The sequence below is a fragment of the Prenolepis imparis genome, unplaced genomic scaffold, assembly GCF_030444845.1.
Source record: "Prenolepis imparis isolate NDT839.2.m4 unplaced genomic scaffold, iyPreImpa1.0 SCAF_85, whole genome shotgun sequence".
Lineage (NCBI taxonomy): Eukaryota > Metazoa > Arthropoda > Insecta > Hymenoptera > Formicidae > Prenolepis > Prenolepis imparis.
In genome coordinates this window covers 1-140,446 of record NW_028141243.1, presented here as the reverse complement: position 1 = coordinate 140,446, position 140,446 = coordinate 1, and the positions used below count along the sequence as shown (strand labels likewise).

Below are 140,446 nucleotides of genomic sequence, written 5' to 3'. Positions count from 1 at the left end.
AAGCAGTGGTATCAACGCAGAGTACTATAGTAGAATGGCATGATCAACCAGATTATAAATAGTATTAATTTTATATTTTAAAGGGTGGTTAGAAAAAAAAGTTTATATATCTTCCAGAACATGTAGGTTTCCTGTACCAATTAGTAATGAGTCTATTGTCAGAACGAATGATCGTTGTATTTAAGAAATTAATGGAAGAACTGACTTCAATTTCATATGTGAAATTCAAGCGTTGGTGGTAATTATTAAAAGTCATTAATATCACATCTATTTTTGTACGTGGCAATATAGCAAAAACGTCGTCTACATATCTATAATATATGGGGACAGTGAAATTTAACAAACTTAAACATTGTGTCTCCAAATCATCCATCACAATATCTGCTAGGATAGGTGATAAAAGAGAACATCGGGCTGCCAAATATTTGTTCATAAAATTGATCATTGAAGCTGAAACTAGTTGAATCTAAAATCAATTCTAATGCATGTAAAAATTGAGCTAAATTGAAATTTGTGTTCTTAGCAATGTCAGTCCAACGTTTTTTAATGGCATTTAAAACCAACTCTTTAGGAATATTTGTGAATAATGAACTAACATCTAAAGATATCTTTATATCATTATCATTAATAAAAGTATCTTTAATATTTTTAACGTTTATCGCTCGTTTATCGCAGTCTGTAACGCTAACTCAGAACCGGCTTTGAACGGCTCAAGAACGGCTACGAACGGCTCAAGAACGGCTCAAGAACAGGTCAAGAACGGCTACGAACGGCTACGAACGGATCAAGAACGGCTCAAGAACGGCTACGAACGGGTCACGAACGGGTCACGAACGGGTCAAGAACGGCTACGAACGGCTACGAACGACTACGAACGGATCACGAACAGCTCAAGAACGGCTACGAACGACTACGAATGGATCAAGAACGGCTACGAACGGGTCACGAATGGCTGCGAACGAGTCACGAACGACTACGAACGGCTCAAGAACAGGTCAAGAACGGCTACGAACGTAGCCGTTCTTGACCTGTTCTTGAGCCGTTCGTAGCCATTCTTGAGCCGTTCAAAGCCGTTTCTGAGTTAGCGTTACAGACTGCGATAAACGAGCGATAAACGTTAAAAATATTAAAGATACTTTTATTAATGATAATGATATAATGATATCTTTAGATGTTAGTTCATTATTCACAAATATTCCTAAAGAGTTGATTTTAAATGCCATTAAAAAACGTTGGACTGACATTGCTAAGAACACAAATTTCAATTTAGCTCAATTTTTACATGCAATAGAATTGATTTTAGATTCAACTAGTTTCAGCTTCATTGGTCAGTTTTATGAACAAATATTTGGCAGCCCGATGGGTTCTCTTTTACCACCTATCCTAGCAGATATTGTGATGGATGATTTGGAGACACAATGTTTAAGTTTGTTAAATTTCACTGTCCCCATATATTATAGATATGTAGACGACGTTTTTGCTATATTGCCACGTACAAAAATAGATGTGATATTAATGACTTTTAATAATTACCACCAACGCTTGAATTTCACATATGAAATTGAAGTTAGTTCTTCCATTAATTTCCTAAATACAACGATCATTCGTTCTGACAATAGACTCATTACTAATTGGTACAGGAAACCTACATGTTCTGGAAGATATATAAACTTTTTTTTCTAACCACCCTTTAAAATATAAAATTAATACTATTTATAATCTGGTTGATCATGCCATTCTACTATCCAATGACATTTTCCATCATAAAAACATTGAGATGGTGAATGATATCTTACTTAATAATTGTTTCCCTAAACACATCATCAAACGACATATACAAAAAAAAAAAAGAATTAATGTATTAAAAATCGTAATCACAATAATGATTGTGATATGAATCGTGGACAATCTGACAGAACATCTTTTATTTCATTGTCATATGCTAAAGATGTGAGTTATGATCTATGTCGTGTTATGCGTGACATGGGGTTCAACGTCTATAAAATAACAAAAAAAAAACTAAATACATTGATTAAACGTGGTCAAGATAGTTTACATAATGATCAGAGAACTAATATTGTATATAAATTAGATTGCAAAAATTGTAATGCGTCATATATCGGCCAAACAAAAAGGCACTTACGTACTCGAGTGAAAGAGCATTTTAACAATATAAAATTGCATGAAGCCAATCATTCCGTTATAAGTAAACATAAGTTGGCATTCGGACATGAATTTGATTTGGACAAAACCTAATATATTACATAATGAGAAATATGTGAAAAAAAGAGAAATCGCGGAAATGTTATATATTAAAAAATTCAATTATACAATCAACCTACAAAAGGACACAGATAGCTTAAATAAAATCTATGACATAATAATAAAGGTTGTTTAGCTTGGTTTCCTATTTTTATATTTCAGTCACTGACAAAGTTTCATACTGATACAATGTTTCTCTCTCTCTCTCTTTAAAATTCGACAAGATGTTAATGATTTGTTTTAACTCAAATTTGTGAAGTGTTTCAATAAGAACGTATGTACTCAAAATTTTACAGCAAATCCATTTATGTATATTACTGTTTTTTTTTGTATTCAAACCGTTTTTTTTAAATTAATTATTATTTCAGTTTATACTTGAAAAGGACCACAACCATATGGTCGAAGCGTCGTAACTTCTATTAAATAAACAAATTTTGGCTAGTTTGGTTGATTAATTTACAACTACCCCTTTGATTATTGTACTAGCGATATAAAAACAACTTAAAAAATTTTAAATTTTTATTAATTATTTTATTATTTTAATAATTTTTAAAATTAAAAAGAGATACTCACTAGACCTATAATTCCTCCCTGACAGGTTCGGGAGGATATGATTCCTCGCCGAACAATTTTCTGAGGCAGAACACGTCATCCCACCAGTAATCCTGTGCCCATTCCACGATCCCCTCCGCGTTGCCCCATAGCTCGGCCAATTCCCGCCGATCACACCACCGATAATTTCGTACTTGTTCCATATGCCGAAGATTAAGGTATCCGCCGATTTGGACGGATTCCTCGGTTATCTTCTGAAAATCGACAAATTTAGTAGATAATATTAATAAACAAATTTATTATATAATAATAAAAACTTACCGGCATTGTGAATATAAGGAACAGAGTCCTCAATAAATTTTCTAGCAGGTGGATCTTCCAAGATATTATGTCTATTATTTCATGAAGTCCTAAGGACATTCTTGTTAAAAAAAATTTGGGCTCAAAATGTCTCCCGATCCAAAAGACATTTTGCACTGCACTTAATAACTTAGCTCGACGACACTTAGCGATACTTAGCTCGGCGACTGCTTTAAACTTTGTGATGAACATCGCAGAGACAGACCCTCTCTCCATAAGCTTCAGCCCCATCCCCTCAGATAAATCGTAGTAATAAATATCTGTTTATAAATTCGAGCGGTTGGACATCAGCGCTCACCGTAATGCTATACGCCATACGCTGTTTTGTTTATACCTGCGGAAAGGACCATGAGAACGCTTAGAAGAGAGAGAGCGTGAGGCGATTACGAGAAATAGCGCGAGGCGTTCATGAGAGAGCGTGAGGTATACGAAAGAGAGAGATAGCGCGAGGCTAGGGACCGTGAGAGAGATAGCGCGAGAGAGATGTCGCACAGTGGTGCCATATACGTGAATCATGGAAAAAATTATATAATTCATTAACTTTTAGAGATCGGGCTTTTTTGATGATTTTAATAGTTTTCAATTGCACACATATCAATATATTAGAAGAAATAAAACATCAATATAGATCTGATAAAAATTAGTTATATAATATATTTTTATTTAATTAGTGATGACCAATCTAAAACGCGTGTTCAAAACAAAGAAAAATATATATATTTTTTATAACAAAAGAGGTATTTTATAATATCTTTGAACTGAGCCTACTAGCCCCGGTCTCCTCTAGTCTTCTCGTTAAGCATTTATATTCAAATAAAACAAATATAAACATTTTTCCATTTTTTATTATAAATATAAATAATCGCACTAAATCGCAGTTGTAATTAATTGCATACGATAATATAGTATGATTTTAAATTTATATAAATTTCTGATTGAAGGGAAATGTAGATAAATGGTGAGATTTATTCAATGATCAAGATTAGTAAGGGGATTTATGATTTTATAATATTATTCTTTGCATTAAAAAAAAAAAAATCCGATTTAAGAACGAAATAAATACGCTTTTATAAAGTTATTATGTCAAATTTGTGAATTCCGTACAATAATTTTCAATATAAGATCTTCAAAAAAAATTGTAGGAATATATGGAATAAAAGCATAAAAATTTCATATTCGATGATACTTTAAAATTTTCTTCGGAACGACTCTAATGATGTCCACAGTTTTATAAGCGTTGGACCGCTAACAATGCGAGTTCATACGATTAACAACGCCAAACTCATAAATCTCGAATCTTCAAATGTATGCATGATGATGATCGAATCGACGTTACACCGTATGTTCGATCTCGATGCATGCATTGATGTATCTTTTGATCGATTGGTTAAAATTACCGAGACAGTCGATGTTAAATTTACACAATTTTCAAATATCGCGTCCAATGTAACGAGAATCCTAAAGAAGTATCAAATGTAATACGCGCTAGCGACGCCTTCAATAAACATCAACTCATCGATTGTGACCTAGCAGCTTTAGTTTTTAGTCCACAATGTGTAAGAAAAATATATAAATAAAGAGTTTTTAAAGTCTAAATTATGATGTAATTTTTGCATGCATTTCCATTCTCCATCTTTCTCCCACCCGTAAGCAGCTCTCATACATAACTTGTTGCGTGGTCCTTGCGGGGTCTGACGTCATACGGGGAAGGGGAAACGCCAGGCTAGAGACTGAGAGGTAGCGTGAGAGAGAAGAAAGAGATAGCGCGAGGTGCATGCGAAGGAGATTTTTTTTTTTAATAATATTTTTTTCCAATATTAATAATAATAATTCTTTTATAATAATATTCTTAATATAAATGGGAGGAAAGAGAGGAATTATTCTAAAGTAAAATATGTTTTTTTATATTTAAAATAATTTTTTTTTTTTCATAAAATAGGTATGTGTAATATTTATAATTATGTGTGTGTGTGTGCGCGTGCGCGCGCGCGTGTGTGTGTGCGTATGAATGTGTGTGTATGTGAATTAAAAATTTAAAATATAAGAATATATAAGAATATAATAATATAATATGAATATAATATAAAAATATAAAAAATATAATAATATAAAAGAAAATTAAGAATATTTTTATCGGCTCTCAATATCAAAGATATAAGTATGAAATTGAATGGATAAAAGAAATTATAAAATAAAATGAAAATATATGAATATAAAAATTTAAAGAGTATAGAATTTAAAATATAATAAAAAATATGAATGAAAATAAAATATATGTAAGAAAAATGCGTCGGATGCTGCGAAGCGGTGGCTGTGAGGCGTTTGGGGGTCGCGATGGGCGACGGCGGCGGATAGATCGTGAGGCGGCATGGTCGTCGGGCGGCGGTGGGATGGTCGGGCGCCAGCGATGGTAAGGCGGCTGTGAGACGGAGGGAGCTCCTTCTGCAACATAAAAATTTAATAGGAATTTTTAAAAATTTAAAATTTATTGTAAAAACACTTACCAGTTCCAATCAAACTCGTTTGCAATACAACCAGGATTGAGTTCTGTTACATAGAAATTTTGAACTCGCCAGTCAAAAAAGTCGAGTGGAGAATGATACAAATTATGCGTAAAGATGCAATCATACAGGTTTTTCATGTGACGTTTTTTGAAACCTATTTCACGCCCGTGTATTGCCTGCACGATTGAATTTACTGGAGTGTTTGTCGATAGTGCTGGAACATTGGTATCTACGCTTAAGTAACGTCTGCGTAGCGATCTTCTTATTTCTTCAAGTCGCGCGATTCGAGCTGTCCGTGACTGCAAATCTCCGATCAATAATTTTGGATTTATTTTTATTTCATAAAATTTCCTAAAATATCTCCCTGGTTGTGGGTATTGTCCTTTCAGCAAATCGATACATTCATCGCACTCCAACTCCCATTTACTATAACTTATTTTACATTCATTTGGATGCACTGCAAAATTTCTTTTTCGAAGAAATCGGCTTTCTCCAACACATCTTTTTCCCGCAATGCAATGTATTCGTCCTGAGTTAACATCTTCACATCACTCGCCATTTTCACAGCACTTTAAGTGTCCCAGCACAATCTCCAAAAGTTTATTTTGTGCAAATAGGACACATATCACATGGAAATATCTGACACAATGAGTCTCTACAATTGCTACAGTATCGACCATCCACTGCGTCGTGTAATTGAATCACATGCTTTCTAACTGCATACATGTGCCCGACATCTTGAATAGAGATCATACACGAAATACATAAAGCAAGAGCACTACCCGTAGAATATTAAAAGTATATGGCGCAAACTTTTATACGTCCGTTTAGCGCAAGGATTTGTGAATTAGACACTACCTTGTCGTGAATATCCGTAAGATCCTCACTGCAATCACTAATATAATTACTGTCACTCGACAACGCGTGATCTTCGTCAGATTCGTCTACACTGTTATCCGACAACTCGTGATCTTCATCAGACGACTCGTCTAATATTGCCTCGAAATTATTATTTTCCATTTTTACACATTACTGCACAATTTTGACACTTCGCATAGGACACTTAGCTCTTTACTATATGAATGCTGAAGACTTTTTGACGTGGAGACAGACTCTCTCCATAAGTTTCAACCCCCATTCCTCTCAAAATTATCGCAATTCTTCCTTAAATATCAAGGAAGATGTTTCGCTCTCGTTTACGACCGATTTTCTACGAGGGTACAAAACTGCCGAACGTTGGCGCCGATACGTTGCATTCTTCCTTAAAAAATATTAAGGAAGATGTTTCGCTCTCGTTTACGACCGATTTTCCGCGAGGGTACAAAGCTGCCGAACGTCAACGCTTTTACATTTGCACCTATAAATAATGTTTTGACATGTTCGTCGCAGCGTCGGCCCTAAAATCTTCATTTCTTTCCATAATATCCTAATGATTTTATGGACATAAAATGAAGAAAACATAGTTTTATGGATTCTAGAATGCTCCGTTGACAAGTTCGAGCAGCCGGACATCGGCGCTTCCGTAATAAAATTATACTAACGAGGGTAGAAAATTGTCAATCTTCGGCGCTTGTTCTATACCTTTTTGGGAAAATGTCTAAGATCCCTCATAAAAAAGTCGTAAAGATACCATCTACAAATATTGCATTCAGAAAACTCCCCCTTCTTTGTCGAAACATCCCCTCCACCCGCGTGACGTCAGCCCCGCGCCTTCGAGATACCCCCGTCCCCGCATGACGTCAGCCCCCGCACCTCCGAGAACCCCCCGCGCCCCGCACCCCCCTCGGAGGACCTGGGTTAGAACCGACCTAGTTTTCCTACTGGACTCGACACCCAGCCTACAAGACGCTTTCCCTGGCGGCCGCGAAGTTATCAGGGAAGCATTCAGAAACCCTCAGATGCCAGAGTCGTCACTAGAAGCGCTGCTATCATCACTCGCTTCCTCAACAGTGAAGCAATACACACGACCTTTTCGCAACTGGTGGATGTTTTGTCAAACGCATCGAGTCTCTCCATTCTCTCCGAAGATCAGAGAGGTGCTTGAATTTCTGGCAGAGGAATTAAGAGTGGCGAGTTCCTTCTCTACCCTCAATACCTCGAGGTCCGCCGTTTCTCTGATTTCCTCAAATGCTATAGATGATGACCCGTTAAGTAAGCGTTTTTGCAAGGGAGCGAGTGTTTTGAAGCCTCCAGCGCCTCGATATGATCACATCTGGGACCCTGCACCTGTCATTTCGTTCACCTCGGATCTTACTTTCCTCATGAAGACCTGCCTCTTGAAAAGATTACTAAGAAACTGGTCCTTCTCCTCGGCCTTGCCTCGGGACAGCGTTGCCAGACACTCGCAGCTTTACGGATTTCTCAAATATCGACCATTGGAGGCAGAATGATTATCAGAGTTCCTGATCGCATTAAAACTTCTGCTCCTGATCGCTTCCAACCACTCTTATCGTTTCCGCGCTTTAATGAACGTAACAATCTCTGTATCATTCGCCTCCTGGAGCATTACTTACTTCGTACAGCTGAATTGCGCTCAAGAGAGTGTGATACTCTCTTTATCTCTTTCAAAAAACCTCATAAAGTGTACAAACCATAAGTAGATGGATTCGTGAAACCCTGTTTGATTGCGGTGTAGATAGCTCTTTTGCGGCCCACAGCACACGTCACGCGTCAACGGCCAAAAAGGGCATCTCTTTAGATCTGATTAAGAGAGCGGCGGGATGGTCCGCCGACTCACAAGTTTTCGCTAAATTTTATAATCGCCCGATTGTTAACCCTGACGCGTTTGCGAATGTCATTCTGTCTACTTAACTTTTTACTCGAAATGTTTAATTTCTTGTTCATTCTGTGTTATCTTCAATAAAAATTACTTTTCCCTTAAATATTAATAATTATTTTACTTAAGTTTTAAAAAAAACACCAGTATTTTCAGATTCTTCGGCGGGCTACGAATCGGAAAATCGCTCTCTAAACATCTACATTGAATTTCATCCGGACGAGACCCCTGACATAATTTATAGATTAAACGAACTTACCAAGTGAAGTTCGATCTTAATTATGTCGGGGGTCTCATCCGGATGAACCTCCCACCCTCTGTCAGTAACAGCCCCCCCCCCTCAATGATATTCGCGATTTTCCCTTTGGATTTAAATATTGACAGGCGTCGCTACGCCACGACCCGTGCCTTCTAAGACGGGAGGATTTTTATTTGGAGTCTGAACTTTGTTGCAAATGCGTGCGCAAAGGCACGACTACATTGAATTTCATCCGGACGAGACCCCCGACATAATTAAGATCGAACTTCACTTGGTAAGTTCGTTTAATCTATAAATTAACATAACAATACATGTGACACACACTGTGTGTGTGGTGACACAAATATGTAATTCTGTGTAACCATAATTATGCTGGCTACGTAGAATAGTATAGCATAGTTCTGCGTAGCCATAATTATAACTACATAGAAAAAGATTATTAATACATATAATTATATATAAATATATATAATATATAATTAATATATGTATATATGAATATACAGGGTGTCTGACGTAAGGTGTCACACCGAAAATATACAAGTAGATCTCGTTAAACTGAGTCGAAAAGTCCTATACCATTTTGCAAACAACCACGTAAAATTTCGAGATATTAATTAAAAAAGATCGACCAACGAGCGCGCGAATTACGTCGGGGCGGCCCGCCGCATGCTAGGCGCGCGTTGCTGTTCGAGCGCGTGACAGAGTTTGGTTCAACAATATTGTTGCTCCCAATGACATCGTTTGTCATGAGTAATAAAGACGCGACAATAAATTCTGACACTCGAAATTAAAGGTGACAACACGAACCAAACAGCTGATAATTTGTAAACACCACGCGCGCGGACTCGAGATCCCGGGCCAACGACTGCCGACGGCATTTTTTCTGTGTTTTCGCGAGCAGCTGACGTTAAGAATATCGGCACGAATTCGCGACGAAGGACGCTATGCGCACACGCAAAAGAATAGGAAAAAACCGTTTAAACAAACCACCCGTAAAACTTTTAGGACAGATCGTCTCTTGCCTTCTCACGTTAAGCATCGATTCGCCTTCCGTATAATTAGCCGCTATAATTCTGTCGCTCGCAGAACGCGCCACTCGAACAATCGAACGCTTTCTCTCGAAGTCGCTCGCTTCGATACTCGCGTTGCCGCAAAGTTCGGAAACGGACAAAGTTGTATTGCCTTTTTTCTTGTGTTTTTTTTCTTATTATAATAAATTTGTCATTGAGTGTGTGTTAAAAAAAGATTGCTTCTTTTTTTGTGTGTGTTGACCCACCTCACGTTCACACTCGCGTTATATTCGCGCCTAACGAAACGTTGCCTATAGCGATACGGCACGGTACACCGCTTAGCGGGCCGTCCCGACGTAATTCGCGCGCTCGTTGGTCGATCTTTTTTAATTAATATCTCGAAATTTTACGTGGTTGTTTGCAAAATGGTATAGGACTTTTCGACTCAGTTTAACGAGATCTACTTGTATATTTTCGGTGTGACACCTTACGTCAGACACCCAGTATATATATATATATATATATATATATATACTCAGATAGCCAAATCTGTCAAGAGCATGTATTAAAACTGTGTGCTATATATTTTTGCCAGCAAAAAAACTGCAGATTTTATACAAAACTTGTTATATCAGATAATGATAGCAGAACGTTGGCAGAAATATTATAAAATCTGCTGACATAATTTGACAGCAAGTCAGTAGCAGAAATCAAGCAGGATTTGTATAGAATTATCATAGCAGATTGGTAGTAGAAACCGAGCAGGATTTGCGCAACGCAGTTTGGTGTCAGATTGACGGCAGAAATCGAGCAAGATTTGCGCGCGCACAATCTGATGGCAAATTGACAACAGGATCTGCATTTTGCAGTTATTTAATAGTTCCTTCACCTACCGCTATGTGATGTATTTTCTCGCAATCAAATTTCTGTTAAAAATAGATATAAAGTCTGCAAGTCGTGGCTATTAATAAAAGATCAAAAGTATATTTTTCTATCAGTTTAATTTTTGATATCTGACAAGTCTAACATGAGAATATTAAACTTATTAGAATCAATAGGATATACATGAAAAATTATCCATTTACTTTCTATTTAAAGCATAAAGCAGAATTTAATTCTCATATAAATTATATCTTAAATTTTATAAATTATATAAATTTAATTATTTTTACAATTTATTTTATTAATTTAATTAATAGATTAAATTGAACATTTAAAATTGCTATGTGAGATATAACTACATACAATATAATATGTTATACATTAAATATCATATTTATGAAAAAAAAAATTATAAGTAGCGGATAACACGTCTTATGCATCTGTTATATTCATCGAAAAATATTGAATTTTATTATACTTACGAGGGTTGTCTGAAAAGTTTCCGACCTAACAAAGATACAAGACATTTTTTCTTCAAATTAATTTTTATTTTTCTACATAGTCTCCTTGTAAGTCTATACACTTCTCCCAGCGATGCTCCCATCTCTTCAACCCGTCCAAATAGTACTCGGCGTCTTTCTCTGCAAAATAGTTGTTTACGAAGGTGATGGCCTCCTCATTCGACGAAAATCTCTGTCCTCCGAGCGCAACTTTTAGCTTAGGGAACAAAAAAAGTCGCTTGGGACTAGATCTGGTGAGTAAGGAGGGTGGTCAAGCAGTTCAAACCGTAATTCGTGGATTTTCGCCATGGCAACCGCTGAGGTGTGAGACGGCGCATTGTCTTGGTGAAACAAAATTTTTTTTTTCTGCAAATGTGGCCGGTTTTCCGCAATTTCTGCCTTCAGCTTGTCAAGTACTGATGCGTGTGCTCCTGTAATGGTTTTTCCTTTTTGAAGATAATCGATTAAGATAACTCCATGACTATCCCAGAAAACAGTTGCCATCACTTTCCCAGCCGAAGGAACAACCTTTGCTTTTTTTGGAGCCGATTCCCCCTTCGCAGTCCACTGTTTTTTTGTTTCTGGAGTATAATGGTGTATCCAAGTTTCATCTACAGTAATTAATCGGCGCCAAAACTCTGATTTATTGCGTCTAAACTGCGCCAACAGAGCGTTGGAAATGTTCATTCGAACACGTTTTTGGTCCAAAGTGAGCAAACGCGGCACCCACGCGCGGACAGCTTTCTCATGCCTAAATCTTGATTCAATATGTGACAAACACGTTCTTTGGACATGTTCATAGCCTCTGCTATCTCTCTAACTTTAATTCGACGGTTTTCTAGCACCATTTGGTGAACTTGAGCGATATTATCGTCAGTGGTTGCAGTTTTTGGACGTCCCGAACGTTCATCGTCACCCAAGCTGGTACGGCCACGTTTAAATTCAGCAGCCCAAAATTTCACGGTGGTAAATGATGGTGCAGAGTCCCCGTACACAGCGTCCAACTCGTCTTTGATTTGCGTAGGCGTATTGCCTTTCAAAAACAAATATTTAATGACAGCTCGATACTCGATTTTTTCCATTTTCACAAAAACACTCACATCGACTCACTCAAATGATTGTCAAACAACAACTGCGCGTCCAAAATGGCTGAAATTTTGGCGAGTACCTTTCAAAGCATGCGCAAACACATTCCCCAACTTTTGTTTACGAGTGCTGCCATCTTCATGTTGAGGTCGGAAACTTTTCAGACAACCCTCGTATATATTCAAATGGCAAGGAATTGTGCAGATCCTGCTCGATTTCTGCCGCCAATCTGCTATTAGATTGAGTTTGACAGATCTGTTCGGTTTCTGCTGCCAATCTGCCATCAAACTATATGTGCAGATCTGCTCGGTTTCTGCCGCCAATCTGCTGTCAGATTTTGCTTACTAACTATGCTAGCAGAATATCATCAATTGCGGACACAGTGGATAGGAATCTGCTGTAAAGTCATGATTAGATCTGCTGTCATACTGCCGACATGCTGCTAACATTTTGCTATCTGGGTACATATATGTATAATATATGTATATATAATCTGTATATAATTGTGTGCATGTATAATAATTATAAAAATACAAAAAAATAATAAAAGATTATTTTAAAAAATAATAAATAATTAAAAATAAAACAATAATTAGTAATTTAAAAAATGAAAAATAAAAAAAATCTTTTTAAAAAAAAGAAATAATTTTGTGTTTTTTAAAAAACAAATACTCCCGCCTACTGCCAACAAAAGTGCAACATTTAAATAATAAATAATTATTAAAAAAATAAAACAAAAATAATTATTAAAAAAATAAGACAAAAATAATTATTTAAAAAAATAAAACAAAAAATTTAAATAATTAATAAAAAATAAAAATTAAATTAAAAAATTTGACCACGCGCACCGCATTCAAAGCACTTAGCTCCTAAAGCCTTCGTCGGACAATTCGCGCTGACGTGTTCGCGTTCACCGCAATTAAAACAGCGCTTCGCGTCCGTCGGATTTTTTTTCTTTTTATCGGTCACGCCCTTGTCGCCACTATGTCGATTCGAACTCGCCACACGACGATCACGCAACGTTACTTTCTCGAACGCTTTCAGCAAACCATCTACGGTCGAAAATCCTTGTATGCGCGCCTGGTCGCGCATTGCGACATCCGGTATACCCTCGATGGTGTACTCCAGTAGTTCGTCCTTCTCGATCGGCACTCGGTTGCCCATGATGGTCTTGTCATGAAGGTACTCCTGGAATGTCTCTTCCTTCCTCCACACACGTCTCGAACTGTCTCCGCAAATGCAGTCTGCTCTCACGATGTCGAAACATCGCTCCCAGTTTTTCGAGAAGCCTCTCGAAGGACATCTCGATATATTCCGGCCTTGAATGGAACCACTCGGATACTCTTTTCTTTAATCGCATCCCGATTAAAAGTTTCGCGCAATCGTCGTCCAGTCGATACATCACTTTTAAAAATTTGAGCTGTTTCTCCCTTGTGTCGAAAATATTGGATGCACCGTCAAAATCACTCAATAGATCGGCCACCGTCTTCAAGCTCGCTCGTGGGCGCGCGCGAGACACCTCTTCGTCGTCGAACATCGCCGCCCCTGTCGCATCACCAGCAGGACTCTCTCTCCTCGTCAGCTGTCCACGCAACAGCGAAATCTCACGCCGCGCGAGATCAAGCTCACGCTCGGCAAGCTCCTTCTCTCGCCTATACAGCTCGATCTCTCGCCGCGACACATTTTCTCGCGACACATTCTCTCGCGACACATCATCTCGCAATACATTCTCTCGCAATACGTCCTCTCGCAGCGCATCCTCCTGCGCTCCGCTCCGTCCGTCCTCGACATCCTCGACGCCGCTAGACTCGCCGTTCTCCATCCAAGAATTCGACGGGTCAGCCTCACGCAATCGTAAAATAAGCTCCGCTTTCGATCCCGATATGGATAGTCCGTGGGCCTTCAGCTTCTCTTTCAACTCCGCAACCATCAGAGCACTCAACTCACACGGCATCTTCTTCACAAATTATTTCGGCCACGTGTCGCACACTTCCGGAACGATCGAACTTTCTCGAACCGCACGCTCTATCCCAGGACGAGCCCCCAAAAGATGTAGGATGGTTATCTATATATATAAGTGCCGTCCGTCTGTCTGTCTGTCTGACCGCGAACTACTTCCACATTTGTGGACCGATCTTCTCGAAATTGGTACCAAAGTGTTGCAAATTTTTCGGCGGTGGCTGCTGTGTGGGTTTTTTTTTAATTTTTATACACCCACGCATCCACCCACGCGCATGCGCATTTATGGACTGATTTTCACGAATTTGGTACCAAAATTTCGCAAATTTTTCGGGGATAGCGACGATGGTGGTTTTTTTAAGTTTTACATCTCCACCCACGCACCCACCCACGCATTAACACATTTATGGACCGATTTTCACGAAATTGGTACCAAAATTTCGCAAATTTTTCGGGGATGGCGACAATGGTGGTTTTTTTAAGTTTTACATCTCCACCCACGCACCCACCCACGCATTAACACATTTATTGACCGATTTTCACGAAATTGGTACCAAAATTTCGCAAATTTTTCGGGGATGGCTAATATGTGGTTTATTTAAGTTTTACATCCCCACCTACCCACCCACGCATCCACCTACGCACTCACATATTTATTAACCGATTTTCTCAAAATTGGTATAAAAATTGTGCAAATTTTTCGGGGATGGATACTATTTGGTTTTTTAAAAGTTTTACACTCCCACCCACCCATTTACGCACCCACCCACGCACTCACACATTTATTGACCGATTTTATCAAAATTGGTACTAAAATTTGGCAAATTTTTCGGGGATAGATACTAGTAGGGATACTATGCCGGTTCTAACCCATGGGGCTCCGAGGGGGGCGCGGGGCGAGGGGGTTCTCCGGGGCGAGGGGGTATGCCGTCACGCGGGGCGGGGGGGATCTTGTAGGCGAGGGGGATGACGTCACGCGGAGCGGGGGCGCTTATAGCTGTGCGGGAGATGCTTATCGCGTATTGTTTTTCATAAACAAAACAGCGTATTGTATTACTTTGAATTATCTAACATGTTTTATTATAAACAAAGCACCGCAAAGTGAGCGCCGACATTCGGCCATCCTCGCGATACCCCCCGATCCACCATCCCTCCCCCATAAGGCAACGCGCTTTGGCGGTACTTCCGCCCTCCCCCTCCCCTGCCCATATGTGACGTTTCTTCCTCATTGTTTAGGAAGAATTCTTTTGCGAAGAATAATTTTGCCGACATTCGGCCGCCCTCGCGGTACCTCCCCCTCCCCTCCTCCATCTGAGGGATCTTGGGAGGTCGCGCTTATCGCAATGAACACGTCGGGACGTGTTTTTTTTCGCGGTAAAAGACCGTGTTGCATTACGCGTCAATATTCGGCAGCCTTTGCGGAACCTTTCCCCTCCCCCTAAGCGGAATTCTTTCTCATTGTTTAGGGAGCGCCGATGTCCGGCCGCTTGAATTTTTATAAACAAAAATGAGCGCCGATGTCCGGCCGCTCTGTGTCAAAAGCGATAACGCGATGAAGGGAGATCACCTTTCTGATATGTAATTAAACAATCTGTTAATCATGAAGAGGGGAAGAAATGATTAGACGAAATAAGGACTGCTGCCACTTCAAACCATAGTACGTAATTTGCAAGCGCAAAGATACGTCGGTCGAAAAAAAAGTATAGCGGGTGCAAGTGCTCTATAGAACATGATTTTAAAAAGTGTGGAAAAATTGTGCAGTAATGTGTAAAAAATGGAAAATAATAATTTCGAAGCGATATTAGACGAGTCGTCTGACGAAGATCACGCGCTGTCGGATGACAGTAATTATATTAGTGATCGCAGTGAGGACCTTACGGATATTCACGACAAGGTAGTGGACAATTCACAAATCTTTGCGCTAAACGGACGTATAAAAGTTTGCGCCATATACTTTTATTATTCTACGGGTGGTGCTCTTGCTTTATGTATTTCGTGTATGATCTCTATTCAAGATGTCGGGCACATGTATGCTGTTCGGAAGCACGTGATTCAATTACACGACGCAGTGGAGAGTTGATGGTGCTGCAATTGTAAAAATCCATTGTATATAATAATTCCATGCGATATGTGCCCTATTTGCACACAATAAACTTTGAGAGATTATGCTGGGACACTTAAAGTGAAAATTCTAATAGACAATGAACATGTGGGGCTGCGATGCAATGCTACCAATAAACAACCTTGGGCAATGGTATCCACATCTCAGAGACAATGACGATGTGAATGCGGAGCCAGTTTTTATCCCTTGTGAAGAATCGAAGAACATTCCAATGTCTTCGGTGGTGCAATTTTTAAGAGATCGAGAACTAGATACACAAAAATGTACGGATAATGTGCGAAATTTTCTACGAGGTTATAAATTACAACTAAGAGAGACATACATGTGTGGTGGAAATAATTGCGTTCAGATTGGCCTGGACATAGTCGAGCGACATGTTTTGAGAATCGATTGCACGCCCGTCTTGATTTATTGAATTCAATTTGTAAAAGTTATGGTGAAGGGTGTTATAGATATAAATCTACGAGATCAATAGAATGTAATACACCATCATCATCTGAATCGGAGGAGTCGCCAGAACATAATATTCTGAACTCGGACTTAGAAATCGATGAGTTGGATGTGAGGACCGAGATTATATTGTGTATATAGTACTCATTTTAAATAAATTAAAAATATAAATAAAAATATATAATTATTAATTAAAAATATAAAAAATTTTTGTCTGTCATAGAAGGAGCATCCACGGCGCAGCCCCCACCATCGCCTGCCGCCCGACCGTCTCACCGCCTCGCAGCTACCGCCGCACCTCCGCTTGCCGCCCCACCGCCCGGCCACTCCACCGCCGTTATCACATCCACTGCCGGAGGGGTCTATTTCATAATATTAATTCATTTTATTATCTATTACCTTTTTATATATTTTTTAATATTTTAAATTCTATACTCTTTTTTAAATTTTATATTCTTATATTTTAAATTCTATACTCTTTAAATTTTTATATTCTTATATTATTCCTTTTATATTTAATATCAATTATTTGATATATTATTTTTATATATTCAATTTTTTCTTATATTCAGATACACATGTATTACACGCATATATAATTAAAAATTATTAATATTAAAAGAAAAATATATTTATTCTAGAATAAGACGTCCTTCTCCCTCATCGCGACATTATTTAAATTATTAAAATTTACTATTAAAATATTAGTAGAATTAAATTCTCTCTGCTTCGCGTACGCCTCACGCTCTCCTAAAGCGTTTGCTCTCTCGCGGTCCCTAACCTCACGCTATCTTTCTCTTTCATGTACCTCGCCGAGCCATCTCTTTCTTCTCTCGCGCGTCATCTCTCGCGCTCTTCGCCGCTACATCTCTCTCGCGCTATCTTTCTCTTTCATGTACCTCGCCGAGCCACCTCTTTCTTCTCTCGCGCGTCATCTCTCACGCTCTTCGCCGCTACATCTCTCTCGCGCGCTATCTCTAGTAAACGCTCCACGCTCTCTCTCTTCTAAGCGCTCTCGTGGTCCTTTTCGAGGGTATAAACAAAACAGTATGACAGTGAGCGCAGGCAGCTCGAATTTATAAACAGATATTTATCACTATGGTATTCCTTTGTGGAAAGTTTGAGATGGAGCTGAAGCTTATGGAGAGAGTCTGTCTCCACATCAAAAAGTTTCGAACAGTCGCCGAGCGAAGTGCTAGTGTAAGTGCTAGAATAAAGTGTTAAACAGTTTTTTAAAAAAAATGGAATTTATTGGAGAGATCTTTGGGCGGCGCTTTTTTGAATCGCTAATTACGGGACTATTCCGGAATGTCCCCTTCCTGGGGACATCATATATATTTCGAGATGAGTTTGAAGGAAGACGGTTCATCGAATGTGTCGTAAGGGCCATATTCTGCCTCTTCGCAATCCCGGTAAGGCTTATTATTATATACATATATATTAATTTTTTTTATTTTAATTTATTTAATTTTTGTTTTTAATTTAATTTTCTTATGTTGTTTTTATTAATTATTAATGATATTAATATTTTTTCCAGAGCTTTATGATGTCTGACGTTCAAATTGATGGTTTTGTGAATATAGAAAGAAGGAGAGATGTGAGGTATTGGCGGCGGGTGGATCGCGAACTTCATGATTGGTTGTGGGGTGACCTCCCCGAACAAAACAATGATCATTTCGATTATGAGGATCGCTTCAACATGAGACCAATGTTTGGGGAGGAGCCATATCCAGAGGATGAAGATTGGAATTGGTATGTGTCTTTCTTGTAATAAATTAAAATATTAATATGTAAATAATAATATATTTAATATATAATTTGTTGTAGAAGAAGCCCTACCCGGTCGCACCACCGCTTGCCGCCTTGCCACCCCCACCATCGTCGACACAGCCGCCCGGCCGCCTCACCGCCTCGCATCAATCCGCCGCCGCTCCACCATCGTCGGTTCCACCGTAGCCACCTCCACCACCGACAATTTTTATATATATATATTATAATATTCATTTATATTCTTATCTTTATATTCTTATCATTATATTCATATCTTTATATTCATTTATATTTTATATCCATTTTATATCCATTTTATATTCACATTTATATATTCACATTTATATACATTTATATACATTTATATCCATTTATATCCATTTATATTCTTTTAAACACACACACACACACACAAACACATACACACACAAATGTATAATACACATTTATTCATAATTAAAAATAATTGATATTAAATTAATATATTCATTTTAAAAATTCCTGTTCTTTTCCCTCACTGCGTCATCTCTCGCGTGCGCCTCTCGCTCTCTTTCTCTCGCGTTCACCTCGCGCTCTCTCTTTCTCTCCTAAGCGCTATCTCTCTAGCAGTCCCTAGCCTCGCGATCCCTAGCCTCTCGGTCCCTAGCCTCTCGGTCCCTAGCCTCTCGGTCCCTAGCCTCTCGGTCCCTAGCCTCGCGATCCTTAGCCTCTCGGTCCCTAGCCTCGCGATCCCTAGCCTCTCGGTCCCTAGCCTCGCGATCCCTAGCGTCACGTTCCCCCTTCCCCGCATGACGTCATCCCCCGCAAGGACCAACTATTGGGGAGCTATACGTATAAGAGCTGGGACTGCTTACGGGTGGGAGAAAGATGGAGATTGGAAATGCGTGCAAAGAAATTACATCATAATTTAAACTTAAAAACTCTTTTATTCTTTTACATATTTTTTTCATACATATTTTTTTCCTACATATTATGAACTAAAAACTAAAGCTGCCAGCTCACAATCGATGAGCTGATGCTTGTTGAAGGCGTCGCTAGCGTGTATTACATTTAATACTTCTTTATTATTCTTTACAGTGGACGCGATATTTGAAAATTGCGTAAACTTGATATCGACTGTATTGGTAATTTTAACTAATCGGTCAAAAGTAACATCGATGCATGGATCGAGATCAAACATGCGGTGTAACGTCGATTCGATCATCATCATGCATATATTTGAAGATTCAAGACTTATTAACTTGACGTCGTTAATCGTACGAACTCGCACTGTTAGTGGTCCAAGGCTTATAAAACTGTAGGCATCTTTAGAGTCGTTTCGAAGCAGATTCTGAATATTGTAACGTTGCTCGTAGAGTCCCTTCCACGCTTCGAGAGATAGTATCAGTTCCTTTCCTCGATGATCTCCTATGGCGATTTCCACGTAACTCGGTGGATCCACTTTGATACCAATTTCGAGGAATTTAAATCCCGTAGTTGTCAATGCATATCGTTTGCATAGTATACGAACTGCATGAGGCTTTAATGAAAAGCTGTAAAAATGAAATTAGTTTAAAAATAAAACAATTTGTAAAAAATATAAAGACATAATAGAAAAATAGAAAAAGTTAAACTTACTTGTCGCATTTGTTCTCAAACGATGGAGTTTCATTACAATTCGGTATGTAATTATTCACATGTCTGCCGGAGCCGCTGCTTCCTTCAGCGTAGTACATATTTCCAGATTTTAAAAGTGAAACCACCAGTACGAACGGTTAACGCGATTGATCGTATAAAGAAATTAATCGAGTGTTGTACATGACGCTTATTTTTAAAAGGAGTGGGGTAAATGTGGTGGGAGATTCTAAAATACTATTGGCGCTATGAAATTTAGGCGCTATGAAATTTAGGAGAAGGGGAAACGGCGCTCGGATAAAAAGAATTCTTAGAAACGATTCGTGAGGAAAGGATTGGGGAAGGGGAATAAGAAATAAAACACATTAATGTTTAAATATTTTATTTTTCCAAATCTTGCAATTCTTTCTGGCGTTGCGACCACCAGTTAAATATTTTGAATACATTTTGTAATGCGCAATTCTTAACATGTTTTCCACATCGCATAGTGTTTTTAACATCTAGATTATTTAGAGACTCGATATCGTCGTAATCAGCATCCAAGGTCTCAATAATGAAACCGTTTCCCGCATCATCCAATATATCGGCTAACCATTCTCGCTTTTCAAGTCCTTTTACATATACGAGAATGGATTCTTCTTCTTCTTCATGTGGTCCACCAACGATAGCTGTTGTAATCAAACGCTGAGCCATGCTATATGGAACGTTTCCATCATTCCATCGTAATCCATGATGATTTCGAGTCAACCATGAGGCTTGGTGTCTCTCCGATTTTATGAGCACATCCCATGGTACAGGACATGCGAAAAAATAATGTGATAAAATAAATCCTTTTCCCAGGATTGCCTCCTTTACAATGAATTGTTTATTGAGGATAAACCCCTGTAGATCCACAAACGTTGGTACGGACATGACGAAATCTCTCTCTTCGATGTATCAGTTTAAAAAGAAGAATGACAACCATTTCATAACACTTTGATTTATATTCTGCTATGCTTCCCCTTCTCTAAATTGTTGGTGCATTTAGGTGATTTTGCGCACAACGTTGGTCAACGGGTTGTACTGGATCACGCGATCATGTATGATGAGACAGTATGCAGAGGTATTCATCGGCACGTTTTCCTTACACTCAAATTCCAATCTCACATCCACAGTTGCGCTCTTGATCGATTCGTTTTGTCGAGAACAATCGATGATTACGAATGGGCCGTTACGTAGAAACATTGAGACGGTGAGACTCGGCTCGAGATACTCGTATCCGTAATAGTATTTGTAGAAACGCGCATACGTGTCGTACAGAATCGGCCATCTGTTTTTATCGAAGTCCAGATTCATGTCGTCGTACGGATAACATTCCGAGTTCAGATAGAGTTTTACGTTGGTCAATTTACAATCGTCGAATCGACTCATATCCTCAGACATGACATTCTTCCGGCCTGCCTGCAGAGCAAAGATAACGTATCGTGGTTTCTCCAGCTGAGTCGCGGTTTTAATGACCCACGAATGCTTGGTTGTACGCTGCAATAGCGGAAACTCATACAGATCCCACGAGCGAAAACCCATGCTGAGGTAGCGTCCGCTTTCCAGAGCGCGCAGCATAGACAGCTTCTTAATCTCGCTCAATAACACATGTGGCATTCGCCATTGTATCTTGAATATGTTGATCACAGGCTCCAGCGTCGAATCTCCAACCAGACAATTGTTGTCGTTGCGCGATCGTATTAAGATCAACTCGTGACGAGCGTTAATCACCACTCGTCTGTAATCCTCGCAAAATCCCAATAACATGTAGAGCGGCACGCAAAAATTGAAGTTTCCATTCACAGTAGTCGGATCACTCCAGCTGGCGTTTCTCATAATCACGCTTCTATCGGATGATATCGTTACATAGTTTTTGAGCAAACTTGTTATTCCCACGTTTCTGTTGCGATCAATCTCCACGCCATCGAGTTCATATCGAATCTCATCAAATGCGACATGAATGCGACGCAATTATTTCCCAGTATCACATCATATCCTTCGGCTGGTCTATTTATCCTTAATTCTCCTTCGATGTATAGAAAACTGTCAAACGGCAACGTATACAGATCCTGTTGTCGTATGGGTATTCTTATCTCATCACTGTGTCCGAATGTGGTGTTGGCGAACGGGTTGTACGTGTGAGTCTCAATTTTGATGATGCGATCGTCGAAGATTGGCTCTTTCCCGATGTTGAGGATGTCGGTCATTGTTCAGATATTTCGCACCGCGAATCCCAAAGATTGTAAAAACGCAACGTTTGATGCGTTCAGTTTCTTTTTCTTGGCGCAACCGGATGATTGGATATTAGCGAATGTCGACGTTGTTGTTGTTGTTGTTGTCGCTGGCTCCGTAAAGATTGTATTATCTCTCGTGTCTTTCGATCCGTTCAACACAAGCATCTCCTACGCCGCACACGTACGTTATCGCTGTCGTCGTCGTACGTGCAATCTAATGGTGATCTCTTCTCCTCGAAAATCGAGCAATCGTCTGTCCTGGTCGACAACGCGTAACGTTAAATCCGTAATGCTCCGCGCGATGATCGGCAAGTAAATGATGTGCGCCGGTGTTTCCGATATCTTATATTCTCGTGGTACCCTCGGTGAAAATTCATGTATCGTATGAACGAGTTTGCCGTTGCTGTATGCGCCCGCAGTCACGTTACACTCTACGCGGATAATGTTCACGTTGATAATGTTAATCGGCATGTCCGACTCGTACCATTTTCGCGGCTGCAGTATACGGTTCGAGAATCCCAACAGCGATCCAATGTTGTTAGGCTTGTTAAAATTCATTCTGTAGGCACATTTGATCTCGCTCCTCATCGTTTTGTAATTAGCGCGGAGCACTATCGGGTATTCTTCATCTTCAAAATCACCATTGTCAATGTGTTTTTTATCGTCATCACGAACTGCGTGTCGTGGACGTTTTCGTGAAATTGCATGTTTTAAAAACTCATGTATCGCTTGCAGCTTGTACGATCCCTCGGGAATCGTAATTTCCGCGTCATCTTTGCCAAAGTAAAATTTATTATTCGAGGAATTCACGTTCGATATTGTGTGATAAGTCTCAAAATCCGCTAGACCGAGTTTGTATTCATCATCGCTCAAATCTATGGCGGGAAAGTAGTTTGCCGCGAGGACGCTACTCTTTCCAGTCAGCGTGAATGTCATAGACATATCGGCAAAACTGTTTAACGAATACTGAGTTAAATAATGCAATGTCCGTCTTTAAATTCACGTGTATCGACCGTTCGGAGAAACTGCAAACACAATTGTCCACAGATGCTCTGATCATAAGTTTGAACAGGTGTGTGATTGTACTGTATCTTTGTCACGTTCCGCCCGAAATATTGCACCAATTCATTCGGTGGTCGAAGATTGCCAAAACTGTCGAAATATATAGCGCGATTCCCCCTCTTTGCGTACGCCACCCAATGAGTACCCGATCCTTTAGCGTTATCCAAATTTATGATGCTGCTCTCGTTTTGATATATATCACCGATCGGTAGCGAATCACGCATGAAAACACCTCTAAAGTATGGAATGCGCATACGTTTTGCCAGTTGCAGCAATTGTATATTAGTAGTTTCGCCCTTTGGCATTTTTAGCGTCTCTTTGACGTTTTTTTTTCCCCCTTTTTTCTCGTTGAAACTCCTCGTCCACGTTTGTATGGAGCGAGATACAATCCGTGACCTTCCATGGCGCGATTGTGACGTAGCATCTCTTGCAACTGACGTTGTGCAGCTTTTCCATCGTTCACCATCTTTGCTACACCAGCCGCTCCACCAATCATGGATCCAAGCGCGCCCAACATTGGTAGAATCGGTAATACACCCCCACGTTTCGCTACCGGAAATATCCGTTTCTTCGTCGTCTTTTTCTTTGTCTTCGTCGTCGTCTTCAGGCCCATACCGAGCTTCGTCTTGGTTTTCATCGCTGCCCAGACAGCTGTGGCGGCGGCTCTTTCACCGAGAGTCGAATCTCTCGCAATGATACGAGTTCGCGCTTTGTCGGCGAGTACTTTATCCGCCACGTGTCTCTCGGTGAGATCGTTGCTCCGAGAGTACGCAATATCGTGTTCACGGCACGCCGTGTCCAATGGGTTGATACCTTGATCGCCTCTGGCTAATCGCTTTTGTAGCCGCGTGCCCGGACCACAAAACTGATAGCCGGGGATATGGAATTCGATTGGAAGTGCGTTTATTGCGTGATTCAATAGTCCTCTACCTATTTTTTTCGCTGACATTCGCTGCAATCCTTTATCATCGGCGCTGGACCGTCGATGTGCGTTCGCTGCCACGGTCGATTGTAATGTTCGAAACAGCGGCGACAGGCCTGAATCTCTGGATCCGCCTTTATGTGTTCCGGAAGCTTGTCCCACACGTAGTGGATGTGATTTTCACATTGCAGTAAAACTGCTTTTGGCACAAATTGCAGCTGTTCGGCGCTTAAACCGTGAATATCGGAGGCACTTGTTAGCAGAACAAACATTTTTTCGTTACTGAACGATTCGTGGTTCCGCGCAGCTATAAATAGGCAAGCGTTCGATTCAATCGGGGAGTGGGAAAATGAGATTCGTGCGACAACCTTTGACGATACGCGTGACGAATTGCGACGACAGATTACGCTCGGTGGGGGACAACGCGGAGATGCGCAGACATGGTACGATGTTGCCGACTACTATACGCGCGATCATATGCGGCCCCTCGAATTGCGGTAAAACTAACGTCTTGATTAGTTTGATAGAAAGCCCGCACGGCTTCGAAAACGTGTACGTGTACTCAAAGTCGCTGCAACAGCCAAAATATCGCTATCTGGAGAATTTGTTGACGTCGATCGAAGAAATCGGCTACTTTACATTCTCCAATAACAGTGACGTCATTCCACCGAGCGAGGCATGTCCAAACTCGATTTTCATCTTTGATGACGTGGCGTGTGACAAGCAAGATACGATAAGAGAGTACTTTTCAATGGGACGCCACTCGAACATGACAATGAGATCCTGTCGATCATCGAGGAACTTCGCGAAGCAGGCATTATTATAAATTAAACGGGGTCTCGGCAAAACTAATCAGTCGATCGGCGTCATTCGCATCGAAAAATGCCTATCAACAAATTTGGATTATTCGAACGGAGAAATGATGCAACTGGCACAAGCGATCATTGGGATAGATTGGTGAGAAGTTATGTGCGCGGAAACGCTCTGTGTCGTGTCGCTACAGACTATGATGCAAGATCGCGCAAGATTCGTCGTGTAGCGCAACCTGAAGCTGACACTGATGCTGTCAACAAACTGTATGTGGAATCCTGCGTTAAAAGATTGATGAATCAACAGAAAGAATCAGATGAGAAGCTGACTTCGTTCGAGAAGGACGTGCGAGCAGTACAGACTGCGATAAACGAACTTCAACGTACAGCTAATGCTAACTCAAAAACGACCTGAATGAGCAGCAGTGAACGGGTTAGGAGCGGCTATCAAACGGTAATCAAACATCTACGAAGGGTTATCGAACGGCTACGAACAATTGTCGAACGGCTACGAAGGATTATCGAACTGCTATCTAACTACAATGAGTGGTAGTGGTAGTGAACGGCCTAGCAACAGCTGCGAACGAGGGTACGAACAACTCAAGCAGGGCTGCGAACGAGGCTACGAACAAGTCATTAAAGGCTACATACAAGGCTACTATCAACTCAGGAACGGCTGCGAACGGGTCAGGAACGGTTGCGAACGGGTCAGGAACGGCTACGAACGGGTTAGAAACGACTGTGAACAAGGCTGCGAACGAATCAAGAACGATTTTCGAATGGGTCAAGAACGGAAGTAAACAACGCAAGAACGGCTATGAACGGCTCAAGAACGGGTCAAGAACGGCTACGAACGGCTCAAGAACGGGTCAAGAACGACTACGAACGGCTCAAGAACGGGTCAAGAACGACTACAAACGGCTCAAGAACGGGTCAAGAACGACTACGAACGGCTCAAGAACGGGTCAAGAACGGGTCAAGAACGGCTACGAACGGCTCAAGAACGGGTCAAGAACGGTTACGAACGGCTCAAGAACGGGTCAAGAACGGCTACGAACGGCTCAAGAACGGCTACGAACGGCTCAGGAACGGGTCAGTAACGAAAATGAGCGATAAAACAAGCAACAGTAAACGACGATCGGGAAAAACCGACGAAGCGATGAAACAACATAGTTTGGAGAGACGGCAGTTGGTGAACGAACTGCACGCGCCGGCGAGAAAAAATTTTCCCCGAAGACATGTCATAGTGCGAGGATATGATGATCTGTGGCAAGCCGACATCGTCGAGATGCGTCCGTACTCTCGTTTCAACAAAGGTTATCACTACATACTCACCATCATCGATGTGTTGAGCAAGTACGCGTGGGCCGTACCACTCAAGAGTAAAGATGGAAGCGAGACGGCTGACGCTATCGCCGAAATAATTCGAGATAGCAAGAGATGTCCGAAAAACATGCAAACTGATATGGGGAAGGAATTTTACAACGCTGACGTGCAACGGCTTATACGGAAACATAACATCAATCATTATTCTACATATTCGGTAATGAAGGCTTCGGTCGTCGAGCGATTCAATCGTACGCTGAAGAACGACATGTGGAAGATGTTTACGCTGAATGGAACTTACAAGTGGATCGACGCGTTGCGACTCGTATCGGATTATAACGCGCGCAAGCACCGAACAATCGGCATGCGACCCGCCGACGTCACCCCCGCGATCGCTGATAAACTTTTAAAAACGGTATATAGTAACATAAAGATTGCCGCTCCGGCGAAATTCAAAGTACGTGACTCGGTACGCGTTAGCAAGTATAAGAAACTTTTCGAGAAGGGTTACACGCCAAATTGGACGACGGAGGTTTTTAAGATTGTTAAAGTGCAGCGTACTAATCCCATAAGCTATCTACTCGAGGACTATCGCAAAACATCTGTCGCTGGAGCGTTTTACGAGTATGAGTTGCATCGCGCGAATTATCCGGACGTGTATCTTGTGGAGAAAGTACTACGCAGGAGGGGTGACGAGGTTTACGTGACATGGCTGGGATTTGACAATTCACACAATTCTTGGATGCATAAGGACAATGTGATTTAATTCATATAGACTATTTATTTTAAGAAAAATATAATGTGTACAACGTATAAAATATATAAAATATACAAAATATATGAAATACAAAATCTTTATTAATACATCCTTTCCTTTAATCGTTACAATATATTACACATATGTTACATAACAATATATCATACACACACACACACACACATTATACTACATTATATTTTATAAGGGTATCTGGTAATGTCCCCATGGTAATGTGTCGGTCGAATCAGGTATAATATACCGCTTATCGTCGTACGGACTTAGAGCAATTTTTGTCTCGCGGATGGTATACACTTCATGCAATTTCGATCTAATACATGACTGCTGACGTGTCATTTCAATCTCTTCATTCAGGCATCGCGTATAATCGTCGAATGTTATACTACGCGCTACGACATTACTTTTGACACCTTTTGCTTTTTTAGTGTCTTTTTTGCCGTCCACCCTCACCGCGTACATTTTTGCTCTAAGCCCGACGAATTCGGACATTATCGCGCCGTTATTCTCGTCTTTCATCAAGCCTGGCACCTTTTTGTTTGCATGCGCTATACCGTACGCGTTGTCAATTGGATAATCGCTCGTATCGAATCTAGCGATATCGCGTTTCATGTTCTCGTACACATCGTCGCACTCGATGTGATATATTAAACTGTCGGTGTCGGTGTACATTATCCGAGATCTTTCACGATAGAGCGGTGACATGTACTCATAGTGAAATTCGTACAGACACACTTTCGATATATCGAGTATACACATACCAACATAGATTGGTTTGTTAAATTTTACTTCTAGTTTACGTAATTCAACGGCGATTAAATTTTCCGAAAAGACGCTCCTGCTATTGAAATTTGGTTTCGCGATCATCGCTTCCGCACCGTATCGTCCGTCCCACTTTGTCAATAATTTTACATCTACATGATTTCGAACGTTTTCCATAGTTTTGCCGAATACCGCGTTGTTCATCAATTTGTACAAATTTTTTTCAAAATCATTTTTCGCTTGTGTTCTAAATTTTGTATTGAGTTCGATGTAATCGTGGAGCCATGCGGATTGAGTAAATTGTAATACGCGATGTATCTTTACGATACGAAGACCGTGACGTGTACACTGCTGCAGGTTGCGATAATGTATGACGTAACGCTTCTTGTCATATAGCGTCGCGAGGAGCTTATCTTCCCGCTTGCCGGGCGGCTTGTCGCGCGTCGGACAGAACGGTAGGTCAATGTGTGTATTGTGTTTATTTTGTGGGTACTCTAGATCAACCTCGAGAATATAACCTGTGAGCGAATCCGGAGCGATCGCGTTAACGTCAAAGTTTGAAATGTCTTCGACCCATCGAAAATCGGCATAAGGCAATGGTTGACACATTGCCCATCCATACAAATTATTTACATCGAAGTACATAAGGTACGACGATGGTTTCGATGAATCATATGACTGCATGTACTTGTTATTAGCATGCGCGTATCTGTTGGAGCATTGACTTAGACCACCGCGTATACCCCGTTCAATAAACATAACCATGTCGATATCAGTAAGCAATTCAAACGTAATATTTGTATGTTTTAGCATCGCGTCCCATGTATACCCGGGAAGAGTATAATAATACGCAGGATCGAGTCCGTAACTCGCGATGCAAGTGTCGCGGAAATTTTCAAAAATATCTGCTAATAACAAGACATCAGTTTTTAAGTACAAATCGCTATATTCGCCAAGAGTTCGAAGGGAGAATCGATTCCAGACGTTCTCAGCGTGCGCGTAATCGCTCTCGGATATAGTGTCACCGGTTAAAGAACTGTAAAACGATTCGCGCGGCGGTAAACGCGTGTCCTGCAGCTTGTCCACGCAGTCAATGTACTCGTACGGAAAGACACCTTTTCGCGTCAATAATTCGAAATTGTGAGCGGATAATGCGGAAAAATTAAAACGTAAAATTTTTAACTTATTCTTATCGAGAAAAGATGCTAATTTGTCAAGACTAGCACTGAGAAATTTGTATGAATCGATGAATCGTAATTTTATGCAAGCTTTCCGATCTTTGTCGTCGTCGTCGGTACTATTGACAGTCTTTGTAAATGAAATGTATTTTTCTTTTGTTATTGGAAGCACATCTACACGTCCTTCGTATGCGGTAGCTATTTCTTTTATGATAAAATGTGCATCATAACCGGATAGATTGTGGAAAACTACAGGAATGACATAAGAGTCTTTGTAATTTAGATTACAGTTTGAGTGTGCGGGACCCCTGTAAAATGACGCCCGGTCAAATGACAATGATCGCGTACTCGATTATCGTCCGGCGCAAACGGTTTTTCACAAATGTGACATTGCGTGGCACTATGAAATTTTTCACACTCGTCTGATGTTAAATTTATCATGGGGACATTATTAGACAAAATACCCTTTATGCGATGCGCTAATTCCTCGAGTTTGTTGGCGAACCACGCGACACAATCGGTACCGCGATAAGATCTGTATGCGGATAATGTTTCATCGTACGAGCATTGCACATAGTATTCAACGCTAAATACCTCGTGATGTTGATAGTATGACACGTGTTCCGATGTCTTCCTCAGCACACACTCCAAGTCGGCGTACACTACAAACGGAAGCCGCTCCTTTCTGTTGTAGTTGTCGAAGCCGAGCCACTTATCTTTATCGCTTGGTAACCGGATAGCGCAGTCATTCATTTCTCCACAGTCCATAATGTGAGCCTCCAACTTTTCGCTCAAATTAAAGAAGTGCAAGCATCTGTGAAAAAAAAAATTACAATTTTATTTACAATTTCATTTACAATTTTATTTACAATTTTATTTACAATTATATAATTTGCAATAAATATACATACCGATCGCAGATATATTTCTTGTGGTCATGTTTGCTCAGTTGCGAACTTACGAGGCGAGACAGATTTTTGATATACACGAAATGTCCAACGTTGTCGTCCTCCTTCTCCACGTACAGCAAATTCACATGTTTTTCTTTTTTCTGATCGGCGAGTCGTATCGGAAGAATTGATAATTCCTTCTTCCTCTCGATGCCGTAGACGTTGATTGAGATATCGTTTACATGTTCAAACTTTTTTATTTGATTCAACGTTATCGGAAACTCAATGTTTTGTAAATTTAACACCGTCGTATAGTGCGGATATGAAGATGTTCTCTCAGTATATTTTTCAGCGGGGTACAGAGCGGCCACCACTGACCACGCGAAACACGCATTGTCCATTGATAGCACATTAATTACCGCTCTCTTCGTCATAATTTCTCGCGGTAATTTAATATGGCATCCCGCGCGCATAGGATTGCACTTGTTGACGTTGACCGTAAGATCGAGGATTCGTGACAATGCCCATCCGCTATCACGTTCCTGAAACTCTTCGAGAGACGTCAATGTGGTTTCGATGACGTGCCGCTCATACCACTCGCGTAAATCGGACGTGCGAAAAAGTTCATAATTTCTCGTGTTAATACTTTTGTTAGCGCGCTTATCACCTGTCACAAACTCACCGTTGAACACAGTATTTACTTTTACACAGTTGTGTATTTTTATAACGTCTTGCACTTGCTCGAGTACTACACTACTAGCATCTTCCAAAAATTGTCGCGGTTCGATATAGTCTGCGTTAATCACCGCACCGGTCAGTATACGATTTTCAAACGCGGTATCGATCTCTCGCCAAACGAGTCTTCCTGCGTTATTGTCGCCACTGTAATTACCACCACTGGATATAAACTGTCTCTGCAATCGAGTTTTTGCACCCTCGAGTCGCGCGATTCTAGCAACCAAAGATTGTCTATATCCAATGGAGAGTCGCGGACGCTTGACACGGCTGTTTTCTTCGAGCAGTTTGATAAATTCCTCGCAGCGCAGCGCCCATTCAAAATACTCGCCCAAGGTGGCGATTTGATGGGACCGCTCCAACAGGTCGCGTTCAGTCTGCTCGATGTTTTCCATTTTTCCACACTTTTTAAAATCACGTTCTATAGAGCACTTGCACCCACTATTCTTTTTTCGACCGACGTATCTGTGCGCTTGCAAATTACGTACTATGATTTGAAGTGGCAGCAGTCCTTATTATATTTCGTCTAATCATTTCTTCCCCTCTTCATGATTAACAGATTGTTTAATTACATATCAGAAAGGTGATCTCCCTTCATCGCGTTATCGCTTTTGACACAGAGCGGCCGGACATCGGCGCTCATTTTTGTTTATAAAAATTCAAGCGGCCGGACATCGGCGCTCCCTAAACAATGAGAAAGAATTCCGCTTAGGGGGAGGGGAAAGGTTCCGCAAAGGCTGCCGAATATTGATGCGTAATGCAACACGGTCTTTTACCGCGAAAAAAAACACGTCCCGACGTGTTCATTGCGATAAGCGCGACCTCCCAAGATCCCCTCAGATGGTGGAGAGGAGGGGGAGGTACCGCGAGGGCGGCCGAATGTTGGCAAAATTATCGCAAAAGAATTCTTCCTAAACAATGAGGAAGAAACGTCACATATGGGCAGGGGAGGGGGAGGGCGGAAGTACCGCCAAAGCGCGTCGCCTTATGGGGGAGGGGTGGGGGAGGTATCGCGAGGGTGGCCGAATGTCGGCGCTCACTTTGCGGTGTTTTGTTTATAATAAAACATGTTAGATAATTCAAAGTAATACAATACGCTGTTTTGTTTATGAAAAACAATACGCGATAAGCGTCTCCCGCACAGCGATAAGCGCCCCCGCCCCGCGTGACGTCATCCCCCTCGCCTACAAGATCCCCCCCGCCCCGCGTGACGTCATACCCCCTCGCCCCGGAGAACCCCCCCCCCCCGCCCCGCGCCCCCCTCGGAGCCCCATGGGTTAGAACCGGCATAGTATCCCTACTGTCGCTTGCCGATTATCTATTCTCCGGAATATTAGCGGCAGGAGAGCGGGATGCGTTACTCGAGATACGACGATTATCACCACGAGGTGAGTTATCTCTTTGTAATATAACACTAGCGGCTGTGCAAAGATTAAATTCGAGTATAAAATAAAAGCAATATTATAGTATTTTATACAATTTATATTCAATTTTACAATTTTCTTTTTTTGATAGTACAAAGCGGCGGAGGGAGTAGAGGATGTGGACAAAACAACGCGTCTGAGAGAACATTATTATCACACTCGCAGAATAATGAAGAAGTAATCACGAGGGGGGAGAATGAAGAGGAAAATCTTGATAATACTTCGTCTGAGACGGAAGATGGAGAAGAGGAGGTGGAGGAGGAGGAGCAACGACAATCGCAACAGCAACCACAACAACAGCAACAGCAGGTCGGCGATAATTTTAATTGTATAAATTTGATTAGTGAAAATGCCCGTAGATTTAGGAGATTTGGGGTAATCGGTAGAGAGGCGAGTTTCGCGATACGTCCATTACCTGAAGGCGGAGATATTTATCGTTCTTTAGAAAATGCGTTTCGAGAAATTCACGAATATGCGATAAATTCGAGTGAACCGGGTGATTATGTAGGATTATCGTTCGATTCGCCGAATTTATCACACGGACCCGCGGGTTTATCCTTTCGTCCAGTGCGTGATTTGACCCACGGGGATATTTGGGACCTTGTGAGCGCGGTAGCGCAGAGCGCGGGAGGACACGATATCGCGGAACAATTTAATGTACTTATTTACAACATCTCTGTTCCTTTGGGGCGCGGGCGTGTCGCATTAACGCGAGAAAATATCGCGAAGCGCTCAATAGTCCAAATAAATAATTCCGACAACTTGTGTTTTCCCCGGTCTCTCGTAGTAGCGCAAACTTATTGCGAACGCGGTAACATTCGTACGGGAGAGTTACACGAAAAATGGAATAGAGTAAGACATCAGCAATCGGCGTTACAGTGCGAGTGGGCGTTAGAATTAACAAAAAATGCCGATGTAATAATATCCGAGGAGGGATGCGGGGTTTATGAAATTGAGCGCTTCCAGCGATATCTCGCCACAGACAATATCGCTATCGTCGTATATAATTTTAGTACTTTCGGTCGCGGTGAGAAACCGTTCTAGGACGGTACAGCGATACTCGCTTCTCTCGGACGTGAATCCTCTTATCCGCTAAATATTATGTATTATGAGGATTCACGTCATTACAGCCCTATATTAAATTTAAAAGCCGCCTCGGGTTCTCGTAATTATTGCGTAGCGTGCAATGTAGGCTTTCGAAACGATAGAGGTAGCGGTCACCGATGCTCAAATAAATGCCCGCGTTGTTTTACCGTGCCGGCGTGCGATCACTCTGACGTACGAAACGTAAAATGTGGCGCGTGCAATCGGACGTTTTACGGTGCAACGTGTTTCGAGCGTCATCGTAGTGAAAAATCATATGATGGTAGATCCGCCAGTGTTTGTAGTGTCCTACGATTTTGCGATAAATGCGGGTGCGTAGTTAAAGCGAAAGCGAAACACGAATGCGGAGTTTCTTACTGCAGATTATGTCATTCGGCGCAACCTCGAAATCATTTATGCTATATGAGACCTCTTCGACGCGTCGTTAATTCCTCTGCCGGACCATCGTCGTCGACATCGCCTCCGGTAGTAGAAGCGACGACAACGTCAGTAGATACAGCCGTCGAGGAGGAAAAAAGCACAATTGATAATGAGGAAACGAGCACATTTTCATATAAAGACAGAAAAGGACGCGTAGCATTTGTGTTTTATGATTTCGAAACGCGGCAGGACGAGACGATCGAAGGTACGACGTCAGTAAAAAAACACGTTCCGACACTCTGCGTCGCGCAACAAATTTGCGAAGCGTGCGCGCGAAACAATGACATGTCCGTGCGTTGTCGCTGGTGCGGAGTGCGAGAGTTCGTGTTTCGTAATGATCCGGTGAATAATTTTGTCGATTTCGCAACGCGAAGGACGAAATATTTCAAACAAATCATATGCATAGCGCATAATGCGAAAGCGTTCGACGCTCAATTTATTTTGAAACATATTGTGGAAAATAGCGTCAATCTCGTGCCGAAAGTTATTCTGAACGGAACTAAAATCGTCGTATTAACGATTGGACATACAAAGTTTATCGATAGCGTAAATTATATGCCGATGCGTTTATCCGAGTTGCCGAAAGCTTTCGGGCTGGAGGATACAGTGGATAAAGGCATATTTCCGCACTTATTCAATACTGTCGAAAATCAAATGTATGTTGGACCATTACCCGCCGCGCATTACTACTCTCCCGAAACCGAAAGAGCGCGAACGCTTTCTCGCGTGGCACACTGACATGCGGCTAAAAAACTCTGTGTTTGATTTTCAACGCGAGATAGTGCAATATTGCCGTACCGATGTTGATATACTTCGACGAGCGTGCATAGCATTTAGAAAAATTTTTATAGATCGCGGAAATGTATGCCCGTTCGAGGAATATACAACTATTGCTTCGACGTGTATGACAGTTTTTCGGAAAAACTTCTTACACACGAATACGATAGGTGTCATTCCAGCAGGCGGCTACAGAAAAGCGAACACGCATTCGCGTAAAGCTCTGCAGTGGTTGATATGGAAGGAGCGCGAGCTCGGTCATCCTATAAACCACGCAGGGCGTGCACGTGAATATCGCACGAACGACGGCACACTCGTCGATGGTTATTATGAAAAGACATCGGAAACGGGGATAACATCTCGTCACGTGTTGCAATTCCACGGCTGCTTTTGGCATGGATGTACTTCGTGCTTTCCGATAAATCGCGATAGACCGCTTCCGTCGGCTATGAAGCGTAGAGACACGATTGACTCGCGATACGAGCGAACTCTCGCGATCACGTGGCGACTTCGACAACGGGGGTACTTGGTGACAGAAAAGTGGGAGTGTGCTTTCGATCGAGAAATGCGGGATAATCGCGAGATGCGCGAATTTCTCGAGAAGCATCCGTTGTTGGAAACAGCACCGCTCGATCCTCGCGACGCATTTTTCGGTGGACGTACGGGAAATATCGCGACACTTTACAAAATTTCGGGTGCGGAGAAAATACGTTACGTAGACGTATGTTCTTTGTACCCGTATGTATTGAAGACGGGTGCTTTCCCTATCGGCCATCCTGTTATTTATATCGGAGATGAATGCTTCACTTTAATCGGAACGGCACCGAATTATAATTTTGACTCTGTCGAAGGCCTCGTACGTTGTACAGTACTTCCACCGCGCGATTTATTTCATCCGGTACTTCCGTATCGCTCGCACGGAAAATTGTTATTTGCCTTATGTCGCAGTTGCTGCGAAACATTTTCGCAGTCGGCGTGTACGCACGAGCGTCCTAGCGAACGCGAATTCGAGGGCACGTGGGTGTCCTGCGAATTACGCAAGGCCATCGAAAAAGGTTATCTTGTGATAAAAGTAAATTAAATTTGGCAATATGAAATTAGTCAATATAATCCCGAAACACGGCAAGGTGGATTGTTCGCCGAATATATAAACTCATTTCTACTCAACTTAAACAGGAAGCAAGTGGGTGGCCGAGCGAATGCGAGGACGATGACGCTAAAGAGCAATATCTGAGGGAGTACGGGGAAACCGAGGGTATTGTTCTCGATAAGCGTAACATAGCGCGAAACCCTGGTTTACGTTCGGTCGCGAAGCTTTGTTTGAATTCATTCTGGGGAAAATTTGGCCAGCGATCCAATTTGTCGAACACCGAAGTCGTTAAAACGCAGCACCGTTTTATGTCATTATTAACAAATCCCGAGCACGAGATAACCGATATATTACCTGTAAACGACGAGGTAATATATGTTTCGTGGCGATTGCGACAAGAGGCTGTCGTACCCTCACCGATAACCAACGTAGTAATAGCTGCATATACGACCGCGCAAGCACGATTAAAATTATACGAATATTTAGAGCGTTTAGATCGCCGCGTGTTATATTACGATACCGATTCCTGTATTTATGTGAGCACCGGTGATCCGCATGAATATGAGCCATGCACGGGTAATTTTTTAGGCGATATGACCAACGAGCTCGAGAGCTACGGTCGCGGTAGCTACATCGAAGAGTTCGTGTTCGGTGGCCCAAAATTTTACGCCTACATTGTGCGAACACCCGGGGGCTGTGAATATGAGACTTGTAAAGTTAAAGGAATAACCCTTAATTACGAGAATTCGCGGCACGTTAATTTTAAGAGCATTAAACAATTATTATTAGCGCGAGAAAAGAATCAAGAAAAAGAAAAAGAAAAAGAAGATGACGTAGGAGAAGAAGAAAATGAAATTACAATAAATCTACGTTTTAGAGCAATTCGACGCACCGCGTTTCATGAAATTGTAACGCGGGACGAGACGAAAATATGTGCACCAGTATTGGTAAAACGTAGATTTATTAATAGCCGCTACTCAGTTCCGCACGGTTATTTATCATCGGAATAATAATATTCTTTTCTCGCGTATTTTCTTCGGTCTTCCACGTCTTTCTTTCAAAGTAGGATATAAGAATTTTATACATTTTTTAGGAAAGTAATGTAAATTATTGTAATAGTTGTAGTATTTGTATATAGTATTAGTAATAATTGTAACAATAATTGTAACATTTATAAAATGTTTTGTTCCTGTAATTTTAAGTGTAATAAGCTATAAAGAAAATATATATTATGTATCACGTATATGTAATAATATCAATTTTATTTAAAAAGTAGCATAAAGTAAAATTTTGTACTTCAAATTGTCTAATATTTTCCTTCTCTCTATCCTCCCTTTACTTCGAAATAATTTTATTCTTTTCAGCAATAAAACCTGGACGTAGTGTTACTAAATACGAGCTCGAACGCACGTGTTTTCTCTTAGGCCTCCTTTGTGACCTGAGCTGCCAATAATATCCGACAATGCGACGCTGAGTAAGCGATTAGTCGAAATTGTAAACGGACGCTGGCCAGTTGTATTTTTTACTTATTTTTTGTTTCTTTTGTTACCGACGGTGCTGACGATATTTGATAATACGACACTGAGTAAGCGGTCAGTCGAAATTAGTGCATGCTCATATTTTTTATCTTTTTTCAGCGCTATACATAGTCACCGGGGCCTATCCGCTCTATCGCTACAGGTAGACGTGCGACGTGCGAAGTGTCATAAACGCCACGACGGCAGCGCTATACCTCGATTTTTTTATCGCCATATTGTCGGCTTTTTTTCAAAAACCCTGTCCGCTCTCCCCCTTCCCCACCAAATACAAAAATTAACCAATCAGCGTGCCGGGCCACTATAGTTAGAGCCTATCATAGACGGTCGGGGTGTCATAAACCCCCACGCCGGCTTCGCTATACCTCGATTTTTATCGCCATTTTGTCGGCTTTTTCCAAAATCCTCCCTACTCATCCACCATCTTTCCAAAAAAAATCAGCCAATCAGAATGCTGGGCCACTATGGAGAGAGCCTATCAGAACCCTGGGTCTAATGACCCCAATAAACAAATAGACCAATCAGCGATCGAAAAGCCGTGTCTAGCCACGCCCCTCTGGCGCCAGCGGCCGAGTGGTGGGGGTTTGTTTTGACTCGCTATAGTGGCCCATATCTACTTCCTCTCTTCGTCAATAGCTCAAAATTTTTGTTTTTAAGTCTAAAATGTTATACATTTTTTTTTTAATGCGACTTTGGCCCGATATTTTTCTCACGAATATCTCTTGAGGGGAGTCAGAAAGGAATATAGGAATTAAAATTATCAAGCAAAATTCGTGCCCCGTGCACATTATACAAGTTTTAGCGAAAAAAATTAATTTTCGCTATAACGCTGGAACATCCGCGTATGGCTCTCATAGCCAATTAATATATATTTCTTGAAAAAGTTCGAAAAGATCTCATTGAGGAAAAAAAAAATTTCGGTTAAAATTGACTAAACATTATAAAATATTATAAAAATTTTTTTCGAATTTTTTCAATATTTTTTTGAAAAATACATTCAAAAACAAAAAGTGACCATCTTTTTAATGACAATATTTTTATTTCTCTTCAAGTTATAGATATTTAAAATTTAAAATCAATTTTAAAAAAATGTATACATATAACTCGAAAATCGATAGAGATAAAAATCTAAAAAAACTCATAGAAGCTACTTTCAATAGATACACAAATATGAAAGAAAAATAAAGCAAATAAAAAATGTTCGGAGGAAAAAGTCGTTGATTTGGTATGGAATGCCCCATGTACAAATACACATATACATATATTATTCACTCAATCGATCAATCGAATGAATCAAACTTTTCTCGGAAGTTTAAAAGAATAATATTGCCTGTATTTCATTATGTCAACTGATTTCTGCGCTGTGGGCAACTGTTATAATTAAGATTGTATATCTATATTATTTTATTCTATTTTATTTTACATTACATACATATAAACGAGAAAATGGATCAAAAATATATCTATATTACGATTATTACTGTAAATCAGAGCAGCGGGACTAGATTGTAATGAACGAGACACTTGCCTGTAAAAAAGTTGAGGGAACACATAAACGGCAATACACACTGATAATCGTGTGTATTAATAAGCCACCTGCTTTATTCTGTTTGATGTTTTGAAGATTCGAAGTTTGGTGTACCTATTCAGCCTAGCCTTACTCCACCACTATATTTTTCACAACCACTTTTTCACAACTTTGAAATTTTGTATTTTGAAAACGAAGCAGTTTAGGGCATATGTATATACAATGTTTTCTTCATATAATATGCCAAATGATCCATTTTCTCGATAATTTCTAGATATAGTAGTTCTGAGAATATTGGAGTTTATCGGAAGGAACACATTGAAACTGTGAGTAATCCCTTCTGAGAAGATGCGTTGTGTGCAATCGATAATAAGTAAAAACACTTTGCCAGCTATATTCTTCTTTTCTTGATTAGGTTTCACAAGTGTCTTAAATATATTATTATACCAAAATGCGAAACCATTCGATTCTTTCGTTGAGACATTTTCTTGTAGCAACGAGCAATCTGCTCTCGCAATATTCTGACACACTTTGATTTTCATATTCATTAATTTCATGTTTATCAGACTGATAAGGAAATAGTTTGAGTATGAATGGATATTTGGTAAACCTCCTCACAAATTATGTGCAAAGGATATTAATGATATTACTAATTTGCTTTTTAAACTAAGAAAATATATTCCTTGTGAATTTTCAAGGAAGACTCGATCTATAATAGAATGCAAGCGATATAAGGCAACTGAATTTAGATTTTTTTTACTATATACAGATCCAATAGTCTAAAAGTAAGTACTGCCTCCTAAAGTTTACAATAATTTAATTACACTCAGCTTGGCGAGCCCTATCTTAATTAGTAATTATTATTCAAAGTATGAACATTTTATTTCTTATGTTTACGAGCTCATGAAGCATTTTATTACTAATTCTATTTAAATCTATGGTCCAGATTTCATTTCGCATAATGTACATAGTTTTTTGCACTTAAGCAATTGTGTAAGATTATTTGGTTCGTTAGATAACTTTAGTGTGTTTCCACTTAAATATTTTATGCAAAAGCTAAAAAAATGGTTCGTAAAACTTCCCAACCTTTGCAACAAGTTGTTCGTCGAATTGTTCAAGAAAATAATATTTTAAGGCCTTCTAAGAAAACTGATAATAATTTGTCTACACTAGTCTACAGAATTGTTAATGGAACATTCTGATGGCCCTTTAATACTTACTAATAAATACTTGTAATCCTCCTTAGTACAAAAAACTTAAAACTACCGAATATTGTTTAAATATTAATAGAATTGCTCATCGATTTGTAGAGTTAAAAAATAAAACAATTAAAATAAAAAATTTTGTTAGCCATAAAAATTCAGCAGTTCTTTTAGGTTATAGCTATAGTTTACAAAATGATTTTTATTCCAAGCCATGCAAGTCATCTTTTTGGACATACACAGTATATAAAAAAAATAATAATTTACTTGAAATGTGGTCTATTAATGACAATAAATAGGAAATTAATAGTTCCACCATTTAGAGGTCAATACGTTTCTTGCCCACTATTACACTTATAATCAGAAGCGAAAAATTATATAATTTTTTTCTTTTTAACAACATCGAAATGAATAAGATTTTTCGAATGCAATTACTCGATAATGGATTAGTGAAATCCGCCGAACACTCTCTTTTTGATTCGTAAATCTGTGAATAGCTGTAAATAATCTTGCTCAATCGTCATGAAATCCACGTTCACGTAAAATGTAAGACGTATGTAAATGAGTTACATATGTATTTTTTAACGAAAAAAGGAAATTTCGGTGGAAATATTCAAAGTTTAATTTTGATGTATTATTAATAAATGTAATATATTAAAATAAATAAAGGTATATATGGTAATTATGCAGAATAGGGCCTTTTCCGAATTTTGAGATTTTTTTGCAATTTTCTTCATAAAAATTTTTGTTGTGACTCCCACGATGGAGGTGGACCTCGCTTCGCGTGGAAAGTTGCGAACCCATGTGGAATTTTTCAAACATAGACCTCGTTTCGCACTGAAAGCACCAGGCAATGGGGATGGACCTCGCTTCGTGTGAAAAGTTGCGAATTTATGTAAAATTTTTCATATAGAGACCTTTTCCGCCCATGTCTTCGACTACTACACATAAATTAATAAATTCATTTTATAAAACGTACATGATGTATGAAAATTGCATATAATTCATGAAAATTCTTTTGTTAATAATCCTGTTAATAAATAATAAACGATGGTTAAAATTTTTCCCAAGGAGTTACTCAGAACATTGACCTTGACAACATATGTCAAGATCAAGGTCATTGGAGCATTGTCCCCTAAAGTACATAATTATCAAAATCATACATAGTAAACAAAAATATAAAAAAAAGCAGGAATTTTTTTTACCGTGATAATTCGCCAAGACACGTTAGGTTTTTTCGATAAACATTAGTCATAATATAAGCATACAAAATAAATATACAGATACATTAGGTTTTTTCGAGACACATTAATCAGAATGTTTTTATAAACTATTTCGGCCTTTTTTATTATCACCAATGTTACGAATCAGTTATTATCATAATCATATTGATCATACTGAGATATAATAAAAATTTCTTCATTAGAAAAAATAAATAAAAAATAAATAAACTTATTTGATAAATATAGTTCTTACATTCTTATTCACAGAATCGTTATTAAATTATAGCAAGCAAATTATAGCTACGCTTTTTTTTTATATATATTTTCGAGTAAAAATTAATTAACTTTAACTTCAACGTTAAATATCTTAAAAATTATATGACACAACTGGTTGCTTCTAACAATAAGCTTATGTTTGTGTTAGAATTGAATTTTCTACAACATTTATCAATGTCAAGATAAGTCGTGTAAATTTTTGTAAAAAATTACCAAAAGAAGAAAGAATAAAAAGGAGAAAGAACATAGAAAGAATAGACTGCATTTAACTCTACCGTGGAAATTATCGATTCGTTTGTGCGAGAAAAATAGAGTTAATGAACTGTCTCTTTTTTATGAACATCATTTGTACTTTTTATTTATGATTAAAAAAAACAGTAAAGAATTAAAAGACATTCTTAAAGAAAAACATAACTTGCTAATTATTATCTCTTTTGTTGTATTGCTGTGTTTGACTTCCTTACAAAATTTATTCTTTCTATGTTTATGATTCATGATCTTAAAAAGAGATGAAGTCTTTACTTTATTTGTATCCTTACAGCTTTTTTCAATTATATAACAAACCGAAAGTAAAAAACGGTTATTATGTGTGTGCAGGGCAAGTACATATAACTTCTAGAAAATGTACCAAATTTTTAAAAAAATTTTTCTAAAAGAAAAAAAACTGTTAAAAAAAATTAATTTTTTAAAAACAAACAGTGCAGTTAAACAAATATATTATGTGTCAATAATTTATAAATAAAAAATTCTGATTCTACATAAGTCAGAATTTTCTTTAGTTTTTGTAAAACACATTTTATACAATATAATTTTAACGAAAGAATATTTATGTAAGTAATCAGTCCTCAAAGCAAAGTAAAGTGTAAAATAAATAATTTAATATAAATTTTTAATAAACAATTAATAATAAATTTTTAGTAATTTGTTAATAAATTGCGAATATCTCCACCCCTCTGTCAATGATAAATATCCGGGTATTCAAAGAATGTTAAAAATGTATCGAAAATTTTCTTTCCTTGAAATTCTAAAGGTACTTTTGTATTAAAAAATCTCGTAAAATTTAATTGGAAAGTATGTTCAATTCTCAGGAGCTCCTATAAATAAAGCGTCATAAGCCAATATATCAAAAAAATAGTTGATACCCGACATTGATGAAAATGTGAAAGATTATATATATTGACAGAAGGATTAACGTTAGAAATTTTGTATCCATAATGAAAAAAGTCATGATACGCATGAAGTGTGTGTTTTGTATCGCTTGTATTGTTGCCGCTTTTCCGCGTGTCTGATTGACGGTCGATGATATTGTGAGAAAGAGGTGCGAATGTAATCTCTGAAAGTTCGGTGACAGTTCGATGACATTTCGTGAGCGGGGTTAGTAAAATATTGAATATCGAGAATTAAATATTGAATATTGAATATTAAATATTGAATATTGAGAGAGAGAGAGAGAGAGAGAGAGAAAGAGAGAAGATACATAACCGATAGAGAGAAGACACAGACAAAAAAGTATGTTTACGGCGCTGACTTGATTATTAAAGTAGTATTAATATTCGAAGACGAGCGATAAATTAATCTCTTCCATATTTCAAAAGTATATTGTACAACATTTTGCTGCCAAGCAGATGTCTTCTTGCAAATTCTTAATATTATTATTAATAAATAAATAATAAATAAATAATATATTTCAGGTTATAAATAGTTCAAAAATAAGAAGAAAGAATTAAAAACAACAAAAAATAAAGAAAGAGAAATAGAATAAAAAAGAAGATAAAGAAAAGATTTTCATCGAGAAAAAAAGGAGCAAAGAGAGGGAGAGAGAGAGAGAGAGAGAGAGAGAGAGAGAGAGAGAGAGAGAGAGAGAGAAGATACATAACCGATAGAGAGAAGATACACAGACAAAAAAGTATGTTTACTTGATTATTAAAACAGTATATTTAATATTTAAAGACGAGCGATAAATTAATCTTTCCCATATTTCAAAAGTATATTATTTGTACAACATTTTGCTGTCAAGCAGATGTCGGCTTGCACACTTTTTCAATTTTTGCTTCGTCTTAAATTATTGAATACTGACAATTGTCGCCGCGCAATTAATACGGCGCTGACTTTATTATTAAAGGAGTATTAATATTTAAAGGCTAGCGATAAATTAATTATAGATAAAAAAGCTATAAAGCATTTAAAGCATTTGAAGTTCACGTATAACCCGCTGTATAAACCGCGCGGCGACAATGGTCAGTATTTAATAATTAAATACGTGGCAGAAATTAAAAGAGTGTGCAAGCCGACATCTGCTTGGCAGCAAAATGTTGTCCAAATAATATACTTTTAAAAATGCAAAAGATTAATTTATCGCTCGTCTTTAAATATTAATACTCTTTTAATAATCAAATCAGCGCCGTATAAACCGCACGGCGACAATTGTCGGTATTGAATATTTCAAGGATTATTAAAGGAGTATTAATATATTTAAAGACGAGCGATAAATTAATCTTTCGCATATTTCAAAAGTATATTGTTTGGACAACATTTTGCTGTCAAGCAGATGTCGGCTTGCACACTTTTTGAATCTCTGCCTTTTCTTTAAATATTGAATAGCGACAATTTTTCACCGCGCGGTTTATACGGCGCTGATTGATTATATTAAAGGAATATTAATATTAACACTGAATTTTGCTCATTATACATATAATTAATTAATCATGTATATGTATATTGTACAAGCAAACACAACAAACATATATAAATATTATATAACATGTAACTAATATATATGTTATATATACTTACATATTGGTAATTTACACTTATAGATATAACTATATATTTATAATTATAATATATATTATATTGTAGTTATATTATAATTATATATCCCAGATAGCATATTGTAACTTATCATATATTGTATAATAAGATGCCAAATGCTAATCAAATTTCTTTATTATCTGTGAATGTACAATTATAATTAATATACATATAATATGTATATTAATTACGTGTTATATATGTAACAATCGTATATTTATGTTTGTTGTGTATAAATTATTTTATTTTACTATATAAAATATTATAAATAAATAATTATTTACAATTATTTAAATTTAAAGAAAAACCAGAAGAAGAAATTGAAGAGAAGATAGAAAAAAGAATTAGAAAAGGCAATAGAGGAAAAACAACTTTTTGTTAAAAGAAGAGAGAAAAAAAAATAAAAAAGGAGATATATATATATACATATACATATATAAAGGACAGAGATAATACCAAGAAAAGTAAGCAGTATTTCTTTCGAAATTTTTCACACGTTTATTTTTACAAAAATTATAATATTATTAATTTATTATACAAAATCTAATAAATAAATGATTTATTACAGTTATTAAAAGTTATAAGAAGAAAAGTAGAAAGAAAAGAGGGTTAAAAACAATTAAAAGAGAAAAATAAAAAAAAGAAATAAAAAAAAGATAGAGAGAAAAGAAGACAGGAATAGAAGATTTTCATTAAAAGATATCAAGATAAAAGGAGGAGGAGAGGGAGGGGGAAGAGAGAAATAGGAAAGGAAGATATAAAGTTTTTAAATACCTTTTTTTATACGAAAATTACATAGATTTAATATCTTTTTTTATACCACAATTGTCATATAGTTTGTTCCAAATAATTATTTAACATTTATATATGTATAAAAATGTATTATTCTGCTTTTATATTTATTACATTTATCAATATATATATTATCAAATTTAAGTTTATTTCCATCCATCCATCATTTTATTGTCTATCCCCTCGGGGTTTACAAGGCGCTTTTCACAAGGAGCGTTCCCGAACCTTTTTACAACTCACCACCTCTCTTCAACCTGGCCATATCGACCTTACAATATACATACAACATATTCAATTCCCCCCCACTCCGTCTCCAATCTCCAACTGCTTCTTTTCAACCGTTTCCACCACCTCCACCATTTCTCTAAGCTCCTCTATTCCGGTTCCTCTCCCCCTCCTCCAACAACTTCTTCCTTCCTCCTTCCTCCTCTTTTCCTCTCCCTGTCTAATCCTGCCTTCCCCCTCCTTCAACGACTCCGGATTTCCTTTCTCCCACCAGTTCCAAGCAGGCATATGGGGTGTGTTGGTTCGAACTGGATTCGAACCCGGGACCTTCCGCATGCCAGCCAGTTACTGAGCATGCGGGGCCACTTTTCACCCCAATTAAAGTTTATTTAGATTCAGTTAAAAATAAAGTTTTTTTTAATTTTCTGTTATTATACTAAAATCGATTTTAATATTAATTATTAAATTGAAATTAACTTAATAATTTAATTGTTGGATTAATTACAATTGATTTTAATTTAAACTTTCAGATTAAAATTTATTTTATTATAAATAATTATATTAAAAATAGTTTTAATTTTAAATTATATTGAAATTAGTTGCGATTAAACTTATTGTTAAATTGATTAGTTTTGATTATTATAATTATTTAATTAAAATCAATTTAAATTATAAAAAATTAGATTTAAAAATTGAAAAATTAAATTAAATTAAAAAATTAAAAAATATAAAAGTAAAAAAATTAATAAAAAAATAATAAAAAGTAAATAAAATAAAAATATTAATATTAAAATTAAAAAAAAATTATAAAACTAGATTAAATTAAAATTGTTTGGTTGAAATTAAATTCATTTTTATTTTTACCAAAATTGAATTTTATTTGATATAAAATTGAATGGATTTGACATTACTTGAATTGGTTGTGACTTATATTATTGGACTGAAATTAATTGTGATTTGGATTATTAGATTGAAAATAAACTTGAATTTAAATTGGTTGTGAGTAGTTATGGATTTGAAATTATTATTGAATTGAAATTTGACTTGTGAATTGAAATTGGTTGTTACTTGGATTGTTGGACTGAAATTGATGATTTGAATTATTAGATTCAAATTTGATTGAGTTAAAATTAATTGTGATTTGGATTAGTGGATTAAAATTGATTGTGAGGCTTGGATTGTTGGATTAAAGTTTGACTTAAATTGAAATTGATTATGATTTGGATTGTTAAATTGAAATTGATTGTAATTTGGATTTTTATTAGATTAAAATTTGACTTAAATTAATATTAGTTTTGACTTGATTCAAATTAATTGTGATTTAAATTATTAAATTAAAATTAGCTTTTATTTAAATCGTTTTTACTTATATGTAGAATAAAGTAATTTTTACTTCAATTAAGATTAATTTTAATTTAATAATTTTTCGCTAGCGAAAGGTCTCGGGTTCGATTCCCGATTCAGCGACTTTCGGATCTATATTTTTCTCGCCTATAATTCTGTAGGGGGGTTAGAGGGGATTCGGGAAATTAAATCTCGAATTGAGATTATTCCCAAATAAAGTCTTGGCTTAAGTACCAAGCAAAATTCGTGCCTCGTGCATAATGAATTAAATTCCAACGAAAAAATTAATTTCATTGGAAGCATACGTACTGACATCCACGTTTGGCTCGCATAGCCAATGTAATTTTCAACATTCATATTTGATTTATAACGAGCGTTTATAAATTCACACGGTTTAAAATTATAAAATTAAAATTTTTTTTTTATTTTCAAATTAATATTAAATTAAATTAATTAAACTAATTTAATTAATTTTAAACTGAAATAAATAAAAATTGATAAAGTATTATTATAATAATTATTATTATTTAATTATTATTTATTGATACATAAATTAAAATTGATTTTAATTTGGAAATTGAAATTGGTTTTCTCTTAAATTAAAGTTGGCTCTAATTTGAACTAAAATTGACTTTGGCTTGATGTTGAATTGAAATTGACTTTGATTTAGATTATTTAATTATTCTATTAAACTAATAATTAATTATGCCTCGAAGAAAAGTAGTTCGAACTGCTGAAGAAGAAGAAGAATTCCAGTGTAATAAACGAGAAAGAAAAGCAAAATCTCAGATGCAAAGACGGAAAATGAAACAAATGATAACTAAAAAAGATTGTCAATCTTTATCAAATAGCAGTGAGATTTGTTCAAATATAGCGCAAACTTTAACAAGCTTCTCGAAAAATATAGTAATAGATCATGTTGTTTCACAATCAGTTAATTCATCTATGAAAGTACTATGTCTAACGAATAATGTTAATGTTAACGATGATACTGATATAATTAGAAATACTCACAATTCAACTACAGAAACTTTATTAAATAACAATATTACTTTCTCTATACCTAGCACATCAAATAGTACACACAATATAATTGATAAAAGTAAAGCTGCAAATCGTAATGAAAAAACTCGAGCTTTAAAAAAAGGATTTGTAGATATTAATACATCTTATACTACTCAACTACAAAATATCATAGAGTATTACATAGGAGAAATGAATATATGTTGTGAACATTGTGGTGCAAAACATTTTAATTCTGAAAAAGTAGCTAATAAGGGTAATTCATTTAACGATTGTTGCAGCCATGGTTCTGTTATGTTAGATTCTTTACCACAACCTCCGTATGAACTTTATGAATTATTTATTGGAAATCATCAAAAATCAAGTCATTTTTATAATCATATTCGTGGTTACAATAATACATTTTCATTCGCGTCATTTAATGCAAACTTAGCAGATTTTAGTGCGCAAAGACATGGACCTTATTGTTTTAAAATTCAAGGACAAATTTATTATCAAATTAATACTGCGTTATATCCCTCATCTAACGAAATGCCAAGTTATGGTCAACTTTTTATCGTGGATAATAATGAAGCAACAGAATGTCGATTACATCGAAATTCGAATCTTGATAAAGAAATTTAATAGATAATATAATGCGTACGAATAATGTTTTTGCACAATCTTACCGAATGATGCATGAAGAAATTGAAATGCAACAGCAAATAACTGAAAATAATAGTATACGTGAATTACAATTGGGATTTTTGACAAAAAAAGGCATTGATCGTGGCCGATACAATGTGCAAAGAGTAAATGAAGTTGCAGCTGTTTTTTCTACTACAGCAGATGGTGAAATTCCGGAAACTTATGTAACAATATATAATAAAAATAATAAAACATTACAACAAGTCAGTACAATGAATCCAAATGTAGAACCATGGATTTATCCATTATTCTATCCATATGGTAATCAAGGATGGCATGATAATTTACAACGTAAGAATTGTAATAAACGAGTAAGTAGAGCTGCATATGTAAAATATCACATAGCTATACGTGATAATTTTAATATTTTTATTATGGGAAGACGATTATTTCAACAATGGCTTGTAGATAGTTATATAAAAATTGAAAAAGATCGAATTAATTATTGTAAACAGAATCAAAAACAATTACGAGCTGAGACTTATCAAGGATTAATTGATTATTTAGCAAACACCGCCAATAATAACAATGCTCATATTGGAAAAATGATTATACTTCCATCGACATTTGTGGGTTCACCGCGTAATATGTTGCAACATTATCAAGATGCAATGGCTATTGTTCGGAAATATGGAAAACCAGATATCTTGTTACTATGACTTGTAATCCAAATTGGCGCGAAATTAAAGAAAATTTACTTCCAAATCAACAACCTGCAGATAGGCCAGATATATGTGCTCGGGTATTTAATATAAAAATGGATTATTTAATCGATATTATTGTTAGACAAAAATTTTTTGGTGAAGTTTTAGCATATGTTTACGTAATAGAATTTCAAAAATGTGGATTACCACATATACATTTATTGATTACATTAAAACAGAATTGTAAGATATCAAATTCTGAAATAGTTGATAAATTTATTTCTGCAGAAATTCCTGATCCTAATGAAAATGAAAGTTTACATAATGTTGTAATGAAACATATGATTCATGGACCATGTGGAAATTGGTGTTTGATAAATGATAAATGTTCGAAACATTTTCTAAAACCATTTCGACTTGAGACGACTATGGATGAAGATGGTTACCCGCACTATCATCGAAGGAATAATGGATTGCTGTACGAAAGACCTGGACGATACGTTGTTGATAATCGATATGTTGTTCCATTTAATCCAACGCTTTTACTTTTATTCAATAGCCATATTAATGTTGAAATAGTTTCGAGTATACGGTCTGTAAAATATTTATATAAATATATTTATAAAGGTCATGATGCAGCATCTATAGTTATTGGAGAAAATATAGATAAAACTATAAATCATGATGAAATTCAAGATTTTATTGAAGCTCGGTATGTCGGGCCTGTGGAAGCATGTTGGCGCATTTTAAGTAAACCTTTGCAAGAAAAAAGTCACGCTATATTTCGTTTACCGGTTCATTTACCAAATGAACATAATGTAATAATTGATGATAATATTAATAATGATGCGATAAGATCTGCTATAGAACGAGTAACAATGTTGTTAGATTATTTTGAATTAAATGTTCGAGATGAAGAAGCAAAACAATATTTATACAGTGATATTCTATGTCATTATGTATTTAAAAAAATTAAAATTAATGGCAGAATTATTAATCGTTGGGAGAAACGTCAAAGATACTTTAATTGTATTGGTCGTATGTATTCTGTCAGCCCGTCTCAGATAGAATTGTTTCATTTACGTATACTTTTATTACATGTTAAAGGAGCTACAAGTTTTCAAGAATTAAGAACAGTTAATAATGAAATACATCAAACTTTCACTGCCGCATGTTTAGCATTAGGACTCATAGAAGATGATGAGGAATGGTATCGTGCAATGAATGAAGCAAAAATTTGGATGATGCCAAGACGACTTCGTAATTTATTTGTACGAATTTTGATTCATTACCAACCAGTTCATCCAAAAAAGTTATGGGACAAGTTTAAAATAGATATGTCGGAAGATTATGCAAGACGATTTGGACCTATAATAGGAATAAAGAAAGTTTATAATTATATTACTAATGTGCTTCAAATGGAAAGTTCGAATATTGCTAATTTTCCTGAATTAGAACAAGAAATTATTGAACAAGAAATAAATAATGAAGAACAAATTGAGGAAGATACATCGATAGGTATGCAACAATATGAACAATTAAATATAGAGCAAAAAGAAATTGTTGATACTATTTTAGAAGCAACAATAACAAATAACAATAACAATAATTATTTTTATATCGATGGTCCAGGTGGTTCTGGTAAAACTTTCATTTATACAACCTTATATTACTTACTTAAAAATAGAGAAAAAATAGTTAGTACGATGGCATTTACCGGTATTGCTGCAACATTACTTCCAAATGGAAGAACAATATACAAAGTTTTTGGGTTACCTGTTCCTCTTTTTGCTGATTCTACATCAAATATTAAAATTAAATCTAAAGAGGCTGAAAAGTTAAAACTTGTAGATGTTTTTATTATAGACGAAGCTCCTATGGCACCTCGTTATGTATTAGAAATAATGGATCGAACATTACGTGATATAATGCAAAATGATTTATATTTTGCTGGTAAAATTGTTCTTCTTGGTGGAGATTTTAGACAATTATTACCTGTAAAAGAAAAAGCTACGCGTTGTGAAATTATAAAATTTAATATTTTATGGAAACAATTTAAAATATTTTCATTGACACAAAATATAAGAACTTTACCACAGGAACAAGAATTTACACAATTTTTATTAAATTTAGGTAATGGTTCTTTAAATGACCATTCAGATAATATTCATATTCCAGAAAAATGTATAGCAAACGCAAATTCGGATATGATTAAAGATATGTACGGAGATATTATAAAACGTATTATAACAATATAAAACTATGACTAATTACGTTATATTATCTGCAAGGAATGTTGATGTTAATGAAATAAACGAAAAGATAGTAAATTTATTGGATAAAACGACAGAGAGAGTTTATATAAGTATAGATACTCTTGAAACGACTGGAGATAATCAAGATATACATGAAATAATTCCAATAGAATATCTCAATTCTTTAAATCCAATGTGTCTTCCACCTTATAAATTACGTTTAAGAAAATACACTATTGCCATGCTTATTAGAAATCTTAGTATTAATGAAGGTTTATGTAATGGTACAAGATTACTGATTTTAGATTTAGATAATAATTTATTGCGTTGTGAAATTTTAACAGGTAATAAAATTGGAGAAATTGTTTTTATTAATCGTATCACTTTGTATTGCGAAAATATATATCCATTCAGAAGAAAACAATTTCCAATGAAATTGGCATTTGCTATGACCATAAATAAATCACAAGGACAGACTTTCGATAAAATTGCAATAATCTTCGAAAAGATATTTTCAGTCATGGACAACTGTATGTCGCATTTTCACGAGTTCGTTCTTGGGATTCGTTGAAAGTTTATTTAAAAGATAATAATGTGACTAAAAAAATAAAAAATTATGTTTATAAAGAAATACTTGATTAATGAAAGATAACAAATAAATATATGACATATGATTATGTTATAATAATAATAAATAATGATAAAATAAATAAAAATTTAAAAGATTTTTATTTCAAATATTTAATTTATGTAGAGATATCGTAATATATACATGTAGTTACGTTATTGATTCTTTATTATCGACACAGTTTTAGTTTCTTTCTTACCGACTAGCGCGAGCTCTAAGTTTGGTCGCGCCTTACCGTCTCTCTATTTCTTTGTATTACGGTGAAGACGCATGTGCAAGCGCACGTTAAGAGACAGTAATCTATATTAATAAAGTAAAGCGTCTAAAGTACAAATTGAAGTGTTATTTAATAGTACGTTCCTTTAAGTATAAGATCCTCGAAAATAACTTTGATTCAACAGGTTATGGGCCCAGGACGAAAAGGAACATAAAAGTAATAGTAAATACAGTGACAAAATAACCTATAACTTCGAGTCAAAATGCATAGTAACATACAACACATCGAAAAGTTAGTCGATGGAAATTACGAAGCATGGAAAATGCAAATGAAGAGCGTGCTTATATATAATGATCTCTGGGGCTATACAAGCGGTGAAATAGTACGGTCTATGACAGAGGCGGGTGCGTCAAATTAGACAAACAAGGACGAAAAGGCCCTCGCACTCATTGTCTAAAGGTGCAATTTCATGGAGCGAAGAAAAGCTAGCGTTTCATCCCCACTCTACCGCAATACAAAGCAGCGTTGAAAAGCCGTTTGCTATCGCCTCCTGCTTTTTCATGGAGCAAAGGAAAGCTAGCGTATTACTCCCACTCTATCGCAATACAAAACAGCGTTGAAAAGCAAAAATAAAAATTTTTTGACTGCTCCGTTTTGCGAAGTTCTCTTTAATAATTAACCGCGTTTAAAAATGGATTATAATAATCAATACAAGTATATAGAACAATATAGACATTCAGTGGCAATTGCAGTTGCAGCAGAAATTAGGAGACGACGCATAGCGGTTGCAACTTCTACAAAGATATTTCGAATTGTGGATCAAACATGAGTACTAAACAATGCATAGAAATTAGAGATGAATTTTGCCGTTATTTTAATAATGAGGGAGCAGTGCCGTGGCAAAATAATAGAACTAAATAAAATCAAACTAAAATTACAGTATGGCCTAGTTTGGCACAGGGCCTAAATAATTATATTACACTCTCAAGGAATTATAAATAAACTATAAATATAAAAAAATAATACTTTACTTTTATTTACATGTACTTTTTTATTAAATTATGTAATAAATGTTTTAATAATAATATAATATAAATAATAAAAAATAATGCAACTGCATAAACCCAGTAAATGCTAAGTATTCCTTAAATATTCCATTCGTATTCCGGAATACGAATGGAATATTTAAGGAATATGTAGCGTTTACTGGAAATATTCACAATAGTTGACACAATAGTTTATATTGCATTTACATTATTATTAGTTTCTATTACTTTTTTGCTTTGCAGCATTTGTACTTTCTGACGCTATCTCAATCCTTCCAGCCATTTTAATTCAATTCTGAACAATACTGCCTGACAAAATTTATCTTTGATTTCAAATTCGGCTTTGCACGTTGCTTCGCTAAAAGTTGGTTTGTGTCCAACTTTGAGCGTATCTTCGCTGAATACAGCCATTTCGTCAAAAATTGAGAAGAGGGGATGAAACGCTAGCTTTTCTTCGCTCCATGAAATTGCACCTTTAAGCGTATCAAAGGCAGAATTGGGACATATAAGGAAGGCTACAACATCCAAACAAGCATGGGACGAATTAGCAAGGATTCACAGTTCTAAAGGTCCAGTAAGGAAGGCTGTTTTATATAGACAGCTGTATAATCTAAAGAAAAATCCTTCTGAGACAATGTCGCAATATATAAATAGTTTTCAAGAGAAAGTTAATTTACTGGAGGATGCAGAAATACAAATTCCACCCGAGTTACAGTCAATCATGTTGTTAAGCAGTCTGCCTGAGGAATACGAAAATTTCTGTATCGCAATAGAGACAAGAGATCAAATTCCATCAGTTGATTTAATTAAAGGAAAATTAATAGAAAAAGAAGCAAGGCGCCAAGGGAGCAATAATAAAGAGGACAGTGCAACGTCGGCGTTAGTTTCCCGTAAAACGCATATAAACAAAGGATCATCTGCTTCTACGTACAAAGGACTAACAAGGAGCGATCAAGATAAGAAGAAATTTGAAGGGAACTGCTTCAATTGTGGTAAATATGGACATCCAGCAAATCGTTGTCGCCTAAAAGGGAAAAATACTGGTAAGGCTAATCAAGCAAGAAAAACAAAAGAACACGAAGGAGAAGATTCCTTGATCGCGATCTCAGCTTTAGTTTGTTCAACAGAAAAAGACGAATGGTATTTAGATAGCGGTGCTACGGCACATATGTGTAATAATAGAAAGACATTTGAAACGTTATCTAACGGACCGATTAGTAATATAAGCACAGCAGGAAAAGAAAATATAGTATCTCACGGAGTAGGAATTGTACGAATTAATGTTAGAGTGCACGGAAAGATAAAATCAGTTAAATTAACAAACGTATTATATGTACCCGAATTAAGAAGTAATTTGTTGTCAGTGCCAGCAATAACTGAAAAAAAATACAAAGTAAAGTTTTCAGAAAATAATGCGTATATTAATAAATTAGATAACTCTTTAGTTTTTACCGCAGCGAGAAGGAATCACATGTATGTAGTTAAACAAATAGATAATCATGAAGTCTTTAGTGCAAGCAATGATTCTAACTTTAAATTAAAGTTATGGCACGAAAGATATGGTCACTTAAATTATAAAGATTTAATAGAGTTATTTGATAAGAAAAGAGTATATGGATTAGATTTACCATTAAATAAACAAAAATTACCGTGTGAAACATGTGATCAAGCTAAAATTCATGTATTACCATTCAGAGAAGGCACTCGTGCGAAAAATATTTTAGAACTCGTACATACGGATATTTGCGGATCGATGAATTTTAAGTCATATGGAGGTGCACGTTATTTTGCAACGTTTATAGATGACAAAACGCGACATATGGAGATAGTATTTTTGAAATCACGTAGTGACATATTTACAGAATTTAAAAAATATAAATTGCGTGTCGAAAAAGAAACTGGTTGTGAAATAATTAAACTACGTAGCGATAATGCAAAAGAATATATTAGTAAAGAGTTTAATGATTATATAGAAAGTCAAGGTATTAAGAGACAATTAACGGTTGAATATACTCCGCAGTAAAACGGTGTCGCGGAACGCGCGAATAGAACAATTGTTGAAATGGCGCGTACAATGCTAATTAAGTCAAATATACCTAAAGGTTTATGGGCTGAGGCTGTTAATACGGCAGCATTTTTACGAAATAGATGTCCTTCAAAGGCAAATAATGGAATAACATCGTATGAGTTATGGTCAAATTGCAAACCAAACGTTAAATTTATTAGAGTTTTTGGTTCTCATGCTACATATTTAAAGAAAGGACCGGGTAATACCCGGCGGGTATTACAAAATTTGATCCAAAAGGCGAAAGAGCAATCTTCGTTGGATATTTTAGTGAGTCAAAGGCCTATAGGTTATGGATTCCAACAACGACAAAAGTAATTAAAAGTAGAGATGTTCGTTTTATTGAAAATATAGATGATAATAACGTAGAGTCTATAGATGTGGATTTATTACTTAACATAAATACTAGCAATGAAACAGATAATGTAGATAACATAAAATCGATAATCGGAAAAGAAACAAGTGAATCAGAAAATGATGTAGAAGTCACAGATTCTAGTGAATATGAGGAAGCAAGTGATACATTAAATAGAGTAGAGTCAACTCCCGTAGATGAAAAAAGAACTCGCGGAAGGCATAAAATTGTTAGGACTGGTAACCCAGGACGTCCTAAAAAGCAATATCATACAGCAAATGTTGCAATAAATAATTTAAACAATGATCCAGACACGATAGAGGATATATTAGAAAGACCTGATAAAGAAAGATGGTTAGATGCAATGAATAATGAATATAAATCTTTACTAGAATGCAATACATGGGATTTAGTAGATAGGACATCAAACATGAAAGTAATTTCTTCTAAATGGGTATTTCACATAAAAAGGTTTCAAAGTGGCGAGATAAATAAATATAAAGCTAGATTAGTTGCGCGCGGATGTGAACAAAAATACGGCATCGATTATGTAGAAGTTTATGCTCCTGTTGCGCGAATACAAACGATAAGAACACTCTTAGCAATGAGTGTAGAAAGGAGCTATCATGTACATCAAATGGATGTAACTACCGCGTACATACAAGGTGATTTGTCAGAAACCATATATATGGAGCAACCACCAATGTTCGGAAATAATAAAAACAAAATATGTCGTTTACGCCGTCCTATTTATGGTTTAAAACAATCTGGCCGTGCCTGGCAACAGAAACTTAGCGAAAAGATAAAAGAAATTGGACTAAATGCATCTAAAGTAGAACCTTGTGTCTACACAGGCAATATAGATGATTATCATGTAATAATAGTCGTTTATGTAGACGATTTGCTTCCACCTTCAAAATCAATAGAAGTTTTGCATAAAGTCAAATCAGAATTAAATAAACTATTTAAGATGAAAGATTTAGGACCCGTAAGTGAAATATTGGGAATACAAATCGAAAGAGAAGGAGACACAAGATCAATAAAAATTTCACAGAAAAAATACATAAATGAAATTATAGAACGTTTTGGAATGAACTCGTGTAAAACTGTGTCTACTCCTTTAGCGTCAGGCATGAAAATATCTAAACAAATGGAGCCTAAAACTGCCGACGAAATAAAATTAATGGAAGACAAACCGTACAAAGAGTTAATAGGCTGTCTTAATTACTTAGCAAATACAACAAGACCCGATATTTCATTTACAGTGGGAGTTTTAAGTAGATATAATTTAAACCCTGGATTACAACATTGGAAATGCGCAAAACATGTTATCCGTTATTTGAAACAAACTGCTGATTATAAAATATTGTATCGAAAAACAGAGAAACCATTGTATGCGTATACAGATGCAGATTGGGCTGGTGATCAAGATGAGCGAAAATCTTGTTCAGGAAGCGTACATATATTGGCCGGAGGACCAATAAGTTGGTTCTCTAAAAAACAAACAACAACCGCGCTTTCTACAATGGAAGCCGAGTATGTAGCCTTATCTGAATCGACAAAGGAAGTCATACACTTGCGTAGATTAATTAAAGAAATGTATGGTGATTGTTACGTACAAGATCCAACGGATATACTATGCGACAATCAAAGCGCGATTGTATTGAGTAAAGAGAATATGCTTCACCAACGGAGTAAACACATTGAGATAAAATATCATTTTTCTAGAGATGCTCAAAGTAAAGGATTAATTCAAGTAAAATTTATTCCTACAGATAAGAATGCGGCAGATATATTAACTAAAGCTTTGGTGAAGGATAAACATTTAAGTTGTGTTCGCTTATTAAATTTTATGTTTTATTAAACATATATATTACGATAAAGGGAGTGTAGAGATATCGTAATATATACATGTAGTTACGTTATTGATTCTTTATTATCGACACAGTTTTAGTTTCTTTCTTACCGACTAGCGCGAGCTCTAAGTTTGGTCGCGCCTTACCGTCTCTCTATTCCTTTGTATTACGGTGAAGACGCATGTGCAAGCGCACGTTAAGAGACAGTAATCTATATTAATAAAGTAAAGCGTCTAAAGTACAAATTGAAGTGTTATTTAATAGTACGTTCCTTTAAGTATAAGATCCTCGGAAATAACTTTGATTCAATAATTTAATTAAAGATTATTATTTAATTAAAGATTAGTAATTAAATTATTTTAATTAAAGATTATAAATTATTTTGTTATTTTAATCGTATTTGAAGTGAAAATGAAAACTAAATAAACAATTTAAATTTTTTTCTTATAACCTATTTATATTGTATTATATATATTTAATTTTTTTAAATTAAAGAATAATATTTATACCATTTTATTAAATTTTAAAATTATTATAAAAAGTACACATTTAATACATTTTAAAGTATTTTAATTATAAATAAAGATTTTTATTTTAATTAATAAGATACATTAAAAGAACATTAAGAACATTAAAAGAACATTAAGAACATTAAGAGAACATTAAGAGAAATTGTGCTTAATTGAATTTCAAAATTATATAACTATTAAAATAAATTGAAATATAATCGCGATTAACTGTAAAAATTAAATGAAATTAATAATATAATGTATGAGATTAATAATATAATATATATAATGTATATATATGTATATATCATATATATATATATATATATATATATATATAAATTATTAATTATTGTTTTTGAAATTTTATTGAACTCGATTGTTTCTCACTAGATGTATCGGTACTTGGTCTCTTCAATATTGCTTTTGTCGCCTTTAAACTTTCTGCTAATGATAATCTTCTTTTTTCCTTTATTAATTTTATTTTTTTTATATTATCAACCTCAATATAGAATAAGTCATCTATAATACAAAAAAATTAATTTACGTCAAAGATAAATAAGACAAAGGGAAATAAAAATATAAATAGACGTTATTTAATTTTATAAGAATTGAATAATTATTAAATTCAAAACTTTAATATCTATTAAATTGTATATAAAATAATTATTAATTTTTGTATTTAAAAAATTTAATTTTAATATATTAAATTTTGTGTAAAAACTTTAAGAAATTAATATATAGAAATATTAAAATAATAAATATTTAAAAAAATATTAAATATAAAAAAATATAAAAAAATATAAAATTAATATATAGAAATTAATATATAGTACTTTGTTAATTGAAATTTTATAATAACATACTTGTTGTTTTTATATAACCCTTTATTTCTACATATTCTCCTTTTTCAAAATAAGAATATTATTCGTAATCAATAATTTGTACTTATAATTTATATAATCCATCTGTTATGGATCCGCATCCATAACTTTTATAAGAATTATTAAGAACGTTAAAATTTGTCTTAATATATCCACATATTGCTGTAAATAAATAAAATTTTTATTAAAATTAAGATTAAAATTTAGATTAGGATTATTAATATATATAAAATACTTATTATAAAATAGAATAATAATAAATTTATTCTTTCACATAATATTTAATTATTACGTAATTATTTAAAATATATTTATTTAATTTTAAGATTTAAACTTATTAATTAATATTAATTAACTTTAATTCTATTAAAGCTTTTATCAAATAAAAATTTGAAGTAAAAATAGTAAGAAGATATATTTTTTATATATTTTTAATAATCTGTTTCAAATTATAAAAATATGTAATAAAATATCATTAATAATTATCTACGTAATTAGAAATTTTACGTACAAATTAATAGTATAATAAAATTGTTTCTAATAATGTAAAAGGTTACAATTATATGTAATTAAAATTATTATTATGTTAATACTTACATATATAACAATTCAAGTTATCAGGTACTTCTTCAAATGTTATCGACTTTAGTTGACCCAAATCAAAAGATTCTTTTATGTCAAATACTCCTAAAGTGTTTATAATGGTGTTGGAAAGTATTATTATTTCAAAGGGGAGTGTTCCACTATTAAAATTCGAGTTTTTAGGAATTTTTGCCTTTCCTCCATTTATATGGATTATCTAATAGATAAACGATGTTTAATAAAACTTTAAATATTATATTATTTAATATAATATATTAATTTTCTTATTTTTTCTATTAAATTCTTTATAATTGAGTATTCCTATTACTTTTATAAATTTGATGCTATATCCAATAAGTTTAAGTTTATAGTTAATTGCTGCAATATTCTATTATTAAAATAAAGAAAAAATATAAAACTTATTTTAAAATTTTATATTTAAAGTTTGTTATTATTTTAATTGACAAGAATATGTAAAGGAAACATAATAACAATATAATGTTTAAACTCATTAATATTTAACCACGTATGTAAAATTAAATTTGTTGTATTTTAAAATTAAAATTTTAAAATAAATTTAATTAATTTTAATTCTATTAAAGTTCTTTTAAATAAAAATTTTTAACAAAAATATATAATAAAAAAATTATTAATATATTTTCAAAAATTAATTATAAGATAAAAATATAATTATAAAAAGACATGATAGAGTACATTATCGATAACGAATTAAAGTTAATTAAATAATATAATATTATATTAATAATAACTATGAATGTTTAGTTACTGGATTATAATTTTATTAAGTTATTATAAGTTTGCTTATAATAACATGCTTATAGTTATAAATATACTTATTATTAAGAAATTTTTTTTGCTTATATTTCTTTAGAAGGATTAAAGGGGAGAATATGGGAATTAAGTAAAAATCTCCCAAAAAAGTCTTGGAAGTAACCAAGCAAAAATTTGAGTCTTATGTACATTTAATTATTGTAGCAAAAAATTAATTTGTACAAATAAAAATCAACGCATCGACATCCGCGTTCGTCTTTACAGCTAAGTCTATATTCCTATATATATATATATATATATATATATATATATATATATATATATATTAAATATACTTATAATTTACTGACTCTATTTGGTTTCAAGTGATGCTCGATTCTTTCAATTTCCTTATTCCACGCTACAACCTGAACTCTATGTCTGCGATTATTATTCAATATAAATTTTAACAGGCGATAACGTTGGGATGTTCCAACCATTTTTGGGCCCTCTATTTCATCTATGAAACCTATAATTTCACTAACAAAATTTGAAATAAAATTAATAATCTATTATATCTTATATTTTTGTAGATATAAAATATAAAATTAAATATTTAAAGTTTTAAAAATCTATTTGATTAAAAATTAATATGTACAACAAACTCGTTAAAATTGTTTTAAGATTAAAATTATAATGTTTGAAACACAATTTTATATAAATATAGTGTATTAATTTGAATCTGAAAGCTTACACTGTTGCATCTTCTATTTGTATTGACTCCATTATTTTGTCACTCGAAAATTGTAACAATTCTAATTTATTATTTTCATTTAAGATAGAAATATCTTGTGTAGGATTTCTGAATATTAATAGATATATATGTATATAAAAGTATATTCAAAGAGTATATATTTAAAGGTATATTAAACTATCTAAATCAAATTATTAAAACATAATAAATTATATTAGAAGGGTCATTTCAACATGATAATGATCCGAAACATTCTTTCAAATGAATCAAGACATTTTTCATGGAACAAAATGTTAATGTAATTAAGTGGCCAAGTCAATCTTTAAATTTAAACTCAATAGAACATATGTGGGATTATGTTGGCCGTTAATTGAGAAGTCATTCTTTTACCAATAAAACGGAATTAATGCAAAAGATTACAAAAATATTGTTTTAAATAGCGGTTTTTGATGCTCAATTAATCGAATCAATGCCGCACAAATGTCATACAGTCATCTTTACGAGTTATGTAACATTTTATACTAAATTATTATAAAAATTAAAGACTTTTATAAACCGTTATTTTTGTTAAAAATGATTATATAATTTAAATAAACTATGTTTCTTAATTTTTGTCACAAAGCTAATGTTCGTATTTTTTAAATAAATTTTATTTGTTAACTTTGCTTTCAACCTATGTATCTCAGAAAATAAAGAATATGAAATAATTACCAAATGATTACTTTATTTGTGAACATTTTGTATGTATATGATATTTTTCAAATATTTTTAGAAATAATAATAAAATAATTTAATTTCTATTATTATCTTAAATTAATAATGTTAAAAATCAAATAAATATCATGAAAATTTTTATATTAAAATATAAAACGTGTTTGAATAAAACAGCATTTTTAATAGAATTAATAGAACATTTAATCAGTAGAATAGAATATTTAATTAATAAAACAGCATTTTTAATTAATAGAATTAATAGAACATTTAATCAATAGAATAGAATATTTAATTAATAAATAAAATGTAAAATTTAAGTATTTAAATATAAAAATAAACTTACGTAATGACTTCACTTTTTTTCCGTAATATTGTTTGTCGATGTATCATTATCATTTCTTACTGCATCATTATTAATTTTAACATCAGCTTTGTTAGCTAAAATTAAAAAGATTAATAAGAAAGAGAAAAGTATAAGAATATAAAATGAATACATGAAAGACGACAAAATAAATCTATGAAAAAATTATGTAATAAAAATATTCTAAATTAAAAGAGTGTAAAAATAAAGAAAAAAAAAGCTTGATTGATTTACCTTTTCTGATTATTTAAAATCTTAGCTGTATTTAGCAATAAATTATTAATTATAATTATATAAATATATGATAATCTATTTTAAAAATATATATCATATATAAAGGCAATAATGTTACAAATTATTATTTTTAAAAACAAGGAAAATGTATTCTAACCTTAACGATCTTATTTAAAAAAAATTAATTTTATTAAATTACATTATATTGTCATAAACAGTTAACAAGAAAATAAAAATATCCTGTTTTACTTAATTGTTGAAATAATATAGATAATTACACTTTTAACTTTATAATATATACTTTATATATATGTATATAAATTAAATTAACTATCTTCTGTTGTATATTTAAATGATATTGACGATTTTTTTATTCTAAGATAATTATAATAGGTTATTATAATAATTTTAAATAACGAAAATACACGAATGATGAAAACAAATTTATAATGAGCTTATCAAATTCAAATATTTTGTTTTTTAGTAATAATCTTATTAAAAAATGAAATAGCAAAAAAGTAATATTATATATAAACTACAATTTAACTATCATTATAGAAATATTTTAATGTTCAAAATTATATTTATTATTTTATCTAAAAAATAGAAAATGGAGAAACAAAACTTTTGAACGTTATATTAATATTTATAATATTATCTTACCTTTTGATTTATAGATTACTTTTTTGGACATCTTATTGTATTATTAATGTATATATTAAGAATTGTAATTTATTTTTTATTCAATCTGCTTAAAGTATGTTTTGAATTAATCGCTTCTCTTTCGTAACTGTTTGAGTCCTTAACAACGCTTAGCAACGATTGATTAATCATATAAATATATAATAATTTATTATATATATGTACAGAGTTATAAAAATTAAAATTTTAAATTTTAATGAACTTAACAATTTCATTTAAAAAGAAAGTAATTTCATTATACACTATTGTATTATTTCGATATAAAATGACTGATAGAAAAAATATTTATATTTTGTTTAGTTTTAGAAATAATAACCAGTAAAACTTTTAACTTTATTCTTTGAATACTTTCATTCTCTATATTATTATTTATCTAATTACTATTATCTATATTATTTTCTTTATTTTTTATAATAGAAAAATTATATGTTTATAAATAAATACTTAATTAATGAAACGTGAAATATGAAATATGCAAAAGATCAATTTATCGCTCGCGTCTTTAAATATTAATAATATAATAATAATCCTTTAATAATCATGTCAGCTCCGTATACACCGCGCGGCGACAATTGTCGGTATGTAGTATTTATAGACGAGGCAGAAATTAAGAGAGTATGCAAGCCGAAATAGTTAATTAATTAAGTAATAGAAATCATTTGTCTTAATTATGTAGTTTTATTAATTAATTTAGTATAACGAATGTCATATAATTGCAATAATTTAATAATTGCAATAGATTTTAATTTTCAATGAAGAGTTAATGAATATTTAAAAACGTAGCAGAAATTGAAAGAGTTTCCAAGCCGACGTCTGCTCTAGGCAGCAAAATATTATGCAAACAATATACTTTTAAGATATTTAAATGATAAATTAATCGCTCGTCTTTAAATATACATACATCATCAATAAAGTGAGCGCCGTATTAACCGCGCGGCGACAGTTGTCGATATTCAATATGTAAAAACGTAGCAAAAATTGAAAGAGTTTGCAAGCCGACATCTGCTTGGCAGCAAAATGTTGTCGAAACAATGTACTTTTGAAATATGCAAAATATTAATTTTATCGCTCGTCTTTAAATATTAAGACTCCTTTAATAATTCTTTAAATATTGAATATTGACAATTGTCGCCGCGCGGTTAATACGACACTGACCTTAATAAAGTGTGTATCAATATTTAAAGACGAGCGATAAATAAATCGTTTGCAAATCTTGAACGGCTACGAACGGATCACGAACGACTACGAACGGATCAAGAACGGCTACGAACGGGTCACGAACGGGTCACGAACAGGTCACGAACGGCTACGAACGGATCAAGAACGAGTCACGAACGGCTGGGAACGGGTCACGAACGGCTACGAACGGATCAAGAACGGGTCACGAACGGCTACGAACGGGTCAAGAACGGCTACGAACGGGTCAAGAACGGCTACGAACGGCTACGAACGACTACGAACGGATCAAGAACGGCTACGAACGGGTCACGAGCGGCTACGAACGGATCAAGAACGGGTCACGAACGGCTACGAACGGGTCAAGAACGGCTACGAACGGCTACGAACGGATACGAACGGATCACGAACGACTACGAACGGATCAAGAACGGCTACGAACGGGTCATGAACGGGTCAAGAACAGCTCAGGAACGGAAATGAGTGATAAAACAAACAGCGAGGAGAAAAAATTTTCCCCGCACTATGACATGTCTTCGGGGAAAATTTTTTCTTGCCGGCGCGTGCAGTTTGTTCACCAACTGTCGTCTCTCCAAACTATGTTGTTTCATCGCTTCGCCGGTTTTTCCCGATCGTCGTTTGCTGCTGTTTGTTTTATCACTCATTTCTGTTCCTGAGCCGTTCTTGACCCGTTCTTGACCCGTTCGTAGCCGTTCGTGAGCCGTTCGTAGCCGTTCTTGATCCGTTCGTAGTCGTTCGTAGTCGTTCGTAGCCGTTCTTGAGCCGTTCAAAGCCGTTTCTGAGTTAACGTTACAGACTGCGATAAACGAGCGATAAACGTTAAAAATATTAAAGATACTTTTATTAATGATAATGATATAATGATATCTTTAGATGTTAGTTCATTATTCACAAATATTCCTAAAGAGTTGGTTTTAAATGCCATTAAAAAACGTTGGACTGACATTGCTAAGAACACAAATTTCAATTTAGCTCAATTTTTACATGCAATAGAATTGATTTTAGATTCAACTAGTTTCAGCTTCATTGGTCAGTTTTATGAACAAATATTTGGCAGCCCGATGGGTTCTCTTTTATCACCTATCCTAGCAGATATTGTGATGGATGATTTGGAGACACAATGTTTAAGTTTGTTAAGTTTCACTGTCCCCATATATTATAGATATATAGACGACGTTTTTGCTATATTGCCACGTACAAAAATAGATGTGATATTAATGACTTTTAATAATTACCACCAACGCTTGAATTTCACATATGAAATTGAAGTTAGTTCTTCCATTAATTTCCTAAATACAACGATCATTCGTTCTGACAATAGACTCATTACTAATTAGTACAGGAAACCTACATGTTCTGGAAGATATATAAACTTTTTTTTCTAACCACCCTTTAAAATATAAAATTAATACTATTTATAATCTGGTTGATCATGCCATTCTACTATCCAATGACATTTGCCATCATAAAAACATTGAGATGGTGAATGATATCTTACTTAATAATTGTTTCCCTAAACACATCATCAAACGACATATACAAAAAAAAAGAATTAATGTATTAAAAATCGTAATCACAATAATTTTGTGATTAGATAAGATTGTGATATGAATCGTGGACAATCTGACAGAACATCTTTTATTTCATTGTCATATGCTAAAGATGTGAGTTATGATATATGTCGTGTTATGCGTGGCATGGGGTTCAACGTCTATAAAATAACAAAAAAAAAAAAAAAACTAAATACATTGATTAAACGTAGTTAAGATAGTTTACATAATGATCAGAGGACTAATGTTGTATATAAATTAAATTGCAAAAATTGTAATGCGTCATATATCGGCCAAACAAAAAGGCACTTACGTACTCGAGTGAAAGAGCATTTTAACAATATAAAATTGCATGAAGCCAATCATTCCGTTATAAGTAAACATAAATTGGAATTCGGACATGAATTTGATTTGGACAAAACCTAATATATTACATAATGAGAAATATGTGAAAAAGAGAGAAATCGCGGAAATGTTATATATTAAAAAATTCAATAATACAATCAACCTACAAAAGGACACAGATAGCTTAAATAAAATCTATGACATAATAATAAAGGTCGTTTAGCTTGGTTTCCTATTTTTATATTTCAGTCACTGACAAACTTTCATACTGATACAATGTTTCTCTCTCTCTCTTTAAAATTCGACAAGATGTTAATGATTTGTTTTAACTCAAATTTGTGAAGTGTTTCAATAAGAACGTATGTACTCAAAATTTTACAGCAAATCCATTTATGTATATAACTGTTTTTTTTTGTATTCAAACCGGTTTTTTTTTAAATTAATTATTATTTCAGTTTATACTTGAAAAGGACCACAATCATATGGTCGAAGCGTCGTAACTTCTATTAAATAAATAAATTTTGGCTAGTTTGGTTGATTAATTTACAACTACCCCTTTGATTATTGTACTAGCGATATAAAAACAACTTGTTATAGCCCGAACTATAACCAGTAGTTATTAGAAATTAGAATTTACTGAATATCTTTATAGAATACTGTAAAACATTTTTGCTTATAAAAGAGCGCTCTCGACAAACGCTCGTCGCGTGAAAACGCTAACGCAGCGAGACACGCGCGAAGCACCGGAAACCGCGAGATGCAAGCGAAGACCAGGGACTTCGACCTGCTTCGCTTGCAATTAGACCAAAAACGCGTGAGTATTGTTAACCAATCAGGGACTTGTTTCCAAGGGCCTCGCCCGTTGAAAATCAAAGAACAAAAGAAGATATAAGACGGAGAGCCCGCCCGCGAAGGCAGTCTCGAATACAATTCCTAAACATCAAGACGTGGTCGCTAATAAGAATCCGGAACATCAGGACGAGACTCACTAATAAAAAATCTGAATCATTAAGAGAATTACTAATAAACGCTCGTTAGCCAAACATCGAATGTTACGCGAATATATATATATATATATATATATTTAAAGAAAGGTCGAGAAATAAAGTGAAACCAAATTTAATCAGAAATAAGAGTCGATTTAATCAAAAGAAGAGAGTATAATCTTCCTATCTTCCTACGACGTCCCGGTCGACCCGAGGATCCTCATCCTTAATTCGGCGCAACCCCAGTGCCTTGTTCGAGGCACACAACAAAATTGGTGGCAGCGGTGGGATTGCGCCGACGGACCGCCAGGACCAGCAGGAACCTGAAGACCTGAAAACAATACAAAAGTATTAGAAAAATCAGGCACGTCGAAATAATCGACGGACAACACAGAAAGCAGCATACTAAAAAATAAGACCCGCAATACACATACACAACGTGTGGAAGCAGGCACGTCAGTTAGAAAAACAGCTGACGGAAATAAGCAGAAGTCACAGTGCAGTGAAAGTGAAGGACGGACAACGCAAGCAGTACGAAGAGCGATAAGCAAGCAGCTGAGAATCGAGTAGGATCGCCAACGTCCCAAGGACAACGCCGACCTGCGACAATCTCACGGACAACGCGTCATCACGGAGCGACGACCTGCCGTGTCAAGCACGAGCACCGAGCCGCCAGCCGTTATCAGCCCACGAGCGATCGAGTTGCAGTAGCAGCAGCCAAGCCGTACCGAGCGATAAAGAGCGTAACGATGCGAACCGTAATACTGTAAGTCCGATCCTTATAATATTTCTGCGTGAATGTCGGAAGGGAACAAGACATCCCCGAAACCGATAACGAACAAATCTTGGCTACATAGCGACTCAGCCAAACGAGCGATTCAAGCGTTACCCTTAACTGTAGAAAGACTCGAGCGAGTTCGTAGAAAATTAGAGAACGAATATTCAAGCGAAAGCGAAGACGAATTACCCGCGAACGTCATTGTTAAACGCGAGTTCCCCTTCGATAGTTTTGACGAAAGTATACTAAAGACGCGAACAGACGGTAATAACGAAAATATAAAATAAATTAAAATACGCGCAAGCAAAACCCCTAGCAACGCGTCACAGAAAAGCGGATGGTCAACTACGTACGATAGTAGCGATTTTGACTCTAACGAAGATAACATGTCGGTAATGCACACTCCACCAAATGGTGCAGCGGACGTATCCGTGGGTGCTGTGGACCGCGAAATTGGTCGCCTACGCGAAACTATAGAGCGCGGAAACGTACATCGCGTAGAAGTCGACGTACACAGGACACCCGCCGAACATAGGACACCCGTCGAAAACAACGCGAACGAGGAAAATCCTTTGATGCGCGACGTATTACAAGGCCTACGAGATTTACGAATCAAAATGCGGACAGAAATAAATAAAATGTACGATTGGAGGTCACGCGCGATAGAATATCAGGTGACTCACGTGCGACAGACGCCTCGTAGAGCAGCGAGCCTGAATTTAATAACTCTACCTATACGCGAAGTAAAGAACGGCAAGATTAACATGCTCTACGATTCTGGAGCTACTGTCTCTTTAATAAAAGTTAAACATCTGAAAGGTGAAACCGAGATATACAACGACAAAATTACTTTGATCGGCATAACCGGGCATAAAGCGCGAACAATAGGAAAATTCTACGCGACTATCGATCTAGGCAGCCGAAAAATCAAACACGCGATTTATGTCGTAAAGGACGACTTCCCAATGGAATACGAAGGGATCATAGGAATCGATTTTCTACAAAAGCAACAAGTCACGTGCGATTACAAAAAACAGGAGATTCAAATAGGAAACGCCGTATTAAAATTACGACCGTACAATAAAATTCAATTAAAACCGCGTAGCGAAACGATAATACAAGCGGCAACGAATCGTAATAAGATAGGCGTGATAAAGGCCGAAGAAACAGCACCAGGAATATATATCGGACGATGCCTGGTAGAACCAAAAAATTTTGTGTGCCCCGTCAGTATAATTAATACGACCGACGAGACCGTAGAGATTAGTACGCCGCTCGTAACCGTAGAAGACATATGTGAAGATAACGCACACAAAGTATACACGATACACACGGGCGACACTCATAACTCGTCAACGCGCGACGAACGAATCTGACAATTATTACGCACGGATCATCTAAACGTCGAAGAAAAACGCTCAGTACAACGGATATGCGAAGAATATAGCGATATATTTCATTTAAATGAAGAACCACTGACATGCACCGCGACGATAAAGCACGAGATAAACACGCGCGCCGACACCTCGCCCGTCAACGTAAGACCATACCGCCTTCCCGAGAAGCATAAAACAGAAGTAAATAAGCAAGTGCAAGGAATGCTAAAAGACCAAATTATTAGAACAAGCATGAGTCAATGGAATGCTCCATTATTAGTAGTGCCGAAAAAAGCCGATGCGTCAGGAAAACAAAGACTCAGGGTAGTAGTAGACTTCCGAAAAGTTAACGATTTAACTATAGGCGACTCATTTCCCCTGCCTAATATTACCGATATATTGGACCAGTTAGGAAACGCCAAATATTTTACGACGCTTGATCTAGCATCAGGATATCACCAGATACCGATGGCTGAGCGCGATAAAAACAAAACCGCCTTTTCAACCCCCTATGGACACTACGAGTTCAACCGAATGCCGTTTGGATTAAAAAACGCGCCTGCGACCTTCCACCGATTAATGAATTCGGTACTAACAGGGATACAAGGGCTCAGATGTCTCGTTTATCTCGACGACATCGTAATATACGGATCCAGTTTAGAGGATCATAACAAAAGACTCGTGGAAGTACTACAGAGATTACGAAAACATAATTTAAAATTGCAACCGGAAAAGTGCGAATTTTTACGTAAAGAAGTAATATACTTAGGGCATATTATTTCCGAGAACGGCATATTACCCGATCCGTCGAAACTAGACGCGGTAAAAAATTTTCCGACGCCACAAAAAATAAAAGACATACAATCGTTTATCGGACTAGCGGGCTACTATCGCAAATTCATTGAAGATTTCTCGCGAATCGCGAAACCGTTAACAAAACTAACAAAAAAGACGGAAGTTTTTGTATGGGGAAACGAACAACAAATCGCGTTTGACACCCTAAAAGACTAACCTAACCCTAAAAGAAAAATTAATGACCGCGCCAGTGTTAAAATATCCGGACTTCATCGAAGAATTCAACGTGACCATCGATGCCTCCGACTACGCAATCGGAGCCGTGCTGTCACAGGGACCGGTAGGCAATGACCGACCTATCGCTTACGCCAGCCGAGTGTTATCTCGGGCAGAGCAAAATTATAATACGACCGAAAAAGAATTGTTAGCAATCGTATGGGCAGTTAAACATTTTCGACCATATGTCTATGGAACAAAATTTAAAATAATAACCGACCACAAACCTCTAATTTGGCTATTTAACGTCACGGACCCCGGATCAAGACTCATCCGCTGGAGATTAAAATTAGAAGAATACGATTACGAGATAATTCACAAGGCCGGACGAGCAAACGCGAACGCCGACGCGCTAAGTCGACACGTAACTCGAGATGCAAGCGAGAAAAGAAAGAGAGAAATCTTCAAAGTAGAAGAAGAGGAAGAAGAGAGAGAAGAAAAACTCGCCGATAACGCTAGAGTATATACCGAAGAGGAGAAACAACAAATACTCTACGAATATCATGATGCACCCACAGGAGGACATCAGGGAATCGAACGCACAATAAAAAGAATTCGATTAAAACATAACTGGCCAGGATTAACAAGAGACGTCGAAAAATATATCTCGAAATGCGAATCCTGCCAGAAAAATAAATTATCGCGACGAGTAAAAGCACCCCTCATTATTACGGACACGCCGAGTAAACCATTCGAGAAATGCGCGCTAGATATAGTTGGACCGTTAACAATTACTAATAACGGAAATAAATATTTACTAACTTTCCAAGATAATTTAACAAAATTTAGCAAAGCGATACCGATCGCAAACCAAGAAGCTAACACGATCGCGAAAGAATTCGCCACGAAAATAATCTTCGAATACGGAATTCCCGAAAAAATTCTAACCGACCAAGGAACAAATTTTGTAAGTGAAATATTTAAGAATACGTGCAAATTACTTAAAATCGATAAAATTCAGACAACAGCTTATCACCCCGAAAGCAACGGAGCATTAGAGCGTTCACACCGTACGTTAGCCGAATATTTAAGACACTATATAAATGCCGACCAAACAGACTGGGACGAGTGGATTCCCTACGCAATGTTTACGTATAACACGACCTCACACACGGCTACGGGGCATACACCTTTCGAATTAGTATACGGGCATCAAGCGGACCTACCGACAGCTCTAGCGAGACCGCCCAAACTAACGTATAGTTACGACGACTACTCGCAAGAATTAAAAGAAAGAATACGGGCGTCAAATCAACTCGCGAAAGAGAATATTAAAGAAGACAAAATAAAAGCCAAAGGGTACTACGATAAATCCGCGAAAGAAACAAAATTTAAGATAGGCGACAAAGTACTAGTATACGACGAGACGCTTCGACGGGGACGATCGAAAAAATTAGATGCACTATGGGCAGGACCTTACGTAATAACCGAAAAGAATTCCGACGTAAACTACACAATTAAAAAAGGAAGAAAAGCAGTGCGCATGCATACGAATAGATTAAAGCTATTTATAGAAAACTAATACTTACTCAATCATCATCCGCCTCGCAAGCATCTCGACGGTCAGGACCGTACGGGTAGGGCCGCCCTTGTTGTTGGGCCTCCAAGATCCGGTAAACCGGAATCAGGAAGGCCTCCTCCGGAGGCACAGGCACTACCTCCTGTACGGTGCGTACCCCCGTGGAAATGTCCACGGACCCGCAGAGAAAACGGGGTGCCCGCAGCCCGGCGGATAGCTGCATGGGCCCGCCCCAAACGGGTGGCCGGTAATTCCGGCCCCACCACAGGCGAGCGACGCACGACACGTGCACGCACACATGCGGAGCACGTAGGCTCCCACCAGGGGGTGACCTCATCACACCCCAAACAATAGAAAAATAAGCCGTCACTGAACATTTTTTTTTATTAAAAAGAATTTTGTTTTTTAATATCTTTAAACCTTGCGGCACAAAAGTTGTCATAAGACTAAGCGATGAGATGCAGAAGCATCTCAGGACTCAAGAGTCACATAAGAAACTAACACCTTTCTCACCTGATAAAAGTTGCGAACCAAAGCAATACCATTAAAGATAAAATAAACACTCAATATATTATTACAGGACACTCACACTCTTAATCTGCAACGCTGCAGCATCCGCGAATCAACGCGAGAAGAATCGACCGTATAAAATAACGGAATTCAAGCATAGCCCAGGGATATACTTTGAGCAAATCGGTCAACTACACTATTCCAAGAAAACATGGAAATTAGTAGTAAAATTAGACCTAGCACCCCTAAACTACAGACAAGAACAAATAAAAAGTTATCTAAAACAAACAGAAATAATGTGCGATTCAACTATTTTGCGACTTCCTTATTATAAGAACATATGTATCAATTCAAATAATATCGCAAAACGAAAATTAAAATATTTAAACAACATAATGAATCAAATCAACACTATATACAAAAGACCTATAAACAAACGTCGAGGACTAATAGACGGAATAGGCTCAATAGCGAAAACATTATTTGGGACCATGGACGCAAATGACGAAAAACGCATAAACGAACAACTAGAATTATTAGAAAATAATCGACAAGTAACAGAACACGCGATTAGAAACCAATTAAAATTAGTAAATGCTACTGTAGCGCATTTAGATAAATTAGAAAATATAATTGAACATAACGAAAAAATATTGCGAAAAACCATAACCGAATCTATTTCTTTAGAGGAAATACGTGACCATTTCAGGGCCATAGATACAATTATAAGCGAATTAGTAAAGGACGCAGAAAATATAATGGAATATTTAACATATATACGAAAAGGCGAAATGCACCCTCAATTAATGCCAATTAATGACATTGTAATCCATTTAAAAGAAGCGGCAGCGCAACTGCCTGAAGGATTATATTTTCCTTTTAAAGTCCGCACAGACGACTGGTCAGCGATAGAAGAAAACACCGCGATAACAGCGTACTGTGATCCGACAACAATATATACTATTTTGCGTTTCCCTTTAATTGCGCAACCGACCTATGATATTGTAAAAGTAATAAAATTCCCCACACCATCCTATAATAATGTATACAATTATATCAAAATAGATAATCAAATAATTGTTATAGATAAAGAAAAATTAACATATGCGACAATGACGGAAAGCGAATTGCGAAATTGTAATAAAATTAATACACAATATGTATGTAAACGCAATTCACCTATACACCGCGTAGATTTAGACGCACCATGCGAAATTCAAATGTATACGCAGCGACAACATTATCAGAGCAAATGTAATGTAAGACACTATGTCTCAACCCACATGTTATGGATAGCATTACACCAAGAGCACACCTGGTTATACTCGACGGACGCCGAACAAACGATAACCATACAATGTGACGGTCAGCTCGAAAATAAAATAATAAGAAATACCGGCGAAATTACGCTAAACGGAAATTGTAAACTGACAACACCAGACACAATAATAGAAACAGAAGAAAAAACATACGAAACCGTTCTAGAAACCTTTCTACCTAGTATCAATATAACAATTCCAGGAGACGGAAATATAACAAGACATAACGAAGACACGCTAGAAAATATCTCACAACATCGTTTAGAATTAACAAACCTCAAAGCCAAATTAACAGATATAGATAACGACTTACAAAACAACGAACAAAACTTCTACGCAACGAAACAATTTATCTATCCGATGACATCTAGCGGAATAATAATAATATTAATTATAATAACCATTATAGTATTTTGGATAATAATACGACAAAGAAATAAAAACAAAAGACGACCATCAGTTAGGATAGTCGATGACTTTGGCATACCAAGATCAATATTAAGAAGAAGCCAAAGTACTAGATTTTAGAAATAAGAAACGATTATAAAACTACATTGTAAACGGGAATTATAACTGTACGTAGCATTAGAAATAATCTTAACAAAAATAAGATAAGAAAGCGAAAAACTTCGTACCTCCGTTTTTCTTTTTTTTACGGGGGAGGAATGTTATAGCCCGAACTATAACCAGTAGTTATTAGAAATTAGAATTTATTGAATATCTTTATAGAATACTGTAAAACATTTTTGCTTATAAAAGAGCGCTCTCGACAAACGCTCGTCGCGTGAAAACGCTAACGCAGCGAGACACGCGCGAAGCACCGGAAACCGCGAGATGCAAGCGAAGACCAGGGACTTCGACCTGCTTCGCTTGCAATTAGACCAAAAACGCGTGAGTATTGTTAACCAATCAGGGACTTGTTTCCAAGGGCCTCGCCCGTTGAAAATCAAAGAACAAAAGAAGATATAAGACGGAGAGCCCGCCCGCGAAGGCAGTCTCGAATACAATTCCTAAACATCAAGACGTGGTCGCTAATAAGAATCCGGAACATCAGGACGAGACTCACTAATAAAAAATCTGAATCATTAAGAGAATTACTAATAAACGCTCGTTAGCCAAACATCGAATGTTACGCGAATATATATATATATATATATATATATATATATATATATATATATTTAAAGAAAGGTCGAGAAATAAAGTGAAACCAAATTTAATCAGAAATAAGAGTCGATTTAATCAAAAGAAGAGAGTATAATCTTCCTATCTTCCTACGACGTCCCGGTCGACCCGAGGATCCTCATCCTTAATTCGGCGCAACCCCAGTGCCTTGTTCGAGGCACACAACAAACTTTAAAATTTTAAAATTTTTATTAATTATTTTATTATTTCAATAATTTTTAAAATTAAAAAGAGATACTCACTAGACCCATAATTCCTCCCTGACGGGTTCGGGAGGATATGATTCCTCGCCGAACAATTTTCTGAAGCAGAAGACGTCATCCCACCAGTAATCCTGTGCCCATTCCACGATCCCCTCCGCGTCGCCCCATAGCTCGGCCAATTCCCGCCGATCACACCACCGATAATTTCGTACTTGTTCCATATGCCGAAGATTAAGGTATCCACCGATTTGGACGGATTCCTCGGTTATCTTCTGAAAATCGACAAATATATTTAGTAGATAATATTAATAAACAAATTTATTATATAATAATAAAAACTTACCGGCATTGTGAATATAAGGAACAGAGTCCTCAATAAATTTTCTAGCAGGTGGGTCTTCCAAGATATTATGTCTATTATTTCATGAAGTCCTAAGGACATTCTTGTTAAAAAAATTTGGGCTCAAAATCTCCCGATCCAAAAGGCATTTTGCACTGCACTTAATAACTTAGCTCGACGACACTTAGCGATACTTAGCTCGGCGACTGCTTTAAACTTTGTGATGAACATCGCAGAGACAGACCCTCTCTCCATAAGCTTCAGCCCCATCCCCTCAGATAAATCGTAGTAATAAATATCTGTTTATAAATTCGAGCGGTTGGACATCAGCGCTTACCGTAATGCTGTACGCCATACGCTGTTTTGTTTATACCTGCGGAAAGGACCATGAGAACGCTTAGAAGAGAGAGAGCGTGAGGCGATTATGAGAGATAGCGTGAGGCGTTCATGAGAGAGCGTGAGGTATACGAAAGAGAGAGATAGCGCGAGGCTAGGGACCGTGAGAGAGATAGCGCGAGAGAGATGTCGCACAGTGGTGCCATATACGTGAATCATGGAAAAAATTATATAATTTATTAACTTTTAGAGATCGGGCTTTTTTGATGATTTTAATAGTTTTCAATTGCACACATATCAATATTGTTATATTAGAAGAAATAAAACATCAATATAGATCCGATAAAAATTAGTTATATAATATATTTTTATTTAATTAGTGATGACCAATCTAAAACGCGTGTTCAAAACAAAACAAAAAATATATATATTTTATAACAAAAGAGGTATTTTATAATATCTTTGAACTGAGCCTACTAGCCCCGGTCTCCTCTAGTCTTCTCGTTAAGCATTTATATTCAAATAAAACAAATATAAACATTTTTCCATTTTTTATTATAAATATAAATAATCGCACTAAATCGTAGTAATTAATTGCATACGATAATATAGTATGATTTTAAATTTATATAAATTTCTGATTGAAGGGAAATATAGATAAATGGTGAGATTTATTCAATGATCAAGATTAGTAAGGGGATTTACGATTTTATAATATTATTCTTTGCATAAAAAAAAAAAAATCCGATTTAAGAACGAAATAAATACGCTTTTATAAAGTTATTATGTCAAATTTGTGAATTCCGTACAATAATTTTCAATGTAAGATCTTCAAAAAAAAATTGTAGGAATATATGGAATAAAAGCATAAAAATTTCATATTCGATGATACTTTAAAATTTTCTTCGGAACGACTCTAATGATGTCCACAGTTTTATAAGCGTTGGACCGCTAACAATGCGAGTTCATACGATTAACAACGCCAAACTCATAAATCTCGAATCTTCAAATGTATGCATGATGATGATCGAATCGACGTTACACCGTATGTTCGATCTCGATCCATGCATTGATGTATCTTTTGATCGATTGGTTAAAATTATCGAGACAGTCGATGTTAAATTTACACAATTTTCAAATATCGCGTCCAATGTAACGAATCCTAAAGAAGTATCAAATGTAATACGCGCTAGCGACGCCTTCAATAAACATCAACTCATCGATTGTGAGCTGGCAGCTTTAGTTTTTAGTCCATAATATGTAAGAAAAAATATATAAATAAAGAGTTTTTAAAGTCTAAATTATGATGTAATTTTTGCATGCATTTCCATTCTCCATCTTTCTCCCACCCGTAAGCAGCTCTCATACATAACTTGTTGCCTGGTCCTTGCGGGGTCTGACGTCATACGGGGAAGGGGAAACGCCAGGCTAGAGACTGAGAGGTAGCGTGAGAGAGAAGAAAGAGATAGCGCATGTGAAGGAGAGAGATGTCGCGGCGAGGTACACGAAAGAGAGACAGATAGTGCGAGGTTAGGGACCGTGAGAGAGATAGCGCGAGAGAGAAGAAAGAGATAGCGCGAGGTGCACGCGAAGATTTTTTTTTTAAATAATATTTTTTTCCAATATTAATAATTCTTTTATTATAATATTCTTAATATAAATGGGAGGAAAGAGAGGAATTATTCTAAAGTAAAATATGTATTTTTATATTTAAAATAATTTTTTATTCATAAAATAGGTATGTGTAATATTTATAATCTTTTATAGCGACGTCGAAAGCATTTGATATTGTTGTGTGCTCTGAAGCATTTAGATAAACCGCCAGTTGTTCTTAAAATATCTTCATGAATTTCTATAAAATGGGCCAAATCTTTTGTTTGGGGTTTCTGTACACCGAGTTCACGATTTCGTAGAAACTGTACCACCGAAGACATGTCCTTCGATTTTTTCTGAGTCGCTGATTTTCACAACACTTGTAGAATTCTCATTTTAAGTGTCCCAGCACAATCTCCAAAAGTTTATTTTGTGCAAATAGGACACATATCACATGGAAATATCTGACACAATGATTCTCTACAATTGCAATACCATCGACAATCCACTGCATTGTGTAATTTAATCACATGCTTTCGTACAGCATACATGTGTCCGAAATCTTGAATAGAGATCATACATGACGTACATAAAGCCAGAGCACCACCCGTAGAATAATAAAAGTATATGGCGCAAACTTTTGTACGTCCGTTTAGCGCAAGGATTTGTGAATTAGACACTACCTTATCGTGAATATCCGTAAGGTCCTCACTGCGATCACTAATATAATTACTGTTACTCGACAACGCGTGATCTTCGTCAGATTCGTCTACACTGTTATCCGACAACTCGTGATCTTCATCAGATGACTCGTCTAATATTCTCTCGAAATTATTATTTTCCATTTCTTTTTAACTCACTACACTGTGCCACTGACACTTCGCATAGGACACTTTAACTCGTCGAATGCTAAAGACTTTTTGACGCGGAGACCCACTCTCCATAAGCTTCAGCCCTATCCTTCTCAAAATTATCGCAAAGGAATATCATAGTAATAAAATCGAGCGCTATCTGTTTATAAAAATTCGAGCAGCCGAACGTTGGCGCCGATACGTCGCAATTCTTCCTTAAAAAATATTAAGGAAGATGTTTCGCTCTCGTTTACGACCGATTTTCCGCGAGGGTACAAAGCTGCCGAACGTCAACGCTTTTACATTTGCACCTATAAATAATGTTTTGACATGTTCGTCGCAGCGTCGGCCCTAAAATCTTCATTTCTTTCCATAATATCCTAATGATTTATGGACATTTAATGGACATTTTGTTCATAAAATGAAAAAAAAAACATAGTTTTAATGGATTCTAGAACGCTCCGTTGACAAGTTCGAGCAGCTGGACATCGGCGCTTCCGTAATAAAATTATACTAACGAGGGTACAAAATTGTCGATCATCAGCGTTTGTTCTATACCTTTTGGGAAAATGTTTAAGATCCCTCATAAAAAAGTCGTAAATATACCATCTACAAATATTGCAGTCAGAAAAATTCCCCTCCTTTGCAGTGATGCAAGATTTCACGCGCGACAGCCACTTCGCGACAGCCATCTTGCAGTGGAGGGGGTAGGTTGGCAGCGCAGAGCGCACCGAAAAGATGAGAACCCTTGTCCTTCGAATATAGAAGAGGACAGATATATATCTTTTGTCCTTTATTTTCTTTTGATATAGAGCTACGAATTTCGAGCGAATCCGGAATACTGGCGATAGCGAGTAGGCGATGCGACCCAATATGCAAAAAGAAAATATAAAATATAAAAAATATATTTAATATTATAAAATAATATTAATAAAATTAATATATTTTTAACATAAATTAAGTAACTTATATTTAAAATTTTAATTAAAAATAATTATTAATTAATAATAATTATAATTAATAATTATAAGTATATTTTATATATAAAAATCCACTCTTGGCCAATATATACGCCTTTCTATTAAAAAAGATTTTTTATCTTTAAAGAAATAATTGTAATAAAATAATATTTTAATTTATAAATATTGTTTAAGATTTTATTCTTTTTATTCCCTATTTATTTTGTACTAATGTACGACGTACATATTGTTGCTCAACGGAAACCGCGAGAAGATGGTGGTTTCTTCCGTCAAAAAATTTAAAATATTATATATTGGAAAATGTATTTCAATCATTATATTCGGCTTCCCGACGAGCCGTGTTTATCTTTTTTGCGCGTGTCGATCGTTTTACCGCGCGTCTCGTCTTGTCAAGCAGCTCTCCAATCAGCTGTTTGACACAATAACAATCTAGCGACAGGTTTTTGACATTTATGTCTTCGAAATTCGTCGAGTCAGCTATAGACCGTTTTACTATAAACATCTCTCGTTTTCGAGCAATTAGCTCTTGATCAGTATGTATATTTCGCTTTAACAAATAGTATAAAGTAACGAAAAATGTGTGTTGAATTGACGAAGCCCCGAAAAGCTCGTAAGCGAAGTTTTGCAGAAGCTTGGCTTACAGACGACCGATACAAATCTTGGGTACGTAAAGTATCATCTGATAGTAGTCTTTATTTTTTTTATTGCAGTATATGCAATAAAACTTTTTCGTGCAATTCAACATACATATTAAGACATGCTGACTCCGCGTATCATCAAAATAATATTAAAAAGAATACATTATCATCTGATAATAATAGTAATGATGATGTTGAGATACCAATAAAAAAATCGCGTAAATCAATATTTAAAAAAGAATGGTTAGATATTGAAGAATTTAAACTTTGGTTACGTGAAGTGCCACATGACGAGAGTTTATTTTTTTGTTTGATTTGCGATAAATCTATCGCTAGTAGTTTATCGCAAATCCATCATCATGCAGAATCCAAAACACATATAAATATATATAAAAAATATCTAGAAAAAAATCAATCAAATTTAGAAGATTTAAATATGCAAAATAAATCTCTTTTGCCATTTAATGAGCGTAAAAAATCCGCGGAAATCAGATATGCAGCATTAATTGCTGATAAAAACATTTCTCCTCAAAATACAACAGAGATTCTTACATTTTTTCAACAAATAGGAGAAGATCCTGACGTATTAAAAAGCATGAGCATGAGTCGAACGAAATGTAAAAGCATTATTACAAACGTTTTGTGTCCGATTGAGACGGATCGTGTCGTCAATAAAATTCAAAATACAAAGTTTTCAGTTTTTATTGACGAAACATCAGACATATCTAATAATAAATGGATGACTTTTTTTGTCCGATACGTTGATTCGGAGACATTAGATGTTCGCTCGCAATTAGTCAAATTAATCGATATTGATGCCAAAGATTCAAGCGCAGAAAAGTTGTTTCAGGCATTTAAATGTGAAATGTGGAAACTGCAGATACCATTTCCAAATATTGTTGCCTTGTCGTGCGATAACGCATCTGTTATGACAGGGAAATATTTATCGTTCAAAAAAAAGTTGGAAGAACTATGTCCACGTTTACTAACTTTAACATGCTCTTGCCACTCCGCTGCATTAACAGCGCATACTGCATGTAATAAAATACCTGCGTATTGCAATAAATTTATAAAAAAAATTTCTAATTATTTGAACAGCAGCCCAAAACGTACAGCAATTTTCAGAGAATTTTGTGAATGTTTCCAAGAAACAAATCGCAAAATATTAAAATTATGTGATACACGCTGGCTGTCTCATTATTTATGTGTCGAACGACTTCTTGAATCTTGGGATACAATTAAATATTTTCTTACCGAAATGGTTGTAAGGGGAAAAAAAAATTCTGGAGAATATCTACTGTCTATGATGAACAACGTAGAACTAAAAGCTTATTTTCTTTTTTTAAAATATACTTTAAATTCCTTTAATACATTTAATGCATTTTTCCAAGCATTAGAAACCAGAATTCATTTATTACAACCAAAATCCAAAAAATTTATTTTCCAAATCTGCAAAAATTTTTTAAAAGAAGAGCATTTACAACCATTTTCTGAAAATATTGCATTCTCTCTAAAGGAGAATCAAAAAGATCTTAATGAAGTTACTTTGGGTTCAGAATGTGAGGAATATCTTAACGAATTACTACTGGAAGGTCACGTAGACATTGTTAAAATTATTCGAGAAAATTGTTTAACATTTTATGTGACTGCTGCAGAAGAAATTCGTAAAAGATTACCAATAAATGACACATTTTTATCACAATTAATAGTTTTTCAACCATTTGTAAGCTTATTTTATAATAGAGAAACATCATTCAATAACGTTTCTTTCGTCATTAAAACTATTAGCGGTTTTGATGAAGATGCTTTAAAAAAAGAATGGATTGCATTAGCATCAGATTTTACAATGGAAGAAAAACAAAGCCTCACTAAATTAAATTTTGATAATGCTTGGAAAGAAATTTTACAACGTCGAGACATCAATAATAATGCTAAATATTCTAATTTAAAAAATGTTATAAATACTATTAGATCGCTTCCAAATTCTAATGCCGATCCGGAGAGAATGTTTTCTCTTTTAAATAATGTAAAAACAAAAAAACGTAATAAATTTTCGTCGGCTTCTGTTAATGCTATTTGTGTATTTAAATCTGCATTAAAGACGAGGGGAGAAACAGCTATAAACATGCAAGTTAATGAAAAACATTTGTTTCTTATGTCGGCGGACAAATTATATGCTACTGCTGTAAAAAAAATAAAAATATTTTAAAGCTACATGCTGCAGACACTGATGTTGCCGACATACCTGGTCCCTCGTCTTAATAATAATACATTTTATTTAAAAGACGTCATGCTTATAAGCATGTAAGAAAATTGTGTATATAAATATATAATAAATATATATATAAATAAATATATATATACGTATACAATTATATGCATATATGTATATAATATATAATATATATATATGCATACAATGTAAACATATATGTATCTCGTATATATACACACACACACATACACATAATATATTTATATGACGAAGTATATTGGGATGCAATTCACTTTTTAATAATTAATTATATATAATTGACTTTTTATTTCTTTTTTATTTATTTTATTTATTTTTTTATTAATTTTTTTTTATTTTAATTACTTATTTTTTTATTTTTATTATTTTATAATTTTAATATTTTTTTAATAATGACATTTCCCAATATACAATATTTTAAATTTTTTGACGAAAGAAACCACCACCTTCTCGCGGTTTCCGTTGAGCAACAATATGTACGTCGTACATTAGTACAAAATAAATAGGGAATAAAAAGAATAAAATCTTAAACAATATTTGTAAATTAAAATATTATTTTATTACAATTATTTCTTTAAAGATAAAATATCTTTTTTAATAGAAAGGCGTATATATTGGCCAAGAGTGGATTTTTATATATAAAATATACTTATAATTATTAATTATAATTATTATTAATTAATAATTATTTTTAATTAAAATTTTAAATATAAGTTACTTAATTTATGTTTAAAATATATTAATTTTATTAATATTATTTTATAATATTAAATATATTTTTTATATTTTACATTTTCTTTTTGCATATTGGGTCGCATCGCCTACTCGCTATCGCCAGTATTCCGGATTCGCTCGAAATTCGTAGCTCTATTCTATCAAAAGAAAATAAAGGACAAAAGATATATACCTGTCCTCTTCTACATATGTTCGAAGGACAAAGGTTCTCATCTTTTCGGTGCGCTCTGCGCTGCCGACCTACCCCCTCCACTGCAAGATGGCTGTCGCGTGTGAAATCTTGCATCACTGCCGCGGGGAGGTTGTTTAGTCAAATTTGTACATCAAGTGGCCCTAAAAAGGGCAGACTTTGTGTGTGTATGTGTGTATGTTTGTGTGTGTGTGTGTGCTTCTTTAGCAAAACTTTTCTCTAATTATTTTTTCTCTGGTTATTTTAATGTAAGGGAAAGGATAAGAAAATGGCGGTGTATGTACATACATACATCGGGTAATGCCGGCGGTATGTCAATTTTAAAGCTTCATATCTTAGGAATGGCTTGCGTAAGAGACATCAATAGATAGTGTTTTGAAAACGTCTCGACAAGGGCTACAATAATATGCAATAAAACATAGGGGGTTCCATTTAAGAAAACATCGATGACCTTGACCTGACCTTCAATAGGTCACTCAAGGTCAAATCCATATTTTCATCATCTGTCCCCCTTCAAGTCCTACAACTTTTGTCTGAAACATTTTTCCGTATCTTCCATATTTTTCGAGATGTTTGCCTGGGGAGATTAAAATGGGACACCCTGTATATGTATACAAGAGAGTGTGTGCTTCTTTAGTAAAACTTTTATCTCTCTTTCTCTACCATTTTCTTATCCTTTCCCTTACATTAAAATAACCAGAAAAAAAATAATTAGAGAAAAGTTTTACTAAAAAAGCACACACTCACACACACATACACACATACACACACAAAGTCTGCCCTTTTTAGGGCCACTTGATGTACAAATTTGATTGAACAACCTCCCCGCGGTGTATATTGGATAATGCAAATGCCGATGATATGTCAATTTTGAAGCTTCGTATCTTGGGAATGGCTTGCGTAAGAGACATCAATAGGTAGTGTTTTGAAAACGTCTCGACAAGGGCTACAAGAATATGCAATAAAAAATAGGGGGTTCCATTTGAGAAAACATCGATGACCTTTACCTGACCTTCAATAGGTCACTCAAGATCAAGTCCATACTTTCATTATCTGTCCCCTTTCAAGTCCTACAACTTTTGTCTGAAACATTTTTACAAATCTTCCATATTTTTCGAGATAATTGCCTGGGGAGATTAAAATGGGACACCCTGTATATACATATAATCGTTTGACATCGATTTTTTAAAAATTATGGAAATGCTTGGCTTTAAATTTTTTTTAACAAATAAGATTTTTATACATAGTGATTGTATGGTTAAAATTAAAATATGTTAAAAAGTGGCCGATTTTTGCCTCTAAGCCGACATGTATTTGTATGATTGCTTATAGTATTTGACTATAGAATGACGTGGTGACATTCGTTTGTTGTCAAAGTATAAAGAAAAACCTCAAAAATGGGCCATTTATAACCACTATTTTTCTTTTTTATTACAACATAACTTGCCACAAAAATAGATATTAAGGTATGTTGTCAAGGTCGCTGAATACAAATCTGGCTAATCTGGCGTCAGAATTACAAATTTCAAAATGGAAGATCCAATATAACAGTCATTAATTAGTTAAAAAGTAGTTAAAATAGGTTATTTTACATATAAGATTATCTAATAATTCTACTTTTCACTTTGTATATTAGAGTATTTTGTATTTCAAATTGAATTTGCCTTCTATACACTGTATTAAACATTATTACATTCTATTGTATTAAACAAACTTTACATGTATAATTAGATATACATATTTACATCTCTAAAATTCGATATATTCTTTTAATATGATACAAAATTTCTAACATTAATCCTTCTGCCAATACATAATTTTTCACATTTTTTACATAATTTTTTATCAATGTCGGATACCATCTATTTTTTTCTACACATTGGTCTATGATAATTAAGGCCATGGATGGAAAAAGGGCATATAGACTTATGTGCTCTTTTTCTGTAAATCATCTAAATCGACTCAGGTATGTTTTATATATATATTTATATATATATATATTTTATATGTTTTATATATATAATATACAAAGGACATTGTTTATTTAATGTAACAATATTATATAATAAATACGAGGCGCATTTTTAAAGTCCGTTTTGAAATAAAAAAAAGATCTTAACATATAAAAATAATTTATTATGGCCAAAAAACTTCTACAAGCTTACTTTTTTTTTTACATAATCATCATTGACTTCCATTCATTTTTGATATTGGTTCAAGTTTCAACAGCTTCCTAATTCCATTATTTTAAAAGTCTACCGCCTGTGTCTTGAACCAGTTCCCCACCAGCACACGAATGACGAGAGAACGTTCGGTAAACGATCGAACCCGAACCGTTCGTAAACAGTCCGGATGAGCCACCACAAGAACGTCCGATTGACGTTCGCATGGAACGTTCGTTCTTAACGTTCAAAGAACGTACATCTAAACGGAATGTTCGCAAAATATTTAATTAGAAATTTAATCAAGTTAAAGAAATTAATAAAATTTTTAGGTTTCAGGACTTTATTTTGTCTTTAAAATCATGTAAAACAAAAAAGCTAACAATTTATTTCATAAGCCACTATTGTTCTTCCTGAAACATCTTTCTTTTAACCACTCTTTTATTCCATCTTCTGCCTTTCCTATGTCTAGCTTGTCTCCTCTTAATTTTTTAACTGCCGCTAAAATAACAAAATTTACGAAATGTCAAAATCTCAACAAAAAATATTATAAAATAAAATAATGTAAAAAACCTTAAATTTCACAATTTTACTTACTGATCACAGTTTCTTTTAAATGCCAGCTCCCAAATGGCTGTTTTCCTTTTCCGCCTTTCCAATTAAAAAATGTTCCTGTATGATTTGTCATTAGAAGAGCCATAACTTTCTTTGAGCAATCCTTCTCACACTTCCCAGAACTTGCAAACATTAATTTTTTTATCTAAGATTTTTAAAAAATGTGAAAACTTCAAGTAACAAACATACAATGATAAAGTTAGATACTAATATCTTTTAAATTACAATATAGTCCTTTATGGAAGGATTTCCATTTGTGAGATCTTCAGCAGTTTTAGCATCTTCGAACGTTGGAAAAGGCAGACTTGGGAGTCCCTTTGGATGGTGGAGTACCTCTGTCCTATTCAATAAAAGTTGGCGTATTTCTTCAACAGTCATTTGGAGCTTTGTGTATGCGTTTTCAAGTCTACTAAGTTTTTCGTACTGCAGTCTCATGACTTCTGCAAAATGAATTGAAAATAGTATTCAATACTTAAAAGAATTAATCATACTTGGAAATAAAAAAATATTTACGAATAGCTGAACGTTTATCAATCTGCTTGACAGATATAGGTTCGTTAGCAGCCGTTTTGTCAGTGGTTTCATTTATTGTCTCGATCTCCCGCTCACTTAAATTCATCGAATCAATCGCTGGCGATTGGCTGACCTCATCAACAAAATCAAGACTTTGGCTGCTAATTGAGCCTGCAATTAAAAATAAATCAAAGAATTTACAGAAGAACATTAGTTTATAATGCCAAACAATTATTAACGAAACAGTATATTTTACTAATGGAATGTGGTTCATAAGTATCATCTGAGTCTTTATTAGCGTCATCCTCAAAAATATCAGAGGCAAGGTCATATCCTTGTACAGAGCTTGTTGCTTGAGGATCCATCTGTTCAAAATCAGAAATGTGAATGTTGTTTCCTGGAAGCAAGGTATAAAATAAAAAAAATTTATTTAAAACTCTATTATATCATATTTTGTAATTTCTGTATATAAATTACTAATGGTGCATTCAACTAAAATTTATACAATCATTAACTTACCATTTTTTTCATTTGTTAGAAGAGCACTTGAAATAGAGTTTGAGGGGCTTTTAACATTTTCCAATAGATTTGAAGCAAGTAAATTATTGTTTTCTAATTTTTCATTGATATCAGCAGTCCCGAGAACAAGTCTTCGAGATTTGTCTGTCATTGCTGTAAAATAATTAATAAAAAATAATTAATGAATACATGAAATGATAACATGAAAGAAAAAATAACATTGTCAGACTCTCTTATTTTCATTAATTACCTTTTTCAATTCTCTCTTCATTTTCTTTTCTTATTTTATTTTTATGTTTACTAACATCGAAATGTTTTTTTGCTGGTTTTTGAAGCTTTACAGCTCCTGCAACGAATTAAATTTATTTTATGTTGTCTAACTTATATTGGTGACAATAAAAATATTGCAAGAAATCATCATAATTCCCATTACTTTTATCACTTCTGTTCTTGCCTTGGCTGGATTGTTTCTTTTTAGTCCTAATGCTGGACTTGGAAACATTGAGAGATGATCTACTGCGCTGCTTTAATTCTTTCTTACTATTACTGGAACTCGGCTGAGTAACATTAAGTGATGGCCTGCTAAATAAGGCTAGATAAATAAAAGTAAAAAAGTAATTAATATACTTAAATCCTAAAACAATATCTATAACTAAGAGTTTGAAGATATAACCAAGGAAACATTTTTGGACATACCAGTCATTGTCTTTAATGTACCACACGGAGGAGGTGTTGATGAGACTGTAGAGCTCTTTTGGGACTCAGTAATGTCACTTTTGGTAGAGCCAAAATCCAAGCTATCGTTATCTTTGGTCTGAGCATTGATGCTTTATGATTCAGTTGACACTGAAGGTAAAGTATAGTCTTTATTACTTGCATAATTAACTGTGGCAGTCAGATAGGGTGTTGAATCTTCACTGGTTTTCCTGGAATCTTCTATCAGAACAAAAATAATAATAGTAATCTTATTGCCCGTTCATATCTTACATATATATTATAATAGTAATCTTTTTAGCAGTCTTCAAGTAAAATTAAAATAGCAATGGAAAAATCTTTCATTGTTTTGAAAAACAAATCGCTAAAGGAAGAGATTTTTGAAATCTCTTCCTTTAGCGATTTGGATAATTTGAAATCTTTTAAAGTTTCCCTTAAGATAAAAATCGCAAGTTATAAATAAATGAGGTAAAATTACTTACCTGTTTCTTCAAGTAAAGGCAAGAAATTGAACGTTGGCAAAGTAAGACTATTACCCTCTTGTGAGGCAGGTTGAGACTTCCTCACTTTTATCGGATTTTCATCGTCTTTATCTTCGGACAAACATGACGAATGAAAGTGTTTTCTCTTGCGAACACCTCGACTTGTCTTGTCTCTATCTGCATCAGATTCTAGATCAGTTTTCTCAACAGCCCGTTTCAGCTTCCTCCTTGCTTCTTCATATGTCACTATAGAAATAAGAATAATAGGTGCCAATTTTATGATCAAGATAAAATGAAAAACCAAAGAATGAGACAGAATTTACACAGATGAATAAAAAAAAGCATTATATCTCTTCAATTTAACACAAGCAAAAAAGAGCAATGAGAGAAATTATCTTACCAAACCAAGCACGAATAGTGGCTGGATAGGTGTTGAATTTTGCAGTGGGTTCCATACATTTCTTGGCCGCAATGCCTTGTTTTTGGGGGGCTAAATAAGTAGGATATAGACAATTTTCTCCATCTTCATTCATCCAATTGTACGCTATTATGCACACATCCAAATGCTTCTCATTACCAACAGTAACCTCAAGGTCTGCAATTGCATACTTTTTTTCTGAAAAAATATAAATATGAAGGAGGAATAAGCACACATTATATTACAGTATAATAATCAACAATATCAAATTCTTAACTGTTGCATCCCAGTTATAAATAAAAAATAACAAACTTTACATAACATTATTAATAAAAATAAGTATATGCACTCAATTAAAAATAAAATAACACCATACACCAAAGAGAGAGCAGAAAAAGCTATTCAAAACAAAATTAATAAAAATGTTAGTCAATGCAATGATGACCTGATATCTCGTTGAAAAATAATTTCAATATAAGATACCTTAATCTGCGTACCAATGATAACAATCTCAAGCATTTCAATCACCTTCAAAAGGTTGAGATAGAAATTAGAACCATATACAATCACAGAGAGCAAAGCTAAAGTAATGAAAAAAAATATTTTAATTCAAATTAGTGCTTATTCCTGGTCTGCAGAGTCATGATTCTGTCTGTTATATTATATGACATATCATTCTTCTGCGTGCTGACTTTCATAAATGATTTCTTTGTATGTTGTACCAAATATTTTTACCATGTACCAAAGTTTTATGCATGAATGTAACTGCTGATATTCATAGTGCAGCTTACGTTGGTAACATTGTTCCTGCGTAAAATTTCGAAATCAGAATTGTGATTAGCGATATCAAAAACCTTGAGAAACACCGAAATTCAAATTTAACATTTTTTGCAATATTTCCATACCCTACAAGGCCGAACTGAACACTTTTTTTATGTACCTGGCCATATTGGGTCGGCCATTTTGATTTCCATAATTTTAACATCAGATTCAGTTTCGGCGACCCCAAAAAACCCCTATACTTATTTAATGTCTTGAAATATTCAACTTATTCCACCTGGTGCATAAAATCCAACCTTTGTATTTTCAACCCTTCAGAGCGAACCTTGGCCGATAAAAAAAAATACGTATCGAATATTTTTCATAGTTCTACAAATGTGCAAAGTTTCATTAAAATCGGTGAGTGACACTTCCGTAGGTTTACTTGTTAGATGAGACTGGAAATTAGCTGCCCTTTCAGAAAAATCATTCAAAAATTGTTTTTCAGCTAGCCTACGTAATAGTTGTTGGGTTGGCTTGGTTGGAGATCTTAGCATCTGTTTGAAAATTCCCAAATAGCTTTCAAACGGAAATGCACTTATGTTTGAGATTTCTCCATACCTTTTTACATCCTCATGAAGATGCAACAATCCATGAACGTTGTAAACACAAAACTTCTCTCCAAATACCTCTCTAGTAGAAGATAATATGACAAATTGAGCTATAAGATCTTTAGCAAATGAAAAAAAGTTTTCATCATCAATAAATTTTTGTACAGAAAATATCATAATTGCTATTTGAAGCATTAGAAATAATTTGTACAGAGTTTCAGCTACAACATTTTTCAATACTACATATCCTCCATAGAGCAGAAAAAATCTCAACTGGGTTCCCTTCCATTTCTCTAATTGCTCCAGTCCAACTGGTTTGCGGGTAAATTCTTGTGGAATGTGTTTTCGCAACTCCACCAATCTCCGAGAGATCTCAAGAATGTTTTCACCTCTCAATCGCATTCTTGATTTCGTGCCCTTTAAAACAAATTTTAAGTATCTTTTCACTACACCTTCAAGAACTAAATGGAATGGGTCAAGAACAAGCTGAGAAACCATTTTTAAATTTAATCTTAGAAGAGGTGAAACCCCATCATGATGCTCTGGGTCTGATTGACAGATAAAATCCTCGTCTGATCTAAGCCCAATTATTTTGGTAGCGTAACACATTCTGTTAAAAATATAATCTCCTGGTTGCCTACACCTTTCACAAGCGTCATAAGCTGCATGACCCACAATACGTTTCACATATTGCCTAGCAGGTGCATCACATATAAAACATCTAATATAAATCTCATACTTATCTTTACCAACAGTTAAGCTATCATTCAATAACTGCAAATACTCTACTAAAAATGAATGCAGGTAATCCTCAAGAGGGTCAGGTTTACCAGTGCCAACAAAAAACCCTATCACAAATGGCCTGCTATCCTTTAAATCCAAAGAACGACATAATATTGGCCAGACGTCTGTAACTGTACTTTTTGTCATATTGATCCCATCAATATTTATGTCTATTCCTATACGCGTATTGCAATCAATTTTTAAACCACTTTCCCTTACACGTTTCTGTAATCCATCCATCAAACCAACATGAACATATGAACCATTTTTTAGATTTTGAATTGCCGTCTCCCTGGCGAGTGTGATTAAGTGTTCTTGGATCTAAAGGCAATTCAGGATGTGAGGGCTTCAGGATTTTCAGCAATGCTCTACATGCATCTAGCGTTATATTATACTGCACATTCCATAAACGTAATTTTTGAGATATAGTATTGACCTGATTCTCTGTGTCACTCACCTCACTTGTGCTACAGGTGGAAGTTTCAGAGTAATTTTTTTCAAACAAGTCATATCTCACACGAATCATGTCCTCTTCAATATAATTCATTTCTATATCGTCATTATTTTCGGCATTGCTTAGCCTATCACTTGACAAACAAAATTTATCACAATTATTTGAATTATTATTGTGTTGATTAGAAATATTTAGATTGTTCAGTTGGTTGTCTTTATCACTACTCAAATTTTCTAATACTAAGTCATCTTCTATAAAATGAAAAGAAGTTGATAAATCTACTTCTTCATCTAAAAACTGCAAATCGCTCTCAGTGATTCCAGCAAACACTGCTGAAGTTTCAGATTTAGCCTGCCGTCTAATCTGCTTTAATCCTACAAATCTCCTCTGTAAATTGCTCATATTACAACTAAGAAACTCAATTTTATCACATTGAAATTAGTTTTACATCTAGAGTATCGGCTCAGATCTAAATAAGAAATGTACAAACTAAGCAAGCTGGAACAAAAATAATTAAACAAACTTAAACTAAGATAGAACTATAATACATTTTATTTTATAATGTTCACGGTATGATTATATAATAATAAATAATCATCTAAATATGGAAAAATTGTAAGATCAACGGCAAGACACAAAATAAGATTGCAATAGTTAAGTAGAAAAAGGAAGTCTGACATCAGCAACTAATTCCATCTAAATCAAATAAAACAAATAAACAAAATAAAATGTAAATATTGTTCTGAAACAGTAATACCTTTTACAGGGATTTTTATAAATCTCTTATAACTTCTAAAAAAAAAAAAATTTTTTTTTCAATAAAACTTCCAAAGAAAATTAATTTGCTCTTAAAATGTATGAGAACATATTAATATTATTTGATTTCAAAAGTAACATTATTTGATTCCAGGCAGATATGTTTATCTTTAGAAAGAAATAATATTCATACCTTCCATGAAGCAATCTAACTCACTCAAATGTTTACCTCCAGAGAAATCACGGAAGCTGAAACTAAAACAACAAGAAATTAGCAAATTTTTACATATTAAAGTTTGAAAACAATATATATTAACATCGAATTATTAGATTTTTGTTTAACGCAGAAAATTGACATTTATGTATTGCGCTGCAGAGGGATTAATTAGGCACATAAAATAATAAAAAAATACTAATTGATATAAAAAATATTAATTGATTAATTCATATCAGAATTCACATCAAAATTGTAAGTCTATATGTGAAAGAATAGGTTTCCAAATAAAAAATTGGAGAAAAATTGGAGAAAAATTGAAGATATAAATATTATTGTGCATTGTGTGATCAAAATATATATTGGAAAAATATATAAACATTAAAGTACTCAATAAAATATTATGTAGACTATTTTAAATACCAAAGGAAAAGTGGCAGAAAAAATTTTCAGTAAAATTAAAAGAAAGTGGCTCTTACTAAAAATCATTCTTTATTATAGGTTATGAGTCCTTTACTGATTAACCTCGCAATAATTTGCAAACAAAACATAAAAATTAAATACAATGAGAAGAAGAGTACTGAAAAGACTGTGAAATTTCAAAGATTAAGTGTGTTAAAATAAAAATCAAATTTTTTCATCCGCCTTATTTGTGCATGCGGATTTGGGTGCACATCGACCGTCAAATATTTAAAATTCTATTAGCGATTCAAGGCATTTGATCTTTCTTTTTATTGCTCAAATCGTACTTACCTTGACAATACTTATTCCAAGAAGAAAAAGAAAGTTCGAATCAAAGTTCCGTAAATTCGGTCACTCATCAACTATTGAGTAAAGAGAAATAGGCGGAAGTAAATCACTGACGGAAGTCATGGCAGCATTCACTTTTTTGACGTATCAACGCCACCTGCAGTCACTTGTATTGTTTGTTATTTTGCGCACAAAAAAAATCACTATATAATTTTATCTGATCATGTATTTATGCTTTCTAGTTGAAAATAGCAATTTCACTATTCATTATATGTATAGTTGGCAAATAATTGGCTGATGCCCATAAGTTCATAACGGCCGAAGATACTCGAGTCATTCCGAACGACACCATTGCCTAACTTTACTGTCACTCATAACATTTGGTCCAAAAACCTCACAAAGTTGTCTATTAAATTTCCTAACGGCGAACTAAAGAACGGCGTTACTATAACTGGTTCAAGACACAGGCGGCAGACTCTTAAAACAATGGATTTAGGAAGCTGTTGAAACAATATCAAAAATGGGTGGAAGTCAATGATGAGTATGTGAAAAAATAAAGTAAGCTTGTAGAAGTTTTTTGGCCATAATAAGTTATTTTTATATGTTAAGATCTTTTTTTATTTCAAAACGGACCTTACTTTAAAAATAATAATAATTATATACAAGAGTAGACTGAAAAGATTTGAGCCTAACATAGAAACAAGTATTTTTTCGATTAAATTCAGTTTTATTTTTCAACATAGGCTCCTTTTAAGTCGATACACTTTTTCCAGCGATGCTCCAATCTCTTTATATTAACCTGTCCTAATAGTAGTTGGCGTCTTGCTCAGCAAAATAGGCTTCTACGGACGTGATGACCTCGTTTGATGAAAATCTCTGACCTCCGAGCCAAACTTTGAGCTTAGGAAACAGAAAAAAGTCGCTGGGGGCCAGATCTGGTGAATACGGTGGGTGATCAATCAATTCGAATCGCAATTCGTGAATTTTGGCCATAGCGACCGTCGAAGTATGTTTTACAAAAACACTGACATCGACTAACACAAACGACTGTCAAACAATAACTGAGCGTCTAAAGTGGCTGAAATTTTCAGAGGTATTTTTCAAAGCATGTACAATTATAGTATCAAAATAGTTTTGACGAGTAACGACATTTACATGTTGAGGCTCAAAAGTTTTCCGACGACCTATGTATATGGTACAATATACAATATATATACATATATATTACATATATCGTATATATATTAAATATATATGTATATTATAATATATAATATATTATATAAAATATATAATATATTATAATATTATATAATTATTTTAATATTTATTTAAACAATATATAGAAAGTTATAAACTAAATAATTATCAGGGTAGTTAAATTAATCGACCAAAACTAGCCAATAAATTTGTCTAAGTTACGACTTTTTCGACCATATGGTTGTAGTCCTTTTAAAGTATAACTGACAATGAGATATTAATTAAATTTTTGATCGATTAATTTAACTACCCTGTTGATTAATGTACTAGCAATATAAAAATAAAAAACATTCATAAAATCTAAATAATTATATTTAATTAAATATAATTATATTTAATAAATTTAGTTATATTTAATTAAAAAAGATATCACTTTTTTACGATTTTATTCTATTTATGGAAAAGGAGCACACATAAATCAATTTTTTAAAACTCATAAAAAATCATACAAATATCATCTTCAAATCGTGACCTCTGTTTTCAGAACGTTTAAAGGATATATTATACATCTTTAAAAAAAATTGTTTTAATCGCATTATTTTTCATTAAGTAATATTCTAATGAAAACTTTGAAGTCGATTTTCTCGAAATAATATTTTGGCGTATGTGCCCTTTTTCCACATTCATGGCGTCCATTTTATTTATAGAAATTGTTGAGCATCGAACAGACGTTCCATTTATGTTTTACGAAATTTTCGAATACAAAGACCTTTCAAGAGAATTTTGTTTTAAGCGAAGAAAACATCCGACACAGTCTTATAACATTTAAAGACGTTTTGTATACTGGGGTATCTATCACTGACACACACACACATACACACACAGAAGGGATAAAATGTGATAATCTTTATATTTATTACTAAAATAGTTTATAAAATCGTTCTGACTAATGTATCTCAAATAAACCTAATATAATATACATATATTCTGTATGTTTATATTATGACTAATGTATATCGAAGGAACCTACTGTATCTCGGCGAATTTATCACGGTAAAAAAATTTCCGCTCTCTTTATCTTCTTTGTTTACTCATGTATGATTTATGACTTCGAGCAATTGCTATTGTCATGATATGATGAATCATGGGTTGTTTATATTTTAAGATAGCCTTAATTATTGGTCAAAAAAAGACAATAGTGTTTTCTATGTATAGATATTCTGGTGAATAAAAAGGTATTAAATAATAAATAATAAATTATAAAATATAAATAACAATAAATAATAATAATAATAAATAATAGCAATAATTAATAATAAAAAATATTGCATGAAAATTGTAATAGTGTTCTAACTGTACTTATTTCGAATTATCATTAAAAAATCGGTAAAAAAAGAAACAAGAAAAAAAAAAAATATTAGTAATAGTAGTGATGGTAATAGTAGTAGTAATATATAGTAGTAATTCTTAATATTTTTTAAATTATAGATCAAAGTTAAAAGTTATAAATTATATCTTTTTATAAAGCAAATGAAAAGCAAGAGAGTGAGAGAGAGAGATCGGCTAATCTAACGGGATGTTACATATAGGTCTCGATGTGCCATTGTGAAATTGTGGAAATTTACGCGGACATTCAACAGCAGCGTGTGAAGTGAATTTTGTCTGTAATTCAGTACAGCATTATTTCATCGTTGTTTAAGACTGACCTATGATAAAGACAGTGATGATGTTAGCGGCGATAATAATTCTATGTACGTTTTAAATCAGAAATTAATTTTTTATTATAAAGTTAAAACTCGTTTTTAGTCTTTTAACGTACTCATTTATTAGATATACAATTGTGACAGAAGATTTCAAAGAAATCTTTGGCAAATGTTTCTTTAAAGTTGAAACTTTGTCTGTACATCAGTGTACATAATGAGAAGTTCTATGAGTCTTAAATTTTTTACACTTATTCTATTGTATTTATTAAATTTTATAAAAATTTATACCTATATTGAAATTTATATAAAATTATATGATATAATAAAATTTATATGATAATAAATATTTAATATTATTCTTATTTTTATTTTATTTTTAAACAAAGAAACATTAAATAGAACAGTTCTAAGAAAACATACATTAATTTTTTATTAAAATTTATATAATTTTACGATTATAAAAAAATAATAGTAAAATGCTTTGCTTTGATTGATCAATTCGCTAATGTCAACAGTAATTCTACCTGCAAACAAGTCCGAAATCGTTAGTATAGTACGACTTTTATCTCCAACGTTTACGATAATGCTCCACCCATAGACATATAATATGTAGACCCGAACGTTGCCTATCTCTCCTGTAGTGAAATCGTATTGACAGATTAGAAAGAGACGGATGCTCAATACCGTAGATCTATCTTTGTCTAAAAACGCAGTGGAAGAGAACGAAACTTGCGATCATTGGTGAAATGGTCCCTGATCCGTCCCTAATCCATTCCACTCTTGAGAATACAAAAGATTGCAAAAGAAGGACAGATCTAAGGTGCTAAGCATTTGTCCTTTTCTAATTTGTCAAGACAGCTTCGGCCAAATGCTCGGTCTATACATATATTATATGTCTATGGCTCCGCCTAATTGTAAATATTCTGTTGTCCATGTGTCACAAACATATGAAAACTTTCTCTTTTCAAAATAAAAACTTTCTATTGTCATTTGACAACTTAAATGACCCGTAAACAGACAATAGTTGAAAATAAAGAAAAGATTCTTTTTTTATTATATTTGAAGCTTTACAGGATTTCGGTTTGTATACTGCAACTTGTATACTGCAACTTGTGTACTACAAGAATTTAATTTATGATCTCCAGTGTACATAGACCGGAACAAATCGAAACTTCTGGAGCGAGTCAAATCATTTTTTTAATTAAAAATTGCTATATTTCGTAAAATATTCGTTATTGTATATTTTATAGTACCTATAAAAATAAAGTTTATTGTTTGATATATAAAGTGTTTTTGTTTGTGAGCTTATCATGACGTATGTTTAGAATGTCCCATACTGCGAGTTCAAAACAGATATTTTGAAAAGACGTGAAAACTTTTATTTCATTCTCAGATAGCTGACAGCGTATAAGGTTAATATTGGTCATTAATCATTATTATAAGGAATTGCATTATAAAAAAGTGGCAGATTATAAATTCAAAAATAGTAATTGGATTTAAAGTTATAACGTTTTAAGTGAAATGCCACGAAATATCGGAGCGAGTCAAAACGCTATATAAATTCATAATAAGTCGAAAAACCTAATAAAATTACTACTACTATTATATATATATATATATATATATATATATATATATATATATATATATATATATATATATACTATTAATATTAAACTCCAGTGATAAATTCTTTCAAGAATTTAATTTTAATTTAATCTTAATTTTTTAATTTAATTTAATTTTTTTTATTGCAAAAATTGAATAAAAAGTTATCAGTCTTATGGTAATTATATTTTACATACTACGTTAAAATTTTTCTATAATCAAAATTCTGTTAAAAGCCAATCAATTTTAGATATTTTAAATAAGGAGATGCACTTTGGCACAGCCCTATAAATGCGCGATCAGATTGCGGAAAATTAAAAATGGTCAAAAACTTGATATTTTCTATAAGTATATTTGATATTTTCTATTAAATAAAAATATGCACTTAATGCACTTCTACTTTTTGCCTTTTAGTGTATATATGCTTCTCAAGGCAAAGCAGTGTGAAACATTAAATTTGTTTTATTTTGTAGTATTTTTGCTCTATATTGTATACGTATGTTACAATAATACTTCTGAAATAAAGTTATTGGCATATTTAATGTCATATATTAATTAATCGCAACTAATTCATAAGTTCGATGTAAAATAATCTGAACATAATCTGTACTCGATTAATTTTATAAGAAGAACTTGTTTATACTATATAAGACTACATTACGTCGGAAGCCTGTTGCTTCTACGATATAATATAGTGAAGAGTGGCACGAAACTTATCCTTGTCTAAAGGTTAAACGACTGACGTTGAGTTAAATTAGCACAAAGCTAGATTAGGGGAATAATAAATTTGTACAATTATAGTTTGTATGTATAATTTGATATTTGAAAATTAAGTCTTGCGGCTCATTTTATATATTACTCTACGAAAACGATATGCTTTAAATAATATTTCTAATAATTTTTGTTATACGTCAATACAAATTTTCGTTATAAAAAATATATCTATATATATATTTTTTCTCTTTCTTTCTTTCTCTCTTTTATACAGGGTGTCCCAGAATGATGGGGACTAAATTCGTGTGCAGATTCCTGGGATCATTTGGAGACGATTTTTCCTCAGCAGAAATGTCGAGACACCAATAATTTTCGAGTTATAAGCGATTGAAAATAAAGGGTTTTTCGCAAACTAAGCCTTGTGGAATAAAAATAATAATAAATTCACATTCTTCAGTTAATTTTAGGTAGAGTTTACTTTAATAGAATTTTAATTTAAGGCTTAGTTACAAAGATACGTGATGGCAAAAATTGGAAACATGCAAAAAATAATGACCTCCCTCGACATTTTCGCTGAGAAAAAATCGTCTCCAAATGATCCCAGGAATCTGCACACGAATTTAGTCCCCATCATTCTGGGGGACACCCTGTATATGTAAGATAATATATATAATACAATTTTTTTAAATATGGAAATTGATAATTTGCACCAAAGAGAGTATAAATTAAAGAATGCTCAGATTTCTCATATAAATATCTTGTAAATAAATAAATGTAAGAATTAATTAAGATACTGAAAGACTGCAATATTATTTATTTATTTTAATTTTAAGAAGTTACTCTCATTAAATCTTTTGTATAAAGTTATCTGTCTTATTTCTTTTATTAATTTCATTATATCTCTTTGGATTTTCTTTTAAAGTTTGCACAGTAACTAATTAGATTTGTAAGACCATCAGACAATTTTATCTTAATAATTGTATACACATATTTTATGCAGTTCATGAAAATAAGAGCAAAATTTACAAGATACATATAACAGATTAGCTTTCAGTCTCTTTCATCCAACAGTAATAAAGTTAAATTATTCTAAGAAAGGCTAATATAATATTATATAAAATATTGTCAATTATACGCGAGTACTTGACTCTTGATTCACAAAAAGATAAAAAAATATATTCCAATTCGCTCAGTAATGAAGATCTTTATCTCCATAAAACTTTTTGTTTTAGTTTTATTTAAACAAAAGAAAGAAAGAGAAAAGAGAGAGTCATACACATTTTTGATCATGCAAAAATTTTCAGTCATGCAAAAACAGAATATTTCAATAAAATTTATATTCGTAACATAAAAATTTGTCGTTTGAAGAGTTTTTCTATTTTTTTTTTTTTTTTTTAATAAAGAACGATAAATTTAGAAAAAGAAACGAGCAATTTAGTATTATCCATCTCATAAATAATAGATGTGAATGTATTGTTCAAGTTCTTTGCGATACAAAATACAATTTTCAGTTTTCTTCGTGTACATTTTAAGCAAAATAGGAGATAAAATTACATGGTAGTTTATAAAAAAGATAAAGTTAAAATGATAAGAATTTTTAATAAAATAAAAATTAAAATAAGATTTAACAAGCTAGAAGTTAATTGATTATTTTTTAATTTTATACGATAATTTATGTACTTAAAGACGGTGCTTTTTTTTATTAAAAAATAAATTCACTTACCTTTCAAAAGTAGGACCGAAAGTGTCAAAAGATATGGCAATGTAACAGTGAAATCGATAAGAATCCGACGATCCGTTTCGAGTTTGGCAATCCTCAGGGTTTCAAGATGAGAACTGCTCGGTGTGGCGAACAGCGGTCAACTGACTGAATCCGAAGCTCCGCGTGCTTCAAGTTAACGTAATGCTAGCGGCGCGGTGACGTCACGGGATACATGGACCAATCAGAGAACTGAGCTTGCACCCCTAAACAGGGGTGGAACGGCCCCCACCGATCGGTTCGCGAAGGGAGTCTGCATCTCGGGCACTTGGATGAACGACAATTTAAACTGCGATTGTCTGTTCTCCTTTTCTACCCAGGACCCTTCCTCTATTTGCTCACTTTCTCGACGTGGATTTCGCCCACGTGAAAAATGTTTTAACTGTGACGTTGTTAGCGTACCCTCTGGTGAATGAAAGGCGTCATAAAACCGATCGCCGTTAATAAACGGATAGCACGTGTGGTACCGTATTCGATATGACGAGTTTATTCACTTCGATGATCAGCTCTGATTTCATAATTTAATGCCTCGATTGAACATGATCATCATCTGATTTGTCTTAGAAAAAGGGATAAATTATTTATTTATATCACTTTTTCGCTGATTAAATAGGCATGGGATAAAAGTACGCTCTCTGCTTTTGTATCGCGTAATGAATGACGGTCGGTATGAAATTAAAGCAAATAATGATTAATTTATTCATCAAGATTCAATTCGGACGAATTTCTTTTTATATTTTAATACAAATACTATTTTTTTACAAACCTTCCGAATATTAAAGGAAAAATAATAATTAATAATAAAATTTCTTAACTTATATATATATTTTTCAAATGGCACTCTCAACAATTTGTAACAAAAAAATTCCATTCGCTCAAAAACAAAAATATAATAAGCAAGTATTTCCAACATTTTGCGGATTTTAAAGCATAAGATATAAAGATAAGTATTTGAATATGGCCTGCTTTTTTCTTTCTTCTGCATGTACAATATTTAAAAAGATATGATAAAAATATAATAATTATAATATAAGACGCACACTTAAAAATATTTCTATTATAATTATTTTTAGTAGAATTACATTTCTCTCTACATTTTAATATTGATTTACACAATACGAGAATGACAAGATATGACAAGAGAAAATATTCTTTTATAAATATGAACGTATTTGTCTTTACATATCATTGTTAGTCTAATATGAATGAATAATTATAACATATATATGAAAAAAAGAGAGAGAAATAGAGAAATAATCAATACCTTAATAAATTAATTGAGATAAAATTGATTACAGACAATAAAGTAAAACAAAATATATCATTTTTAAAAACACATTCTTGAATATGTTGATCAAAAAAATTACTGTTATTAATACACGTATAAAATTATGTACATGGAAGAGTGATTATGATGGAACAAGATATAAAGCGGATGCTACATATTCTACAAAAACAGACTATTATAAAAAAAAAACGCATGTTTTAAGGAAAATATTATAAAGTATATATAAAAACCTACTGGCGTAATTAAATTTTATAATTATTCCAAAAGCGCGAAACATTATAACGTTCTCTTTTTTAATCAATCCACATGTATTACCCAAATTGTATTCCTGATATTACTGTATAAATAGAGATGTAATATCTCTCTCCAGATCGTCAAATTATTCAAAGTAATATTATTAACACTTTTGTCTTGAATTGTCAGACACTTTTTGTTGCATCAGTTAATAGATAACTTTTGTTAAAATAAACAAACTTCTTGAATATATATATATATATATGCAATAGCTTTCTTTCTGATGACAATAGATAATTTACATTAAGATACGTGATGGCTATATGTATATAATATTTTAACAATAATAGTCAAAGTCGAAAATGTAGATATGTTTAATGGAGCAGGGTGTGTTTCGCCCGAGGATAGATGTGATAACCGAATTAGAACTCCCAAAGTGCGCTAATCGCTTTGTATTTGTTATCTCGGAAGATGATAATCTTTATGGGAATTTGCGTGCCGTAAAATAAACCGGAGCAAGTACAAATTTTACTGTTTCAAAACGTTTGTGATAAAAGTGCAACAATATTGTACATACATTAAACATCATTTATATACTTTTATTTAAAATATATATATTTTAATTTTTATATTGATTTGATCACGTTTTATTATCAGAAAGTATCAGAAAGCTAACAACATCGATACTTTTACTTCAAAAGTGCTATTTAAAAATAAATGCTATCGATGCGTGTATGTTGACGTATCGATTTTTAGATAATTTTTGAGCGAGGAAAGAAATTCGTGAACGATAACAACGAAATATAATGCTATTGCTTAATGCGAGAATATCAACGATGTCAAATATGTGATACAATTCGCCAAGCGTGTCATATGTTCGGCATCATCGATGAACGAGATTTTCGCATTAAGCAATAGCTATTATCTCATTGTTATCATCCAACTGTCATAAAACGTGAAAAATAAGTAAAACGATACATAGAATTATAACACTTATAATAAATAGAAATTAACAAATTTATTAATTGTAAGCAGGTCTACGTACTTGCAATCAATAAAATAGTAGAGATAAAATAATAGAGAAAAAAAACAGTTATAATTTAATAAAAAACACATTGATGTATAACAGGAACAACAATACCATATGGTCATAAAAATTTCTAAATCTCTCTCTCTCTCCTGTAAAAATACACATTACAAATAAAAAAAAATATATTCATTATGATAAGTAACAGAGTGAGCAATAACAAATGCTCATTTCTTAAAAATAAATATTTTTGTTATGCATTAAATATTATTGTGCAATATTATTATAAAATTACAAATAAAAATTTATTATTTAAAAATCGTGCTTTTCCAAACATGGGTGAATGTTTAGTCAGAGTCTTGCTATTCCGAGTACCATTAGAGTCTCATTACTTATTATTATACGAACGAAGGCGATGTTTTCGATCGATTTCTCACAATTTGCACCTTTAACCGCGTGAGTGTTCTCTTCGAACAAAGAAAAAGTTACCTTAACGTGCTTCTGCAGAGTATTTTTATAAACTGACGTATTATATAAAAGACAAGGGAGATAGAAGATGCTACCACACTGACCTTTGAGAAAAACAGATGTGTTGTATGTGTGTGTGCGCTTGCATAAATGTACACATACGTTGTAACCGCTTCGTCGTGAATATTCACGAATTGGTCCATAGTGCGTTGGTCGATAGTTATTATCTTCATTCGTGCTCCATATCTCGCGCGCGAAGAAAATCGGTTTGCTACAACTATCGCTTGTCAAGCGAACGCAAAGTATTTCTATACAAAGTACTTCATACCAAGAAAAATATATGTTTAGAAACTGATTTTTTTAACAAATTTAATGTCTTTTTTTTATTAGAAGAAAATTCTTATAAAGAATTGAAGAAACTCTTTTTTACTTTCTCTTTTCATTTGTTACTTTCTCTCTTTCCAATCTTTAGTGCTAAGTTCCTTGACAAGCGTATCTCGAGTCAAATAATTATATAACAAAATTAATTTCCAATTAAGCAAAAAATTTTATTATATATACATATAGACCTATTTTAATTTACGAACATTTTTTTGTAATGTAAATTCCTGTTGAGAAAAATACAATAAAAGACAGTTTATCGATACACATAGTGTAATCTAACAATCCACGGAGCATGTTATCGATATTTTTAAGTTAGAATCTTCAACTGAAAAAGTATGGTTTTTCCTTATGGGATTTGAGAAGAGCGACTACCACATTTGCAAGAATAAAATGGTTTCAGTTTCGCGGTCGAGTTGCTGTAGTCGTAAACCGTTACTAACGTCTTGAAAAGAAAGTATTCCCAAGTAATTGTCTTCGACGTTCTCGTTCGCGTGAATCGAATGATACACATACGTACAGTCCGCAGAGTCCTAACATTTGCATTAAATCTCCTGACCGTATAGTTCGACTAGTTCAAAGTTGATTTTTTCTTATTTTTATTTCGTACATGTAAAAATATGTTTTCTATTTAATATATTACTTTATACATTATATATATAATAATTTTATAAACGTATTTTTCTCTTACATGCATAAAATGCAACTATAACACGAATAGATCCGATGGATAATCTAAAATTTAAAAAAAAATGCTTTATTATAAAAAATTTCTCTCAATATTTTATTATTATTTATATAATTATTTATTTTATTTGAGTTCAAATAAAATAAATTTTATTTAGTTTTATTTGGTTTTATTTTATCTTACTTGAGCACTTTTATATTTATTGTTAAAATGACATAACTTTTTCACGTTATTGCCCGACCGTCCTTTTGTTTTGCATACCATACACGAGCGAGAGGCTCGCCTGTCAGACTATACGAACGTCCGCTTGATTTATATCGTAAATTCAATTGACGTGAAAAACTAAAAATACCGCGCCATAACCGCTCTTCTCATAGGCATTTTACCACATTTTTCGCTAAAATTCGTATAACATTTACATACCAGAAAATATCTCTTACTAATCACGCGTTTCTGATGAAAAATTGCATAGCATATTTGGTTCTTGATATTAACCAGAAAAAATAGTGAAATTGTTTGACAATTGTGATATTATAAATAATTAATAATAATATTTGAAAGTTACGTTAACTTGTCTGCTAAAAAATTACATTTCTTAAAATAAAAAAATTATTAATATATTTCCATCTGTGTGTAATAAATGTGATTGTTTAATCATTATTGTGAGAGAATTAAGGCGAGAGTTTGCGATTGTTTTTTTATCATGAAAAAGATAATAATAAAATAGAAGCAATTTTCTTGTTATAATATCAATAAAATTGTATCCGTTTCTCTAAAAATTACTCTTAATACGACTATTTTATCGCGCGATTAATTGCTATACAATGCATTTCAATATCTACTTTATACTAGTCAATCTCCCTTGCAAATTGTAATTGAATGTATAAGAATCGCAGAATATAAAAGAAGCGTCGAAGATATCTATATCGATTTACCGTTTTCCCCTAAATGTGAGAAGCGAAAATATCTCGCTCACGAGGGATAGAAAGGATGGAGAATTTGCCGCAAGGTAGACCAACTGCTTTTATTCTTGCCAAAGATTCAGCTCGGAAACTATGTTGATTGATCGGATTTGACGACGCCAAAAAGCTGCATCCTGTTGAAGATCCTTATTTATTTTCTTCCGCCGAGATTGACGGGTTCGGATTTAATACTCGATATCCTGTTATCGTCATACCGGAAGCAAAGCGATCGAGTTAAAGTGGCTTGTCGCGTCGCTCAACAAACGGACATGTCTGAATTCGCATCCGCGATAAATAATTCAAATTATTGCATCAACTGTCTAATTTTAAATACTGTAGAGTTTCTAGCCATCAAAAATGGCAATTGATAAATTAATTCATAAAAAAATTAATTATTAGATAAAAATAAATCAAAATTTAGTTTGACGTAGGACAAAAGTGAATTAAAATATTATTTGATAATCGTACATATGAAAGAACTTTTTTTTATTATTTTTTTTTATCTTTTTTCAAACGCTTGTGCATTTTATGTAAATTTTGATTAGACTCTAAATATCTTGCAAAAATTTTGAATATAATTTATATTGCATTTACATATATGTAACATTCAAAATGTGCAAAAATAATTGGAATAATTTCAATCTTGTCATACATATTCTAAATGAAACGCTTGTTTCACAGAACGAAACTGACATACGGTTTGTTACGACAGCGATATAGCGCTTGTGAAATAATACATTCAACCATATAAAATCTTTCCACACGGATTGAAATTAAACCTTTAATGGCAACGGATAAATTAATTTCAAAAAATCTTATACAATCTTTTTAATGTTAAAATTCTTTATAGTTGCTTGAGAGAGAGAGAGAGAGAGAGAGAGAGAGGGCGGGGGGGGGGATTTCTCTTTATTTACACATTTTTAATTAATTAAGAACTTTATTTTTAACTAAAACATTTGTTACAGTAAAATTTGTTTGAAATTAATTAAAGAATAAATTATTTAGTCTTGTGTCTTTAAAACTTTATTTGCAATATATTTGTTTATATTTATGATTGCTTATAATATAAAAAAATTGCTAAGCACATTTTTATTAATCAAGAATCTACTTTAAATTAGTTCTTGTAAAAATTTGTACATGAAGAATTCAAAATTGATCTATATGTGTAGTAGTAAATGTAAAATGCTAAAAATTACCTAATACTATACGCAAATATTATATTTTTATGATTATAATTATTATACAAATAGAGATTATATCCAGTCCGTTTATTCGTAAGTAACTCAAAAGAGAACGTAAAAACATAGAAAGAAAAAAGCACGATTTTCTACCTGTTTTTATATCAATGATAAATCTGCTGCAACCATTATATACCCATATATTTGTCTCATCGTTTCCAGACTATTTAATAACTAAATGAGCTACTTGCAATTATCTACGAGATAAGTACAAGTACAGTTCGAGCGAAATAAGTACCTATTGTTTTGCTAGATGAAAAATAAAATAAGTTGAAGTTATATATGTCAGTAGGATTAATTTTCTTAAGATCATAAAAAAGATTTTAGAGAAGTATTTAGTTATAGTAAAACAGAATAATATCGAAAATTTGAAAATTGTTTTAATTTATTTATAGATGTATATTGTTTATATTTTACTGTATAATTTTCTTACATATTTTTAAATTTCGTTAAAATACTTATATATTAATATATAAATATACAATCTGTATATACGTTTATATACACGCACACACGTACAGTACCGGATCCTGACCTCGATAATGGGGGGGGGAGGGGTTTGCAAAATTATTTTATTTAATATTTTTAGTTTTATGATTAGCTTTTATTCCAGGATCAACGACATCGATAGCTCTTTAATGTTTGTTTTTCTTTATTTATATTTTTTAAACAAATTCAGCAAAACTGTTTCTTTTAATTTGCAAGGGGGAGGGTTTAACCCCCCCCCCTCCCCCCAGGATCCGCCAGTGTATATATATATATATATATATATTATATAGATATAAAGAATTTCTCGCCTAATTATTTTTATGCAACGAAATTATCTCATCATTTCGTCCTATGTCTGACTTAATCTATACTTAATTCCTTGAATGCGTAATGAGTATAATTTACAGTGTATCTTCTACATACATATTGTATATATTATATAGATATAAAGAATTTCGCCTAATTATTTTCGTGCAACGAAATTATCTCATCATTTCGTCCTATGTCTGACTTAATCTACACTTAACTCCTTGAATGCGTAATGGGTATAATTTACAGTGTATCTTATACTTATATATATACACTAGCGGATCCTGACGTAGATAGCTCTTTAATGTTTGTTTTTCTTTATTTATATTTTTTAAACAAATTCAGCAAAACTGTTTCTTTTAATTTGCAGAGGGGGGGGTTAACTCCAAACCCCCCCCCCCCAGGATCTGCCAGTGCACACGTATATACATGTATATTTATATATGTGTTTGTATATGTGTGTGTTTATTTATGTATACATTTACATTTATTTATTTGATTTATTTATGTATATTTTTTACTATCTGTTACTTAATATTAAGAAACCTATATATATTAAGAATAATAGAAAAAAATTAATATTTTATTGAAAAACCTTTAATTACTTATTTGTTGCAAATAAGCAATTAATGTACTCCTATAAATAAAAAGTAAAAGACAAAGTTCAAGCTCTTTAAAAAATTTGAGAGACTCTACTTATTTTATTAAAGATTAATTTACGTTAATTTAATATGATTTCCTTGAAATTGTAAAATTGTAAATAATTTTCTCGCAGTCGAGAAGGAAAAGAGGAAATAGAAGAGGAAAGAATAATTATGTTTATATTTTTTACCTCTGGTTTTTGCTTCCATTTACGCTTTTAGTTCCCTTTATTTTTGTTATCTATTTTTGTTTTAGCTATCACCTCTTTTATTTCCAAAAAATTATGTTATTCTCTTTAGTACTTTTGCTTTTTTTGATTCCTCAAAATATCTGTATGCTTACTTATTTGAAATATCCAATATCATTTTATTACATTCGTCTTAATCTTATATCCTCAGAAAATCGTCTTCTTGCTTCTTGATTCTCACACTTTATTGCGAGAAAAATCGCCACTTAGACCTTTTTCTAAGATATCGTGACCATTGGATACAGGGAATGACATCATCTAACCGTGATCGTTTTAGCAGGATTGTTCGATCGGCTCGTAAATAGACAGAAAGGGTAAATAATACGAGTGTAATAGTCCTGACGAATAAGTCAGTGCACATGGAAAAAAATAATAAAATCGAAGCAATCTCTGGGGCGTATGTATCTTCGGATCAATATGCCGAAAAATCATTTTTGCGTGTTTTCGAAAAAGGAGAAGAGCCAGAAACAAAATGAAAAAATAAACTAACGCATAATCGAACTTTATTTTAAGGAATGGAATCTCTCGATCTCCATTAACGCGGAATCATTTTCGAAGCGACATCACTGTTCCTTTAGAAAGAATTGTTTTTGTTTCATCTCATACCGATAAATACGATCTAAACCAGGGATAGAATAAAGATGTCTTATTAGCGAAAAGTTCAATAGGAAAAAACGTCCAATAATAGTGTCCAATAATATCATATATATAAACATTTATATATTTTAAGTCTCTAATAAACTCTAGTAATATGTTATTTAAGTATCGTATATAACACAGTATAAAACACTTAAACAAATTAAAAATTTTAATGGTTTTCTGAAAAAATATGTTTTGATAAAAATCTAAAAATTTATGAATATAAAGAAATATACGCTATGAATGTATAAAGAGAATACAGAAATATTCTATATAAACTCTATGTATAGAATTTTGTATTCAGTGTATAGGATACTGCTATAAAATAAAACAGTATTTACATTTTTAATTAATTTACATATTATAATTGTTAAAATGTACTATAAAATTTTAACATTTAACAAATAACTAAAATACTATATTAATGTGTGTGTGTGTGTGTGTATATATATATATACATATATATATATATACATAGCTATATTATCTACATTTATACACTGACTCTATTTTCTTAAATTAACAACAAATAGGTACAATATTTAATATTTACAATTATTAATATTTGAATGGATTACATTTGTTTGCTTCTTTGCAATTTAGATATAATATTACATATACACGATTATAACCAAACTTAAATAACATTTTTAATAAAAGAATACACATACATGACCGACAATATATACCTATATTTACGTATATTTTTTGTTGTTTTTTAATTAAGATAATTATGTTATCTAATTTAACTTACAATAGTGAGATTAATCTTTCATTGCACGTATATATTGATACATTATTATGCAATAAATGGCAGTATCCACACATTCTTCTGTTGTTCGTATACAGATGGTGTAAAAACTATAAGCTACTTATAAATTATAAATTATGTGAAATATGTAAATTATATAAGCTACTTATTTATTTTGTGCGCTGAAAATATTACCTAGAATATGTTTAAATCTCGTAACACATACTTAGGGCGTATGTCAAATTTGTTTACCTTTGATATTAGTTTCGTGAATATTTTATTGCTTGAACATAACGGCCTTTGCGGAGCAATCTTTTCATCAGATTTGTCATTCAAAGGTGATGACTGGACGATGGAACAGTTTGTAATAGTAAAATCAACAGCAAATTCGATACTGTTGCGAATTAAAACACAATAAACAAATAAGAGTTTTAACATGATTAAAACAAAGTAATATGAATGTCTGCTTGTTTTTACAATCAAAGTTCACGCCCAAATGCTTCTACTAATTCTACTGATTATATCACTTTAGCTGAAACGGACCTAAGTGGGGAGGGATCAAGGTTAATGTTTATTATAAGTATATAATTATAAGTTATAGAGTCTATTATGGAGTCTATATTACAAAGAATAAATTAAATACTACAAAAATACAAGTACTTCATAAATAACTATGATAAAATCAATACGAATATTTCGGCACGTGAGTGCCGAAATATTCGTATTGATTTTATCATAGTTATTTATGACATTTATTAATATCTTTCTTAGCCATTGTTATTGATATTAATCTGCTCTAATTTCCTCTTTCTATAATAAGTATGCCATATCTAAATAATACATAAATACATATAGGTATATTTTGTTTTTATAAGTATATATATGTATAATTCGTATTTATTCGTCTTGTTTAATGTAATCGATGAAGTTGTGTAAAGATATCTGCATAATATCAAACACTACTTATAGGCAAATTAATAATTACACACAGAGAGAATTTTCTCTTAGAATTTACCCTGAAAATTATGGTAATCGTGGGACAATATGGTATGGAAAGAATTTTATGAGAATTTCTCTGATTAATATTTATTACATAAAAATAATAATCTCTATTACAATAAAATATAAAATATGTTTGATTAATTTTACTATGCAGTTTAGTAAAATTAATCAAACATGTTTTATATTTTATTGTAATAGATATTATTTTTATTGTGATAAATATTAATCAAAAAAATTCTCATAAAATTCTTTCCATACCATATTGTCCCACGATTACTATGGTTTTCAAGGTAAAGTCTAAAAAGAAAATACCCTTAATGTAGAATTATTATTGTAGACGCATATTGTGTGTGATACACAGAAAATATAATGTAACAGATATATTAAAAAATATGCATATATTTTATTTAAAAAGATACACCTATATGTATAGAAACAAGCAAATTATAAACTACAAAAAATGTGTGTATAAGCAGTTTTAATTATTACAGGCACAACCACAACCTTTGAACAATTAAACATACAACTATTATTTAAATTCTTACATAACACTGTATTATTAATCATAATATTGTATTATCTATATTTACAAACACATTCTTAATTCTTTTAAATTAACAATTATATGTGACAATTATTATTATTAATATTTGAATGGCTATTACATTTGTTTACTTTTCTGCAATTTAGATTTGGTATATACATGATTACAACAGAAATTAAATAATTTTTTCAATAAGAAAAATATAACCAACAATATTATGATAATATTAAGTAACAAGAATGCATAGATATCGATCAGATTCTGTTCTGCCCAGCTCTGGGATCTAAGCGGAGATTCTAAACTTCCATTTGGATGCCGGACAGCATATTCGATCCACCAAATCGCCAAATCTAACGGCGGCACTGGTCGATCCCGATATTCAGTGGATAATTGTTTCATATTTTTTGTGTAACTGCACAAAGAATTTTATCGTAATGATATTGACGTTAATAACATTATAAAAATGTATGGTGCATCTTAACTAAATGCAGAACAAAACACAATAAAATACACTTGAATAAAAAAATTATATTCTAAAAAAATATTTTAAGAAGTTATTATTGTAGGAGTATTCTCTAATATTTTTTTTAGATAAACTACATTACTTTAAAAAATTTTTCTTATATTTATTATTCGAATGATAATTAAAATTATAATAGCAAAGATATTAACAAAATTTATTTACAAAATATAAGTATATAATATTATCATAGAATAAAACTATCAAAACAGGAATATTCAAATATTATACCTTTCATTGTAAAGTATTTTGTCAAACGCATCTAATACGGACTCCGTAGATAAATTATTATTAATGTTCAATCGTACAGCAACACCTTTATGTTCTAATAATGCCACATTGAATTTCTGATCCGCGAAAAATGGCATTCCGATTATTGGTATACCTTTCCAAATAGCTTCTTGTGTACTGAGAAGACCACCATGCGTCCAGATTGCTTTTACATTCTTGTGAGCTGAATATAAATATATATTATAATAAATTTTAACTCACATTGAAGCTTTGGTAAAAAAAACCACAATCTAACATCAATGTGCAAAGAGTTGGTTTACTGTAAAATACTCTTTATTAAATTAATTTTGCAATGAGCATTCTGTTATTTGTAAATTATTTTTTTATAAAAGTACATATTTATTATTATAATAAAAATTGATTTTATCATCGAGATATCAGAAAAAACGCGATAATTAGATGAACTGATATCTATACTGATACTGACTGATATCTGCTGATATAGTATTTATGTCGAAAATCAGATTGTTTGTTAATTAATTATAGGAAGAATTATATAGAAAATCAAAGAGAGATCGTTTAATTTATAAAATAATTAAGTGCACGATATATTTGCGTCAGTCTATCACATTATTTTACTAGAAAAATACAATAATCATTTAAATAATAATTTCAGTGCGTGATATTAAAAACAAGTAACTTCTATAATTATAAAACATATTTTACATGCTTCGTTAGAAAAATGCTATTAGTATCATCTAAAAACTTTATTCGGATATTAATGCATGAATCACTAAGAAAAACAAATTAAAATTTAAATATAAAGACATTTAAGAAAAAATATATAAAATAATTGAAAAATAATTATAAAAATAGCTAATTGTTATTAATTATTATTAGCTAATTATTACAAATAAAAATATTGAATCGCGTATTTTTCATATATTTTTTAGTATAAATTGTAAAACATACCTAAAATTTCATTTTGGGGCATCCACTTCACAACCATTATATTTTGTACTTGAAATGGCAATTCAACGTCTAGCTTCCAAAGTACTCGTTGTTTGAGTTTCGATAGAGCTAGTGTAATGATTTTAAGTTTATCTAGTCCGATAGCTTTCCACTTTACATTTGTTCCCAACGATATTACAACAGCTCCATTCTTTGCACCATCGAGAAATTCACGTATGCTCTGCAATATTACGTAAAAAATAAAAACATTTTGATAATATGCTATAATATGTATGTCACATTATGTCAATCAGTCATAAATATCCGATCCATTCTTGCAAAACAAATTATATTATAATTAAGCAAAAAGGCCAAGAGCTTTTATTATTTATCAAACTTATTTAATCAAAATATGACCTTCTGTTTTAATGACATGACTATGTTAAAATGAATAACTATTAATAAACATAATTGACATTTATGAAACTTAGCGACGTAATAGCTGTTTTATCTCTATTTTAACTTATATTAATTTATGATTTGAATTGCAAATTGGAATAGTATTGGAATAGATTCGAGTCATATGAAATATCATATGAGATATCGCTTGTTTATTTGAATGATTAAAATTTTTCTAATAATATAATATATAATTTGTTTGAAATTGACAGTTATTATTGCCCAGTTATAGCCCAATTATAAATAATTAGACATTTAAAAAATCTGATTAATTTCGCGGGGGGGGGGGGAGCAACAATAAATGATTATTTACTATTTATTAAAAAATCTCGCTTAATAAGAACATTTTTTCAGAATGTTCTGTATACATACATCAAAAATATAAATCAAAATTATGTACAAAGATCAATAATAAGTTTTAAATCAAGATAAAATTTCGATTCAAGCATTTTAATGAAGTGCTATTTTTTTATGTTCAAATTTGGTAGTATTTTTTCCTATTATTTTTACTCATTCTTAAATAATGAAAATATTAATTCTTACATCGGGATATGTTACGGCTTCCTCGCCAACAATTCGTTGCACAGCTTGAGCATGCAATCCTCCAATCTCTATGACGTTTGGAGGCAATGGAATTCCAGCCTCAAACGCAGAATGAGTATTGATTAATATGATGGGAATATCTTTTTCTATTTCACTTAACGGCCTAATCTTGTGACCTATGTATTGCTCAGCAATTCGTTGAGAGTTCGGCATGTAATAAAAATGTCGAACTAGATCGTCCACGATGTAATAAAGGGCATTCAATGTTTTTTGCCATAGATTTATGGGTTTTGCAAGATCTTTATATGGATAAGATCGAACAGTTGGGTAATTGGATCCCCCAATGTAATATTTGAACCAAGGTGCAGGACCGAACGGGCAATAGCCCACTATAGGTGGCTTGCCTTTAGCAATCTGAAAACAACTGTCTATATAGAATGTTATAAATATATTTTTTGTATTTATTAAAGAGATTTATTTTAATTATAGAAATGTTTTACTTTAAAATATGATTTACTTTAATCAGTTTACTTTAGTCAGTTTATTTTTAAATTGTGAATTGTTTATATATATATATATATATATATATATATATATATGAACAATTATATAATAAATATTTTTATATGTAAATTAAGTTTGGAAGAAAATGTGACTTTCTGAAACAAAAATCTCATTTCTCGTTTAATTCGATTTTAATATGAATTTATTTTGAAATCAAAATGGCTAAGATAAAAAAAAATATAATAAAAATTATATGTATAGAAAACTACGAGAAGAGGAGTTATTAAATTTGACTTGAAAAGTATATTACAAGTATATTTTGTTTTACTCTGACTTATTGCACCAGTGTGCACAATTCAGCCAGTAGAGACATGGAAAATAAGTTTAATAAGTACAGATTGTGAAAAAAATACATCTAAAGATCCTTTTTTTTTCAGAAATGGGGAAATTAAAGTCTTTTTATGAATCATATACAATTTGTATTATTTCAGATACTGTTTAACTGCGTTTTAAGATCTATCTTTTATGCATTTTTTTCTGCTTAATCCATCTCTTTTTGTCTTGTTTGCTCGTGTCACATACAAAATATACATATACTATATAAATATATATTTATATACATATATGTATTATGTATATATGAATATATGTACATATGAATGTATCCTATATATGTATATATGTATATTCTTTGTATAATTAATTATACATTTATTATTCAAATAATAGTGCGCATATAGGAAATGTTGTTAATATTAATAAATTCTTTATACTTACGTCCCACAATCCGTATAAAAATTCAGGCAACGCAATATCTTGCACTATAACATCAAATTCAATCTTTTTGATCATTTCCAAAAGATCCTTAGCTCCTTTAGTTTCCATCAATTTTTCGGATGAGATTATTCCCCACTCATATATAAAGTATGTCATGTAAAATACAGTATACTTTTCCCATTCAGCTGGATCATATTCCTCCTCTTCCTGCATTGCCTCTACTATATTTTCGAAAACCTTAAAATAAGAAATATTTTATATTATACAGAAATAAGAAAAGCACATGATTTTTAAGCTGGGTACTTGACTAGACTAGACTTGAACACAAATGCGAATGAGGCAGACCGAGGCTGCACTGAATGCCTCAAACTGCAAAATAAAGACTGCACGAAAACGCATGAGGCAAGTCGAGGCAACTGTTCGATGTTGCTCCAGTCGTTTGGAGTAAACAGAACAAAAATAGCAGACAACAATGTTGCAGTGGCTTGTCCGAGTTATTATTTTATATAATTTATTGAAGAAAAAGAAAGAAAAAGAGGCGTTGGCCAATACAGTTATATTTGAAGAGAAGGCGATCAAGCAATGTTATATAACAACATCTTTTTATTAAATGATTTGTTGGCTGACATTTATATAACTATTTTCTGTACTTATATTATGGATAGTTTATTCACTTCCGTTCTGTCGTGCGAGGATGACTTTCGAATACGTGCTTGGACACGTCCAAATTAAACGCGAATTTTCTTTAACTGACCAACAGCATTAGCATTCGGCCTGGACCGAGGCTGTGCGACGAACGATCCGAGACAATTTGCCGCGCCTCGGACCAACGTATACATTTGCATGCTCATGCAGCCTTGGCCTGTCTCACTCGCATTCATGCTCAAGTCAATATAGGAAACAACATTTTACATAAGATCGGCCAATTTAAATAACAAGATAGATGGTTGCTACGCGCATTTGATGTGTGCTTAGATAATATGCAGATAATTTTTTTTTCTTTTTCTTAATAGATTTTTATCTATTATAAAACACTATATTATGTTTTATTTATCAACATACTGTAGGAATTTATTTAATTCAGTAATTTTAATTTTGATATATAATATAATTACTTTATTATAGATGTTTAAATAGTTGATACAAAAAAGGTCTCGGATCTGGATAAAAGATCGCGTCTTTCTCGAAATTCTCGCGCGACCGTCTCGCTTCGCTTTCTTTTCGGTTTGATGACTTTCAACGACTGACTTATTATTACCGTGTCGAAATCTATCTCGTCAGACAAAAGACAAATAATACGAATACACAGACGATAAACATTACCGGCTCGACAGTTAAAATATACATATATAAAACAGCGCGTTCGACCGACCTTGTTTTCGAGTCAAAATAGGAATAATATCGGCGGAACATAATAAATTATAAAATATAAATATAATAACGATAAAAATATCCTACAATACACGTATATATATATATATTTAATCTTATTTTAATTATTTTTTAATTATTTTTTTTTGTTTTTTAATCAAGAATATTATGTTACCTAATTTATAACTTATAATAATAAAATTAATCTTTTTATAAAATAAATAATCTCATTAAATTCTTTTAGTCAGAGATCTGTGAAATATCTGATTTTGATGATTGAAATGCTGTTTATTATGTAACAGCTTTAATATGTAATTTATTCCTCTGTTTAAATGATACTGAAATAATATTTAATTATATAGTACTGAAATGAAATTTAATAATAGTGTAGTGTATGTGATTTGACATAACATCATTATATACACTATACTGATATATTATTATAGAGTAAATGACAGCATTCATTCTTCTGTTGTTTATGTGTATGTGGTGTAAAAACTATAAGCTACTTATAAATTATAAGTTATATAAATTATATAAACTACTTATTTTATGCACTATTATTTAGAACATTATCTAGAATATTTTCAAATCTCATAACATATACTTACAGTGTATGTCAAATTCTGCCCGAATTTACCTTTGATCTTAGGTTCTTGAATGCTCACTGCATGTACATGATGACCTTTGCGGAGTAACCCCTTCAATAAATTCATTGTCCAAACATGATGGCTGGGTGATGGAACAGCTTCTATTAGTAAAATCGACAGCGAATTCGATATTGTTGCGAAACCCATTAAAATACAATAAACAAATAAAAGTTTCAACATGATTAAAACAAAGTAAGTAACGCTATCTTTCTTGTTTGTTCTTGCAATCGTTCTTGCAAAAGTTTACGACTAAATGGTGCTACTGTCTACAAGCTGATTATATCACTGTCTACAAGCTGATTATATCACTGTCTACAAGCTGATTATATCACTATCTTTAACTGAAAAGGAGTGGGGAGGAAATATTAATGTTGTGGGTTAGTCTATTACGGAGAGTAAATCAAATACGGAGAGAAATAAAATAAATACTTTATGATACGTACAAGAGTGCCGAAATGCTTGTACTGGACTTAATTATAGTTACTTGACGTTTATTAATATTTGTCTTACAAGGGAGAGAGAGAAAGAGAAAATCAGTTTTTACATTTCAAAACGAATATCATCGAAATGAAAAAAAAAAGATTTAAAAATTGTTTAAACAAAAGTTTTATGGTTTTAAATGTACTTTACAATGATGTATTTGGAATTTTAAAAAATGGTAAAATTTTTTTAAATACTTCTACCATTTGTTATTTTTAATATTTTGAAAAAATGTTCATATTGAAAGCTTATGTTGCGCCAAATTTATACAATAAAATTTATCAAGAAAAAACCAAAAACATTTACTTTTGGTAAAAAAAAAAATAGCAAAAAATTCTTATATGAATTTTCCAATCACAATTTGTTACAACATAATTTACATATCGTATAAATATGTAACAACCGGATTTGCTATGAATATTATGCATCATATTCTGTATCGTTATCGTGTATTGAGATAATTAACTTAAAAAAAAAAAAAAAAAAAAGAAGTCATGAAATAGCGAACAAATAAAATTAGAGTAGGTAGCGTGCGTCTTTATATTATTTTTCAAGAATTAGTTTCCACAACTTTGTCATACATAGTTGAATTTGGCGCAACATAAGCTTTATTATTATGAAATTTTTTTCAAAATATTTAAAAAAAATGAGTGGTAGAGGAATTTTGAAATATTTTTATAAAATCCAAATAGCCATTATAAATTACATTTGAAATTACAAAACTTTTGTTCAAACAATTTTTTCATATTCATTTTTATTTCGATGATATTCGCTTCGGAATGTAAAAACCGATTTTCTTTAAGGAGTTGTTTCATCCCTAAAACCGTTTTTAGCACCAACAAAAAATTATTTCGTTATAAGAACTTATCGTATAAATATGCAAAGTTTCAGATTTAAAAAATTTTTAAATTTGCATATGCCATATCAAAATATACAGTACCGGCCAAAATTATATCACCTTTTGATTTTTTCAGCATAACTTGTTTAGTGCACGGATCTCTATCAAATCATAACATGTTTTGAAGGTTGGTATAACATTGAATTATAATTCAATATATGTTATACCGTCCTTCAAAATATGTTATGATTCGTGTAGAGATCCGTGCACTTTAAAACAAGTTATGCTGAAAAAATCAAAAGGTGATATAATTTTGGCCGGTACTGTATATAATACATAAAAATACATATATTTATTTATATTTGTTTGTCTTATTTGATATTGCAATCTATGAAGTTGTATAAAGACATTTGGATATGTAACGAGTACTATTATAGGCAATTTAATTATCACAGAATTATTATTATTATTATTATTATTATTATTATTATTATTATTATTATTATTACTATTATTATTATTATAGGCATTGTGAGTGAGCCACAGAAAATATTACGTAACAGACTATTAAAAATATACATATATACATTTTATATATAAAATTTATATGTATGTACATGCATATATGTATATACAAAGAAAAACAAATTATAGGCTATAATAAACGTGTCTGCAAATAGTTTCAATTATTTATTGCCATGCACAATTTTTTAACAATTAAACATTACTTATTATTATTAAATATATTATATTTAATTATATTTAATTATAATTACTAATTTATTATTTCACAATACTACATTTACAGTAATACATAAATTTATTTTCTTAAATTGTCCAACACTTATTATTAACAATATTAGATTGGATTACATTTGCTTACTCTTTTGAGATTTAGATTTGATACATACACGATTACAACAGAAATTAAATAATTTTTTCAGTAAAAATAATATAACCGACAATATTATGATAATATTAAGTAACAAGAAAGCGTAGATATCGATCAGATTCTGTTCCACCCAGCTCTGGGATTTAAGTGGAAATTCTAAATTTCCATTTGGATGACGGACGGCATATTCGATCCACCAAATCGCCAAATCTAACGGCGGCACTGGCCGATCTCGGAATTTACTGGATAATTGTTTCATATTTTTTGTATAACTGCACAAAGAATTTTATTATAATGTTATTGACGTTAATAACATTAAAAATGTATGATGCATCTTATATAACTAAATGCAGAACAAAATATAATAAAATATTTTAAGCAATTATTATTGTAGGAGTATTGTAATATTTTTTTTTTAGATAAACTATATACAATTTTTTTTATATTTATTATTTGGATAATTAAAATTATAATAGCAAAGATATTAACAAAATTTATTTACAAAATATAAGTATATGTTATCATAAAATAAAACTATCAAAACAGGAATATTCAAATATTATACTATTTGAATATTCCTGTTTTGATAGTTTTATTTTATGATAACATATACTTATATTTTGTAAATAAATTTTGTTAATATCTTTGCTATTATAATTTTAATTATCCAAATAATAAATATAAAAAAAATTGTATATAGTTTATCTAAAAAAAAAATATTACAATACTCCTACAATAATAATTGCTTTCATTGTAAAATATTTTGTCAAACGCATCTAATACGGACTCCGTAGATAAATTATTATTAATGTTCAATCGTACAGCAACACCTTTATGTTCTAATAATGCCACATTGAATTTCTGATCCGCGAAAAATAGCATTCCGATTATTGGTATACCTTTCCAAATAGCTTCTTTTGTACTGAGAAGACCACCATGCGTCCAGATTGCTTTTACATTCTTGTGAGCTGAATATAAATATATATTATAATAAATTTTAACTCACATTGAAGCTTTGGTAAAAAAAGCCACAATCTAACATCAATGTGCAAAGAGTTGGTTAGTGTAAAATACTCTTTATTAAATTAATTTTGCAATGAGCATTCTGTTATTTGTAAATTATTTTTTTATAAAAGCACATATTTATTATTATAATAAAAATTGATTTTATCATCGAGATATCAGAAAAACGCGATAATTAGATGAACTGATATCTATACTGATATTGACTGATATCTGCTGATATAGTATTTGTGTCGAAAATCAGATTGTTTGTTAATTAATTATAGGAATTATATAGAATTATATAGAAAATCAAAGAGAGATCAATCGTTTAATTTATAAAATAATTAAGTGCACGATATATTTGTGTCAGTCTATCACATTATTTTACTAGAAAAATACAATAATCATTTAAATAATAATTTCAGTGCGTGATATTAAAAACAAGTAATTTCTATAATTATAAAACATATTTTACATGCTTCGTTTAGAAAAATGCTATTAGTATCATCTAAAAACTTTATTCGGATATTAATGCTTGAATCACTAAGAAAAACAAATTAAAATTTAAATATAAAGACATTTAAGAAAAAATATATAAAATAATTGTAAAATAATTATAAAAATAGCTAAATGCTATTAATTATTATTAGCTAATTATTACAAATAAGAATATTGAATCATGTATTTTTCGTATATCTTTTAATATAAATTGTAAAACATACCTAAAATTTCATTTTGAGGCATCCACTTCACAACCATTATATTTTGTACTTGAAATGGCAATTCAACGTCAAGCTTCCAAAGTACTCGTTGTTTGAGTTTCGATAGAGCTAGTGTAATGATTTTAAGTTTATCTAGTCCGATAGCTTTCCACTTTACATTTGTTCCCAACGATATTACAACAGCTCCATTCTTTGCACTATCGAGAAATTCACGTATGCTCTGCAATATTACGTAAAAAATAAAAACATTTCAATAATATGCTATGATACGTATGTCTCATTATGTCAGTCATAAATACCCGATCCCTACTCTTGCAAAACAAATTATATTATAATTAAGCAAGAAGGCCAAGACCTTTTATTATTTATCAAACTTGTTTAATCAAAATATGACCTTTTGTTTTAATGACATGACTATGTTAAAATGAATAACTATTAATAAACATAATTGACATTTATGAAACTTAGCGACGTAATAGCTGTTTTATCTCTATTTTAACTTATATTAATTTATGATTTGAATTGCAAATTGGAATAGTATAGATTCGAGTCATATGAAATATCATATGAGATATCGCTTGTTTATTTGAATGATTAAAATTTTTCTAATAATATAATATATAATTTGTTTGAAATTGACAGTTATTATTGCCCAGTTATAGCCCAATTATAAATAATTAGACATTTAAAAAATCTGATTAATTTCGTGGGGGCGGTGGGGGGGGTGGGGGGGCAACAATAAATGACTATTTACTATTTGTTAAAAAATCTCGCTTAATAAGAACATTTTTTCAGAATGTTCTGTATACATACATCAAAAATATAAATCAAAATTATGTACAAAGATCAATAATAAGTTTTAAATCAGGATAAAATTTCGATTCAAGCATTTTAATGAAGTGCTATTTTTTTATGTTCAAATTTGGTAGTATTTTTTCCTATTATTTTTACTCATTCTTAAATAGTGAAAATATTCATTCTTACATCGGGATATGTTACGGCTTCTTCGCCAACAATTTGTTGCACAGCTTGAGCATGCAATCCTCCAATTTCTATGACGTTTGGAGGCAACGGAATTCCAGACTCAAACGCAGAATGAGTATTGATTAATATGATGGGAATATCTTTTTCTATTTCACTTAACGGCCTAATCTTGTGACCTATGTATTGCTCAGCAATTCGTTGAGAGTTCGGCATGTAATAAAAATGTCGAACTAGATCGTCCACGATGTAATAAAGGGCATTCAATGTTTTTTGCCATAGATTTATGGGTTTTGCAAGATCTTTATATGGATAAGATCGAACAGTTGGGTAATTGGATCCCCCAATGTAATATTTGAACCAAGGTGCAGGACCGAACGGGCAATAGCCCACTATAGGTGGCTTGCCTTTAGCAATCTGAAAACAACTGTCTATATAGAATGTTATAAATACATTTTTTGTATTTATTAGAGAGATTTATTTTAATTATAGAAATGTTTTACTTTAAAATATGGTTTACTTTAATGTCAGTTTATTTTTAAATTGTGAAATGTATATACAGTAAACTATTAAAAAATAGAAATAGAAAACAAAGATTTTTTTTTTAAATGTGGAAATTAAAGTATTCTATGAATTATATAATTTGTTATATTTGGGGTACTGTTTAACTGCGATTTAAGATTTATCTTTTATGCATGTTTTCTGCTTAATCAATCTCTTTTTGTCTTGTTTATTCGTGTCACATACAAAATATACATATACTATATAAATATACTTTTATATACATGTATGTATATATGAATATATGAATGTATCCGATATATGTATATATGTATATTTTTTTTATAATTAATTATACATTTATTATTCAAATAATGGTGTGCATATATATTGTTTATATTAATAGATTTTTTATACTTACGTCCCACAATCCGTATAAAAATTCAGACAATGTTATATCTTGCACTATGTCATCAAATTCAATTTTCTTGATTATTTCCAAAAAATCTTTAGCTCCTTTAGTTTCTACCAATTTTTCAGATGAGAGTATCCCCCACACATATAACGAATATGTCATATAAAATACAGTATATTTTTCCCATTCAGCTGGATCATATTCTTTCTCTTTCTGTATTGCCTTTACTATATCTTCGAAAATCTGAAAATAATAAATATTTTATATTATACAGAAATAAGAAAAGCACGTAATTTTAGGAAACATTATTTTAGATAAGACCGGCCGGTTTAAAAAGATAGATGGTTGCTCCGAACATTTTATTTGTGTTTAAATAATATGCAGATATTTTTTTTCTTTTTTTAAATAGATTTTTGTCTATTATAGAACACTATACGTATTACATTTTATTGTATATATTATACAAAATATTTTTTATTATTTATTATGTTATCTAATTTATAATTTACAATAATAAAATTAATTTTTTTATAAAAATAAATAATTTCATTAGAATCTTTAAGTCAGAGATCTGTAAAATATCTGATTGGGGGATTGAAATGCTGCTTATTATATAACAGCTCTAATATGTAATTTATTCCTCTGTTTAAATGATACTAAAATAATATTTAATTATATAGTACTGAAATAAAATTTAATAATTATGTAGTGTGTGTGGTCTGACATAACATCATTGTATGTACTATACTGATACATTATTATAAAGTAAATAACAGCATCCATTCTTCTGTTGTTCGTGTGTAGGGGAAAGTATGCTAAATTATATCCCCCCTAAGGTAAATATTAAAATTGCAATAAAACTATAAAAGAAATGACAAAATTTGTTTATACATTTGAAACTATAGTTCTTTGACAATGATATACGCTAAAAATCAACACAAATTTATCATTGTTTTATATTGTAAACTAAAAATTTAAAAAAAGTGGTATTCGGTACGATTTACAATAACTGTTTGCTAAATTGTACCCATGAGTTTTTAAATCGTACCTCTAACAATAAAATTATAAAAATTGTTACAAAAGTAAAGTTTTATTTTCTACAAAAGTTCTCAATCTGTAACAAAACATATCTATAAGAAGATCATCGTTATAATCATAAATTCAAAAATTTAACAAAAATACTTTTTGTATCATACAAAAATATAAATAAGTGTTATCTCAATATAATTATAAAATTTGATAATATTTTCTTCAGTTGTCTATCTAAATATAAAGAAAAAATAACTATACTTGAGCAAAAAAATTAATTTATTAATCGTTCCCGCATGATATAGGAAAAAGTTAGTGATACGATTTACCGAACTTCCATTGCTTTGTCTGTGAATAAAATATGTAAGAAATATAATCTTAAAACATTTTGCCGATTTTTCAACGCTTCTATATACAGGATTAAATCAGATGAAAAAATACTTTAATAATAAGTTTAATTGCTTATGTATCTCTAAATGTGATAGCTTAGGCACGGAGGTCCGAATGTTATATGAAAATCATACAAAATAAATTTATTAATGTCACAAATTAACGGATCGCTTGAGAAAGAAAACAAACATTACGCCATTCGAGTGAGAATAGCTGTGATACAACAGCGTTAACACCGTAAAATATTTTAACTTTGTTTAAAAAATACAGTAAAGATACGATTTAACGAACGGTACGATTTAGCATGCTTTCCCCTATGTGGTATAAAAATTATAAGCTACTTATAAATTATATAAACTACTTATTTTGTGCGCTATTATTTAGAATATTATCTAGAATATTTTCAAATCTCAATAACATATACTTACGGTGTATGTCAAATTCTGCTCGAGTTTACCGTTGATCTTAGGTTCTTGAATGCTCACTACGTGTATATGATGGCCTTTGCGGAGTAATCCTTTCAATAAATTCATTGTCCAAACATGATGTCTGGGTGATGGAATAGCTTGTATTAGTAAAATCGACAGCGAATTCGATACTGTTGCAAAACCTATTAAAATACAATAAACAAATAAAAGTTTCAACATGATTAAAACAAAGTAACGCTATCTTTCTTGCTTGTTCTTGCAATCGAAGTTTACGACCGAATGTTTCCACTAACTATCTACAAGCTGGTTATATCACTATCTATAACTAAAAAGACACCCGAGTGGAGAGGAAAGGTTAATGTTGTGGGTTAGTCTATTACGGAAAGTAAATCAAATACAAGTACGGAGAGAAATAAAATAAGTACTTTATGACACGTACAAGAGTGCCGGAATGCTTGTATTGACTTAATCGCATAGTTACTTGACGTTTATTAATATTTTTCTTACAAGGGAGAAAATCGGTTTTTACATTTCAAAACGAATATCATCGAAATGAAAAGAAAGATGAAAAATTGTTTAAACAAAAGTTTTATAGTTTCAAATGTACTTTACAATAGCGTATTTGGAATTTTTAAAAATAGTACAATTTTTCAAAATACTTCTATTGTACCATTTATTATTAGTTTTAATATTTTGGATAAATGTTTATATTATATTAAAGCTTATGTTGCGCTAAATTCATCCATAATATACAACACAATTTATCAATAAAAAACAAAAAACATTTATTTTCGGTAAAAAATTGCAAAAAATTCTTATATGCATTTTCCTATCTTTGTTACAACATAATTTACATATTGTAAATATATAACAACCGCGTTTGCTATGAATATTCTGCATCATTATCAATAATTAACTTATTAAAAAAAAAAAAAAAAAAAAAAAGAGATAAGTTGTCATGAAACAGCGACCAAATAAAATTAGTATATGTAGTGTGTGTCTTTATATTATTTCTCAAAAATTAGTTTCCACAACATAACTTTGTCATTCATGGTTGAATTTGGCGCAACATAAGCTTTATTATAATATGAAAATTTTTTCAAAATATTAAAAATAATAATGAGTGGTGGGGAATTCTGAAAAATTTTACCATTTTTGTAAAATCCAAATAGCCATTGTAAAGTACATTTGAAACCACAAAACTTTTGTTTAAACAATTTTTTCACATCTATTTTCATCTCGATGATATTTGCTTTGGAATGTAAAAACCGATTTTCTTTAAGGGATTGTTTTACCCCTAAAACCGTTTTTAGCACCAACAAAAAATTGTTTCGTTATTAAGACCTATTCTATAATTATACAAAATTTCAGATTTTTTGAATTTTTGCGTTGCCGAATGTCTCTTGTTAGTCATTTTTATTATTCTGCTCTAGTCGTTATTTCTTTCTGTTTTAATCATTTCAAACTAATTATGATAATAAAAATAACGATACCGTACGGATATGCTATCTATAATTTTAGTTGTCATTGTTTTGAAAATCGAATTATGGCATTTAATTGTCCAAAAGAAAAATTGTTAACATCTGATAAATATAATGCGATAGATTGAGAATTAGTTATTAAATTAATTATACCTAAATAATACGTATGCCATATCAAAATAATACATAAAAATACATATATTTATTTATATTTATATGTCTTATTTGATATTGCAGTCGATGAAGTTGTATAAAGACATTTGGATATGTAACGAATACTATTATAGGCAATTTAATAATCACAGAAATATTATTATTATTATTCTTATTGTTATTATAGGAATTGTGTGTGAGTCACAGAAAATATCACGCAACAGATCATTAAAAATATATATATATTTTATATATAAAATTTATATGTACGTACATATGTGCATAACAAATTATAGGCTATAATAAATGTGTCTGCAAACAGTTTCAATTATTTATCGTCATGCACCATTTTTGAACAAATAAACATTACTTAAATTATTATTGTACAATACTACATTATCTATATTTACAGTAATACACTAATTTTATTTTCTTAAATTGTTCGACACTTATTATTAATAATATTTGAATAGATTACATTTGTTTATTCTTTTTAGATTTAGATTTGGTATATACACGATTACAATAAAAATTAAATATTTTTTTAAATATAAAGAGTATAACTGATAATATTATGATAAGATTAAGAACCAAAAATGCATAAACATCGATTAAATTCCGTTCTATCAAACTCTGCGATCTAAGCGGAGATTCTAAACTTCCATGCGGATGGCGGGCAGCGTATTCTATCCACCAAATCGCCAAATCTAACGACGGCACTGGCCAATCTCGGAATTCACTGGATAATCGTTTCATATTTTTTGTATAACTACACGAAAAACATTTCATTAGTAACATTATATTTTATGGCGCATATTAATTAAATGCCGAACAGAATGGTAAAATATATTTAATAAAATATATTAAATTAAAAAAAAAAAAAACTTGTGAAAAATAATACATACACATAACACTTGCATAAATATATAACAAATAAAATTATCAACATCAGAAATGTTAAAACACCATACCTTTCATTGTAAAGTACTTTTTCAATCGCGTCTAATATTGATTCTGTGGACAAAGTTTTAAAGTCTAAACGAACACCAGCCCCTTTTTGTACTAATATTTCCACATTGGGTTTTTGATCCATAAAAAATGGCATTCCAATTATTGGCACACCTTTCCAGATGGCTTCTTGTGTGCTCAGAAGACCACCATGCGTTCAAATTGCTTTTACATTCTTGTGAGCTGAATAAAAATGTATATTATAAAAAATTTTAATTTTTTCTATCATGAGATAGAAATCCAAAATTTGATATTGGTACAATCATTTTGCTAATTATAAATTTTTTTATTAAGATAGTATAATTATATAATGAACAAGAGAGAGCGTTCTGACGCTTACAAATTATTTTCAAATAAAAAAAACTTATTTAACATTATAATACAAATTGATTTTATCGTGGAAATTTTAAAAAGAGTAATAATTCGACGAATTCGTTTAATGTACAAAGAATCGTATTAGGTTAATTTCAAAAATCAGATTTTTTACTAAGCAATTATAGAAAGAACATTTAAGTAATAATTTGAATGAATGGTACATTGAAAGCAAGTGAGATTTTTGCAATTATAAATACATTGTACATTGCTCTTTGAAAAACAATAACATCTAAAAACATTTAAAAACACTAATTGAATTTTATAAATTAATATCATTAATCAAAAACAAATTCAAAATTTACAAATATAGATATTTAGACAAATATATATATATCATATATATATATATATAAAATAATGACTAATTACAAATTATCGTTACAAACATAAATGTCGAATCACATATTTTTCGTATATTTTAGTAAATTGTGAAACATACTCAAAATTTCATCTTGCGGCATCCATTTTACAATCATTATATTATTCGGCACTTGAAATGGCAGTTCAACATCTAGCTTCCAAAGTGCTCGTTGCTTAAGTTTTGACAAAGCTTGTGTAACAGCCTTAAGTTTATCTAGTCCGACAGATTTCCAGTTCACATTTGTGCCTAACGATATTACAATAGCTCCATCCTCTGCTCCATCAAGAAATTTACGTATACTCTGCAATATATATAATAAAAAAAATGAAAACATTACGATTTTTATATCAGAATATGCATTTACTAATGTAAATTTATTTATGTCAATTATAATATTTATAATCAATCAATCATAAATACATAAATACAACCGATACACATTATCTTTGTTAAAACAAGTTGTATATGGCTTTGTTATTAACTTTGTAAAATGATTGTTAAAATAAATAACTGTGAGAATAATAATAAATATATTAATATTTACGAATTTAGGAAGGTAATAGTTTTACTTTAACTTATATTAATTCATAATTACTAATTACAAATTGCAAATCGAATAGTATTATATGACATATCAAACCCATGAGAGATTGCTTATTGTGAAAATAATAATAAATATATTAGCATTTACAAATTTAAAGACGTAATAAGTTCTACTTTAATTTATAATTACAAATTGCAAATTGAAATAGTATTAAATGAAATATCACATATAGTCCAGTCGGCAAGTACGTTCAATTATGGAATAATTAGGACAAAGCTGGAATAAATTTTAATCACTTTGTTTGGGTGTCAGAAATGACATACTGAGTTTTCGACCTCCCCCGGGGTGAGCTTCAGCCGCCATCTTGGAAGAAAGGGGTGAAAAATCGGTTTTTCGCGAATATCTCAGTTTCTATTAGATTTAGGTTAAAAATAGTTCCATATAATATTGTAGGAAATTAAATTCTCTACAAAAAAGGTTATATAGGTTTTTTTTCTACGACAAATATTTCTGACGCTAGAGCCGGGAGAAATCAGGGCTTTTTGCAAGAAACGGTTTTAGCGACTTTATTTCGCCGTATAATACTTTTCAGAGGCTGTAGTGTACTTTTGAACCCGTTTCCACACCACCTTGCGGTAGAGATATTGGCGCGTTTTTTTTAATGTGGTATCCCCTGTAGGCCTAATCCACTTGCCTCCTCTCAATTTATTCAAATCTTATTCTTTTTGAAGTGGAAGGTTGACATATGTCACCTTCCACATCATCTTCTTTTGCCTCAACATTATCTTCCTCCGCTTCCTCTGTTTCTTCCTTGTCGTTTGAATCAATCTCGCTGTCAGGATCGGTCAATGTCTCCTCAAAATGAGTGTATAATCAGAATGCTCCGTTTAATGTTAATAGACTTTTAATAGACTTTCAATTTGACACTAAAATTTGACTATAGACTTTAATTTAGTAGACTTTTAATTTGACTTTGTAAGTAAAAAATTAAAAATTGTCTTATATATTTTCATGTAAATGTAAAGATTCCTATAATAATTATATAACTGTTGTATTTGTATCCAAAATGCTGGATAAATAATAACGTATCCTGTGATTAAATAATATGTATATTAATAACGATACAAGAACTGTATATAAAGTATATAAATATTAAGAGAAGATATCTGTGATCATTGATGATATGTGTAGTATCAATACGATCAATATATATTGATATATATAGTATCAAGATATTTGTATTTCAGAAACAAAAAATAGTACATATTTCAGTCTGCCTTATCGTTGATTTCTACAGTTCCAATTTGATCATTTTCGATCGTAGTAGTGCAATTTCCACAAAATAATGTTAACACTTTCCAGTCATCAAACGAATAAATAAGAGAAGAACGATTATGAATAAACGTCATTCGTAATCACGTGTTGTGTACACGAATTTATAAATAATGTATATAGATTAATGACACGGAAGAGAGAGAACTAAAGATAGAGAAGAGATAGAGAAATAGAGAGATGTATGTCGCGATTTTTCCAACTTGTAAATATATCATGAATATATGTATAATCGCTCAGAATTCGCGCTTTCGAGACAAACAATAAACGTAAAAAAAAAGAACAATTATATTAATATGACAGCTCGCAATTTAGAACTAAACTAGACATCGAACATAATAGAAATTGCGTGCTTAATCCAGTTTGACGTCATGGATCGTATATTGCTTTAAATTAAGATAGCAAATACGGAGTTTCTCTCAAGTATCATATATACATATACATAACACATCGTTGAGAGATAAATGAATAGGGTCGCGAGTTCGATGTTTTAAGTGGAAATAATAAAAAGAAAACAGCACAGTTTCATTTTCAGGTTTTTCTTCGGTACATTCCCGGTCGAAAGTTTGAGACACGCTACAGATTTTACATTTATTAGAATTCACGGTTTAGTATTTACCATAATTTTTGCAACATAATCACGTAATATACAATATTCCATTGTAAACTGTGAAATAATCGTCGTAACTATACTTTTAAATTTATTTAAAATCTAGAATGCTCCTAGTTTTTAACAGAGTGTATTTATGGCACTGTCGAATAGAAAATATAAAGCCCCGGGTGTGTAAATCGATGACGGTTCACTAGCACAGTAACAAGATCCCTGAGAAGTGAAATACAGCGAAATAAAACAGCTAAAAACCGTTTGTTGCAAAAAGTACCCGATTTCTCCTGGCTCTAGCGTCAAAACTATTTATCGTAGGAAAAAAATCTATATAACCTTTTTTGTAGAGAATTTAATTTCCTACAATATTGTATAGAACTATTTTTAACCTAAGTGTCTAATAGAAACTGAGATATTCGCAAAAAACCGATTTTTCACCCCTTTCTTCCAAGATGGCGGTTGAAGTTCACCCCGGGGGAGGTCGAAAACTCAGTATGTCATATCTGACACCCAAACAAAGCGATTAAAATTTATTCCAGCTTTGTCCTAATTATTCCATAATTGGGCCATTTTAAACGACGTGCCGACTGGACTAATACACACACATGAGAGATTGCTTATTTACTTCAAAATAAAATTTTAAATTTTAACATTTTTTAAATGATATATTTGAAATAGAGGTTATTTATTATTACTTAATTCGACTAAAAATGATAAGACATTACAAAAATTTGATTAATTTTGTTGGCAGTAATTAATGACTATTTACTATTTATAAAAAAAGTCTCCTTTAATTTAATTTAACTTAATTATTAAACAAATCTCTTTTTATATAATATTCTGTATATACAATACAAAAATATAAATCAAAATTATATATATATGCACAAATCAATGATAAGTTTTAATTCAAGATAAATTTTCGATCACTTCTATTTTTTTAGATGTCCAATTTTGATAGTATTTTGCTATTATTTTTACTAATTGTTAAATAATAAAAATATTTACTCTTACATCGGGATATGTGACTGCTTCCTCGTCAGCAGTTCGTTGTACGACTTGAGCTTGCAATCCTCCAATTTCTATAGCGTTTGGCGGTAGCGGAATTCCAGGCTCAAACGCAGAATGAGTATTGATTAATACAATAGTTATATTTTTTTCTAACTCATGTAACGGCCTGATTTTGTGACCTGTGTATTGCAGCAGTTTGTTGAGAGCCCGGCATGTAATAATAATGTCGAATGAGATCATCCGCGATGTAATAAAGAGTATTACACGTTTTCTGTTACAGACCTTCGGGTTTCGCAATAGGTGAATGCGTATAAGGTCGGATAGTCGGATAATAAGGACCACCGATGAAATCTTTAATATAAGATGCAGAACCGAACGGAATGAAGCCTACTACAGGCGGTTTGCCTTTAGCAATCTGAAAACTATCTATGTAGAGTGACTTTTTCGTGTGTGTGAATCATATAAAAAAACTTAACTCTCTCTAAAAAATATAATATTTATTTATATCAATCTCTAATTGTAATTCTATTCTCAAATTGTAAGCGATTAGGTAACTGATGATACAGGTTTTTTCTCAAATTATGTTTCGGAAAAGTACTCTAGCAAATTTCTAGATAAGAAATCTTATTCTTTGTAGTTAAATTTTAACACAAATTTATTTTAAAAAGGTTGCCAAAAAATAAATGTTATAAATATTAAAAAATAAAGGAAAAAGATGATAAAATTCTTGTTAAGGAAATTTTAATTACAGATTTTCCTGAAAAATTACATTATAAACTCAAATAGCCACAGTAATTATTATGATATCGTTTTGACGTCAAAATTACGTAATTTAACGTCAAAATACATCATTTTTACGTCAATATGATATACTCGAATAATAATTACTGTGGTTATCTGGGAAGATTATCTGAATTGGATATTGTTTAATTAAGTTTTTAAGAGCTTTTGATAGCGTTTCTCTTTTTCTTTCTTAAATGTCTTTTTTTTTCTTTTGTACATCGCTTTTTGCACATGTGACGTCACAAATTAGATAATTCTACATATTTTCAAAGTAGCATTATATATATATGTATATACATAAAGTTATAATTTAATCTGTAATTAATGCTACTAGTAAGTAGTGCACTAACATCTACATATCTATTATTATTATTACTATAATTAATTGATTACATTTAATTATTTAATTATCTAATTTAAATCATTTATATATACACATACACAGATTTTAATAGATTGTTTATTCTTACCTCCCACAATGCATATAAGCATTGATATAATGTAATGTCTTGTACTATGACATCAAATTCAACAGTTTTAATCATTTCCAAAAGTTCCTTTGCTTCTTTAGTTTCTATCGTTTTTTCACATAACGTTATTCCTATATCATATAAAAAGTATGTCGTATAAATTGTACTAAACTTTTCCCATTCAGTTGGATTATAATCATCGGAATTGTGCAATTCTTTCATTATATCACCGAAAACCTGAAAAAAATTATAAGTATTTTTTTTATGCAGGATAAAAATGACACGTACGATTTTAGGAAACAATATTTATGTAAAGCTGGCTGTACACGAATGCCGAAATGTCGCACGGTTGCTGCATTATTTGACGTACATTTAAGGAGTATCTAAATGATAATGCAGCAATATATAAAAATACGTAGTGACATAGCATTTTATTACAAGTAGTGTTATTTACTGTTTTATTATTATTCTTATTAATAATTTTATTATTATCAGATACTATTTAAATGTATAGTAAAGATGCAGCATTTATGCGTTTCTTTCATTACTTGTATGCAACTGACCTAACAATTATAAGCCATCAATTTATATTGTGCGTTAAAATAATAATTTTATCTAGAATATCATCTAGAATATATTTAAATTTATAATATAAGTTATCTCTTATAACATAAATGTACTTACTGCGTATGTCATATTCTGCGCGAGTTTGCCCTTGATTTTGGGTTCATGAATGTCCACTATATGTACGTGATGACCTTTGCGAAGTAATCCTTTCAATAGACTCATTGTCCAAATATGATGACTGGTTGATGCCGCGGGCTGTACCAGTAAAATCGACAAGGAACTTGACACTGTCGCGAGTCCCATTAAAGTAAAATAAAAAAACAAAGATTTTAACATAGTTAACAAAGTATGATGCGGATGCCACTTGCTTCACGTGCTTGTTCTCGCAGTCGAGTTTCAAGCTCGAATGTGCTATATACAATATCTCTCTCTTCTTCTCCCTCACTCGCTCACTTTAGAAATTATTTGGATTGAAAGAGAAGGTCACACGAATTGTTCACATCATACAGCCAATAGAATACACAGGAGGTTTCTAAACTCAGTGTCAAAACTGATACAGCAGCTTTTTGAAAAATGTCATTTACGAAACTTCAAACATTTTTCAAAAAGTTTGAAATAATTTATTAATTTGTGTTAAAAAGTATGTGTCGAAGTCAACAGAGGAATTTTTGAACACTTTTTGTAAAGATTTAAATAAAATAAAGGACATTAAATAACATATTTATTTCAATTTATATTGTCTTACGAAAGCAATTTTAATATTCTATAACTTCGAAATCATTCGGATTCAGACATATGTTTATTAATATTTTCGACTTGTTTTCATATAAAAAAAGCTGCTGTATCAGTTTTGACACTGACAATGAGTTCAGGGGGTCGATCATGTAACTTTTCTTTAGAGTGAAAACGTGAAAAGTGAAAAATTTTGCTTTGTTCCGCCAATCACGCATTGGTTTCCATAGTGAAATTGTTCACTTTTCACGTTTTCGCTCTAAAGAAAAGTTACATGATCGACCCCCAGAGACACATCCTGTATAATATATATATATATATATATTATATACATATACAAATAATTATAAAAGTAATTTATTGTCAATTTCAATATAAATTAGATATTTATATAAAAATATTGTCTATATTTTAATCACACACATGTATTTTTAAAAATGTATGGAAATGATCGGATAACCAAATGTTCACGTGATGGTGTAATATGATAAAGATTATTCCACCTTCAAAATTACAAGAAAAAGAATATTTTATTGTGCCACAACTGTTAAATTAAAATTATGTTAAAAATGTATAACTTGGTTAAAAAATTAATAAAATATATAATTTAATTTACAAATTCAAAAGGAGGCTATATGGAGCCACGCGTAGGGTGTAGGTACGCAAATATTAAAAACAAATTTGTTGGAATAACAAATTTATTGAATCTAAACGTTTCGGTCCTTCCTTTGGACCTTCTTCAGTAAATTTAATACAATAAATAATAATGGGGAATCTACATACTACCGCACGTAGCGCAAAAGCCGTGAGCCCCCCCTATCGATATCCCATTAGATAGACAAAGTGACATAATATGTCAGGTACTCAAAAGTGGACTCTAATGACGGGTATAGTGAGGAATTTCCGAAAGGGGGCTCACTCTTACTCACACACTCATCCATCGCACGTTCACACGACCGTACGCGGACCAGTGATGCAAGATTTCACGCGCGACAGCCACTTCGCGACAGCCATCTTGCAGTGGAGGGGGTAGGTCGGCAGCGCAGAGCGCACCGAAAAGATGAGAACCCTTGTCCTTCGAACATATGTAGAAGAGGACAGGTATATATCTTTTGTCCTTCATTTTCTTTTGATAGAATAGAGCTACGAATTTCGAGAGAATCCGGAATACTGGCGATAGCGAATAGGCGATGCGACCCAATATGCAAAAAGAAAATATAAAATATAAAAAATATATTTAATATTATAAAATAATATTAATAAAATTAATATATTTTAAACATAAATTAAGTAACTTATATTTAAAATTTTAATTAAAAATAATTATTAATTAATAATAATTATAATTAATAATTATAAGTATATTTTATATATAAAAATCCACTCTTGGCCAATATATACGCCTTTCTATTAAAAAAGATTTTTTATCTTTAAAGAAATAATTGTAATAAAATAATATTTTAATTTATAAATATTGTTTAAGATTTTATTCTTTTTATTCTCTATTTATTTTGTACTAATGTACGACGTACATATTGTTGCTCAACGGAAACCGCGAGAAGGTGGTGGTTTCTTCCGTCAAAAAATTTAAAATATTGTATATTGGGAAATGTATTTCAATCATTATATTCGGCTTCCCGACGAGCCGTGTTTACCTTTTTTGCGCGTGTTGATCGTTTTACCGCGCGTCTCGTCTTGTCAAGCAGCTCTCCAATCAGCTGTTTGACACAATAACAATCTAGCGACAGGTTTTTGACATTTATGTCTTCGAAATTCGTCGAGTCGGCTGTAGACCGTTTTACTATAAACATCTCTCGTTTTCGAGCAATTAGCTCTTGATCAGTATATATATTTCGCTTTAACAAATAGTATAAAGTAACGAAAAATGTGTGTTGAATTGACGAAGCCCCGAAAAGCTCGTAAGCGAAGTTTTGCAGAAGCTTGGCTTACAGACGACCGATACAAATCTTGGGTATGTAAAGTATCATCTGATAGTAGTCTTTATTTTATTGCAGTATATGCAATAAAACTTTTTCGTGCAATTCAACATACATATTAAGACATGCTGACTCCGCGTATCAACAAAATAATATTAAAAAGAATACATTATCATCTGATAATAATAGTAATGATGATGTTGATACCAATAAAAAAATTGCGTAAATCAATATTTAAAAAAGAATGGTTAGATACTGAAGAATTTAAACTTTGGTTGCGTGAAGTGCCACATGAAGAAAGTTTATTTTTTTGTTTGATTTGTTATAAATCTATCGCTAGTAGTTTATCGCAAATCCATCGTCATGCAGAATCCAAAACACATATAAATATATATAAAAATATCTAGAAAAAAATCAATGAAATTTAGAAGATTTAAATATGCAAAATAAATCTCTTTTGCCATTTAATGAGCGTAAAAAATCCGCGGAAATCAGATATGCAGCATTAATTGCTGATAAAAACATTTCTCATCAAAATGCAACAGAGATTCTTACATTTTTTCAACAAATAGGAGAAGATCCTGACGTATTGAAAAGCATGAGCATGAGTCGAACGAAATGTAAAAGCATTATTACAAACGTTTTGTGTCCGATTGAGACGGATCGTGTCGTCAATAAAATTCAAAATACAAAGTTTTCAGTTTTTATTGACGAAACATCAGACATATCTAATAATAAATGGATGACTTTTGTTGTCCGATACGTTGATTCGGAGACATTAGATGTTCGCTCGCAATTAGTCAAATTAATCGATATTGATGCCAAAGATTCAAGCGCAGAAAAGTTGTTTCAGGCATTTAAATGTGAAATGTGGAAACTGCAGATACCATTTCCAAATATTGTTGCCTTATCGTGCGATAACGCATCTGTTATGACAGGGAAATATTTATCGTTCAAAAAAAAGTTGGGAGAACTATGTCCACGTTTACTAACTTTAACATGCCCTTGCCACTCCGCTGCATTAGCAGCGCATACTGCATGTAATAAAATACCTGCGTATTGCAATGAATTTATAAAAAAAATTTCTAATTATTTGAACAGCAGCCCAAAACGTACAGCAATTTTCAGAGAATTTTGTGAATGTTTCCAAGAAACAAATCGCAAAATATTAAAATTATGTGATACACGCTGGCTGTCTCATTATTTATGTGTCGAACGACTTCTTGAATCTTGGGATACAATTAAATATTTTCCTACCGAAATGGTTGTAAGGGAAAAAAAAAATTCTGGAGAATATCTACTGTCTATGATGAACAACGTTAACTAAAAGCTTATTTTCTTTTTTTAAAATATACTTTAAATTTCTTTAATGCATTTAATGCATTTTTTCAAGCATTAGAAACCAGAATTCATTTATTACAACCAAAATCCAAAAAATTTCTTTTCCAAATCTGCAAAAATTTTTTTAAAAGAAGAGCATTTACAATCATTTTCTGAAAATATTGCATTCTCTCTAAAGGAGAACCAAAAAGATCTTAATGAAGTTACTTTGGGTTCAGAAGAGGAATATCTTAACGAATTACTACTGGAAGGTCACGTAGACATTGTTAAAATTATTCGAGAAAATTGTTTAACATTTTATGTGACTGCTGCAGAAGAAATTCGTAAAAGATTACCAATAAATGACACATTTTTATCACAATTAATAGTTTTTCAACCATTTGTAAGCTTATTTTATAATAGAGAAACATCATTCTATAACGTTTCTTTCGTCATTAAAACTATTAGCGGTTTTGATGAAGATGCTTTAAAAAAAGAATGGATTGCATTAGAATCAGATTTTACAATGGAAGAAAAACAAAGTCTCACTAAATTAAATTTTGATAATGCTTGGAAAGAAATTTTACAACGTCGAGACACCAATAATAATGCTAAATATCCTAATTTAAAAAATGTTATAAATACTATTAGATCGCTTCCAAATTCTAATGCCGATCCGGAGAGAATGTTTTCTCTTTTAAATAATGTAAAAACAAAAAAAACGTAATAAATTTTTGTCGGCTTCTGTTAATGCTATTTGTGTATTTAAATCTGCATTAAAGACGAGGGGAGAAACAGCTATAAACATGCAAGTTAATGAAAAACATTTGTTTCTTATGTCGGCGGACAAATTATATGCTACTGCTGTAAAAAAATAAAAATATTTTAAAGCTACATGCTGCAGACGCTGATGTTGCCGACATACCTGGTCCCTCGTCTTATTAATAATACATTTTATTTAAAAGACGTCATGCTTATAAGCATGTAAGAAAATTGTGTATATAAATATATATACACACACACACATACACATAATATATTTATATGTCGAAGTATATTGGGATGCAATTCACTTTTTATTAATTAATTATATATAATTGACTTTTATTTCTTTTTTATTTATTTTATTAATTTTTTTATTAATTTTTTTTAATTTTAAATACTTATTTATTTATTTTTATTATTTTATAATTTTAATATTTTTTTAATAATGACATTTCCCAATATACATTTTAAATTTTTTGACGGAAGAAACCACCACCTTCTCGCGGTTTCCGTTGAGCAACAATATGTACGTCGTACATTAGTACAAAATAAATAGGGAATAAAAAGAATAAAATCTTAAACAATATTTATAAATTAAAATATTATTTTATTACAATTATTTCTTTAAAGATAAAAAATCTTTTTTAATAGAAAGGCGTATATATTGGCCAAGAGTGGATTTTTATATATAAAATATACTTATAATTATTAATTATAATTATTATTAATTAATAATTATTTTTAATTAAAATTTTAAATATAAGTTACTTAATTTATGTTTAAAATATATTAATTTTATTAATATTATTTTATAATATTAAATATATTTTTTATATTTTATATTTTCTTTTTGCATATTGGGTCGCATCGCCTACTCGCTATCGCCAGTATTCCGGATTCGATCGAAATTCGTAGCTCTATTCTATCAAAAGAAAATAAAGGACAAAAGATATATACCTGTCCTCTTCTACATATGTTCGAAGGACAAGGGTTCTCATCTTTTTCGGTGCGCTCTGCGCTGCCGACTTACCCCCTCCACTGCAAGATGGCTGTCGCGAAGTGGCTGTCGCGCGTGAAATCTTGCATCACTGACACACAGTAGTCATAAATTAATATCCGTAACAATATATTGTATCGTACCACATCATACCGTATCGTTTCTTTGGTTGGAATTCTAAGATCGCGTGAAGGAGCATCGGAATTTGCGCGGGGTCGCTTTCTGCGAGTTAACGTTACCGTATTGAGATTGCGTTTTACTCTGCGAGAGTCGTACGTATACCGCGACATTACTGTGTATTCAATTTTTGTGAAGATTCCGTAAATACCGTATTATATAATAGCGTTATAAAAGTTTTCCGTGAGCCATTTGAGCCTTCTCAAATCTACCGTAATTACGTACGCCGAATATTCCGACATCCCGATATATCGATTGTGAAGACATTAGTCTCGCGCGCGTGAGGAATGCCGCGATCGCATTCCTGAGTTTTTGGATATCGCACTTATCTTCTCGCACCTATTGTTCGCTACCGTTGTTATTGTCACTTCGAATACGTTTGTATATCGCGATTATATCCTCTACCGAGCTTTGTTCCGATCGTATGTTAATCTTTTTATAACTCCGTTATTATTAGCTTGATAATTGTAAATGTCTATTTAATGTAATATATGTTAAATATACTTGCTTGTTAAATATTGAAAGTGTATATCGAATGCTTCCCCCCCCCACCTCTCCAGAATCTATTCATTGTGTTACTTAAGAATCGCGCCCCTCTGCCATAGACTGGGCTAGGCGCAGCCGGACCGCTATTCCGCTACTCTAAAATGTTCTCGTTACCGTGGCGCGAGAAATCGCGCCTGGCGCCCAATTATTTCACGAACATACCGGGTTACCGAATTGCAGTATATTACCGAGCACCCCGGTTACCGAAGGTTCGCATATTTAACGAACGCTCCGGATACCGGAATTTCTATCGTTAACGAATAACTAATCATTACCGTTGAACTTTTGAGATTGCACGAACCCCCCTTCGCGATCGGCGTTCGCGAGGCGGGTAAAGACGTCGCAATATATACATCACGGAAATCATGCTAATAATATTATTTGCTCGCATTAGATATTCTGCTGGTCGATTGCCTTCGTCATTTAACGACTTACGAAGATTGCTCCTTGCATTTTATTCATCGTTTATTTCGTAACATCACGCGTATTCAGTGATGTTAATATAATACCTGATATAAGGATATAAGAGAAAAAAAGAGAAAAAAGGAGAGTGAAAGAGAGAGGGGAAGAGAGAAAAATTATCTGATATTAATTTTGAATTCTAGAAGCTTGGAAATTTATAATCAATTAGATATAAAGTAAACCGTAACAATAGCGGAAATGAAACTAAAATATGTTGTATCAAATTTAATTATTATTTTATTATATAACAAATTCTTTTTAACATTTGTCATATGTAATTATATAAAATGTTAATTTAAAATTTTTAGCAATGTATAATATATATTTCTTAATTTTCTCTACTCGAATTTGTATAATGTATTTCTCATTTACTAATATAATGAAAAGTAAATATATAAAAATATAAATATAAATAAATATAAATAAAATGAGAATTTAAAGTATTTATTTTATTCTTAATGTATGTTTTAATACGTCATCGTTCTATATTTTATTTACTATTATGTTTATAAAGAAATGTATGTGCTTATTGATTCTTTCTAATTAAATCTTGCAGTTAAATTTTTTATAGGAAACTCTTAATAAATAAAAGTCTAAATGTCTTTAGCTGTCGATTATTTTTTTTCTCAATTATGTAATATGAGATAATCACAAACACATTGGATAATTCTTCG

At 32.5% G+C, this 140,446-nt stretch overlaps 7 protein-coding genes and 1 pseudogene across 16 annotated transcripts; 2 read left to right on the top strand and 6 right to left on the bottom strand.

The window, feature by feature from the left end:
* Positions 1 to 17,823: 17,823 nt before the first annotated feature.
* Positions 17,824 to 18,597, top strand: LOC145947458 (uncharacterized). The gene is made up of 4 exons (XM_083057231.1): positions 17,824 to 17,925; positions 18,075 to 18,137; positions 18,263 to 18,477; positions 18,553 to 18,597. Coding segments are annotated over exons 1-4 (381 nt in total). The 3' UTR covers positions 18,554 to 18,597.
* An 11,484-nt stretch (positions 18,598 to 30,081) lies between these two features.
* LOC145947457 (uncharacterized) lies at positions 30,082 to 31,892 on the bottom strand. Its single transcript, XM_083057230.1, has 2 exons — positions 31,864 to 31,892; positions 30,082 to 31,057 (listed from the first exon to the last, which is right to left on the bottom strand). Exons 1-2 carry the CDS (start codon positions 31,890 to 31,892, stop codon positions 30,082 to 30,084), a joined length of 1,005 nt encoding a protein of 334 aa, XP_082913356.1.
* Positions 31,893 to 34,510: 2,618 nt separating this feature from the next.
* On the top strand, positions 34,511 to 37,322 carry LOC145947456 (uncharacterized). Its single transcript, XM_083057229.1, has 3 exons — positions 34,511 to 35,620; positions 35,725 to 36,349; positions 37,276 to 37,322. Exons 1-3 carry the CDS (start codon positions 34,511 to 34,513, stop codon positions 37,320 to 37,322), a joined length of 1,782 nt encoding a protein of 593 aa, XP_082913355.1.
* Positions 37,323 to 85,014: 47,692 nt separating this feature from the next.
* LOC145947463 (uncharacterized) lies at positions 85,015 to 87,455 on the bottom strand. Of its 3 annotated transcripts, XM_083057240.1 has the most exons (10): positions 87,323 to 87,455; positions 87,060 to 87,218; positions 86,877 to 86,972; positions 86,627 to 86,779; positions 86,364 to 86,504; positions 86,108 to 86,278; positions 85,820 to 86,034; positions 85,577 to 85,739; positions 85,363 to 85,480; positions 85,015 to 85,241 (listed from the first exon to the last, which is right to left on the bottom strand). In XM_083057240.1, the coding sequence occupies exons 1-9, from the start codon at positions 87,327 to 87,329 to the stop codon at positions 85,371 to 85,373; spliced, it is 1,215 nt and encodes a 404-aa protein (XP_082913366.1). In that variant the 5' UTR covers positions 87,330 to 87,455; the 3' UTR covers positions 85,015 to 85,241; positions 85,363 to 85,370. The 3 variants fall into 3 exon arrangements, 2 of the variants coding, with proteins under 2 accessions (XP_082913366.1, XP_082913364.1); XM_083057238.1 differs by having other exon boundaries at positions 85,015 to 85,480; XR_014427171.1 differs by lacking the exon at positions 85,015 to 85,241 and having other exon boundaries at positions 85,376 to 85,480; positions 85,577 to 85,716.
* On the bottom strand, positions 87,424 to 99,765 carry LOC145947464 (uncharacterized). Of its 4 annotated transcripts, XM_083057242.1 has the most exons (5): positions 99,516 to 99,765; positions 91,797 to 91,858; positions 88,223 to 88,438; positions 87,823 to 88,068; positions 87,424 to 87,562 (listed from the first exon to the last, which is right to left on the bottom strand). In XM_083057242.1, the coding sequence occupies exons 2-5, from the start codon at positions 91,801 to 91,803 to the stop codon at positions 87,456 to 87,458; spliced, it is 576 nt and encodes a 191-aa protein (XP_082913368.1). In that variant the 5' UTR covers positions 91,804 to 91,858; positions 99,516 to 99,765; the 3' UTR covers positions 87,424 to 87,455. The 4 variants fall into 4 exon arrangements, with proteins under 4 accessions (XP_082913368.1, XP_082913370.1, XP_082913369.1 ...); XM_083057244.1 differs by lacking the exon at positions 91,797 to 91,858 and having other exon boundaries at positions 99,516 to 99,762; XM_083057243.1 differs by lacking the exons at positions 91,797 to 91,858; positions 99,516 to 99,765 and adding an exon at positions 90,851 to 90,964.
* Positions 99,766 to 110,377: 10,612 nt separating this feature from the next.
* On the bottom strand, positions 110,378 to 116,757 carry LOC145947462 (UDP-glycosyltransferase UGT5-like). 3 transcript variants are annotated; one of them, XM_083057235.1, is made up of 6 exons: positions 116,428 to 116,757; positions 114,446 to 114,682; positions 113,165 to 113,578; positions 112,184 to 112,403; positions 111,212 to 111,434; positions 110,378 to 110,872 (listed from the first exon to the last, which is right to left on the bottom strand). In XM_083057235.1, the coding sequence occupies exons 1-6, from the start codon at positions 116,644 to 116,646 to the stop codon at positions 110,578 to 110,580; spliced, it is 1,608 nt and encodes a 535-aa protein (XP_082913361.1). In that variant the 5' UTR covers positions 116,647 to 116,757; the 3' UTR covers positions 110,378 to 110,577. The 3 variants fall into 3 exon arrangements, with proteins under 3 accessions (XP_082913361.1, XP_082913362.1, XP_082913363.1); XM_083057236.1 differs by lacking the exon at positions 116,428 to 116,757 and adding an exon at positions 115,120 to 115,253; XM_083057237.1 differs by lacking the exon at positions 116,428 to 116,757 and adding an exon at positions 115,096 to 115,220.
* Positions 116,758 to 118,767: 2,010 nt separating this feature from the next.
* On the bottom strand, positions 118,768 to 124,422 carry LOC145947460 (UDP-glycosyltransferase UGT5-like). Of its 3 annotated transcripts, none has more exons than XM_083057232.1 (6): positions 124,148 to 124,422; positions 122,307 to 122,543; positions 121,388 to 121,801; positions 120,404 to 120,623; positions 119,499 to 119,644; positions 118,768 to 118,948 (listed from the first exon to the last, which is right to left on the bottom strand). In XM_083057232.1, the coding sequence occupies exons 1-6, from the start codon at positions 124,364 to 124,366 to the stop codon at positions 118,916 to 118,918; spliced, it is 1,269 nt and encodes a 422-aa protein (XP_082913358.1). In that variant the 5' UTR covers positions 124,367 to 124,422; the 3' UTR covers positions 118,768 to 118,915. The 3 variants fall into 3 exon arrangements, with proteins under 3 accessions (XP_082913358.1, XP_082913360.1, XP_082913359.1); XM_083057234.1 differs by having other exon boundaries at positions 118,806 to 118,948; positions 119,576 to 119,644; XM_083057233.1 differs by having other exon boundaries at positions 118,820 to 118,948; positions 119,507 to 119,644.
* Positions 124,423 to 126,228: 1,806 nt separating this feature from the next.
* Positions 126,229 to 133,242, bottom strand: LOC145947459 (UDP-glycosyltransferase UGT5-like; annotated as a pseudogene).
* Positions 133,243 to 140,446: the final 7,204 nt, after the last annotated feature.

Bases quoted from the DNA above. Each gene is read 5' to 3' on its own strand.
- LOC145947458 (XM_083057231.1), top strand. From the start codon at position 17,824: ATGGTATTCCTTTGTGGAAAGTTTGAGATGGAGCTGAAGCTTATGGAG. The intron at 17,926-18,074 runs GTAAGTGCTAGA...TTTCGAGATGAG, and splicing joins TCGCCGAGCGAAGTGCTAGT to TTTGAAGGAAGACGGTTCAT. The intron at 18,138-18,262 runs GTAAGGCTTATT...TATTTTTTCCAG, and splicing joins TCTGCCTCTTCGCAATCCCG to AGCTTTATGATGTCTGACGT.
- LOC145947457 (XM_083057230.1), bottom strand. From the start codon at position 31,892: ATGTTTTATTATAAACAAAACACCGCAAA. The intron at 31,058-31,863 runs GTGAGCGCCGAC...CATTGGATATAG, and splicing joins TATAAACAAAACACCGCAAA to ACAATCTTTGGTTGCTAGAA.
- LOC145947456 (XM_083057229.1), top strand. From the start codon at position 34,511: ATGCGGCTAAAAAACTCTGTGTTTGATTTTCAACGCGAGATAGTGCAA. The intron at 35,621-35,724 runs GTAAATTAAATT...CAACTTAAACAG, and splicing joins AAGGTTATCTTGTGATAAAA to GAAGCAAGTGGGTGGCCGAG. The intron at 36,350-37,275 runs GTAAAGTTAAAG...ATCTTTTTTCAG, and splicing joins GGGCTGTGAATATGAGACTT to CGCTATACATAGTCACCGGG.
- LOC145947463 (XM_083057238.1), bottom strand. The intron at 86,279-86,363 runs GTAAAATATACT...TTTTAATTGCAG, and splicing joins TTATGAACCACATTCCATTA to GCTCAATTAGCAGCCAAAGT. The intron at 86,035-86,107 runs GTAAATATTTTT...TTCATTTTGCAG, and splicing joins TGATAAACGTTCAGCTATTC to AAGTCATGAGACTGCAGTAC.
- LOC145947464 (XM_083057241.1), bottom strand. From the start codon at position 88,759: ATGCTTGAGATTGTTATCATTG. The intron at 88,439-88,737 runs GTACGCAGATTA...ATATTTTTTCAG, and splicing joins GCTTGAGATTGTTATCATTG to AAAAAAAGTATGCAATTGCA. The intron at 88,069-88,222 runs GTAAGATAATTT...TTATTTCTATAG, and splicing joins CACTATTCGTGCTTGGTTTG to TGACATATGAAGAAGCAAGG.
- LOC145947462 (XM_083057235.1), bottom strand. From the start codon at position 116,646: ATGTTGAAACTTTTATTTGTTTATTGTATTTTAATGGGTTTCGCAACA. The intron at 113,579-114,445 runs GTAAGTATAAAG...AGTTGTTTTCAG, and splicing joins TTTTATACGGATTGTGGGAC to ATTGCTAAAGGCAAGCCACC. The intron at 111,435-112,183 runs GTATGTTTTACA...ATTTATATTCAG, and splicing joins GCCCCAAAATGAAATTTTAG to CTCACAAGAATGTAAAAGCA.
- LOC145947460 (XM_083057232.1), bottom strand. From the start codon at position 124,366: ATGTTGAAACTTTTATTTGTTTATTGTATTTTAATAGGTTTTGCAACA. The intron at 122,544-124,147 runs GTAAGTATATGT...TATTATTTTCAG, and splicing joins AGCAGAATTTGACATACACC to ATTTTCGAAGATATAGTAAA. The intron at 121,802-122,306 runs GTAAGTATAAAA...AGTTGTTTTCAG, and splicing joins TTTTATACGGATTGTGGGAC to ATTGCTAAAGGCAAGCCACC.